This window comes from Serinus canaria, chromosome 2 (assembly GCF_022539315.1).
Source record: "Serinus canaria isolate serCan28SL12 chromosome 2, serCan2020, whole genome shotgun sequence".
In the NCBI taxonomy this organism is placed as follows: Eukaryota; Metazoa; Chordata; class Aves; order Passeriformes; family Fringillidae; genus Serinus; species Serinus canaria.
Window position 1 is genome coordinate 86,412,166 of NC_066315.1, and position 144,179 is coordinate 86,556,344.

General features: G+C 41.5%; 1 protein-coding gene across 2 annotated transcripts; it reads right to left on the reverse strand.

Moving 5' to 3' along the window:
- Positions 1-25,766: 25,766 nt before the first annotated feature.
- On the reverse strand, positions 25,767-108,584 carry EPB41L4B (erythrocyte membrane protein band 4.1 like 4B). Of its 2 annotated transcripts, none has more exons than XM_050971160.1 (16): positions 108,245-108,582; positions 57,351-57,455; positions 46,594-46,636; positions 44,331-44,409; positions 40,925-40,969; positions 40,167-40,219; positions 35,990-36,110; positions 35,292-35,379; positions 34,671-34,759; positions 34,360-34,429; positions 34,018-34,187; positions 33,805-33,914; positions 31,716-31,746; positions 31,205-31,238; positions 30,185-30,252; positions 25,767-27,183 (listed from the first exon to the last, which is right to left on the reverse strand). In XM_050971160.1, exons 1-16 carry the CDS (start codon positions 108,542-108,544, stop codon positions 27,036-27,038), a joined length of 1,554 nt encoding a protein of 517 aa, XP_050827117.1. In that variant the 5' UTR covers positions 108,545-108,582; the 3' UTR covers positions 25,767-27,035. The 2 variants fall into 2 exon arrangements, with proteins under 2 accessions (XP_050827117.1, XP_050827118.1); XM_050971161.1 differs by lacking the exon at positions 25,767-27,183 and adding an exon at positions 27,200-28,042 and having other exon boundaries at positions 108,245-108,584.
- Between the last annotated feature and the right edge of the window lie 35,595 nt (positions 108,585-144,179).

Genomic DNA, 144,179 nt, shown 5'->3' on the forward strand with positions numbered 1-144,179 from the left:
GCAGCCAAAGGCCACCACATCCCCCTGTCCCAGTGGAAATGCCAACTGCACCTACACCACACATGGGGTGTGGGAGTACTTGGCCTGACCCAGGCCTTCTTTAGCTTCTGAACACATGTCAAAGGCTGCCTTGCCTGCCTGCCTTGGCAGGGGCAGTCTTTTCTGCCACAGAAAAGCACATCCTGAATCATTGCTGAATTCTGCTCTCCCACAGCTGATTAGCTGAGACTATTACACACAGAGTCAGTGGCACTGAGGATCCAGATGAAAAGTAAACTTTAATCACAGAACAAAGCAGCACCTCCTTATTGCAGACTATTAGCACTTCTAAACATCTGTATAAGCTCATATTTTTCCCTAACAACACTAATCTTTACATACAAGCTTGTTCATCTCCCAGTTTAACTCCTAAAGTATAACTGTCATCAAGAATGAAAAAGAAAATAAAATATTTCATGGCTACAAAAGCACATGCAGAATCTTCTCTGGTTCATTTCACAAGTCTGTAAGAAAATCAAAGATCTAAAACCTGTCTGCATTAGGAATCTCCACAGTCTATTGCTACAAGAATGAAAGCTGTATTCTACTTTATTTTGCTGCATAATAGAGAAATTTTATATTTCCAGAATCCTCACTGCTCACAGCATAAAGAGAGCAGCTATTCATCTGTTGAGCCAGGCTGGCAGTTATTAACATTTTGTTTTAATTTGTACACTCAGAGTATTGTATTTGGAACTATTACAATGCTAAGCATGGCAGGATGTTAATGAAACTTTCTATTTTATAATTTTTTATGACAGAATTTAAAAGAATCTTAGATGCCCCTTTCAAGTGAAAGTCCTAGAGTCAAACTTGCATTTGAAAGAGATAATAGTCTTGCTTAGAATTGCAATTTAAACACATCCTAAAAGGTTTAGAAATGAAGAAAAAAACCATTAGGATTTCTGATAAATCTCCAGTTTTCCATGTCCAATTCTGCTGATCTCAATAATAGCAATGTGCTTACATTTCTTTCACCATCAATGCAGAATTTTATTTTTACACGAAAATAGAACCCTGGAGAATTGCATTTAAATGAAAAAAGTCAAACAAGCTTAGATATATACACATATAAAATTAGAAGTGTTTTTTTCTTTTTGTAACTGAAGCCTTACATTTGTTTTTTTTCCACCCAAACATTTACTTTAAATTCAATTACATTTGCTGACACTAGAACTGAAGGCAGATTTGTAGAGTGTTAGATAATGATGACACTGTCTTTGGTTTGCACAGCTAAGTGAATATTAAGTACACATACAGAAGATAAAAATAGTTGCATGAAACACAGCAATACCACTCCTGTAGATAACATTTCCAAGCTCTGCTTTAAAAGGTTCATGCTTTGTTCCACATCAAACTTTGTAACAAAGGCAAGATTCATGATCTTGTGCCTCTGTGAATTTATTGATAGCCTCTTCTTAGACAAACAGCATGTTTAAGACATGTATTTGAGTGGAGATAACTGAAGAATAGAATGAATATTTTCTTTAGGAATGCAGGTCTATTTTTGTTGCTAGTCCTAACTACTAGTGGGAGGTAAAATTTTAACAAAGACAACACAAATATATAGGTTCTGAAAACACATTAGCTAACTGAGGTTTCCTGGGACTCCACTACATCTGCAAATGTGCATGGAAATCTACAGACTCTTTTGCCCCTTTTTCACCAGAAAATTTATTGCTTTTAACCATGTGACAGCTAACACCAATTATGAACAGATACCACAATGATAAGACCTGTGCAATTATGTGTTATTCTTATATGAGGTAAAGTTTACAATCGGAAACTGCATCTTCTTTATTAGAAAAAAAGTACAATTGAAAAAACAAATAAACAAACCCCTCATTAAGCTGTCAGACACAAAATATTTTAATCAGGTTAGCTATTACTTGGTCTAAGGAAAAAAATAACTCCCAATAAGTCTTGTTATGCTTATATCCTTGGAGCAAATCTCTTTAATTCTTGGTATAAAATTTATTTTATAAAATGCTATTGCTCAATGTTATTAAATTCTACTTCTGTCACTGCTAGCTTCATGACAGTCTTAGAGGACCATGGCAGCCTTTTTTCCTGGATATACCCTCTGATCTGTGTACCACACAGAAGAGTCTCAGGTACATCAAAGAGGTGGGTTTCGTTTTGTCAGTTTTCTTAAACTACAAATGACTTTTGAAACCCCAGTGGCTTTGGACATTGCTGTTAAGCAGACAGTTCCACAGATTTTTGCAGGTGGTGTCATTTGGAAGCAGACAATCTGTGTAACAGGGCAGTCCTATAATATACTTTTGCCCTGCTAGCAAAAGGCCATAACTTCTGAGCAGAGTTTGCAAAGTTGTTAAGGCCCATCTGGCTAGCTCTGTCTGAACCTTTCTCAATCTGCCTGCAGCTTTGTTCTACTAAGTTTAGCTGTAGCAGCAATAATTTTATATAAAAAACACCCGTATTCTTTGTAGAATAAGATATTTAGGACTCTAACACAAACATGCAGTTTAAAGCAGTGTAAGGCTGATATGAAACCAGGGGCTTTGAGAAGGGAAGACCCAGGACATGGTCTAGAAGAGCACTGATATGGAGCAGGAGTGCAAAGGGCACAGTCTGGCACTGGGGACCCATGGCTGTAAACAACTCACCAATGGCCAGTTAAAGTGCAGGCCTGAACCTGAACAAAATTTGGTTTAGGGAAAATAAAGAAAGTGAAGACACAATATATAGCATATATATGTAAAAGCCCCCACGGACAGTAAATTTGGGTGTAATGAAAAGATGTAGACCAGTGAAGAAAGAGCAAGATGCAAAAGATTATTTGAAAACATACAAAAGGACCCAGAGTGAGGAGAAATAGGAAAATATGAACATGCCTGGATGGAACATTGGAACAGGCTGCCCAGGGAAGTGTTTGAGTCACCATCCCTGGAAGTATTTAAAAGATATGTAGATGTGGCACTGAGGGACATGGTTTAGTGATGGACTTGGCATTGCTGGCTTAACAGTTGGACACAATGGTCTGAAAGGTCTTTTCCAACCTAATGGTTCCATGATTCTATGACCATCATAATTCCCCCTCTGACCCCACCAAAATGAAATCACCAACCTTAGGACCCAAAGGTGTAGGGAAAGGGTGAGCATGACACCAGGAAAAGAGGTAGAAACAATTTGAAATGTATTCTTATTGCTAATTTTTATGGCATAATTACAGCTGTTCTAATAATTACTCGACTCCTGAGATTCCAGAAATGCTAACAATACATTCTTAGCTTCACATCACACACACACACACACACACACACATACAAAGAACGGGGGATGGAAGAATATATTTTTCTAATGAAAGGCTTCCAAGAAGGAAATCAGAAATACATTCACAGCTACAACACTTAGGGTTGTCTGTCTTGGAGATTAAGGAGTCTGCTAGCACCAAAGGGCATTGGTACACAAGTTGAAACAGACTTTCATCATTCAGTAGGTGGACAGACATGTACACCATACCAAACAGCTCTGGAAAAGAGGTTGGACACATCCATTCATCATTCCCATGAGACAAAGTTTGCTGTAGCAGACAATCAAATTAATTAACTGCAGAATCTAATTTACCCAATTTCTTGCTAATTCTCCTATGGGTCGATTATTAAGCCTGACAAATTCCAGCCTGAAAGCACTTTGCTTGAAAAAAAATAACAATTAGCAACAAGAAGGGAGGGAGTGAAAAATGGGACTCCACAACAGATGTGGAAATCATTCCTTTTTTTCTTTTTTTTTTTTTAATCAGAAATAGAGTAAATGAAACAGCTTTGTGACAGCTTCAGTGGTTTTATTTAAACATATTATTTTGGAGGATGCATGAGTAGGCCATAAAAGCACTTAGTAGACCAGAAATCAATGGAGTGGTGCAGGAGAGGAGTTAACGCTTCATTTTTTTGCCAGCAACTAGACACATTGAACACTCATGGAAACCTTTTTGCTGCTGGACTGAGTAGCTAGCTAACTACCATAACCAAAGGAACTTTGAAGGCCCCACTCTCAGTTAAAAATTCTTGCCACATTTTGGGGTTGTTCAGTTGGGTCTAACCTGCCTTGTTACCTTTCTGCTGGGCAGTGCTCTATGGCATTTCAGCCCAGAGTCGGCCCAATAGTTGCAGCATGTCTCTCTCTTTCATTGGAGTAGTCATCTGCTAAGGCAACTCCAGGCTCTGCTAAGAGCTCAGAGACCTGTGGTTTGTTTGTTTTAGCTTTGTGAGCTCTGTGTACACATTTCACCAGTATCTAGGTCAGACAATGGTGCTTGAAGAAACCACAAATGAAAGGCCAAAAGAACTTCAGAATGACTTGTTGGTCACAACCCATAGCCTTTATTGTAGGGCTGGATCACTGAAATGCTTTCCAGTGGTGACTCTGGGCCAGTTTCAAGAGTATGTACAATTTTCAGATTGCTAAAACCAGTAATTTTAATAAATTTTGAAGGGCTGGTCTCTTTTGCATTCACATGGTAGCTGCTGTTTATGGGAATGCTGCCCACATCTTAAACCCAAACCCTCTATGACTGCCAGGGGAGGGTTTTCATTAGACAATCCATGTCTCTAGCCTTGCCTTTTGCTGAGCTTCTGCCAGAAACAGAAGCATTTAGCACCTCTTAGTGCTCATTACAAGATTTTTTCATCAGCTAAACTTTGACTGATGGCAGACTCATGACAGCAGACACAGGCTGCATTTACTGTGCAGCTGCATTTATTGTGAAGCTCTGACTTGTTATGATGCTGGGTTCTGCTAATTAGTCCTTAAATAAATAATCCATCTGACGGTGGACAAGATTCTAGAGCTGTCAGGACAAGCCAAAAAAACCCTTTAATTATAAAAGAGCTGAGTCCTCCCTCCACAGACTTGCAGCAAATATGAACGAGTGAGAGGATCAGAGATCAGGCAGAAGTTGAAGATACAATATTTGGATTACTTTCAAAGTATGGTGGGATACAGGACCAAAGTGTTTCAAGCTTTCACTTGAAGAAAACAGACCATAAATCTACTCACTTTAAAATCACAGTGGTACCACTAAGATCACATCTTTGAACCTTTTGTGCAGCACAGGTCAGATTGGTTTACCCAATTGTGCACTGTGGTCAGTGTGGAGAGAGTCCTCTCACATCTTCACTTTGTCCCTTTAAATATGCCAAACTCAGTTCTGAGTGAGCTCAATGGTGTAGGACAGTCCTTTAAAGCATATTTTGGACATTGCACCTGAATGAATGTTCTCCACTAGGGTTCAGATAAAGTGTCAGTAATCTCATCTGAACTACACAAGTCCTTTCACAAAACCTGGGTACTCATTGGATGAGTCTGTGATGGAGAATCTTCCTTTGGCAAACTATGTCAGTGCTTAACAAGTTTTGCCTATAAAAAGCTGTACTTATTACCAGTTAAATATTTCTAGAAGACAATCTTGAGAAATGTACATGGGAATGAAACATTTCACCCTAGTTTGTTGACTTTACGATTTATCTTTTTAATTCCCACTTGAGACAGACAAAATTAGAACTCCTTGCAGGTGAAAACCAAATAGATTTGGGAGAAAGTCTAAAATATTCCATCTTTCTCTGCTCATTGAGAAATCTCCAAAAATCATGACACAGGTCATTACCTCATGACTACATTAATAGGCATAAGGACTGCAGTCCATAGCTGAACTACACCACAATCCTATGACAAACACTGAAGATGGTTCAAGGAAGTGTTAATGATAGTAAATCCCCTCCATTACAGAATAAATTCAATTAACTGCAATGTTGAAAAAAAAACTCCATTATTTAATTTTCTCATTAGAAACACCTGTCTCACTGATTTTTAGCCTGGACTTCCATCTCCTGGAACCTCTCATCCAGAGAAGAGAAAGATTCTGCCATATAGATATACAGTCCCTTTGTGGTTGTGTTTTTGGTACACTTGGTGATGTTCCCTTGGATTTTAATTTCCCCAACATTTTTGAAGCAATATCAATAACAAAAGGCTGTTTGCAAAACCAAGGTAAAATAATTTAGTTGAGTCCTTCCTCCAGCTGACAAAAAACTCCCAAAACACCACTTTCCTTTTAAAAGGTCTACACAGAGTCACTGGGGGCCAGGACCCACCTCTTTTGAAGACAGTGGCAATGCTCTAATTGACTTCACAGGGTCCAGCTCAGGACCTGTGTGGTTGCAAACCAGAGATCCTGGTCCAGATTCAGATCAAGGGATCCCAGTTCAGGTACAGTGGATTTATCCTCCCATGGATACAAGGAGCCACTGACTTGCTGATCTCTGCCAGAAACAGCAGGACATGGCTGTTTGGCCACCCCTGCAAAAACTGTCTTATAAAACACCCACTAACATCAGATGCCAGGGGGAGTTTATGGCATAACACGGACTCCTCATGTAGAAAAACAAGATTTTTTTTTTATCACTTAAAGTGTTGTTATTTTTTTACAGCTCTGGGCTGCCTAGATGACTAACTCTTCACAACTAAACTAAAACTATAGCATAACATTGTTGCAGCAGCTTCTGAAATTTTAAAAGGCAAAGCTGATTGAAAAGCTAAATCTAAAAACCAAATCCCAGTCCCATAAGAAGATGGTGAGAGGTGATTAAAAAGCAAGCCAGTTGAAGATGAATATTGATTTGAATTGGAGGTGAAAAAGCAGCACCTTTTGAATATGAAGTGACAAAGGTGCTCTGGCATGTATATGTAAAAGTATATATGTATATGCTATACCTTGTTCATGCTGACGTGCAGGGCTGGCCATGGTCCAACTACCTTCACACTCTCCGTTTCTATTTTCTTCAGATGAGAAGTTTCATCATAAAGAAGGGGAAGTCCTGAGCTCAGTTCTGAATGGATGCCCAAAAGAAAGAAAGAAAAAGAGACAGTCGGAAGGGAGGCTACAGAAGAACTTCAGAGCAAGACACTCAACTGCATTTGAAGAGACAGCGGTTGGCAAAGCATCTTCTCTGTAAGACCCTCTAAAATGCTTTATAATTATCCCTGTTGGGTCATTTTGCCTTTTTCTATTTAGCAAACAATTCCTCCCCTTCCTCCTTCTTACCCATCCTTTCATTTCAGCAGAGCTTTTGCCAGCTTGGGGCTAGATATTTCTCTCCTTACCTCCCCACCGCCTCTACCCCCTCTATATTCTAAAACTTAGTTGACACCAGAGGGATTATTTATGCAGCCAAGGTGCCACTCTCAAAACATGTGATGTGTAAAGAGATCAGAGTATAGCTTTTGGCTTCTCTCAGACATCTTTATTTATATGCCAGCCTCTTTAAGACTGTTGTCAGGAATTTGCTGTGCTTTGTCAACAGAGATTTTGAGCAAGCCACTGACACAGAAAGACAAGGAAAAAAATAGTTTTTCAGACAGCCCTAAAAGGTCTCTGTCATCATCTTGGGGAAGCTGGGGCATATATATACATATTTGCAAGTACTCTGAGAAAAAGAAACTTCATCATGTGATGATTTAACGAATCTCTGTGTCCTCCCATATTTCTTCTTGGGAACAATCCAGTTCTGTGGAGTCTCATTCTATGCCTACTGAAATCAATAAAAACCTTGCACTGACTGCAGTTTGGTTTGGATCAGGTTCTTAAGCTGTCCTAAGAATATTAAATATTATTCACTCAAGATCTAATTCTACAGCTGTTTAAATATACATTAAGGGCTTTGCTGACTAGAGACAAATTGCTAAAACCAGCTTAGAGGGATATAAGCAAAAAGCTGTTTTTTGGCGTTAGTGAAACATTATCAGACCCTGAGGTAATAATGTCCTAGAAAGGGTTACAATATCAGCATTGACCTCCTCTTGGTGGTCTTTCATCACAAGTTAGTCTTGCCAGAGTTCAGCATTTCTCACATCACAGCTGCTCCTGTGCATATGAGACTGTGAAACTGCCTGATACCCTGGGAATAAATTACCACAGCCATAAAATCAGACAGGATGATGGGCAGTTTTTTTTAAGAAACAAAATCATTCTAATTTCCTCCTAAGAAAGAAAATAAAGGGAGGGAAAGTGCCTTATTTAAATTATTCAAGTTTGTTATTATTTAAAACTGATTTTTAAGCTGGGGTTGTTTTGGTTGTTTAAAAGAAGGGCTCTGGAAGACAAGCAAGCCAGTTTAGCCTTTTAACCCAACGTCAAAAACAAACAAAAGAAAAGGCAAAAAATGAATTTCTACAAAAGGCATAAATTTCCTGAGTCAGCATTAAGTCTTGGCAAACCCAGGCTTTCATTCCAAGAAAGGATCTGGCAGCATCGTGGTTTTTCCAAGTGCTGTTTTCAGCTTGAAACTCAGTCTGTGTTAGACCATTCTCTGCTCAGGGTCATGCAAGGTCTTTTGTAGCGAGCTGATCAGGAGTGAAGGATGCCTTTTTTTGAAGTAGTAACCTGCAAGCTCAGCCCAGAGTTCAAGAGGCAACCTGGGTCCCCTCTTCCCATTCCTCATTTTCTGTCATAAAAATTCTGTGAGCTGCACTGCATACATGTTGGCATCTGCTCCCAGTGATAGCCCCAGCTGCTGCCGGTGAATCTGCTCATGTGCACCTGGTAATCCATGCACGACCTTGCCATGCCAATTAGGCTCAGCAAGCAGCTCACCCTCTCTTCCCTGCAAGGCTGACTGCTGTTGCACAGAGTGAGACTGGGGTTCTGGGATCTGCTGGGGGAAGATGTGCTGCACCACAAGACGTGATGTTAGCTTTGAGGTGAGGTGTAGCATTGCGAGTGCAAGGATCAGGCTGAATGCAGGAAAACAACATCTTCTGCTGAGCTGCCTTCATAAACACACATGTCAGATTTGTTTCACTGGATTTCACTTCCTCCAGTAATTGAAGAAGACAAATTACTTGGAATGTGAAAAAATCAGGCAGGTCTGGCTTGGGTTTGTTTTCCATTTGTTTCTGTAACAGTCCTGTGCTGTGTGTTTGCTGGGAAATGTGTAATGAGTATTTAAAGAAACCCTGGCTGGGACCATTGTTTTTTCCCTCTCTCCTGCCTATGTCCCACTAATTGCACTGGAATTTTGGAATTTCTTAGAATAGATGTAAGTGGAAGAAAGGCATATGCTTTCTCCCTCTCAGCCTGATGGTGGGTACATATCAGTGGGTCACTCCATGTTCCACTTCAGATGAAATCAAAACCATCTCAGAGCTCAGTGATGAGTCCAGTCCATAGCAACTGGAACAAGTCACAAAACACCTGTGGTCCCATGGAAAAGCACAAGGTAGGTTAAGTGCTGGTGTCACCTTTGTCATCCTTATGGGGAAGTTTCTGCTAGGATAGCGTATTTGCCCTATGAGATCTTTTTGCTCTTCAGGCATTTCCACTTAAGATATTTTGGTCACAAGCACCCTCTTTCCTGAGAGCATCCCCATTTTAGTGACCACTTACTTCCTAGAAACACTTTCCCAGCACTGGCCTTTCCACACAGCCTGGAGCCAGACATCAGTTCCCCATGTCCTCACGTTCCTGAGGCAGACTGCTGATAGTGTTTCATCTCTGCCTGATTTTCTCTTGGCCCACACACTGTGCCATGTCTTCCATAAACAGCCAATGGCCAGCATGTTCCTAACCATTTCAGTACATGCACTGTGAACCTTTCCCACAGGCTCTCTACAAGAGCTTTCTCGGCTGAAATAGCCCGAGCAGCATTTTAATGAAACCATTAAAAGCAAACCAACCCTAGTCCCCTGAGCTCCAACCTTGAAAAGGCACTTAAACCCATCACCACAAGCTGCAAATGAGTAAGTCAAATTCTGTTTTAAGGGAAGTGCTCCTGCCCAGACTGCCACTGCTCTCACAGCATGAACATGCCAGATGTAACCATGGACTGGCTTCTCAAGGGAAATCAGCTTTGCACCTCCAGCCGAATGCACAGGTGTCACAGAGAACAGGTTGCAGTGGGGCAGCATGGCACCATTAAGACACCCAGCACAGGGCATGCACAGCTGCCTAAACAGCTCAGCTGGGAGCAGTCAGCACAGCTGCACCACAGCCTTCCCTTGAAGGTGTCCCATCCCTTTCCACTCCCTTGGAGAAAATGGGAACTGGCATTCAGCGCTACAGGCATTGGGCAGGAACCAGCACCGATTCTCTTCTTCTGCATCAAATAGTTAATGTGGAGCAGTCTTCAGCAGACCAAGTGAAGAGAAAGGTGAATCTGTCTCCAGCAAAAGGTGCCATACACACCATGGCTTCTGAAGTCCCCTTCAGAACATGGCAGCTGCCAGACACGCCAGGGATGCTGTTCCCCACCACCAGGGCCAGTCTGGGGGAGGACATGGAGCTTCCCGGGCCCCAGTTTCATCTCACTGAGCACAGAGAACTGCTCCTGAGGTTTGCACTTGCGCTCTTCTAGGCTTTTCCTAAGGTTGTTTCTGCAATAAGGAGAAGCAGGAGAGCTGTATGACCTGAGAGGAGACAGAGTGCTGGAATAAACCCCCTGTGCTGTGTGGTTTTTGCTGTTTCTTAAATTACCTCCTGTCCCACAGGTGGGCCCAGGGCAGGGCGGTGGGGACCTGGCAAGCAGCATGACTGCGGGGACTGAAGCAGGGGCGTCGGGAGGGGAGTCTGACACGGAGCTGTGGGCTGGATGGGGGAGCCCCGAGGAGGGAGCCGGGGGAAGCAGGGCCGGCAGGGCCTTCTGGGTCGGGACACAGCACCAGCATAGCTGGCTCTGAATGAATTTCCTGGCATGTTTCAGCTCTAATTTAGGAAAGGAAAATATGGGCTGGCACACCCCCTAGAAAGGTCACCGCCTCCCACGGTGCCAGGCTGATAGCCGGGAGAGGTTTTCCAGCGCAGCCGTGCCAGCACCCCCCAGCACCTGCGCCCAGCCCGGCATGCGGGGCGGCCCCCGGAGCGCCGGGCCGAGGCCCAGCCCGCGCAGGGCCGGCCGGGGCAGCTCCGCAGCGGCACAGCCCGCGCTTCCCGGCTGAGGGGGCCGCTGGCTGCAGAGCGGGGCCGCCATGGGAATACCTCAAAACTATCGCACTGTCCTGGGGAAAGAATATGAAAGAAAATGTTTTTGAACTTCTGAAACTAAGTCTGATTAAAGTGCCTGTCCAGTTAGATGCCTGTGCAATACTGCTGAGGTGGGAGAGCTTACAGTCGGGGTCACCCAGTACAGTCCAAGACCCTGGTTTCAGGAATTTGAAAGTTATCAGATTAACTGACCAGGGTGAAAGATTCCATAATGGATAGCTGTCTCAGGATCATTTACAGTTATGAAGGCAAAAACTGGGCAAGGGAAGAACTCATAATTTCCTAGAGACGAGGAATAATACATCATATTTTGTTTTGCCCGTCATCTGACATTCTTACACAGCTTCAGCATCTGACACATTGCAGAGTGCAGAGATTGTAAATCTGGAGAGTGATGCTCAATGACAGGGATGTTTCTCTTCCAATTCCTATGTAAAATATTTGGCCAAGCTCCGTACCCTTAAAAATGCCTGAACTGTACACATTCAGCAGCAGAGACTTCCACCAAAACTCCCCCAGACTGCAGCAGGAATGGATAGGCTTCTTTCCTCGTTACTTTCTACAAGCCAAGAATTTCTCCACTAAGGAAGCAAGACTATTCCAGTCTTGGCTGCTAAAGCTTGCAATTATTCCGATTACCCAAACTAAGAGCAAGATGCTGTATGTCCAGGGCTCCAAAATTTCTGCTGCCTGTGCCCAGACATGAAGACAAGATCCAAACAATGAGGGCTGAGGGCCAGCTGGACAGATCAGCAAAAGACAATGAGCAGATGAGGGTAGGTTTGTGAAACTATCCAAACAAATAGTAACAATGAAAAAGGAGCCTGTGCCAAAGAGAGTGTCAGTATCTGTGACTAATGGGGTATTTGTTCAGCTATGGAACACCCACCTAACACCAAATCCCACAACCCTGCAGCAAACCAAGGAAATTGCAAATCTTGTCTCATTTGCACATGCCAAAAAGCTAGCAAATAATAACAGGAAGCACATTCTTCAAGGAGGAAAACCGAAGTGCACACTGTTTTCCTTTCCTTTCCTTTGCCTCCTTGCCCGAGACAAACCTGAAATCAGCACAGTCACTGAAATAACAATCACTGCAGGGGACTTACTGGTTGGATTTGGAACTGCAGAAACAATGTCCTTGGTTTCGGGAGCAAGGGCACCATAATTGGCGTGGTGGTGGTGATGCCGATGGTGGTGGTGGTGCCTTGCAGCCATTTTTGCGGTATATGGAGTTCCGCCATTCTCCTCAATGTTGAATGGATGCAGATCGCTGTTGTTGAACGGATGCAGATCGCTGTTGTTGAATGGATGCAGATCGCTGTTGTTGAATGGATGCAGATCGCTGTTGTTCAATGGATAGCTACAAAATAAATCCAGTTCAAATTAGAGCAGTAAACAGTAGCATCAATTGTACTTTTGGAGAGACAGAGTGAAAACTTTCTTGGGAAAAATTGCACAGCATTTTTGTAAATAATTTTTTTTTTTAATCCCAAATCTTTACAGTTTTCTATCTCCACAAGATTTACGTGATGAGAAAAAAGGATGCCTCTGCTTGTTTGTATGACTTTAAGATCAGAACTATTTTTGATTTTACACAGTACATAATCTCTGCTAGAATCTTTCCTGAGAAAGGAAAGTCATCAAGCAGAAAACAATAACTCTTTTAAAGTGAAATTGTCCAAAGAGCAGACCAAGGAACAGTCTCAGAGGAAAACTACATTCCTAAGAATGTTCAGCTCTCCAAATTTATGATGCAAAATAGCTATATAAAAAAATTATGACTTAGGGAAAAAAATTGGGAAATAAAACATTTTACAGATAACAACATACAAAATAGAACTTGGTCAAAAATGAATTGTACCGGTGCTGGTATAACTAGTTTGGGTATTGGTGGGGGGTTTTGCATGTGTTTAGTTAGGAGATTAACTATCGTCAATCTGCAATAGCTGGCAAACGGGGACACATTGACATTTTAAGTCATCATCTCTAAGTGAAAGGTGACAAATTACAGTGCTGCTTTTCTTCATTAGCTTTAACTGATACTGTTTCAGTTTATTGTTTGAAATTACAGTGAATTTCTAGAAGTGATATTTTCTCTCCATTCCAGCAACCAAAAAAGATTGAGATAATTCTACATAGATATTGCAAATGATTTGAACGTGCGTTCCTCAGAGGAGTGCTTGAAATTTTTGTAAGGTTTTAACTTATTCTATAGTAGTGCATTAGACAGTAGTTGCAGTAAATCAATCCATTTCAACAAAAGATGACTCCCCTGCCTATTTGAAATATGCTAAAGAAATTATATCTTCAGCTGCATGGTTTTTCAGTTTGCTTTTATTAATAACAGCAGCCAAAAAACCTGACAACATGAAATTAAGGCAAACCGGATAATTAAAGGAACAATGAATAAATTATACCTAAGATACTTGCTATATATGTTTTCTGCAGATTACTGAGTGATTCAAAGCAAAATTTACCAGTCATCTGGTAAATAAACACATCTGTATCATTTCCAAAGTTCTACTGAAACACGCAGCTTGGTACATCATTAATAACCACTGTCTTCTTAGTAACAACTTCAGACAACATGAGGTTTCTGACTGGGTACTAATTGAATAATACTTTTATGCTGGTTACTTTTTGAAAGCAGGAGGCGGGGAGGGGAATGTTGTGTATATTAATCTTGGCAGGTTCCCAGCATGAAGCAACCACTGCCAATAAAGGCACTTCTGATGGCTTTTTTGCCTTAAGGAAACAATAGAAATAGGTGTCTGATACACAGGGGACAGCTTTTGTGAGCTCAAATAATGCAGAACTGGTCTGTCTTTTCAAACTGCACTATATCTTTACTGCTATAATCAAATCAAGCAAGGGCCTACAGGGGGAAAATGGTACAGGCTAATGAGATTACACACTAATTGTAGCAGCTCTCCTGCACTTTCCCTTCAAGGGCCTTGGATTGGCGTGACATTTTTTGACTGAGAGGATAGGTGGTTTTGTTCACATGGTTAAAACCCTACTGGGAAATGAGTTTGGGGATGGAGCCTCAGCACATCTTTTTTTTTTTTTTTTTTTTCCATCTGATTCAATTTTTTTCAAGACACAAAACCCTACATGTTGGGAGTTTCATTTCACCCACTGGCAGGCTGGTTTAGCAGATTTTCAATTAGTCTTTTCAAAATTAATCACACCAAATCCTTACACTGCCTCCTCATACTGCTCTGGTCCCAAGGTATCTTCTATGCTGAAATGAGAAGGAGCTGAGCTCTGAACGAGCCAACTAAATTGACCTCTGGCATGAGGGCAAATATGCACCAAATCCTCTAGATGTATTTCTTGACTGTCCAGAGAGAAGAGTAACATGTGAAACGCAGGGAGAGCATTACATCAAAGAAGTAAAAAGCTAGCCCAGCAAAGCTGATGTTCAGCTATGCACTGAAATCCTTGAGGACAGCAGGTCATAAAGCTCCAGACAGGGTGTCACTACCCAGGCAGCGCTCTCCGATGTGAAATCCCACATTCAAAGTGCTGGCCATGTAAAAGCGTGTGGTCATCTGCACTCTTCCAGGGCTGACTGCAACTGACAGATGGCGAGGCAAGCTTATCTCAGGGTCAGCCAACTCTTGCATGTCCGATGCATATGAGGTTGGGCATTTGCACAGATACCCTTGCTACCAAGGAGTTACTGAGCAATCAGAAACAACAGGCCTTGCAGCAGCCCCAGAGCCTGCCAACTAGAAAAGCTGACAATACCCAAAAAAAAATATCATAAGTAGTTTGCATCCCTTTTCTATCTACTCTCATGTATATATTTTAGGGGGATATTAGGTATCTTACTGTAGTTTCTACAAGGTGACATCATTATTATCTCATATCACGTGCTTTACTTTTCTGTTCTTCCACTGTCTTAAATATAGAGACTTGACACTTTTCCACTCAATGCATCCTTTTGTTGCTAACTTTGCTTTCTATTGCTTGCTTCTATCTGGCTTATCTGAATAGAAAACATGCCCATGTATCCTTCCCAATCTATTGATGTAAATAAATCACTACTTTCAGTGAACCAACTTTTTAACCATATGCTAAAGTGTTCATAGTCCTGACCTCCAGGAATTTATACTTGCTCCCCAGACATCAAGTAATGCTCTCTGACTATGTGCATTATGTGGAGAGGTAGTAGTTTTCATACTTTCTCCTGAAGCTGCCTTCTGGCCATCCTAGTATGCCAATGTCACACCTTTGGTTTACGTTTTAAACATCATTCTGCTGTCCTGCAGATTTCCTCTATCTCTGCTGTTATTTACTTGTGTGGCTTTCTGAAGAAGCTCCAGCTGTTTCCTATACAGGCAGCTCCTGTCCTTCAAGGAAAATGACGCAGAGCCCTATAGGCAAGTGTGCAAAGGAAGCAAACAATTCTTTCTTCCTTGTCCTTCAGCCAGGAAAAAGAACTCCTGAGGATTCAGTTTCTACAGGCTGAACCTTCAAAAAGGCCACTCAGTGTTCACAAGAAGGTTAGTGCTGCCTTTAGCCTCAAATTCACATTAATTACTTCCTTCTGACCAAAAAGGCAGCACACTGAGGAACAAGGCAAATAACACATATCTACTAACTTCCTTTTCTATTTTACAGTTTTCATTTACATTACTAGTCCTCTGTCTGTTTTACGCTCCTGACACTTTACCCAAAAAGCTGTTTTCAGCTGACATTCTTAGATTTCATGTGCTGTACATTCATGTGCTGTACCCAAAAAGCTGTTTTCAGCTGACATTCTTAGATTTCACCTACTGCTTTACCAAACTGTATCTCTAGTATAGAATCCACACACACAACAACAGTATTAAGAGGGCATAGGAAAATGGGGAACAGAAAAGTTTTTGAAGGCCTTCAAACCCAAAGTATGTGGGCCTGCGTTACCTGAACTGAACCTCCAACACCACTAGCAGAGAGCCCATGACCCTCCTGTGCAATCAATTTCAGTGTCTTAGCACGTCTACATTTATTCCTTTGTTTATTCTGTCTCTTTCACTACAATTTAAGCCACTATTTTATCTCCCATCCATCACAGACACAGTAAGAAGGTTATTTCTTGCCGCAGAAGCCTGTGTTTTTGAAAATGGCCCTTTACACCTGCCCTCAGGATTTGTAGAGGTCTGAATTCCTCAGTTGCCCCTCACAGGTTGCACATTATATACAGCTCTAAGACGTCTTGCCATCCCTGTCCACCCAGCTGCCCCCTGCTCTGCTTCCAACATATGGTGCTAAGAACTGGGCACCCCAATCCAGCTGAGGGCTTGCAAACATTTTTTCAAAGAGGAAGGGTTGCTGCCCATGTCCTACAGGATCTACTCCTGTTTATACACTGGAACAGGACATTTTTTTAAATAGTCTGGGATTGCTGACTCGTGTTTAACATGTGAAGTTCAAGAATATGAGATCCTTTCCTAAACCGGCCAGGTTTCCAGCCCCACAACCTCAGCTGTGACACATTACTCCTACCTAACAGCACAAACGTTCCTCCTGAGCTGTGCCCTAATCCTTCTGATGTGCTAAGATCAATACCTGATCAGGACTTTTCTCTCATCCATGACAGGCCTGGTATGCAAGGACTCCCATTTTGGTGTAACCCCTGAGTGACAAGGGGTTTTTTAAAAAAACATAAGTGCCTTTCCATGCCGTCCTCCCAGCTACCAGCCTCAGTCTCCTGTAGAACATACCTGTGTAGCCCTGCAGAAACATCTTGCACCTGTGTCCCAGAGCAGGCTTACTCCTGCACCCTGCCCATGCCCCTCTTTCCCCACTCTTCCTCTAGCCATTTCCCACCTATCTGAAGTTACAGCTGGAGAGCAAATAGTGGGGCTTTCCTCTCGCCTCTCCATGCGGGAGGCTGGAGGGGCAATAGCAGAAAGCAGGCTCAAACTATTGTGCTTCGTGGATGAGTCTAAGAGTTTAGACCTTCCCTACCATAGCTGAACAGTGGTTTAAGAAAATCCCAGGCTTCTAGGTCTGGTTGTGATAAACAACCTTCAACGATTACCACACCCACCTATATCTGCTTTAAACATTCCTCCTGCACCACACCACTGCAATTTTCCAGTATTTAAAAATCCTCAAACTTTCCACAAACATCTTCAGAGCTGCTCTCAGTCCTCCCCCATCTGTAGCTCGGAGCAAGCCTGGTGGTGATTTGTACAGATTGTGGCAGCAAAAATTCACACTGCCAGAGTTGTACTGAATGTGCTGGGAGATGTATCACCCATCGCCGTATCATTACAATACCTTCTCCAATATCAAAATGGGCTTTAGATATGCTCCCAAATAGCAGCCAGGGGAAGTGTTGCAGTGCCTGTTAACATATATGTGTATTAATGTGTATGTAATGAAAGCAGCCACTGCATGTGAAACTTCAGCGTGGCAGCCAGGGGGAGGAAACTTAACAGCTATGCTAAGCCAAACATTCATTTTTGGGTTTAGTACCTGCTTTTACTGGGATGAAGGAGGGTAGACTCTGGGTTAATTCCCTGCCCATGCTTCAAAAACAGTTTAAAAACCCCAACCAAATAAACTACAATAAACTTTTAGCTAAACTTCCTTTAATCATGCTTAGAGTCTCACATACCACTTGTTTTGCTCAAGCATGGCAAGTGGCACAGAGAGAGAAGGAATTTTGCATTCTCTGAAAATGTCCCTGTGGAGAGGAAAGAAGAGGAAATGAGGGGATAGGAAGAAGGCAGTATGTGTGGATATCAATTAACAGCCAGGGCTATTGGACTGAAGCAAAAGACTTGACCCAGCGTTTCATGAGAAGGGAACACAGACCATAGCAGGAAGACTGCAATAACAGGAGAGAGGGTGAACTTACATTTTGCAGCCAAGAACTGGGACATATAAAAGCAATGAGTATTCCTAAGTAAAGGAAAACTGGGATCACTAAAATCAAGCCTATGTTGTTTTTATTTCCTTTCTTTCTCTTTGCTGGCCAGAATTGGCTTCCTGAGCTGGGTGAAGTGTAACTAAAGCTAACATTGTGGTTACACTTCCATGCTCTGCTCTGACACCAGAACATCACAGCTGACCCATTTGCTTCCTTCAGGGAAGGCATGGAAAATTGTGTTGCAGATTTTTTCCCTGCTGCCAGGGATGATCCACAGTCCTCATCAAGTCGTAGGGACACCTCAGAAAGCAGAGCAGGCAGCCAGCAGCCTGGTCCCAGACAACCTTGAAATTAAAGAGATAATTATACTAGGGAAAAAATATATTAATAAATGGTGACAGAAGCCTGCTGTAGGACACAAGATGGTGAACTAAGTTTTGAAACAAGACTAATCTGGAATTCTTCACCAGAATAAAGCCCGCAGCAAAGCATGTTCTAATAAAATACCAAGGAACAAATCTTAACTCAATAAAGACATTGTCCTCACAGAATTCACCTTATCTGCATAAAGATCATTAAAAAAATACAGTCTTGCAAAAACTGTCATGCAAAATATGCCCACTGGGGAACTAAGCGTGCTTTTCTTCATTTACAAAGGCTTTTAATTAATACTAACAATAGCTAATGATATTTAATCACCTGTCAAAAAAAATTCATTGTCCCAGATGTCCTTGTAGATGAGAAAACTCTGAAAAGTAGACATAAAATTTTCTAAGACCAACAAGATCCTCAAGTCTGCTGCCTTCCCATTTCAGACAGAGGCACAGGCAAATTTCCTTGTCCTTAGGAAATAAAACAATTTGGGGTGGCTAATCAAGCAAGCTAGTTTAGGTTAAAACAGGAGCAAAGTCAAGCAAGGAGCTGTGGCCTCTGAGGTGGCCTGCAGCTGATCTCAGATTGCTAGCCATGGTGCAGTTTTTCCCACCACTGAACTCATGAAATAACTCAGGTCCTTGGAGCTAATCACATCCCTGTCTCATCTCCACTGTGCTCAGTATCACATTGCTGCCAAAGGGTGCAGAGAGAAGCAGGCACAGGCCTGAGGCTTAGCTAAGGGAGAAGAACATGAGAAATTACAGAATGTGACAGAAGTTGTTGGGCATTAAGACTGAGGCAGAAGCAGCTAAAAATGCTATAGAGCATGCCCAGAAGGATTGCTGGAATTCACAGGTACTTATGGCAGGGATACATGAGCAATGGCCAAACATCACAGAGCTCTGAAGGGGGAGTTTCAGGGTCTCTTGGGTGAGAAAAACCATGCAAGGCCAGCACTGGCTAAGAAACTCTATCAGTAACTCTGTGTAAGGTCCAAACTACCGTGGAAGCCTTGGGACATTTGAGTATGGACTTAGCAAAACCAGAAGAAATGGAAGGAAAAAGCAGGGGTACCTGCAAGGAGACAAGAGAAAGGAAAGAGGTAATTCATGTGCAGGCTGAATTTCATTCAGGATGCATGTGAGAAAAGTGACGAGCCCCATGTAAGCAAGCTGCTGGTGAGTCAGCTTGTCTGGTCAAGCTCTCATAACCACAGTCCAGGGCATCTTCTTAACTGTAGTCCTATTTTCTGTTTGCATCAAGGATGGAGCACTCTGTGCTGCCCCACATCTGGGAGCTGCCGTTTGTGTATGCGGTTGCTGCTCAAGGTACTGCCCTTCTCCTCCTCTGCTCCTCAGCAAGGCTGGCTGAGTGGTTGCCCAGTGAGCATTTACATCTCTGGAATGAATGCTCAGCATCTCATCCTGGGCTGTGAAGCCAGGAACTACAGCAGCCTTGCATCTGGCAGATTAGAAAGGTGTAATCCCTTTAGCCTTGAAGCCAATCCACTGGATTTATCTTCCCTTAACAATATGCTCCCATCTTACAAAATCTCCTTTCTGTCTCCATCCTCACTAAGCTGAAATTCCTTGGAAAAAAAATTGTTTTAAAAGAAATTAACCAGACTGTTTAATTTTCATGCTTCTAAATTATTCTGATTATGATCTGTGCTAATGCTTTACAAAAAATATGCTGTATTGTGAATTTTCAGCAATTTGCCATAACTTTAAAGTCCAGCGTGAACACAACTGACTCCATTGCCACACAAATGACTTCTTTTTAGGTTATAGATTTTTGCCCTTTTTAAAACACAGTATTAACAGGTAAAAGTAGTACAAAATCAATCACTTAGCACAGCAAGACCTCTCTTAATTACATACTTGCAACCTCTGTCCTATCTCTGGGCAGGTTCTCACTTCAACACTTGGGCAACTCATCCAACTGACAGCAGGAAACTGTTCATTTTACCTTTAAAGCCATTTTCACAGTTTTTTCTTTTTTAAGTCAGAAATAGAGAATGAGATACAAACATTAAATGCAACCATTGAAACTGAAAATGAGTAATAACAAACAAAGGCCTCCTGGGCTTGAAATTTTGATACAGAAGCAGCATCCAATTTTACATTCAAGTTCCTTGAAGTTTGCTTCAAATCAGCCTTACTACTGATTCAGAAAGCCCCAGGTACTGAAGACACAGACGCTGAAATCACAAAGCTCCCTTGCTGCTTTCATTCCTCTTTACCATTCTCAGAGTTTCTAGCAGAATGCATTGCTTTTCATTTTCTAGTTCCTTTCTTTTGCACAGAACACTGTAAAACTCTGCTTCTCCTAAAACCTCTACTTGAGCTTTTTGTTTGCCTGACCCATTTTTTTCCTGAGCTCTTCCTTCCTGTTTGACTCCTATATCCCTACTGATGGGAAAGACTCGGCTCAGAGGCACTGTGATGCTGGCTCTGCTGCTTGCCAGCAAGGCCTTAATATTCAAGGCCTTGGCCCCTGGAGATGAAAAGAAACAGCCACTTTGACATGTTTAGGTACTGAGTCCATTACTGTGCAATTACACAATTTAGAGAGCATTAATTCATTAATGATTTGTATTTCTACTTTTCTAAGGAAGACAAAATTGCAGAAATTGGTAATGGCAGGTAAGCTACTGTCATTAGAACTCCAGCACAGAGTGTTATGGGTTTAGTGAGGAAAAAGTAACTTATAAATAATTAGCTTCTGATCCGGAGTTTAATTGCATTAGATCAGTACTTCCTACTTCTAATTAGGTGTGGCTAATTCTTTCGTTTTTGTTGTGACTCGGAAAGTAGAAGATGTTTTTCATTGCCTCAGTTAAAAAAGAGAAATAGTGGTTTTTATAATCCATCAACATAAGACATTGGTAAGCCAGCAACTAGAGGTTTTCCAAACTGTTCTTGTATGAAACATCTGTTCTTGTGTAATCCAAAACATCATTTGTGTGATGAGATGCAGATTTTGCTGTTTGATAGTTTTAAAGATAAAGGTCATACTACTACTGCTATGAAAGGAAAATGAAGAGGAAAGGGAAGAGGAAAAGAAAGAGAAAGATGAAAATGGAAAAGGAAAATAAAATCAAGCACAATACAAAGATAGTACATTTATGGTGGAAATATAATTGTGGTGGTAATTTGAAAACAGAACCCTAGGGGCACTTCCACTGGTTCCCATAGCCACAGCTCAACATTTATCTTAATTTTAAATTGGCAGATTCCTCAGTTCTGAGAGGGCGTGATGATTAAGGCAGTCATCATAAATGCTTCTTCTGCTACTGACAAACTAGATTGGTTCTGAAGAGATAGAGGCAACAAATCATACAAGATAAGGTGCCACTAAACCCAAAGGAGTAACCCACAGCCATTAGAAAGCTGTTATGTAAAAAACCACAAAACAAAGAAGTAATATTGGGTCAGGCTGTGGAACTACTTATCTCCACCAATCTGTGTGCCAAGTCTGCCAAGATTCTAACTGAAGGTGAAAAAAAAAATCATCTTTAGAAATGCTGGATGGAAAAGAAAGGCTTTTGGTTTTTTAAAATCTCTTCTTCCTGTTCAAAACTGAAAGCATATTACATGCATAAATAAAAAGCAATATGCAAGTTGTTACAGACATGCTTGTACCTTCCATAGCAAGATACTCATATCTGCAGGGGACAGCACACAGGGAGGCCTGACACGTGAACTTTACAATTAAATTCAGATTAACACAGCTCTGTGGAAGTAAGTTGTTTTGCTTTAAAGCACAGTCATGAAACAGTCATTAGTAAGTGCTTGAGAACAGCATTTACTCTGTAGCTTTATTACTGGAAATGATTCATACCAATGGAAGAACTCCAACTGAATTATGTGGGGGGGTTTTTGGGGGGTTTTTTGTTGTGGTTTCTTTTGGTGATGAAGTGGCAACAAGGGCAACAGCACATACACTGAGGAAGGGAAACTCTTTGGCCAGTTATTTCAAGGTACAACAGTAGGTAGAAAGCAAGGAAATGCAAACAACATCTTCATGATCACCACATGCTGCTTTGCCATGTACTGCAGGAGGTAGACAGAAAAGTGTAGCCCACCTCTTTACATGTTTTTTCTGATCTGATTTGACTAGGACTGTTTTTTTCCAAAAGCTGCTTCCTTCTATCTGCCTGCTGGGAAGGAGAACTGATTTTCCTGCAGGCTCTTCGACACAAAAATTTGGGAGCAGCATAAGAGCATTGCGATTTTCTAAGCATGTGCAGTTTGGCTGTAACACAGGAAAAAAAAGTATTTATTCTGAAACAGTTCAAAATCTCCATCCTCACAATGGATGAGAGACAGAAGTTTGGTTAGGGTATAGATTGTTAGTTCAAGCTGGCTCTCAAGGTTCACAAGAAACTTCTGTCTTAACAAAAGAAGCCAGGGTCCTGGTGGATCAGTGCCCTTTCAAAGCAAAACACAGCGAGTCTGAGGTCAATTAAAAAAATTACATTTCCTAATTTATGTCCATTAATGCTGCTCTGTAGCAGTTCTGGCACCAGCATTCTCTTCAGCTGCCATTAGCAATGCTGCAATGACAGCATTTTCCCTACAAGTCTGTTTTCCTTAGTTCTCTGTTGTAGAGTAATAGGAAAACCTCTCATTGCCAACATTCTTTCCAGGGAACTGGAGTGTCAGGTTAGATGGATGGGCATCAAAACTTCTCTTCTTTGAGGTAGGAAGAAGCCTGCCTGCTTGATACACAAACTGAAAAGGTTTCTCCTATCAGAAGAGATGATTGCAGTGCTGAGCTGTCTCCTCTCTCTGAGAGAGCCCCATCTCGCCAGCTCCGATGCCTGAGAAGCAGCTGATATACTCGGTTTCATTTTTCCCCTGCTGCCTTTGATGTTCCCCAGCTCATTCCTCGCCTGCACCTGAAGTTCCATTTTCAAAATTACTTGCGAGCTCTGCCACTCTTCCTCTTGCAAGCGGAAAAGACATCTTCTGCAGTGCTCATTCAGAGGAATAGAAAATCAAATTTTACATCACCAGGCCACAATATATGCCTTGTTGCCATCCATAATGTGAGAAAACAATCCTCCTCTTGGTCAGTTTGCCCATGGATTCAATGATAACAGGCTCCAGAAAGAATTAATTCTTTCCTTTAAGTAAGCAAACCCCTGCCAGCTTTAGAAATGCATTATAAAACCTGATCTCTTTGTTCACTTTGCCTGTGACTCACATCAACTAGAGAAAAATAGCAGAAAATGAAAGTTTGATGAAAAAGCCCACACTGAAACAATATGTTCAAAGTGACAACAGTTTCAGTATTGTATTTCAGGTATCATATTTCAGTATTCAATATTAGTCATTAGTTTGCATGCCAGGGCCTGGCTGGGGCTGAAAAGCGATATATTTCAGCTTGTGTTACAGATGTGGTGTCACAGAGTCACCAGCTTTTCAATTCCCCCAGTAGTTGCTGAAGGAGAGGACATGGGAATATGGTTATTACAAGGCCAATCCCTCTGCAAATCCTAATACAGAGAGTGTAGAGCCAGGCCTGAGCCCTGCTAGGGAAGACCTGTTTTCCAGCTTTGTTAAGCACAGGAGGAAGGTGTGCAGAGAGATGATCAAAAGATACCCTCAGCCAGGTTGCATCAATTAGTTCTCCAGCACACGGAAGAAGCAATTCCATGTTGGTTTTCAGATCAGTGCAATTTCTGATTTCTGCAAGACAAATTGCTATACTCAGACTTCCCCTCCACCCCCTCCCCCGCCCCCAAACTGATCAAGAATAGTGTTTATCACCTGTAATCAAATTACAGAAGTTTCTAAGTGTAAGCTGGATTTGTAAAAAGAAGGTTTCAGACAAAAACCACTTCAGAACAGGGTGGAGAAAGTTTGCACATGCAGTTCAATGGGTACCCCCGAGAACACGTTTCATTTGGATTAAGGCATTACCTCCTTTTGGCAATCTTCAAGGTTTAAAAAAAAAAACCAAAAAAACACCAAACTTCCCTGTGTATATTTAGAACACATTTAAAATGTGTTGACTTAGAATGACTGTGTGACATGCTTTTTGGTAAAAACTGTGCAGCATTTCCTCATGAAAAACTCCTATTCAGTCATTCAGTGTATAAACGCTCACATATAGGCCCATCAAATTCCTATATTGAGTTTGTGCCTATAAACTACCAGAGGAATTCTGAAGCAGCACAAAATTAAGATGTAGTATTGATTTCTTTGGACAGAACTTTCCCAATATTTTAAATAAAAATTGCTGCTGCATTTAACAACAGACTGAACCAAACATTTTCCACTTTTCTTCTCTCTCCCCTCTCTACATGTAATCTGGTTTCAACTGCAGTATTTTGTGTTGCTTCAAACAAAAAATTGTAATCTTAGCATCACAAGACCTCTATGACTTGTTAAAAACAAACTGTTGTGAGTTACTACTATGCTAATTTTAGGGAAAAAAACAGCAATGTGCTTTTTAATATTTAAAGCAACTCTTTTATACTACCCTGTTTAGACAGATACCACCCATATCTACCTTTGTTCGGGTGGTGGAAACTGCACAGGTGAGAGCAGTACTGGGGTCAGAGAGGAATCAGGCAGATATGCTCCCTCTTCCCAAGTGCATCCTAGCCCATTTGCTACAGGAAGCCAACTATGTCTAGAGAAGAAGGACAGAGACACTGATCTCTTCTTACCTAGCTGATCGCTCCGTGACTTGGCTGGTTCAGATTTCTGCAGGCATTAGGGAGGGTGAGGGATGAACAAGTGAAAAGGGAGCGCAGAATGTGTGGGCTCCTTCTCCAGAGGAGCAGAATTACAAGGGCTTCCCTTGAGGCAACACACACAAACTGCAGAGCACACAAGGCCCTCAGGTTGTTCTTCCCCAATGTGCCTGAGGCTTTTTAACACTTACAGGACCAGCTGGGCCTTGAGCTGTCTCTTCTTGCAGTCTGTCAGGGAATGGATCCCTCAGTGCACCCTCAGCAACAAACCAAACGACACATAGCAACACAGGATGAGGTGGAACACTGGCAACAGAGCACATGGAAGCTGACAAGGTTATATGACAAGAATGACACTGTATTATGAATGTGGGTGTGTAAAGAATAAAGCACCATTGCCCCACACTTTAACGTGAGTATTCAAAAAAACCCCCTCCAGAGTGCTTTCAGAGTGCCAGCTAAACTAGACTTTTGTTCCAGTGGCTCCAACAAAGTTTCTCTTTCTTACTTTCTTAAATAAAATGCTGCTGAACTAGAGGAAGTCTAGTCCGGGGAAACCGAAGTCAGCCTCTGTGATTACACATCTTAGGCTTACTCTGGCATTTTCACATCTCAGTGCACAATTGCTTTATTGTCTTGCTTTCTCTACAGATTGTACTGGAAACATTGATCCACCACAGCATTAGTAACTACAAGGGAAATCAGGTACAAGCATATCTACCCACCCTCCCCCAAAATCTTTCAAAAATAAAAAATGCACCATAACCAGATCAACAAGATTGATATTTTTTATTTGTACTTAGCACATACAGGAAAGATCAAAACAAATAATAAAAGATAGCATTTGTAAACAAATGTATTTCACAAAAAGTTATAAACTATCAAATTTCCTCTGAAAAAATTTGTTATAGCCATTTATAAATGTGTATTTATCAAAATCAAGTTAAAAACTACTTCATTTTGAAAACATCCCAAATGAAGATTCATTCATTCCAACAACTTCAGAGAGACCACAGATGTAAGGCCTAACTAAAACAAATGCACAAGTGAAGATGGCACTGTGATTTTTGGTTTAAAGAGAACAAAAAAGTCTGCAAGTGATCAAAATACCAGCCAGTCCAATTCAAAGTCCTAGGTCTGCAAAATATACATTCAACTTCACAAATGTCTAACTTTAAAAAAATAGAGCTATTCCACTGGAATGTCCTCATTTTTTAATGTACTGATTGTATGTTGTGTTTTTGAACCCACTCAGAGGAAAGTTATAAGCAGGTAGTTTCATGTAAGTAAAAGTACACTTCCATAATCACATAAAAAATAATATGTGAGCAGCACCCTTCTAGCAAGGACTAATTTTTAACATTCTTGCCTTTATAGCAGCAGGTATGGTTTTGGGGAATGCTATCCATATAAGGAAAAAATAAAAAGATATACATACTCTGTGAAATTTATTACAGTGTTCTTTCCCTATACTTGTTTTCAAAGTTAGGTAAGCACCTCTATTTTCTTCTGCAGGACACAAAAACTAGAAACAAGTGACATCCAAACATATGACTACCTCAATAGGCTCCCTTTGTTGGTGGCCCACAAGCCAATTTCATTGCCAGTATGAATTCTTTTCCTCCCTCCAATCTCCTATTTGCATGCCACTAAAAAAACAAGGTTCTCAATCTATTAATTTGACTCAAAAGACACAGGGTAATAAAAATAATTAAGGCACAAATGTCTGATCTTCAATAGCAGGCAGAGGGTCACAGATTTGAAACTAGGGTAGAATGAAAACCCCCAGAAATATTTCTGATCTCAGGGCACTGAAAATTCTTACCAGAATTCAAAAAAGGTTTTTCAAGACTGTTTTTTGTTAATAAAGATATGGAAAACACTTTTCCCAAGAATGTCCACAAACACTAAACAAGGATGGATGTACATACAAAGACACACACTTTATGCACAATACACTTTGAACATACTGCAGACAGACAAGGACCATGGAATGCAATGATGTCTAAGGTGGCAGATGAAATGAAGATGGCTCTTTTTCAGAGAGTCGTCATGAGTTTATCTTGGTACACCATGCTTTGGACTCCTCCTAAATTCTTCTGGTTCTGTTCCTGGATATACCGTAAATTGCTGTCCTCTCCACTTGTGGGGGGTTTCCAATAGGGCCTGTCATCATGATAGGGTGGCCTGTACCATTTGCACAGTTATTGGTTAGTGAGGAATGGAAGTCAACTTAGGAGTGCTACACAGTAACATGAGCTCATCCTGCAAGTGCTAAGCATGCACATGGAGCTACAGCACGGGAAGGAAATGGTACAGACCCATAGGTCTGATGCTGAAGCTGCTGCAGCAACTGGGAATCTCCTAGCTGATTTCAAAAGGCTTTCAACCAGAGCTCAATCATTAAAAACCCTCTCTGTTTGCAGCGTTACAGACAAGCATAGTGCATCAATGCTTTGGAATTCCAAAAGGGGGGGGTGGGGGTGGGGAAGGAGGAGGGGGCTACAGGAAAACTAAATTTGTACAACAAACAAGTAAAATAAAACATATCATGCAAAATGCTGAGCTCATGACAGTACATCCTTAAAGTGCAAAGGGTTAAGAAAGGCAATCCTATTATGAATGAAATTCTGTAGTTCTTGCTATTCCTTTGGCACTGGTGCAGTTAATTAACACTAAAGCAGCCTGAAATTTACAGAGTTGCATTTTCTTAAGAACACCCCCAGTCTATAGTTAGTACAGGTAATTCTCTGAGACTTGCAAAAGTACTACAAGGAAGAATATATTTTTCCTTATTTGTTCATTACTTATTGCTGCTTAGAGATACTAACTTCAACCATTCCTACAGTGTCCCCTGAATCATTGCAGCGGAGTGGGGAATAAATAAAACAACGATTTTGAACACTATGTAGGAAACCACAACATTTAACATTACCTTATTACCAAATTGAAGCTGCAATTATTATATATACGGAAGAAATTCTTTTCTGTGAGGGTGGTGAGGCACTGAAACAGGTTGCACAGAGAAGCTGTGGATGCTCCATTCCTGGAAGTGTTCAAAGCCAGGTTGGATGGGGCTTTGGGCCACCTGGTCTAGTGGAAGGTGTCCCTGGCCATGGCAGGGGGTTGGAACCAGATGATCTTTAAGGTCTCTTCCAACCCAAGACATTCTATGAATCTGGTAAGTTTTTTTATAGTAGCAGAAACACAGGCAAGGTTTAGATTTTATCTTTTTTTTTTTTTTTTTTAGATATATTCTAGTTATATAATGACAGCTGTTAATTGGAATTCTTTTTTTCAGAAGGTTAAATATTAAGCTAACTGCAAACAATTTCACTGAAAGAATCTGCAAACAATTTCAGTGAAAGAATTTTACCAAGAAAACTGAGACACAATTCCACATACTATTTCACAAGTTACTCAACAAAAGCTCCATATATAACATGTATTACACAGGTCATTTCATTTCAGCCCATGCCTATTCCAGACTCTCATGCAAAGCAGAAATAATTTTATGCATCTGTAGTTGTGATCTCAAGTTTGTATTCAAATGGAATAAGCTTTTTCAAATCAAGCTGTCCAAGATCTTAAATATCCAATTATTTCACTTTGACTCCAAGTTAGAATAACTTGAAGCTTCCACTTTAACCACATTTTTAAATGCTTCTACCTGAATGGGACAAAAATTCTGAGCACCTTTTCTACCAAGCTTCTATGACTGAGCTTTTAAGTATGGGATGGTTTTTTTTCAGTCTTACAAGCCTTGCTATAAAAAAGCCATTGTTCATATTTCACTGACCTTAGTCTTTGCCCAGGCAGTGGAGGGGCTGAAAGGGGAGGTTGTCTACACACACTACAATACATTATTGTGCATATTTCAATATCACTCTGCTCCAGGGTGAACTATTTGGTTTTAAAATGTCACGGACTGGTATCGTAAGTGATGAAATCTTTAGAAAAATTTCAGCAAAACCTCAAATGATTTTAGAAAATCATTAGGCTCTCTTGGCAGCCACTCTTTCATAATGTGAAATTGTACATTTTAAAGAGCTCATAATAAACTGGATAAAGAAGCCCTAAAACCAGGAAGACTCCTGAGCCTGAAATACAGGCAAAGTTCATTACACAACTTCAAATCTCCAGTTTCTAACACAAATTTAATATCTGCTTTACTGCTGTGCACTAGGAATTTTGAGATGACAATGCCTGTCTGCTTCTCTGCCTATTATTTCTAATAATGTACTTGCCCTTTTCCTGCATTCTCAGACTCAAACTCACACCAAATTGTCTTTTCATCCATTTTAAACTCAGCCTCATCCCCAGAGCCTGCCCACACTAAAACCAAAGTCTACCTATTGTGATATAAGAATATAAAAGTTAGATAAGGAGAAACAAAGATTAGGGTATTGGTATTTTTCACTAAAGGCAGTAATTACTTGTCTAAAAACCTGACTAATCTAAAAAGGCTACTTTTTATTAGGATGAAAAAGTGGCTGGTTTTTATCACGTGTACACGTATAGACACGTATCCACCAGCAGGTGCATGCCTTCACTATGCGTTCCACCAAGTGGGTTTTAATTGGACTGAATTTGTTCCAAAATTTCTTTTCACTTAATGTCTCTCATCACTAGCTAAAAACAAAAAAGTATGTGAGAAGATAGCACAACAGCACATGCAGGAATGTTTTTGTGAAACCTTTCTCAAAACTCAGTACTATAATTTTACTCATTATCTCCAATGTTCTAGATAAATTGTTCCATGTACTTGTCATTTTTTCATATACATTTCTGCAGAAGATGAAAACAGTGCTCCACTGCAAGAATATAATTATTAATAACTTAACTTTACACTAAAACGAGTTTCTCCTCTGTCTTAGGAAATTAAATACAAACAAATACTGACTGATTTGCAATTAAGCTACAGAGCAGCTCCCTATCCAACATACTCCCACAGGAGATCACTAGCATTCTATTTTGAATTTTGAATTAGAAATCAATTAGAGAAAAAGATTCATATTCCAAAGCAAAACTTGGAAGTTATTTAATACTGTCTCTATATCACATACTTCTAACTTTTGTTTGCTTTTCATGTGCAGAGAACTGCCCCAACAGGGCCACCAAAGCTTCATACAGAGTAACATAAAGAAAGAAGTAATTATCTTTTCTTCACAAAGGGAAGATTGCTTACCTTACATTCACAGGTGTGTGTGGATGCCAGTGTGCCTGAGCAGGATGTATATTAGGATGATACGGGGGCTGCAAATGGAAACATTGAACCTGGTTAACGAAATAGTATTAAAGCTCCCTATTAACTTTTATTTGCCTGGTGAACCCTAGAAACTCTAAAGCTTCTGACCTTCTCCCATGTCATTGAGCACATAGTGAAGCCTCTTGGTGCTGAGCCTGCTCATTAGGACACACTCATGGGACAATGAAAAGAAAATTGCTCTCCTGTTTGACAGACAACCTGGCACATCCTGTGCTTCTCATAGAAAGCACATCAAAAATGTCAACTTTGATCAAAAGTGGAGAATAAGAAAGGTTCTAAGAGCAGGCTTCAGGAGGTCTCCTGTCTTTGGTGACAGGACTTTCTTCTTATATCCACAAGATCTTGAAGAGAAACAGTAAAACAAAATCACTGGTGAGAGTTTTAATAAAAAGTGTTAAGACTAAGTTCTCACCCACATATAGAGTTTGGAAGTTTGCTTTTTCTCAGTACCTACTGACTGTCAGCAGCACAGATAAAAACCAGGTAATGTTTTCCCTGGAGTGTATAAAAAAACCCCCAACAAGCATTTGACCAGCAGGGAACTCTCTAAGTGTTGTGATGAGGGAGGTAATTGCAACTTTGAAATTGTCACGATCACCTACTGTGAGAGGCTGCTCTAGACAAAAGCTTGCTCACAGAGCAGTCTCCTGGGACCCATCACATTCACAGTCCCAAAGGCTTTAACTTGCACAGAAAGAAAAGGAAGGGAAAGAAGATGGCAAATGGAGAGTACTCAGTTTGCAGAGCGTCCAAGAACACAGGGGAAAAAGAAAACTCCTTAACCCCAATATGGTGCTGTTTATTTCCGACACATCAGAAAATCTCACCCCACAGTAAGGAAAGGGGAGCAAAACAGCTGAACAAACTATAAAGAGCAAAAATATTTACCATAAAATATGGAAATGACCACATTTTCCTCTGTAACTGGTATGTTCTTACCTGATAGTTATGGACTTCAGGAGTATTTTTAGCACTATGAGAGAAAAAAATTTGCTTTTATGTAATCAATACATCTACATCACAATGTTTTTTAGTTCAGGGAAGTACTATAGGGAAATAAAATTCATATTCTTAAGGACACCATTATTTTATTCAAGATATACACCATAACAGTTAACATGTGAAAGAGGGGTGTAAAATTTTTTTTTTGCTTTAGATTTAAAAACATGAACAAATTATGCTTGATAAGCTACCATAGGAGCAGTGAGCAAAAAGGAAGTATGTTTTACTTTAGACTGATTTAATATATAAAAATAATAAGAGACAGATTAAACAATAGAAGCAGACAGACCCTAAGAAGAATCTGGTGATGCATCATGAGACATGCCAAAGCAATTCATCCCACACCAGAGAATCTGCTTCTACAAATCCTAAAGGACATATTGTCTTCAGAATCCTTTTAGCCTCAGAACAGCAACTGAGAGGTAAAAAAAGTTGGGCAGTCACTTACCACAGTTGTGCTGCTTTCACAGGATTGTTTGCTTAAAAAGAAAACACAAAATCTTAAGACAAGTGAAATATCAGCTATTTTTCAGCTCTTGTTGGCTAAAGTGAACCCTTACACAGACATATTTGCACAGAAGTGTCTGAATTTCAAGTGCAGCCCTGTGCTTTCTAGTAATCCTGTGCAACATCATAAAGCATCAGGTAGACACAAATCTCTCTCTGGTCCTGCAAGAGTGAAAGCCCTTTAGACATAATAGTAGAAAAGCATATTCTTCCCAAATGCCACAACAGGACTTTTGGCAGAGTATGTCCTGCACAACCAGAACACTTTTTTCCTCATCTTACTGTAGTTCCATGCCAATACCATCAAGTCCACTGGGAATCAGAAACTACCCCTTGCAGAAATTTTCACTATCTTACAGAAACCAGAGTATTCACAAAGCTGGCAATGGCCTGTGTCACTGCAGGGAGCAATGGTAGCCAAAACAGCCCATCAGCTGGGAATCCTGGGAGACACTGAGTAATCTTGAGGAACAAGGTCTTGGCCTCTGCTTTGGACAGGCTGGAAAGAATGGTGAAGGTGGCAGCTGAGTAACTGGGGTGTATCATCTCTTTTTCATGATTGTGTGTGTTTCAAGAGAACCGAAAAACTTCTCAGAGGGAAAGTGAAAATCCAGCTGACTGCTGAATGCAGGAAGTTAGTTACACACTGCAGAAGTCTCAAAACCAATAGAGCTAGGAGAGAATCCAGTCCTTGTGGGCTGCATTTAAGTACAGGGCTTAATGGCCAAAAGATGCATGAAAGACAACAACCCACAGGGAGTTTTTGCATTAACTTAACAAACATGCTGTTCTACTCTTAACAAACATGTTGTTCTAGCTCTCTAGAAGGCAATAACTTGGGTGTGAAAGAAGTTCTGACTGGCTGCAATGGACAGAGAACATAATTAAGCATAAGCCACACTTTCCCTCTTCTGCCTCTCTCTCACAGATATAAGTACAGAAGCACTGAGACTCAAGACGAAACCTGCAGGTCTGTCAGATCCTGTAATGGCAAGAATTAAATTTAAAGAATTCATTCTTTCACTTATAAAATAACCCACACTATATAGCTGACTCTCATGTCTCACATAACAGCATCTCACAGATTTATTAAATTTGGATTTCAGTTAAACAAACTCCTTCCATGTACTAAGGAAGGAAACAGGGGAAAGAGTTACAGCCTCTAGAAAGCATGCGTGCTTGTCACTCTTTCTCCCCCCACTGTAAATGGGACAAAAATGTCCCCAAAATACCACAAGGGCTGCTCATGGAACTGTGGTTTATATTCTGGAAGTGCAAACGCGTGCAAAGACATTCTAAGGGAATGTCATCTCACCCTACTGTGTACAGCAGCCTTGCTCCATACAGCAACTATACCTGCAGGCTCAAGTAATACAGAATTTGGAGAGAGTTATCCTGCAGTGCTCCTTCCTAGGAGGAACAAAAAGCTCCAGCTTTTTCTACATGGCACAAAAAGCTCACGTTTTTAAGGACAAATTACAAAACCACAAGAGAAATGAATTCCTTGTAATTCCATTTAAATTCAGCACATCTCAATTCCCAGGGTAAGCTAGTTAAGGTCAGAGTCTGGACAGGTGAATAATGTCATTACAGTCAGAAAAGCCACAACAACTGCATAATGAGACTGCCCAATAACGCTAAAATTGTCTGGCTAGATAAGCGAGTCAGTGAGGCTTTTGGACACTGCTCCACCTCACATGACACAATCAATTCTTCAAAAAAACATTACGTGCTTTGCCTTAGTGGGTTTTCTGCAACTTTTCTTTCCTCCTCAATACAGCAACAAAAGAAACCATAGGGACCTCCTCCATAGATGGGGGTGGAAGAATTAATTGTAGATAGAGATTAAAAACAAAAGAGAGAAACAACCAACTCTGGCAAAAAAACCTCCATGCACGTTCTGATTTTTTTAGACATACTCTTCTTTTTATAATGTGGTACAGATGTCATGATTGTCATGTGACATTTATAGGATTTAATGGGACACCTGCATGACCAGCTCAGTGCACAAAATCTCTAAAACCATTTACCTTTATAAGTGGAATGCCTTCGAGAAGGGTATCTCTTGCTGGGCCTTCTTTCAAATGTACTGGTTCTGCGTAATCTCGTGCCGTGTGTTGCTTGATATTCTGTCCTCCCACTTAAAACACAGAAACAAACAAAGTAAACTGCTGCCTTCTGCTGGAAGCTGTTCCTGCTCCTTTGTACAAAGAGAAATATATTGCTGTTACTTCACTAAATACCTGAATCTGAAGCGTGATCCCAGCCTTATGAAGTCGGATCTACTAGATTTACTATTTGCTGGGGCTCGCAATCTGAAGAAAGCGTGGTGCTCCACTGCACACTTCCACAAATGTTTGCACGTTTTGGCACTGTCTAACCGGAAAACAAATGTGTGCTCTTGCTCTCTGCCCTAAATGCAGAAACAAAAGCTTTGGAAGTTGGCATGCATGATATTAGTTATTGTCCTTGGTAGGAGAAACACAGCCTGGGCCAACAGTGTGCTGAGCCTCCCTTGTGTTCTTACCAGCCTGAGCACACACCACACTTTGTTGGATCAGGCTCAAGTAAGGGAAAGAAGTTACCTGTTCATCATCTTCTACAACCACGAGCGTTAGTTTGCTTTTTTTAAAGTCCATTTTTGTAATTTTAGGCCTAAACACAAGAATCAAAAAGAAGAGAATTAAAATAATATTAAAATAATTTTATTTCTACAACTGTTTCACATTTGAGAGTGGTACTTCTAACCAGGCCAATCCACCTTCAGATTTAACCTTCAGATTTTAAACTTTGTAGATTCAATTATAAATTACAAAATACAGTCCAGATCCCATTATGCAAAGGAGAAAGATTTCAGCATTTTAACAATAAGGAATATAAGACAAAAGCAGATTACCAAAAGAATAAGCCTATTTTGTTGGCTCCTTCAAAGATCAATATGCCTGTTGGTGTCAGTCCAAGAGCATATTCACAACCATCTCTTCCCTGAAAGAAAGTACAGAATAAATAATCAATCTGCCATGAGCAGGGTACATTTTAATACAGTAGTATTGCAAAATCCATAGGTCTTAAACTAAACAATAAAGTTGCCATTTTTTTTAACATTACAGAGCAGAAGAATATGCAGCTGTACTGGGTGCAAAGTGGCATATTTTGGCAAGAGGAGGCTGCAGGGTGCTGCTGGAGGAGGCCATGTGCTGCTCAAAGTGGCTCTGAGATCCATGGCGATGGACCTGGGCAGCCCACACCTCACCTCACCTGTTTAAGAGCAGGCAGTTCCTGCCAGGGGAAGGACACACAACAGGAAGAAATTGAGGGACATGGGAAAAGGCACAGGAAAGGGATGCTGTGGGAGCAAAGAGAAGCATCCTTGGGAGGGGTGCCAGAGGTGGGAATGACTTCTGAGGAACCATGGCCCATGGGACAGCCCAGACCATAACAAGGAAACTCCTCAGGGACTGGCCCACACCAGGGCAGGACCTCACACTGATAAAAGAAAACATCACATGGATCTTACCTTAACTACATGCATATCTACACCATACATTTCTAGCCATTTGGCTTTGTTCAAGTAGCACAACTCAGCCTGCGCCGGGCTCTTTCCCCTATGAACATAAAATTCAGACTTCATGGTAAAAATTTTTATCTACTTTAAATGCTTTCAGATTCATTCCCCTAACCCTTTTCTTTGTGTCATCAGTCTTAAGGATACTAAATGGTATTTTTCAAGCTTAGCTTATGTTTTTACCCTCTTCCCTCCAAATGAAAACAAAACTGAGGACTGAAAATGCAAAAAGGTCTAAAATTGCCAATAAGGATGAAAATTCGGGTAACAAAGCATCACTAAAATGTACCATATTTATTAACAAAAGACAGGAAAATGAGTTTCCTAACACCCAAATATAAAATGTATGTTTGAATGAAAGAAGGGGAGAAAGAAAGAGATTCATTTCCAACATAAATGAGAAAAAGACATGGTTCCTTAAATTATTACAAAATAATCTAAAGAAAAACCCTTAAAAAATTAAAACTCACCCCACCAACCTTCCCTAAATTACTGCCTGCCATTTCTAGGGAAGGAAAGGGCTCAAAGCCTTTTTACAATACTTTTCAACTGACAAACATAATCCCCATTTCAAGCCTGTTGAAAGGATTTGACTTTGGAAGAGAAGAAAACCTATTGCTAGAGACCCCACTCCCACACAGGTACTCTACCTGCACTCTTTCCATTTCTGAAAAATGTCAAATTCCATTGCTTCAGTCTGGTTTGGTGCAAACCTGAATTCAGACACGAGCTCTGGTGTGTGCTCAGGGTGCTCACACTCTCCCAACTCAGCTGAAATCAATCAATTGAGAAATTAAAAATATAAAGATCTTGGGATGACCAGAAATATTTAATTCCATTATCCCTACAAAGACAAGGATAGTTTGCAAGTCACTAAGCATGTTGCAGAATGCTTTAACACCTCATCCCCCAACTCCTGGCCCCAGGAAATTCAAACCAGATTTCACAGCAGAACTCAGATAAATGCATTTGCAGGAGTAGAGTAAGGTTGTGGTACAGAATTCTGACATTCAGGAATGTTACAACTGAACCAGCTCAACTAAAGTTGCTTCTCTGGATTTTAAAGCACTTATAGGAAATAAAGTTTCTACTAAAAACAATCATCAATGCATCCTTTGTTTTAGAAGAGGTGACTTTGAAACTTCCTCTCATCGCATACTTTTCACCCCCTAACACTTCCTATTCTGTAGCATGCCTTTTATTTGTCCCAGTTTAGGACAAATTTAGGAGTTATGTTTCTGTTCATGTCAAAACATGAAGGGAATACCTTGTCTCATTAAACCAGTGATAAAGCTGTGTGGATTTTTAAATCACAGTGGTGGTGTAATATTCAGATTAATAATTTTAAGGAAGCAAATGCTGAAACATTGACATAATTAAGGTGTTGCTTTCTACTTATATGCTTAGGCTCTGGTGTTTTCTTTTCTAGGAGCAGAATACTTTCCAACTCCACTGAGCTCAGCAGGAGATGCAAGTGCTGAGCATTTCAGTGACTGACACCCTTAACTGCCTTGTGTCTGTGACAGCTTTGCTCCTGGAGCCTCTCAGCTGTACTCAGAGGCTGCAGTGTCGCTGCCTCAGGACTGTGTGGCAAGCACCAGTGGAAAATACACTCTTCAGCAATACCCTGTGTCACCTGACACATGATGTGATTCCCAACCAGGCCTCTGCCAGTCAGCACTTCTTAACTGTTTACTACTCTTACTACTACTACCAAAATAAAAATAAAAATGAAAAAGCATAGAGGGAAACGAAATCCCTTGAAGAAAACAGTTTTATTCCTTCAGGGCGCTTTTACACTTAACAGCTGCAAAAATTTCAGTCACAGCCAGACTTCAAAAATACTTAACAGGATCCATCAGTAGATAGAAAGTTACATTCAAAATCCAATCTGTTGGCTGATAACACCTACTAGGTGGTTTTGAGAACTTGGGCTTTGCTGAAAGCCCAAGTTATCCTCAGTCCTGACAATATTAAAGAGATTGAGTTCATTGGTCTTCATTTTTAATTACTGTCTCACACACATTTTTCTACCTCAACAGCAATCTTCCATAATGAGGTAAAGTATTCTTATCTCTATTAAAGAAAAGGACATAAAAATATCTCAGCTCCATGGCTGTTTCATCAAAGCTGGAAGCCTATTTAACACAGATATTATTAAGAATTACTGGCAGTCCACTCTCCAGTATACAAGAGGGAGCTACAGCAAACACATTAGCTGGGAGGACTTCAAGAGGAGAGAAAAAGGTAAGGATCTGAAGTTTGATGTGTTGCCAACCATCTAGGAAAAACACGGGAGATTTCTCTACTGCTTAACTGAGAGAGAAGGCAGGGAATGAAGGCTGACTGTGCTGTAAAGAGGATGTGTAGGGATGAGAAGAATTATGAGCTTGTAGGACAGAAGACACACAGAGAGGCTCAGCAGCACTAATATTTTGAAATCCAAGGGCACAGCAGAAGACCCATCTCTTCATTTCTGTCTTCATGACATGCTTTCAGGAGTGGTGTGAAAGGTGGGTCAGGTGTTACATAACACATGTATATACATCATCTGTGTTCTTCAAAACATAACCTGGGGGACATTTTCAAAAGGATATTTCCTAGAAAGTTTTTGAAAACTCAAAAAATGTATTTATTTTTAAATATATAGCTGATTCTTTTATACAGAGGGGAAAAAAGTCTGCAGTATTCCATGAGGATGTCTTATGATTAGAACCGAAAATCTGAGATGTGAGAAAATGTTTTCCTCTTTAATTTAATTAGCAGCTTCAAAAGTATATCTGGTAAAATACTAAGACCATACAACACTAATGATGTAGTTAAAAACTAACTGTAATAGTGAGAAGTCAAGTTTGATGACAACATTTCCACAGATAATCCCTAAGTATGATATTACATACCTGCTTCATATGTGACCCCATACTACAAAGCAATGCTACTTGCTACAGCATTTCCTTCATGGGACTGGCAACAAATCAACAATTTATGTTTGAAAGATGATTCACAAAAAAACAAAAGAAAAAAAAAAAAGGCAAAAAATACCCCAACAACAACAACCACCTTGGAAACTGCTATTGGAAACCAAGAATTACTTTAACAGAAAATTCCCTTGATGAAAAGAGAGACCTGTATGAAATGTAAAAAGAATATCTGTAAAAGAGATTATCTGTAAAAAGACTTTTGTTTCAGAGGGCTCAGATAACCAATGCCTAAGTAGCAATTCCTAGCTTTTTCCTCACTCTTAGGAGAAGAGTGCACACTAAAGAGCAAGACTGCATTTTACCAAGAAAATGTAAACCACTGAGGAGGGAATAATCAAAATTTCTTTATACTTTTCTGCTTAACTATGCTTCCAATGTCAATAAAATGTAGCAAACTCTACACCAAAAAAGCTTATTATTATGTATATCAGCAAAGAGAATTAATGAGTTGCAATAATGCAATAATTTTGGACAAGCTTATTGCAATGATGTCAAAATAGTGGAAAACTGAAACTAAAAAAAAAAAAAAAAAAAGACAGCAAAAAGGTATAAAACAATGTTCCCAGAAACAGCAAAGACTATTAGTTTTGGTAGATAGCTGGACACATTATAAACATGATGGACAGCAATTGTATTGCATTTACAGTAATCACAGGTGTCAGCTGCTACCCAAAATGTTGAGGCATCAACCTATTATTGTTTGCTTGGTCCTCTTTGCTTGGACCAGATGTGAGGCACCTGGAGTTTTTATCTGTGGAAATATAAGCAACAAATCAAATTTGGGCTCCACATTTCCTTAACCTCAAAAAGACAAAATGAGTCTGCCTGCAGCAGTTCTCTGCACACCTGACAATCACAGTTGTGCCAACTGCTGCAATAAAACAATCCACTGCCTTACACCTATTGCTCCTTGGAATAGAATTCCCAGTTTTGCCTGTCAAGTCCATCTAGAATCACTGAGTAACTTTCACTGCTGCATTAAACTAAGCAACTCTGCCTAAGCTCTCTGTGTGCCATGGCCCAACCACCAGTGAAACAGGAAGAGAATTTTTCATTTCAATTAATTTTGCTGATGATTTGCTTAGAATGGTCCAGCTCACTGCACTTTCTTTTAGAAAAAAATGAACTTGATTTGTGCTTTAAAAAAGTTTACTCCCCATCTGAAAAACAAATTGCTTGAAATGGAACAAATATTTGTATTAACATGCTTGCAGCAAAAAAACCCCACACTGTCCTACAATAACGTAATGAGAGCCAGTGCGCTGGAATTGCTTTTACATAGTGAAATCCTTGCTCCTGCCACTAAGAAGTGATCTTAGTTCTTACCCTCCCATGTAATTCCCTCCTCTCCAGTACCTGCCACTCCCTCCCTCCTGCCCTGCAACCATCTCCTGAGTCACCCACTGTGGAGGCTTCCTCTCCCAGGCACAGTTCAGGCAGCAGGAAGCCCAAATTCACAGGCACCCACCTCCCACAAACTGTGTGAAGGGCCAGCTGGCTCTTCAGGCTCAAGTGGTAACACTTGTGCATGCACCACAGCTTCTCCCTCAGCAGGGAGCTATTTTGGGTCCTTCTTCCCTGATCAGCCCTGGGTTTCCATGAAACTTTTGTCTGGCCATGCTTTAGAGTCTCCCTCCCCATAGCAGGTATGCTGATATTGGCTAATGTAGTTCCCAAGTTATGAACGGAGGCAAGTCAAGAAAGCGATCTCCCTAAAATTCTCCTCCTTGGGTAAAAGAATGGCATTTATATCTGATCAGTAAGAATGCATTAGTGACAAAAGAAAAGAAATCGTAGATGAGTTTTTTAAGAAATTAGGACAAACCACTTTCAAAAGATTGCATACCTTGAAGACACAGAGCTGCTAGTTCAACAGCAGTTTCGTACGGGCATTTCAGTCTTAAAAACAAAACAAAAACCAAACTATAAAAATCATGTCTCTTGCCAGTGAATTCCTCTTGCAATAAAACTAAAAAGAAGCCTGATACAAAAACTGGAAACATTAACTTTCCATGAACTACTAATGCTATGAAACATCTACAATTAATCCTTACTTGTATATGATTATTTCCTAAATTGGTACATTCTGATTAGCATTAAACATGATACAATTCACCAGAAAATAAGATTGAACTAACAGAGAAAACACTAAATTGACTAAGGAACCATTTTTGCTTTAACACTGTATTTTAGAATATACGGGTTTGAGGGTTTTTGTTTCTGTAACTTATTAAAAAAAAACAAACAGTGCATGTGTGAATGAATATTGGTCAGGGTAAGACTATAAAAACACAAAGTATTTTTTCAGAGTTGGCCTGAACAAAAAGTGTTGCACTTCATCATCCTCTCATCCACCATACTGAAAAAATGTGACAAGCCCATGTTACATTTTCAAGTCATAAAAACCCAGGACAGTTTTCACTCTCTTTAAACATTTCCATCACCTCATCAATCCATCAAAATCTTTACCCATTCTGTTTGTCAGTAATATAGTCATGATACACAGTCCTATATGTCTGTATTTTAAAGAAAAACAAAATGCACTAGAAGATGAACTATTATAAATTCCTTAAATTACAGCTGTAAGTGTAAAAAGGTACTTACTTCCCTGAAAGAATGTCTTGCCGGAGCTGTAATACAAACAGGTACCTGACAAATAAAAAATTCAGAAAGTCAAAAGTAATTACAGTGTCATCCTTCCAGTTCCACTGGCTGGAAGAATATCCTAATTCATTGAGTAGTAATAGCAATTTGAGTAACTTGCTCTTTACAAAAAGAGCCTTTGGGATCACACAGATACACCCTGTAAGCTTCAAAGCTCCCACAGCTTTCACTGAAATCAAAGAGAAGAACATTTTTTGTCCATTGGTTGTGTTCAGGGCATTGTCCAAAGTCTTGCTGTTTAGGATGTGCTCTATCTGAGCATACACCACAGCAACCTAAATGTTGCTAACACTCCAGTGTTCTCCTAAACTTGGGTCTTACCTAATTCAGGCAGGAATCGAACTACAGTATCTAGAAACAAAACACAGATAGAGGCATGTAGGCTTCTGGGCTGCCTTCTCAAACACAAATACAGAACATGGAAAAAGTCCATATTGGGCAAAAGGGAAGTTTCATACCAAAATGCCACTTAAAAATAGCAGAGTTCTGAATAAAAGAATTCCATAGAGCTCACACATTTATTTAATACACCAAGTAGGAATTTACAGCCTTCACACTGTTGCAGTATTTTAAGCCATTGCTTTGCTAATCTTCAGTTGTAGGCATGCTTCACTGACACCACTCAGAGCTGGGCTCTGAGGCATGCACAAGTGCCCTGGGTCATGCAAGGGGTATGCGGAGGACAGGAAGGCAGAGGCAGGCTCTGCACTGCTCTGGACACTGTGGGGTGAGGCTTGCAAAGATGAGTGACTCAAGAGAAGAAAGCATGAAGCACTCCTGAGAGCCCAGTAAACACAAACACAGAGCTCTCCTGTCTTTACAAAGGATGCTAGAAAGACAAAGTGGGGGGTTTTTTTCACCACAGAGAATGTGGAGTGAATGTGGTGAAGGACAAACAGTTGGCATCAGACAGGGAAAACAGAAATGAAAAGGAAGATTAAAATTTCTTATGATAACACTAAAGCAGAATCAGATTTATTCATGTTAGCTCTTTGGTACATCTCTGATTCACATACTTGGCTAATACCTGACTGCCAATCAAATCTGGGTATTTGCATTTGATTAAGGGTAGACAATCCTGTTCTTATTGATAGCCCAGATGATTCACAATCCCATGAACTGTTCTAAACTTGCAAAAAGACTCTGGACAGTGCACCTATCAGTTTCAGGGGGCTTGTGCAGTGCTGCAGCCCCGCTGTGGTGGGTATGGCTTAACCTTCTTCCTTTTCTGTGCACAGGCTGGCAAACACTGGCATCTCAATTGTTGCTACTCCAAATCAGCAAGATACCTTAGAAAATTCTCCACAACACAAAGTACAGACACATTCCTCTGTTGTTCTAACTAAACTAACTAATCAGGTCACACACAAGTGACAGGAGATGTCTTCCAAAATGCATTGTATTTCAACTATGGTTTTAAACCAAAAAAAGAGCAGGTGAAGGGTTTTAATGCTTCCCAATAATGTGTTAATTATGAGAATATGATGTTTTTAGCTTCACTAGAAATTGAAGTCTACTAGAAGCAGATCTCCAGAAGGAATTTTGAATACCCCCTACCTGGAAAAGTTCACAGTTACTGTTAAGGATGAATTTTCTTCTACTTGGAATTATTTTGAATATACATTTATTAATCTTCACTTTTCACTCACATGCTACATGGAAAATATGATCCAACTAGCATAAAGACTTCTAAAAGAACCTCCATGATCTAAAAGAATTACAAATTTAAGAACTACAAAATTCTTAAATTCAAAATTACTTTTCCCAACCAAAAAAAAAAAAAAGCCCCAATTTTTCTTACAAAGTTTCACAGTGGTCTTCTGTCAAACTTATAATTAAAAGAAATTGTTCACAACACTGAATATTTAGCTGACTAAAGTGTTTTTCTAATTAAAATAGTCCTCTGAAATGCCACCTTTCAGCAATAATTAGATCACAAGGCATCAGAGGTTAATACTTTCAGACAAAATGTCTTACTTGATCACAGCAATGATCACATAGCTCAGAAACCCAATCTCACAATGACTAGGATCATATGCTTCAGAGCACATAAGAAAGAAATCTTGTGGTAGAAAGTAATGCCATAATTTGACCACAGGGGAAATGTAATACTTGTCAGACATGCACCCTGATGTATGAAGACTTACATCAATTTCCAGAAAACATATATTATTCCTACTAATTTAACTGCATTTTCTCATTCGAGATGTCCATAAATCATCCAGATTTTTGGGTTCTCTTAAGATCTTAAACTTAGCTACATAAGTGGCAGGGATTTCTATAAGTTAATTATACATTCTATATGTGTATGCCCTTATTGAATTATCACTGCTGGACTAAACTGATAACAGATATTGAAGACCCTATGTCTCTATCATGAGCTGGTGACAATTAGCCCTTTAATCTTGTCTCAGGCAGTGAAAAAACCCCATGGTCGGCACAGCAGACAGCGAGGGAGACAGTAATCATCTGCCTGCAGGCACAAGTTCAGTGTAAACATCACATGCACATGAACTACAACAATCAACCATCTTTAAACACCTTAGGCTGATTAGGAGCACACTGATTATTGCCAAGCAAATTAGAAGACACAGAAAGTGCCCTACGGTGAGAGGCAGAACAAAAGAAAAGATAAAGTAACAATAGGATAGATGAATACTATACAGCGAAGACACAAAGTAAGCAGATACAAAAGATAAGTAAACCCTTTCCTAGAGCTGCTCCTTTCCCAGCTTTCAGAATATCCTCTGACACAAGGTGCTATGGATCCACCAAGGTACAGGTCCATAGAAAGAGCCCAGCAGATTGAAACTAAAGACTTCCAGATATTTGTAGTGACTTTATACAATGCAGGCTTTTGCTTCACAGAGAACCACGGGGAAGCAGAAGCAATTCAATCAACTCTCAACCCAGAGCTCACGCTGGCTATTCCCACAGTTCTCTACCCTTGGTACCATTATTAAATCACCCCCAAATCTCAGGGCAGCAAGACCAAAGCAGGGCACTGGCATTTTAGCAGGACATAATGGAAACCCCTCTCAGAGGATGGCAGATATCAAGAGCAGGTGTCTCCCAGCTGCAGCTTTCCCCACCCAGCTCTGCCTTTCTTTGCCAACTTCAAAGCATCCAGAACACAGCATCTGCTACACACCAACAAGCTTGGAGAGCCCCATGAATGCTTTCTGGCAGCAAATAAAAAACACGGTATTTCTCTGACAGTAGGAAAACACCTAAGAAGGCAGACAAAATGAGCACCCTTAATAAGAAAGCTCGAATCACCTGCTTGCAGTGCCCCCCATGTGCCTCACTTGTCTCAACTCCCCCGTCAGCCAGGCGCAGTTCCTACCTGGTAAACTCTTCGTGAAGGTTGTTCGGTTCTGACGAGTAGTACTTGATGCGGAAATGCAGCGTGTACGGAGGGCCAACTGCACAGGCACAGATTTTAAATGGGGAAAAAAGGTTTATTCTCATTGCAGTCCTGCTAAGGCAGAACAGTGGCCACACCACCCCACAACCCGAGAGACCCAAAATTATTTACATTTTTCAGATTCGTCAAAGAAAATATTTCATGGATTTTTTAATTTAAAAGTGCATGCAGTAAACAGAAATATAGATTATTACCATACTTTTTGATACTCATTAATTCAAATTTATCAAGGCAATAGTCCTTTTGGCAAACACATTTTTTGTCCAAAGAGAGGTGCCTCACAGCACGCTGTGAATGACAGCAATTTCTAGGTATACTCCCTGTTGCTGGCCCAAGGGAAAATGGAAGGAAGAGGGAAGGAGAGGGTGATGCTCCTTCTTACCAGGCACAAACACTACTCCAAAAAGACTTAATCCAATAGATCAGCTTTCTATTGAAACAAATTAATTTGAAAAGGTAAGATAAATAGACTGAAAAGTGCTAGAGAAGTCTCTGGAAGGCACCCATGAATACAGAAAGCTAAAAAATTCCATGGGGTTGCAAGAATTGTGTTTCCTAAAGTCAGAAGGTGAATGCTACATTGGATTTCCCACGTAACACAGATAATAAGAAGTTATCCAGCTACCATGAAACTGTGACCAATGTATCCTTATCTGCCTAACCCTCATCTTCCGACCAGCTGCCTGCTGATGGATTAGTTGATGGAAAATTTACTTTTCCTCACTTTTCTAAGGTCTTCTGTAACCCCACATCAACAAGCAAACATGTGCTTATTAATGATCCTTCCACTAAGTTATATGCAGCTAATTAGAGCTTTGATTCTGTCTCTATTACAGCTCCTGTAAGTGAGGTTATAGCACCCTGAGCTCACAGCTCAGCACCACTGGTGAGGTCTGCAAAGGTGAGGTAATGACTTGGAAAAGACAGCAGTGAGCAACAACCATCATGAAAGAGGAACTCTTCACAAAGCATCTGCTGAATTCAAGGCAAAGGAAAGTAACCTGTTGTGAGGCAGACCTTTACAACACCCAACAAGTTGCTTCCCTCTTCAGTATTCCTCAGAGCCAGGGTTGGCCGAATTTTTAAAACAGGCCCTTCACACATTAAAAACAGACCAAAAAATGCAACTAAATTGGCTGAAGGTGTTACAGAATCACTGATTTTTCCAGGACAAGGCTATTAGAGAAAGTGCAGCTGCAAATCAGCTAGTTACCTAAGGTAAAGCAGTCTGTGATGTGATGAAAAGGGGAGAGAAAACCAAAAAGCAAAAACCGTACCCATAGCAGCTATCTTCCCCATGGATTCTAGCAGGCTGACACCCACACACCATGGGGTGACAGCAAACTATCCTAAAGGCCTTTGAAGAATCCCACTGTTTACAAAAATCATCTAGATACTTGGGTACTCATCAAAAAGAAAAAAAAAGGCAAAGCACCACTGAAGCAATCAAGATCTATCTCTGTGAGGTCCTCCAAGGCAGTCAACAATTTTCTTGCAAAACACATCTTAATCTCACAGAACCATGGCCCATGGCTGTTGACAACTGCGGTATTGTAACAAAACACGTTAATGCCAATGCTGTACTGCACCCAAGCCTGCAAACAGATTATCAAAAATCCAGGAGCTGCTTCCCTGCCTTAGACAATTTTCACAGAAAACACAGTCCACCAACCCCTCCATCCAAAACTGCCTTTGATGAAACAGCAGCTATTTCAAAACTACATTTGACAAAACAGCAGGTATTTCTGCTAGTTTAACTCTTAAAATAATAATCTGGGAAAAAAATTAAAAATTAATCATTATACAGTGAGGTATTTTCCGTTCACTCTCTGAAAGAAATTGCAGGATATCTGTTCTGGATCAGAAGCACTGGCAGGAACGGCGATCTGTGTCCAGGCAACCCAATTTCACAGATCAGACTGAAATTACCTGGCAACCTACTCTGCCTCAGACAATCAGCACAGGTTTAACAAGGGCTTCTGAAGCCTGGCTACTGCTTAATAAGTGCTCTTGCCTTTAGACATAATATAGTCAGCCATTTACCCATTCAATTAAAACTATTTTCTAAGAAATATTTATTCCATTGAAGACCATATTTAAACATTCTCTATCATGTTCCAATACACTAAATTCCAATTCTTTAGGAAGTAACAAAATAAACAGGCAGAGACACAGTACTTACTTTTTATTTGCTTCTTAATGAATTTTGAATGGTCCAACCAGTGCTAAAAAAAGAAAATCCACACTTAGAAGCAGTTCCATTTCAAGATTTTGTTGACTCCATAAACTGATTACAATAAAATTTAACAGATAAAAGTCTCTTACAAGGGATTATTGCCGTATTTATTGTCTAAACTTCTGCGTATCGGTGAAAGTGTTTATTGGCATGTTTAACAACTTCCCTTCTTCCACATGGGAAAGCCTGATTTTTAAATTCATCAGTACTGCCAGGGAAGCCACTCTTCCAGAGAAAAAGCTTCAAGGCCACAAAGCAGTGGTGTGTAAGGAAGGCACCCTTTTGCCCCAAACCCCGAGTTTCAGCCTCCTTTAAACCTCTGTTTGATGGAAACTCTCCAGAGTCTGTACTATCCTGCCTTCCACTGCTCCATAGCCAAGTTTTTCAAGGTAAGGATAGAGACCTAACCCCATGAAAAGCATTTGGGAAACACTGATGTATATCCCACCCCTTCCTTTTTAAACTAAGGCAGAAGATGTGGAATAGTGCAACAATGATGACATAAACATACGATTTCCAGCAAAGTTTGCGCACTCTCTTGTCAGTATAAGTTTCATCTACAGAAAGGCAGCAATAAAAACACAATCTGGTGTAAATTTAGCTTAAATCTCTGACAGTCTTTGCTCAATGTCCTACAGAAGCCTGCAATCTTATTTAAAGCAACTCCATGTAAATGCTTCTGTCTCACAAAGTGGTAAGAGAGTTTTGGATTTCTTTGAAATAAGTGGCTTTCTATCTTTAAATATAATTTAAAATTATGAACTAGGTACTATGAAACAAAATCTTAGGAAAAAAACCCCTCTTCCTTCTTTCTTATTAAAGCATTAATGTTTTCAGAAAAAGGATAATCTCTCAGTGACTACTTATTGTTACCCTACCACTATGCTCTATGGCTGAATAAATGTCCAGAATTATTTGTTATCCAGTCAGTAAATAAATACCAGTATTACTATGTTCTAAACCAATGCAATAATTTTTCACAGGTATGGATGTGTACAGATCAAAAGTCTGACAGCTTACAAATCTTAAAGTAACTAAGAGGGAGAAAGAGAAATGGAACAATGATTCTGAAGGTGATTTTATTTGCAGGAGACTTGCAAGACTCCCTTAGATGAGGCCGCCAAGAAATCAATTCTTATAATCCCTAATCTGGAAGAAATCTCTACCGTAATGGAAATAAAACATTACAGCAGCTCATAGAAATAAATTTCTTAGAGTTGCAAGTAATTTATTTTGTCTCTATTTTGCTCTCTTATGAAAAATTACAGCTCTGTGAAATCTCAAATTTTTGATAAGGAAAAAAATATCAACATTGAAACTTTGCCTTTTTTTAACTGAAATTATATAAGTCTGTTACTTTCATAGCTCCAGGGCACATAATTTTTTTATTCTTCAAACACCTAGCTATGAAAATGTCTTTCTATTCAATATTTATTTTGGCTAAAGAAAAGCCCCTCAAAGACAAATATAATTAATGCATTAAAAGAAAAGTTTAGCTTCATGTAAAAAACATCTATAATACATGCCAAAACCTCCTGTTAGCACCATGTTCTGGAACAAGCACTGCACAACCTGAACTATAATAATTCCCAATGAAAACCAGCTGATAGTCCGTTTTCTTGGCATGTGGTCTTTAAGGTACATTAAAGCTCAAATAAGAGTAAGTTTCAAACTGATTATTTGCAAGTGCAAATAGTTCAAATAATGGCTAAAAAAATACCTAACAAGACTCCAGGAGCTGCTTGTGCAGACCATTAAGTGAGACTACGGCTTAGACAGGAAGCTCTCATCACTCTCTGTACCTAAGCAGGCAGAGGCAGACGGCTCCAGGAGATAAAGCACAGCAAGCATTAAAGTCACCTCTCTTCAGAAGTAACAGTGAGCTGCTGTTTCACCCCCATCCTGCACTACACATCAAGTGTGTGATGTGCCACCACACAGATCCTAAATACAAAGACAGAGGTAGGGCATGGACTGACAGTATTATTGGCCCAGAGCTCCAAGGCCGGGAAGCTTTCATGCAGATTTATGAACCAACTCCAATTTCAGAGTCAGATATTTTGTGCAACTTCTGTGAAAATCAGGCTGAATTTTAACACTTCTTTGCCTCAGATAATGTCAGAGGGCTTCTTCACACTGTGTACTACACCAGCCTTCCAAATGTCCCTCTGAGCTGAAAAAAAATCAAAGCATTCTAGCTAAAGCCTAAAATAGGTTTGGGCTTGGCTACATACTGCTTGCTGACTCAATTAGAGGGAAGTGAAAGCAATGAATTCTGAAGTCTCACTAGGAAGCTGAATAAAACCAGAGGAGCCTCGCTCTTCTCTCAGCATCTAAGACTGTATCTCTGCCTATCTTGTCTTGTGCTCTGGCTAAATGACCATACATAATTTCAGGATCTGGACTCACCAAAGAAACTTAACTATGGATCTCACAGTGCAGGACCAGGACTGACCAGACTCATTTCAACCATACCCCACCATAATCTCCGTATCCTGTTCAGACTTGGAAATATCAGTGCAGAACAAGGAGGAGGAAAGCGATTAATTGCTTTAGGACTCTGTTTTGATAGGAAGACAGTGTCTAAGCTATTTTACCCACAGTAAGGGAAGAAAACCCCAAACCTGATCAAACTGCAGGTAATCAGAATTCTATGATTATGCTAGAACATAACAAGTAGCTCAGCTGGAAGGGATCTGCAATGACCATCTAGTCCCACTGCCTGACCACTTCAGGTTAAAGGCATTGTCCAAACATCTCTTAAGACTGACAGGCTTGGGACATCAATTATCTCTCTAGGAAATCTGTTCCAGTGTTTGACAAACCTCTTGGTAAAGAAATACTTCCCAATGTCCAGTCTGAACCTCCCATGATCCAGCTTTGAACCATTCCCATGCATCCTTTCCATGTATACCAGGGAATAGAGCTCAGCACCTCCCTCTCCACTTCCCATCATCAGGTTCAGATAATGCTGTGGTCCCTCTTTTAATTTTGTCAGGTAAACTGGAAAGTCAAATGCTGGATTAACTCCCATTTATTCCTCTTTAATCTCAGCAAAATTTCTTTGCTCTATCAAATGAATAATGCTTCCTGTGGTATTAACTGACATAAACAGTAGCCATTGACTGGGATTCATGTCTTGAAAACAAACACCAAACAATTCCACATGAAAGAAGCGCCATTTAAAAAAAAATCAATTTCTTAAAGCACTGGAAGCATGAATTTATCTCAGCACGGTCTCCTGTTGATCACTTGCTTAATTGAAGTGAAGAGGAAAAAGTAAGTAGCTCAGCATTTCCTAATGGTAGTAGCCAGTATTTTCTCAAAATAGATACATAGCATGGGAAGAATATATTTGTGTTGAGATACAGCAGATAAACTACAGCTACTAAAGCAGTCAGCTTATGAGGACCATGTGAGTGCCAAATGAAGACTGAAAGGATTTCCACAGCCTGACACAATCCCATCAAGCACCTGAGCTTGTAAATTCCACCACCTCTGTACTTGCTTCCTAAAAGAATGAAAATTCCATGTCTTGATTTATACAGCCCTCAAAGGGGACTTGAAAAGGAAAAAAAAAATTCATTTGACCCTTTTTGGTTGGCTTTCTTTGCTAGTTTAAAATGCATGAAGAACATCTTGAATAGACTGTTCTCCCTTATGCTTATTTATATATTTAACTATCAGTAAGAGGAAGCCCATTTTTACTGATAGTTTTACTTGTCCTCTGAAAAATATCAGTTGAAATCGTTCTCAAGTCATTCCTGGAGGTACAAGAGAGAGAATCATGCTCAATGATCAAGTTCAGAAAAGAAGGTGTGCTAAACAAAAACCTTTAAAACCAAAAGTCAATTATCTCTTCAGCTGTCTTCTTGCTTTCTGGTTTCCTAGGCACCTGAATCCTACCAAGCTGCCTGCCATTACTCACACAACCTTCTAAAGCACAGAAGTGAAAAATGTATGTACCACATGGAAGAAAGAAACATCAAAAAATCAAGCCAATAAAAATTCTACCCACCAAACCACAGTTTGGGGATTTCTCTACATTTACAGATTGAAAAGGGAGCAAAGGAGCAAAAGCTCTCTTTTTTTTGCACGTCACCTTTCAACATTATTATGATAATAAAAGAATACCAAATGAGAACTGGGGTAATGTAGAAACTCAGGGAGTACACAAACAGACACTTAGAAGCAGGATAATCTCCCAAGAGTTCACAGTGTGAAACAATGAGGTATTGTTCTCATGTTTCTCTAATCCCTCCTACAAAGTTATGCTCCTCTTGAAAAGGAAGGCTCACCTGACTGGTGACTTCAGCTGCCTACTCAAAGACTGTAGAGAAGATGATCGACACCTCTCAGAGGTATTCCATGGCAGAAGGATGAGTGGCACCAGACTCAGGAGAAATCCCAGCTAGACAAAGACTGTCCCCATGAGGCTGTTCAGTCAAAGCACAGGTGCCCAGAGGAACTGTGGAGCCACTGTCCTCGAGGGTATCCAACACGACTGCACAAAGCCCCAAGAAACCAGACACAACTGAAGCTGCTATGAGGAGCTTGGATAGAGACACCCCTTCCAACAGATGAGACCTACAGGCATTTTTCAGGATGCTGCTCTACAATCTCACCTACCCAACTTGAAAGAAAAAAGGCAATACACTTCTACTCAAATAGCATTCACATTATAAAACCAAGCTGGGATCAAAGAGGTGAAAATTTTGCATTTGGGCACAGATGAGACCAACTTTTCTCAAGATAGTGGCAGGATCTTACTTAGAGGGGTTTCAGTCTCAGCTGGCCAGTTTTGATTTAGACCCCCTTTGAAGACTGCTGTCAGCATTTTGTGAAACAGGGCCCCAGCACAGTGGTACAGAACCACATCAACACTGCTGGAGGACCAGCCTGATCCAGGTGCAAAGTTTTGTCAGTTTTCTAAGTTGTCCCTGGCCTGAACAAGGCAGACCAGCTGCCCTCCAGCAGCTCCCTTCATCTGACACCATTCTGCAGCTCCCATGCCAAGTTCTCCCTCGCCCTGAGAAGAAGGGCTGCCGCCTTCCACAAGTCAGACACAGCGGGACAGCGCAGGCAATGCAGGGTGCAGGCAGAGCTGTCCAGCAGCAGAAGGGCAGATGGAGCTGTGATAAAGCTCCAGATTGTGATCTTGGGAAGTACAAGGCCACAGATGCTAATTCCAGAGCCATGAGGGCACTGGTAGGCCTTAATGGATCTTTACCAGCCCTGAGATCTCCACATATTGTGTGGCATTCACGGAAGCCTGGCTGTCCCAGTCTGAGTCAGCACAGAGCCATCTCAGAAGTATCCTGACAAATGATGTGGTTTTACAGCAGACCAGATAAAGTAACCAAGAATAAAAGAGAGATGTAAGGACATCCTTCAAGACCATTAGCCTATCCTAATTTATATCCATGTGATAACCAGACAATATTTTGCTCTGCAGACTTGACAGAAGTAAAACACAGAATTATATAAAAATTATATAGAAAACTTTCCTGGTCTAGTATATTTCTCATTAGATTTACTTTACAGACAATGAAAGCCGATACCACTGCAGATCAATTCTAGCAATTTACTTTTAATTTTGATTCCTATGTCCAAACATTCAAAAATAAACTGAACGTATTTGTAACAAGTAGGCAACAAACCTGACTATATCACTGGAAGAAAACTGAGAAATCACTTCAGCTTATGCTCCAACCACACACAAAGACAAAAGAAACCAGCACAGATTGTTTGCTGTCCCAGAGAGAATTCTTTACACTCAGGAGAGAGGTGCAGAAGCATCACTGACAGACAGCACAACAACCACCTGCCCTGTACGTCTGCTTCTCAAGTCTGTGTTAGAAAAACGTCCTCCCAAAACAGCAGGTGCTACTGGAGGACTAAAGACTGGAATTTGTAAGTGTTTTGCAGTCTTCCACCAAGTGTTCACAAACCACAACACAGACTTGGACAGCAACAGATGGAAATGCTCCACATCCATCAGGTGTTCTGCATTGCTGTGGAGTCAGCCACACTGCCTTTGTCCAGTTACTGAACTGGCATTCCTATCACTGCCACTATTAGAAACTGAAGCATTGAGTGCTACAGGATGTTCTACAGCTTTTGGAACCCTCCATCTGTGACTGGCATTTTTTGCTCTTGGCTACAATCCACAGACACACGTCCTGCAACCACCACAGTCCCAAAGTGGTCATCATCCAGAGGAACAAGAGAGATTCAGGGATGGGAAACTGAGTCACAGAGGAATGTCACAGCTTAATCATGGGGAAAATAGTATGTTTCTAACAGTAGCAGAAAAGGAAACAGCAATATCAAAATATTTACCAGTCTCCCTTCTTTCCCATATCCAGTATATTGAAAAAAAGGCTTTTCCCTATTTTTTTCTGCTTCATGAACACTTGTTAAAGTATTAAGTAGTACAAAGGAAAAAGACTCTCAGATATCACACTATGAGGCTAATTGACTGGTTTGAACTGCTCATTTTTCCCCAACCCTCACATCTTAAGAAGTCATGACAGTAATATCAAAAGCAGCAGCTGAAACAACCTCATCAAGGAGCCCTTAAAGAAAATTCAGATAGATACAGCAGAGGCAATCATAATGAACCAAGGCCCTCCAAGTCCCTGACCCAGTACCTGCTGAAACATCCAGGAATCTAGTTCTTGGTGTGCAGAGGAAACAAAGGTTACTTACATTATTTGTCATCCAGCTTGCTTCCTATGTGCCCCCCCAGCACTGTCAAAATCCTTTGCTGTGAGTCATACATGGTCCTGACTCTCTAAGAAAAACCTGGCCAGAAGGCAGCCCTGCATAGAGGTGAGGATCTCAGTGTCAGAATCAGTGCATCATGACACACTGCTGCTGGTCAGGCCCACTTTGGGCAACACAGTCTTGGCCAATTTTTTTTCCCTCTTGTTTTTTTTTACTTGGAGCAATTGCTTTCATGAAAGCCTATTCCACTTCTATACAACCTTCTCCATGGCCTCCCTCCACTGTCCTCTCACTTCTTACATCCAAACCCAATTTAGAAATTGGTCAATACTGAGAAGTTCAGATGCAAACATGCTTTAGCAGGACAATTCACTGCAGGTTGGTCCTGGTACTCATCTTCCCAGGGAACCCTGGTCCCCACCACAGCCATGGGCAGCACCTGCAGGAGGCACAGGGTGTCCTCCCTCATCATTCCTGCTGAGCACACAGTGTAAATACAGTGCTTCCCAACGTGCCAGATACACTGGCTGCAACCACACATCCTCAAAAGGGTTCAACTGGCTGCAGAGCACAGCTGGGAAAGGCTGTTCCATACAGACCTTCTTTAATCTAAGTAATCTAAGGGGTCTTTGTGACATTAGAGATCAGACATAAAGGACTTAAATGACTTAGAGGATCATTGAAAGAGACACATGTGAGAAAAGGGGCAATTTAATTCTTTTGCTTCCATCCATTTCCAGGGATGACATTTGCACAAATTAAAAAAAAAATAGAGAATTCAAAGATTTATCTTAAAAATCTTTCCATTTCAATTACTTTGCAATTGTTTTCGTGAACAGAAACAAAATTATGATGGAAGCAAGCAAATTCCAAGCTAATAAACATGAGCAGTCCTTCAGTTATAAATTCTTGTAAAACACCGGAGGGATTGGGAGGGAATTTATGTTTTGGCATCACAGGACAGAAAACTGGAACAAAGAATGCAACTGTAGAAATGGAGATATCTAAATCTTGAGAGACTATAAAATATAGAGTTCACAAAGAGCTGTTAACCACAGAAAGATGGTTAACACATTTTTTTATTAAGATGATTTAGAATTAGAGAAAGGGCACTCCTGGATTGAAAATGAATAAACATCAGCTACCAATGCCAAAAATAAGTGTCAAAAACCCAAACCAACCATTGAAAATGTTGCATGCAACCAGTTCCTACAAAGATCAGTGAAATACTTCCTTGTGGCAACTGAACTTCCATAGCATGGTCTCCCAAGATTTTACTATTTCTATTCCTAACCTCAGCTGAAGTTTTCAAGGCCTCCTGCTTTGCTAGAAAACACAGACAGTAGTGAAAGTAACTGAAAACCCAATAAGCTTTGCATTTTCTCTAAACCACTGCAGAGACCTCCTACATTAGAGTGACACCCTTCAATCACCCCAAGCACTATATCTCTGTTGAAGTTCTGTAACAGCTAGAATAGGAAATTGTTTTCTTGAATTGGAATATTTCTACTTCAAGAGTTACTCAAGTAACTCAAAATACAACAGCACACTAAGATTTGTTTCAGAACAAACTATTAGATTCTTATCTACATCCTTCTATCCTTCTGATGGATATCTTCAAAGAGCACAAGATACAAACTAATGCAGAGTTCACTGAATAGGCATTACAGTATTTTCTGCTGACATCTTGCTTTTTGCAGCTTTATGCTGGGGGTTTGTATTCAAAATAAGCTGTTCAAACAATTAAAGTTTTTTCTCTTTCAAAGCAGATAAACTCTAATCACGATTTTGTTTTCTAAATCACAGCTATCAACACTGCTTGTCCCAAGTCTCAGGCAAAGTTACAGAGCTGCAGGAAACAGTGCACTCAAAAGCTGCTGGCCTTGGAGCACACAGAAGCAATCTCCACTATTCAAAGACTATTTTGTGCTCTCTTACTTGTAATGGTGGCTTAAGGATGTTTAGCCCTTAACAATACATACTAAAGACAAAGGCTCAGAGCCTCAAAGGGATTTACACAATTTTAATCTCCCAGTCCCCCACTTGGCACTGTGTGTCTGGGCTGGCACTAAGCAGAAGCCCATGGAGGCTAGGCATTAATTGCTGTGCAAACAAAAAGAGCAGGTCACAGGTTCAAAACAGATGAAGGAAGCCTCTTAAAGCATGGAACCTTTTGGCACAGGGTGCTGGGCAAGAAAAAAGCTTGTGCCTTGAAGTTCTCTAAGCTCTACTCTCTGCCCACCTTGAGCCAGACCAAAAAGCACGAGAGCCAAGTAAGAGCTTTTGGCCTTGCAGGTCAGGGAAGGTAAAAATCTTTGCCCTCAACACTCCTCTTAATTCGGACAACTACAACCCTACCACCAAAGCCCTGCAACCAGAGTTGGCTTTTTTCAGACCCCTCAAGCAGCTGTTCACAGCCCTCATCCCTCTTGCAACTGTAGATGCATTATATACTTCCCTCCTTAAAAGAACAAAGAAATAGCAAACAAACAAAGCTGAAACACTTGCACATTTTGCCCTCAACACCAGTGAGAGAGCTACATACAGAAGACACAGCTACTCAAATCTGCATCCTTCTTACCAGTCAAAAGAGCCCTGCAGTTTTGCAAACATACAAGAAAAGGAGTCTTCCCAGCTTCCTCAGCCCAGCTTTTGACTGATCTGCCCTCATTCTTGCTGAGAAAGGATATTTCACTCTCCCTTTCTGCTTCCCTTCTTTCAAAACATGGAGCTCCTTGCTAGGTAACTATTCCTAGCTATCAAATTCCCAGTTGGATGATTTGACAATCAGTGACAATATAATGTGTTTTTCCCATTGTAAGCAGGCTCTGCTCTATTAGCTGTGTCCTTATAATCAGATCCATCATAAAAGTACACACAATTGATACATTTAGAAATTTATCAGGAGCACACACACACTAAACCACCCAACAATCCCATCATGGAGATACTTCATTCAGAACATCGGTTTTCAGTGATATTAACCTAAATTAATTTAGACATCAGGATAATGTTAAAATAGATTAATACTACTTCTCTCCAAACCCACACATTCTCTTCTTCCAGTATCAAGTCATTAGTACAGTACCTGGGCAGGTTTCCAGTTTGGTGTTTACAGTGACTGGTGAAACACAGATGATAATGCAGCTGCTTAGACACTGATCCATCCTTTGACCCAAGCTCGTTAGAGAATAAAGCTGAGAATTCTGGGATGATAAACTTAGAACCTACCCTTCCCAGGATGTCAATAATGCAGCTACATTTTCCCATTATTTTATTATATTATCCCAGAGAAGACATCTTCATGGAAAAAACATTTAAAAACTGACCAGAGAGTACTAAAAGAAACACCTATTTTCCAGTCACACATATTTTCTACCCACACTGCTGTTTTTTGTCAAACTTCCTGCTCACACAGAGTGAGCAGACAAAGGAAAAGACTAAATATATGTCAATACAGTGTAATCACAATGCTGTAGTCTTTTAACACTATCTTATTAATATATCTATTCAGATCTGTAAATACTTTTTTTAGATTTATTTATTTTAGCTGTAGATACTGGAAGTCCTTATATAAGGAAGAGGAGAACTTTCAGTTAAAACATTTTGCTCTTGCAAATGAACCTAAACCCAAAAAGCAACACAATGTGTGCACAGAACAGCAGAGAGAGAAAATTTACAAGAAATCCTTGCTTGCAAAACATTTTGAATACCATGAGTCTAGTAACCATAAAGCACATTTTTCTTTACCAAAATTTATTGTTTTTTTAACTGGTGTGCAATCAAGTCACATGCATGCCATGTAAATGAAACAGGATTCATTCAGAGGATGTACTTTATGTGCAAGAACCAAACATGGCATCACTTATTTCAGCCCCCAGTGCTGACATCTCTCCATGGAACTGCACCAGCAGTAAAGTAATAGGCAACAGAAACTACCACAAAACATAAAAACCAGCTTAAGTTGTACTCACTGTAATTTGGGAAGCATCCATGAATTGCAGGCCGAAGTAATCCGTTTCTACAAGGTCCAAATGATACACAATCTGGTCAAACAGCTCCTGTCCCTTTGCATTTTTCTGTAACAGAAAAGAAAACGCTTTTTGTAAAAACTGGTCAGTGTGGGTTTGTTTGGGTGTGTTTCTTTTCAAGTTCAAACATGTGAGAAGAGATACACAAAGGAAAATAATATCAAAAGAGCAATTCTATTTAGTCTGAAGAATTGCATTGACATTTCTCTTTATTTTCCTCAGGAAACAAACAGTGACATGCCTGCAGTGTTCTTGTCTGCAGCTAGTCCAACAGCATCAGATTTCACTCTCAAAGCAAGCTTTCAAAATTCATATTAAAAATGTACAAGAGAAAGGGAAGGGTTATGCCCTACAAGTGCCCTAAGTCACAGAGCCGTCATTTTATACCCCAGGAAGTCAGATTCTCCAGGAAAAGCTTGATTAACATACACTGCCTGAAATCTGCTGGCTATCAACAGCAACTGCAGTCATGCAGTGCCACACCACCACTGAAACTGCAAAATAAATTCTGGAGAGCCTGAACACTTAAAGAGCACTGTGAAGAAAGTACATGGGATTTGATAATATTTCATTTATGTTGCCAATTGCCATAGCATTTACAGCCTTTAAATGAAGAAACAAGGGCCAAAAAAGATGCAAATCTTACTTGGCATGCCATCTGAAACATGCAGCCATGGAAATAAAAGTTAACAACTAAAACCCCAACTATGGCCTGCAGGTAAGGATAGAAAACTTAGCAGATCTTGAAGGTAGGCTGCATTGGCCTGGTACTTGTTTTGAGGTTAAGGCAAGAATTTACATACTCAGTCTTCAACACTAGAAAACCAAAGTTTGAAGATTATAGGTGAGCTGAAGAAAAAGGCAATACCAAACCAATTTTTCACACAAATCCTGTTGAGTTACGTGGGGAACAAAGTTTTCAAGTTCTTGAGCAAAATCACCCCTTGGCCAAAAATACATGAGATTATCATAAATCTGAGTAAGAGACTGAAGCTACAGCTGTACTTTTATAGAGGGAAGCGCTGATCAGGATCCACTTTTGTGACTGCTGTCCCTCTTACACCTTGAAGGATTTTTTTTTTCATTTTCTAAAACTAACATACTAGGCATTTCCCCTTTACCCCAAAATAGAGCAAAATTCACAGTTAAGCATTCAGTTCCTTTAGTGTGGTCTTCTGCACAAAGGCACCATCATCATAACATGCAGAACTCCTGTCCAGGGTTCTAGGCTGTCTAAAATCAGTTTTTTTCAGCAACAGACAGGTTACACCTCTGTTTTTCCAAGAAAGTCAAGCAAGCACAGGTATAGGAAGCAAATTTTACTTAAGTTGTATTTTTTAGGGTTTTTTAACTAACAAAATAGAAGCACAGGAATTGAATCATATCAAATTCCAAGAGCGGAATTAAAGCTCCACAAAAGCTTAACAGCAACATTAAACTGTCATTGTAAGACACTGTTTCATTATTTTGAGGGAGGTAAGAGGAAGATAATAGACAATAGTAACCAAAGTTCAACATTCTATTAAAGGCAGATGAGACTACAATGGCCTCTTAAAACAGTACATTGCTAAGAAGTCATCATCTTTACTTTACAGTAATTGTTTTAAGCTAAACAAAAAGTATCCAGAACATTTTCTCATAAGGAATAAAGTCAGCACTTGTTAAAAGAAGCCAAATCAAAGCTCAACAAAATTTAAACAGATCTTGCTTAAGTGAGGGACGAGAAAACCCTCAAAAGCAATAAACAGCAGAACATGAAAAATTCAAAATGTAGGAAAAATGCACTTGATGCCCTCCTCTGCTAATGGTTGCTTGCTTTATAGCATTAACTACCAGCATATGTTTATCTTCCACTGCCACACACCCAATAGAAACCAGAGAGAGCACACTCCACCTTCTGTACCCGAGCAGTAGTTAATGTTTAACATGTGTTACACGCAGAATAGCTCTGCACTGCACAGCTCGACCATAAAATGCAGTATTACATACACAGCTTACAGGAGATTGTAACATTTAACTTGTCACTAAATGAGCTTTCCCAGCAACTTGTAGCCCTTAAATGATAAAGCTGCTGCAGCCAGCGAATTGCTGACCCAAAACTTTCTTTGGGATGGTGCACTACAGGGGGAGATAAAAGCGACTGACTCCTTTCCTCTGCTAACAGTGAAGGATTACCTGTTCTTTATTCTGCCTCATCACTGAGTGACAATCCAGCAGGTCAGACTGTGCACTAATAAATTAATGTGCACTGAAGGAAATGGGTGGAATAGTCAAAATAGAAGGCTTTTTCCTTAGGCATTACATATGCATGATAGTGGTCTCTAAAGCAAAAAAAATTCAATTTTCATTGTCGTTTTCTTCTCCCCTCTTCCAGACAAAACAGTAACCAAAAGACATGTTTCCCCTTTCAAAATCTTGTACCACATAAAGACAAGAAAATTATTTTGTACAGTAAAATTTTCATAAATTCCAGATCTAATAATCTGGAATTTAATAAATAATATTCTCTCTACAGACCTTTGACTTGTGCTTATTTTCCAAAGATACAGCTAAAACCCCCAACCGTAAACTAAAAATATTTTGCAGTCATACCTTGCTAGACAGACGGTTCAGAATTATCAGATGTAAATGGCCTGCATAACTTACATCTCACAAAATGAAGTACATGGCAACAAACAGTATGCATATACTAGTATATAGAGTTGCTGTTTTGCGGGTATGGAAGTTACTATATCTGGGAACAGTGATGAAAGAAAAGTTGCAAAACCTTATTGAGTTGGGTGTTTTTGTTTGTGTCTGTTGGGGTTTTGGTTTTGTTGGTTTTTTTTTTTTGTCTTTGCTTTCTGTTTTGGTAGGGGGTTGTTTTTGGGTTGGGAGTTTTCGTTTGGGTTTTCTTGTTTTGTTTTGAAACATCAGTTGAAGCACTGCCAGTTTCTGGTGGAGTGTTCCTTGGAAAACAGGAGAACTCGTGTGAGCACCATGAAACCTCACAGGCAAGCACCGGGAGGTGGGCAGGAACTGTTCAGCTTACAAACAAAACTACAGCTGCAACCTAAGGCATAACTGAGGCAGGCACTTGATGAACACAAAGACTCAATTACACCAGCAGACTGGGAACCTCCCTGATAGTGAGCAATCACTGAGAGAAAAGAGAAAAAGGAAGTTTATCATGTCAGTCACCCCTGTTCCACCTAACATTTATGTGAGTTTTGTCCATCTTTCATTAAAGCCATTCTCAAATAAACCCCCATATCATCTTCCTTGGGATCATGAATCACATTCAGAGAGAATTCTTACGTTAAATGAGAACTCACTGCAAATCCTACAAGGACTCCAATTGGGATGGGTATAAAGCACCTTGCACAATAACAGTGACAGCTCCATGGCCCACATTTCAAGTAGGCTACATTTTCTGCTGCCAGAGAGTTCCCAGTCTCAGGGCATCTATGGAAATTCTTGTCAGCTAAAACATGGCAAAACAAAGATTAACTTCTCTGACTAGAAACTCTTCCAGACTTGACATGGAAATGGGAAGAGATTTTAATGTGTTTCTGTTAGACATGAAGGAAAGAGAACACTGATCAGCCAGGGACATTTTACACCAACAGGCCCTGTCTAAACAAGCTGGTTAGTGTTGATCTTGGCCAATCCAGAGCTCTTTGAAAGGTTTTTGCCAAAGGGCATGAAAAGTGGACACACATGCCAGAAAAGTCCCATTTTAGTGCAGATACAGTGCAAGGATGCTGGTGATCACTCTCAGAGCACACACAAGCAGAGCTGGAGAGCTTCTGCCCACACTTTCCCCAAACCCAAGAGCAGTTACCTGAACCCAAGTGGAGAGGCTGAAATTCTTGAATCTTATTAGAGAGCTCAGACTGCAGGGCTACAAAAAATCTATTAACAGATTTCAGAACAGTTGAAGCTCTGCTTGGGAAAACAACCTGTCAAATAGGACAAGAGGTACACGAAATAGTCTGCCAGCTGACAAAATGACAACCAAAATTAAGGAAAATAAGCTACCACCAAGAGAAAAGTCAAAGCCAATTAGCTTTCCAATCAAAGCCAATGCACCTCAAACTGAATAGTGAGTAGCAACAGCAATGGGTAGGTAGGGCAGGCTTAGTTTCTGTTTTGAAAGAAAGCACAAGATTATGTATTCTGCAATATGTTAAATATTTTTTCAGAGTGGGCTGCTATGGTCTGATGGCCAGTCACTCCAGGTCTGAGCTTCTAGTAAATCCTAAAAGACACCTCTTGTAGCTGGCAAGTCTCACCTCCACAGGCCTGATACTGCCCTGCTCTGATGGCACCAGCATTTCCTCTCCTTGGCACCTCCTGAAAACAACAGTAGCTCAATATGTTCTGCTCCATCCTCTTACACCTGAACTGTTATTAACTCAATTTTCAAACCTAAAGCTCATTTCAAACTTAAGGCTTTAGCTGTTGGCCATACTGCTTAGCAGTGAGAAATCGCTTTGCCTTTTAGCAGTTCACTGGCAGTGCTGTCTCCAAGTGTCTCAGACAGGCTAAACATGCATAAAAGCCATCTGTGCTCCTAATTAGCCTTGACTCCTGGTGCTCAGTTATCATCTGTCCTTTAACTTGCTTTCTTCTGGATAGTCAAGCCCTCAGTGGCTCAAACACACTCAGCTGTACTGAAAGCCAGCAGCATTTCCATAATTTTAAACACAAAAATGCAAGTGCTCTACATTCATATAAATCCAGGGTATCTAACAGCTTCAGCCAAGTACATGTTGGAGGCCATGGCTGGGCTTGCAAAAGCTGCACTGAAAACCATGTCACCCATCCCAGCACTGCTGCTGCAGGCAGTATGGTCAAAGTCAGCCACTTGTGTTCAAACTCCAGTGTGCAGGCTGCCATTCAGAGAGGACACTCTGGCAGAGGGCACACTGCAAACCACCCATCGCCTTGGTGCCTGCCCCACCCTCCTCTGGTGGCCTAATGGTGGCCTTCCACATTTGGAAGAGTGGGGAAAGAGCTGCATTTTTTGTGCTTGAAATCATGCAAATACTACTTCATTTTCATAAAATCAGTGCTAACTGAAGAAAAGCAAGTTATTTACTAACACATCCTACTTCCATGAGGCTGGCCAACTGCTCAAGCTGCAATGAAGATGTCAGGTTATTTTCCAACCAGCCAACCACTGACTTAAATTTTCAGTTCTGGCTACAAGCTCACTTGAAAACGGGACACTGTTCAAATAACCATTAAGCCTCTCACCCTGTCATGGCAATAACACCAGTACTGCTTCAGAGCCTGCTACTGCATGCAAATTATGTTTAAATGTAGTACAGACCACAGAAACAAGCAGCTTTGCTGAATGTGCCCAGAAGAAAATGCAAGTGATGACGCATGTGAACTTTTATCTGAAAGAGAACAAAATTCATTTTACTTCCTTTGAGAAATTAGCTGAAAATAAGAGTCAAAATCCCCTTAACTTCCCCCTGCATAAAAAACTCAAACCAGCAAAAAATGCCAAATGCATACACACACCACCAAGCCCTCAGCCCTTCATCCGCAGACAAAAACATCCCAATAATGGTATTTACTTATTGTAACCTTGAAAGAACAAACATTTTGCTCCCAGTCATTTCTGTCAAACTAAAAAATTGCTATTTCCTGAGCCAAAGCAGCTTAGAAGGAAAGTTAAAGAACCCCTTGGAAAATGACAAAACACCAAAGCAAAAAGAACCCCAAATTCCTACAAATAATAAACCAAGCCAACAAACCAAGCTGCTTCCATCAAATTACTCTCAAAGCCCATGGTAAAAGTCTCAAAAGCTGGGACTGTCACAAGTCCCATCCCATCAAGGGGATGGAGGGAGCCTCAGATAAGCACACAACCACTTCAGAATATTCTCTCTGTGGGCAGATTGGCCAACAGTGCAAGCTAGCTGGGATCCTGCAACCAAGATGCCAATGAGAATTTGTAGAGAGTCATTAAGGAAAAAAATCCCCTAACAGTGGGTATAGTAAATCTCACCATTGCTGCACAGCAGCATTTCTTAACAGCAGGCAGACTTTCATCTCTCCACCAGCTACTGACAAGAGGAATCAGTGTTCACTGGAGGAGAAGCCTGGACAAGGACAAATAAATAGATCACTGTATTTTATATGCACCAAGTCTCTGCATAAACCCAAATGGCACTGGGCTTCTAGTCAGATCCCAGTACATTTACCATGCTAGTGTGACATTGAAAAAGTCTCTTGCACTGGCCTATGCTTTCTACCTGTTATGTAAGGGCAGTCACTTGTCAATAAAAAATAAAACAAACAAATTTTAAAATGGCCCAAGAACAAAAAAGTAGCAATAAAAACAAATAAACAAAGCAAAGAAAACCAAGAAATCCAAACTACCAAGAACTAAAGGTGGAGAAGGATGAGGCTTTTTTCGAGCTTTGCAATAGGAGGAAAGAAAAGATTTTTCATTATTCATAAAGTACAAACTCATTAGGATGAATCAAAGATTGAGTTGGCAGCACAGCATTATTGAGAATATACAGACAGGAGAGCAGAGAGGGAATTACCTTAGATGCAAACAATCTCCTAAAGAGTCCAAAGCCATGTCAGGAATCTCTCACTGGAGAGCTTCCTACACACAGTAACACAAACATAAAACAGATCCAGGAAAGTCAGGTGAGATTTGAAGGGAGAGTATGGGGTTTCCTTTGCCACTTCCCACATCCCTGCTTCCAGTCACTTCCTTCCTCACCTCTCAATCACATTCTGTCTCTTCCTCAACTGGACAAGTGAACCAAACTTATAAAATGATCTGAACAATGCTAACTTCTCCTGAAGGCTGGTTTTGCATGGTTGTTTTTGAAATAGGCACTTCTGCTAGCTGAATTTTACAGAACAGCCCTTCAGAAACTGATTATTGTAGCATATCCAGAGGCCCAGAAGCCTGTTTTGCTGCTGAAAAAAGGAGCATGAAACTACCATGTCTCAAGCCCTACATTATCTGGAAGGGATAATTTCACCACTTGCTTAGTTTTTTTCAGAGAAGATGGGGCTGTCCCAGGCTGGACACAGCTGATTTCAGTCATCTCCACAGCAGACCCACTGACCACTGGGGGGGTGAGGGTACAGAAGTTAGGAAGGAGTGGATTGGAGTTAGGGAAAGAGTCAGCTTTATCTTGACCCATGAGCCTTTTAATTCCCATTTTTAATTCTCCATTTTTTCTACCCCCAATCTGCAGACAGGATGAGGGGCTGGGGAGGAGCCTGGCTGATGGCTAAGGCTGACCCACTGCAGTGGGGAAACCCTTATGCAGGGCAATTTCACATTTCCATCACTCATCTAAAGGGCATGCTGCCCTTGAAGAATCTTTAATATCTCCAAAAGTCACGTGAAGGACAGGCAGGTACTGCCATGGTGGGTGCCCTATATGTGCAATTACTATTGTCAACATTATTACCAGCAGTGACATTTTTATTTTATTAGACTCAGAAGAGGGTGAGGTTCTGCTCATTGTCCCTATCACCTGCATGTACTACTGGCAACACAGATCTCTTCCCAAGAGAAAAGCACTGTCAGCACTTCTAAATGGGATCCTCAGGCAACAGATAAAAGCAATCATCAGCCACAGAACACAGCAGTAAAAAAAAAAAAAAAAGCCCCCCAAAAAAAATCCTTAATTGCAACTTTATGTTCTGGAAGTTAGTCTGGACTCCTGTCATTCAGGAACGGACAGGTTACCCCATCATAATTATACATTCAGAGGCACAATTTAAAAAAGGGTTACTTGTATGTAAAGAAGATTCTTTTTCACCCCTAGAATGCCAGCTCCCTCTCCTGACCCACTTGGAATATTACATGCCCCTCAAACACAAAGTGGAGGAAACACAAAGTAGCTAGGATAAAGAGAACAAAAACCTATGCTGAGACTCCTTAACCTACACGATTTCACTCAAAATAAAATTTACAGTTCTGTATTCTCAGAGGAAGAGGCATTATTTGATAAAGCTAAGCTACTGGCATTGAAGTGGAAGCCACCTCTTTGAGCTGATACCATCAAACACAACACAATGCTATGCTTTAGGCTGCCCTTGCCCATTGCCCTCCTGCACAAATCATGATGGGATAGTGGTGCCATTTTTTGGGAGAGCTAGAGAAAATTCTAGGTCATGAATTTAAACTGTACTTGAGAAATAACATGGAACACTGGCATAAGATGACATTAAAAAGAACAAGGAGAAATAGGCAAGCACTATCAGAAGAGCTCCCAGGAGAGTTTAGCAAAGACTCTGCACTTTCTTATGCTAATGCAGTACCAAAGTTTCAAATGACATCTTTGCTTTCTTACACACCTGCATTTGAATGCTCCAGGAGTAGAAACAGTTTTAAACAGATGCAATTGTACAAAGAGAATTTTCCTTATAGACACATCCTTCATATATAATTCACATGTATGGGTGCATGACTCAACTATTTTCAATTTTTTAAACTTGTTTTTAAATAGGACACTTTTATGACTGTCTACAATAAAGCAGTTTACCTATAAGGCTCTACTGGCAACCTTGCTTCAGAATAAATGTAGTTCAGACCAGCAGTAATGGCCAGTCAGACACACAAGCAACACAAGTAGCTGTACTTGACAAAAATGAAGGCTGCAGGGCTCCCACTCTCCCAGCCAGACAAGTCACAGGTTCCTGACTCCTACCCAATAGGTTTGTCAGGGCAGCTGAATGCCTTGTAAAGAACTGGCTATAGGGGGAAGTTACATCAGCTAAAAATCACTCCTAATTCAAGCTAACAGTGCTTCCAAACCCCCTCCCCACACAAACGACCACACAGCACAGCCTGGAGTGGCCCTTGTAGCCAAAAGCTGCTTCCTAACACTGGTATCCAGGCAAGGAGGAGGCCACGAAGCTGTGCTGTGGCTGGAAGGCAAAACCCAGGACAGCTGCTCTAGGAACTGGTATCTTACATAATGCCTTAAAGACTGTCACTTTGGGTGCAGAGAACAGAATCCCCACAACCAAGTGCTGACCCATAAAAGCAAAAAGGTGCAGATTCCTTTAGTACTATCACATCAGGTGATGCTGCATGAATTTACTTTTCTGTCTGGATAAAGCAAAAAATTCCTTAGAACCACTCCTCTCCTCCAGCATAAACCTGCACATTGTTAATGCTCGCATAATTCATAGTCAATTATTTCTATGTCTTTTTTTAAATTTAATAACATCTACTACTTGTGGTACTTTTCATAGCACAAAATTAATTCCACATGCATGCTAGCATTAGAATGAATTACCTATATTAATTACCCTATAATGTGCTAAACCTTCCATATAAATCATATTTATTATTAATCACCCTGACAGTTACAGCCAGTAAAAGAATTTCAAAGATGTGAAACAGTAGCAGTGACCAAAAAAGGGAGTTTGGAACTTGAGGACGAAGCTCTAATGTGGTCTCTTCCTCAGAAGATCTATGGATTTAAAAATGCAAAGAAACTCTTTTTGAAGTTGTTTATTCAGACAGCCAACTGACTTCAGTATTCTTCACTCTTTGTTCTTTCATATTCTAAGTCATAGTCTTCTCCAAAGAATCAACCCCAATTATTTGCTTCTCTCTGAAGAGACCCGAAAATCCAGAGATTCAGAAAAATCAGTAAACTCTCTTAAACTGCAGGTTTATAATCAGCAGATTTAAAAACAGAGGAAGACCAGGGAAGTTTGCCAGTAAAAGTATTTCATTTAGTGGACAGCCAAGAAGACAATTATTTTTAAACACAAACATAATTAGACAAGTATATGCAATTAAAGACAATCACTACAAATTACATTTCCTTTCAAGAAAGACAATATACAAGATGAAAAGTGATGTGGTTCTTATTCAAAAAACTTCATTAGAACAACCATAAAAAAGAATAAACAGCAGTTCAAGTTAATAGAAAACACCTCTCACAGACCATGCTACTGCTCAGTTAAAACCAATGGCAGAGCTAGGTTTATTATAATGAAGTTTAGCACTCTAATCTTCACTGCTGCCAAGGAATTACATGACAAGATAAATTCTCTTCATACTATAGTATTTAACTTCTTGCTCTTTTATAAATATTCAGATCTGAAGGACAAGTGAACACCTTATTGTACTGAAATAGGCATGGCAGCACAACACTCTGTTTATCCTCATTCTAAAAGACGAACAAGGACTCGAGTCTGGGTTTTTTTCCTGAATAAACTTAGAAGTTCTGAGTGTTAATATGAGGAGCAGAAACATTGGGTTTTAGCCAAAAATGATTTGTTGATATTTCATGCCAACCAACAGATCATCCAATCAAGTTAGAAAAGAGGCTGAGAAGATAAAAGCTCTCATTATTAACAGAATCTCTGACCCCAGAGTCAGTATGCAGAAAAGCACAGTATTCAGCAGAATCTGGAAAAGTGATGTTGTTGAAGAAGTGAGAAAAGAAGAACCACTAATCTGCATAAGTGTCAGGCTTCTTTCTTGTCAGGTTCCCTGCATGCTGCAGTTTTTGCTGCCTACTTGGAGGGAGTGTTGTGTGCCAGCACTTCCTCTGGATGCAGTTTAAAAGACAGCCTTCAGAAACTTTAAGGCAAAGACACAGATGAAAACACATGATCAAAGGTACATGTACATTCATTCCAGAGACTATAGAAAGACTTGCAAGAGCCAGAAAGCTGCCCCACATATGGTTTGATTTGAAAATCCAGCAATGCAGCTTTTAGTAGTTTGCAGGAAGGTTTGAGTTTTGTCTTTTGTTTCCAGGGTCAGCTACCCTGCCTGCTCCAGGCCATGAAATGAATTCCGGATGTTTGCACAGCAAAGGGAAGTAAAACAGAATCAAAAAAACTCTCATGGAAACTAAACCCCAACAGCATAAAGGAGTAAAAAAATATAGTAAACAGCTTTTCATCTGCCTTATTATGCATCTGTATTAATAACATCTCAATAGGAACTTGCATGTTTAATTCAGACCACTAGCCAAACCTAAGGAGACTCTGCTATTGCCCTAGTGTCTGCCAGAGATTCAGCAGAACTCATTAAACTGGTGACACTCCCAGTCCACTGTGACAGGCTAATGAGGCATTCCTTGTGGCTGGTTCCTTTCACCTGGGCACTTTACCTCAACACAAGTTTTGGTCTGCTTGACTACTTCTGCAATTTTTTTTTTCTTAGAGTCTGACTCTCAAGATAGATCAGACCTGACACTCCAAATTGGCCAGTCACAAATGGCTGAACTACTATCACCTCAGTTCTTTAAAATAACAGCTTCATTTTTAAGTGAAACTTCTTAATTTTTTTTTTTATTTCAGGGAAAAAAATGTCACTAAGGCCTTATAGTATGAATACATCAAAGTCCATATCCAAAACTCACTGCTACACAAAGCCACTTCACACAATAGGTTTTAGTTAAAGGGATAATGAACTACTTAAAATGAAACCACTTTGATGGCTCCAGAAAAGACTGTCCCACCAGTTCTTTACAGACAATAACAAAAACCTTCATTTATAAAGCAAACAAAATTGGTAACAGTCCCCTTGTCTCAGAAGAATTTCATTTCACAATGAAAGTGAACACAAGAGCAGAGAACTCCCACAAACTTGCAATACATCAATTAAATATCCAACAGAACTTAAACTATCAGCATTAATACCAAACACTCTGATGGTTTGAAAAGTCACTAAGTCACTGCTATTTTTCTGCCCTAACTCTGTTTTCTACCAGTAATCTTAGAATCATAGCATACCAGGTTGGAAGGGACCTCAAGGGTCATCGGGTCCAACCTTCCTCGGCAAAAGCACATTCTAGCCAAGATGGCCCAGTACCCTGTCCAGGTCAATTTTAAAAGTGTCCAGTGCTGGGGAATCCATCACTGTGCTGGAGAAATTATTAATATGAACAATGTTTCTCATTACCAAGACTTACAGACTTGGACAGAGTCAAGAGCAAATTCAGGCTCTTCTGTGGGGAAAGTGCTGCAAGCCAAACTCTGGCTGTAGGGACAGCTTCGCTGCCTGACAGCTTTCAGATGACACCAGCAACTCAGATGACTTCCAAGTCATATATATGTAGCCAGCAGAGCCTTTAATTGCAACCAAATCCAACACCACACTGCTGATGCAGGAAGAACAAGTGTCAACTCACTTGTTCAGCTGTGCTGATTCTGAAAGAGACAGCATGCCGTGAAGTTTATTCAGGCTGAGCAACAAAGCACATATGACTGTTGATACAGCCAGAGTCTGTAGACTAAGAGAGACTAGTCTTTCATCTCCCTGTATTGAAAATACCATATGCTGGGAGAAAACAAACAATTTAGATGAAGAGAGTGATAAGCTGAATGCTCACTCACCAATCACACACACTGAAGATTTTTAATTATGCCTTTTCATCTTGTATGAGAGACCAAGAAAAGTTGTTTATCTCGATTGTTGTTGGTTTTCAGCATGGTCTCCCACAACATTCCCACATCCACACTGGGGCACTACTGTCTAGATAGGTCAATTATTGATGTCTACATCACTGGTCTCAAAGGGAAGTGGGTAGTGAACACTACCTGGAGACATGCATTAATGGGAATTCCCTAAGGCATCTATCCTAGAACCTATCCTCTTCAACACCTGCATCTACCAAATGGAGGAAGAGATGGAACATATCACTTTTGAGAAGACACCAAGCTGGGATGTGCAGGTGACCTGTGTGAAGGCAGTAGCCAGGGACACTGCCAAGCCAGAGCTCAGGGAAGAGCTACAAAAGTGTTACAAGGCAGGGTCATATATCCTGTCAGGTTGACAGAAAGATCACTGCTGTGATGGGCAAAACAAATTCAGCTTGAAGAAGATTAACTTATCTTATTGCCAATTAATAAGAGCAGGATAGCGAGACCTAAAACCAGAACTAAACAAACTTCCCCCCCACTTTCTTCCCAGGCTCAACTTCACCCCAGATTCTTCTACCTCCTCCCTCACTGAGAGGGTCAGGGGAAAATGGGTAGTGTCTCTTCATTGCTGCTTCCTCCTCTTCCATTGTTCCTTCCTTCCCCTGTTTCAGGAGAGGATCCAACCCCATGGGATACACTCCTTCACTGACTTCTCCAGAGTGCAATCTTCTCAAGGTCTACAGCTCTTCAGGACTGGCTCCAGCATGGGATCATTCCATAGAGCAGTCTTTCAGGAACAGACTGCTCCAGCATGGGCTCCTCTCTCCATAGGGGCACAGTCTCCTTTGGGCATCCATCTGCTCCGGCTTTGGGTCCTCCATGGGTAGAAGGTGGATCCCTGCTCCCCCATGGGCCTCCATGGGCTCCGAGAGGGCCACGGGGCTGCCTCAGCCTGCTCTTCACCACAGGCTGCAGGGAATTTGTGCTCCAGTGCCTGAAGCACCTCCTGTCCCTCCTTCTCCAATGACCTTGGTGTCTGCAGGGCTGTTTCTTTCACAGTTTTCTTGCTCCTCTCACAGCTGCTGTGCAGGGCTTTTTTCCCCTTCCTAAATATGTTATCACAGAGGTGCTCCAACATTGCTGATGGACTCAGATTTAGCCAGTGGCAGCTCCATCTTGAAACTTGCTGGAACTGGCTCCATCTGACACGAGGCCAGCTTCTGAATCTTCTCACAGAAGCCATCCCTGCAGCCTCCCTGCTACCAAACCCTGCCACACAAATCCACACATGTGTGTAAACATACATATGTTTATGCCCTTTCGCAGACTCCACTGTCTTGACCTTGGTATGCACACTTCTCAAACATCACACACAGATTACTGGGCCATCAGTATGAAATTCAAAATAGCCAGGGTTCAGGGGGAGGGTAGGGAGTCTTGCTGTACTAGCTCAAGACAAGGTTATCTTAGATCTGCCATGCTCATCGTTACTGAAAGGCAATATTCTCTCTACTGACAGTATCACTGAACTCATGTCCTCAACAAGGCATAAAAACTCTCTCAGTCTCTGAGACCTAGGCTGTCTCCCCTGTTTGTCTCTCTCATCTTCCCTCCCCACTCCCAACTTTCAGAGGAGGAAATGATTCCACGCTTGTTATTCAATAACTCTGGGCATTGAATTAGAAGCCAGCCTTTTAACAGATGTAATATATTTACTGATACAAGCACAGTTGACCAACAAAGCACAGCTTCTTTTGATGTGAGAGCACTCTCTCCTTTCTGCTCAAACATTCCACACAAAGGGAAGTGCCAAGACACCATGGGCCACAGGGAGTCAGCGGGGAGTGCACACCTGCCTGCAAGCAACACCAAATGCTTTCCAGCTTCATTTTCACCACATCCAGGAGCTGTGAAATCTCTTGTGTTGGAAACCAGCCTTCTTCAGCCTCAGCTACTCTCTCACTCCCAGTGAATTCATTTTCCCCAGTGAATCACGAAGACACAAAATTTACAAACTACAATATGACAAATATTTAACAGTTTGAAACATTTTTAAAGCCTTATGTTAAATGTAAACATAGGTTTAGATTTATTATCTCCCAATCTATGTGAGTCATAAATGTTCCCACTTCCCCCCCTCCATTTAAGCTTCCTGCAAATGAACAGACGTAAGACTGACAGATTGTTGGTAACAAGCCTTTCCTGACGTGGTGTGTAACTCGTACTGAATTAATGCCATTTTGTTTACATGCAGCATTTAGAAGCAAAGCATTTTCTCAAGTTATGTTCCAGTTGTCTTCTAGTTTTCATCACTGTTAAATCTGCTGGTTGTTTTGTATTTTCAGGATAAACCATGATCTAGGGTGAGTATTAAACTGTAAGATTTGCTTGAAGCACAAGGGTAAGGGTAGACATCAAACTCAAACAATTATCTCTGTTATTCTCCTCTGAAGCACCCACTTAGTTAAGTGTAAGTGCATAAAAAATGGAAGCCTAACTACTCAAAACAAGCATTTTAAAAAAAATCCATTGGCACAATACATCTGGTTCCCAGGACACAAGATCAAACAATGATTTTCAGAAATATACATGTCTAACCAATTTGTTTTAAGCAAACACAAGAAATACTTAAAACATCATCTTCCAGAGAGTCACCAGTTGTCTTCAAGACCCTGGAAGGAATACAGATGAAGGAATGAGTTACAGCTTGTTCACCATCTGGATACAGGTGGATGCTTTCCTGGTCAGTAAGGTAACTTGACACTCCACTCCCCTCCTGAAGAGGTTGTGCCACAAGCAATTTGTTCTGGAGTAACTTCTGCACTTCAGTAAGCTCAGCACCCATTTCAGAATAGGAAGTCTGCAAGGTAACCACAGCAGAACAACTCTGCTAGAACTATGGCTAAGTTTCTTATGCTGTTAAATCTTAATACTAAAAACTAGGTTAAACATATCATTTTCGACTGCAGAGTGAGACTGACTCAGCAAAGACTAAAACGGGCTTAAAAGGCAAACCAAAGACATTGCTCCAAATTAAAAAAAAAACCCAAACAACTACAAGTAGTTCTGAACATATCCCATCAAGATGAATAAGAACTCAATGTAATATGTACTTAGTGGTGTTTTTCACTCACATTATTTGCATCATCCTTAGACACGAGGATTTACAAAAATTGCAAACATCTTCCTCCCTTTGGAAGATATCAGCAGGTATGCTGCACTATTTACAAAGCTTCACAAGGAAACCAGAACTGCCTTATTTACATGTCAGAACAAGCTGGTGCACATGTAACACTACATAATGGAACAGACATCACGTACCATACTTTTATCATACACTAAAATCACATCCTAATTTTTCTCAACAGATTTAGATGGCATCTGTATTTTTGTACTTCATAGCAGCCCAGCTATTGATCCTGTATTCTTTTAGCAGCATCTCTATGAACAGATTAAATATTATTCTGAAGTTTTCAGACAGGACAGGGGTTAGTGGAGACAAGAAATATTTTGTTCATATAATATCACAATATTAATATAGAAGCAGTGTTTTTTTCTGTATTGAACATGGTAGGCAGATCAGCTAGCTGACAGAGAAAGCATGCAATACCAGGAGTACACGTCCAACATCTCCCATGATACTGATCCAGAAACCAAAGGATGAAAGTCATTGTAGTGGAGCAGAGGAGAAAGACTTGGACCGAAAAAAGTGAAGGCTGCAGCTCTGTGTAGCATGGAAGAGTCAAGAGAAGACAGCAATAAAATGAAAAAGAAGGTAACAAGAACCACAGAAGCAGATGTAAATTTTGAAATGTATGAGGTACAGTTGAAAAATTCAACCTCAAGAAAAGTCAATGTGGAAAAAGACAGGAGACCAGCTGGCGATCATCTACTCCTACTAGCCCGGAACCCATACAGATCACCAGCATTAATACAACACCACCATTCTCTTCTAGATGGTATACCTACTGAGCCTTACAAGACCAGTTTAAGGTCATAAATTTATCTTGCTGCATGATCCTGCAATGCCCAGCACAACCCTGCCTTAATTATGCCTGGTTGGACACCATTAAGAAGATCTAGATGCTCATCTTTAGGACTTGCACAGCTACAAGACTTGTAAGGAGACATTCTGTTTACTTTTTGCCCAACACAGCTATTTTAATTTCAAGCTACTTAAGAACTTCTTCAATCACAGAAACAAATGTAAATATTGAAACTGGAGGGCCCAGAGGGGGAAGTGGATGGCATTAGAAAACTTAAGCACAAAAGATATTTACAAACAAATTTTCCAAAACCAATAAAATTATTGCATGGGTAAATAATTGTACTGCAGAACTGACTGCAATGAAAGAATCAAGGTACAGGAGGGAAAAGAGTTGGGCAATTAGTTGGCAGAAGGCCCTGCATCAACAGCCGAGGATTGCCCAAGCAACACACCTTCCAGACTAACAGCTCCAGAAATTGTGCAACAATCTCTGAAGTGCCACTGCCTCAAATCAGGAGAAAGGAAGCACAGCTCTCACACAACCCACTACCATGCTACAGCTTTCAAACACAAACTCATGAGCAACTCACTCAGATATTATACTTCCAGTTCACCCCATCTGCCCACTAAACAAGAGCCAGACTTAAATATTATCATAAAATTACTCTCAGTTTCAGACAACAGTATTAAGTGTAGAGGTATGGCATCCTACTTCTGAAAGGTAACAATTAAGCAGCAACTATGATGATGGGAGGGGGATAATCAGTGTTGTCCTAGTGAGAATGGAGAACTACTTCACATTAAAGATATTAAGCACAGACTATGTTGCTGCAGCAAGTCAATGTTTAGTCTCACAAAGTAAACTCAGCCTTTTGGTGTGAATACACCTAGTCTTTACTAACTCCTGAAGCCACAGACAGGAATTGCTAAACATATCTAAGAATTCTCAAGCTCTCAAGTTTCTTGCTTCCTGCTATGCTGAACTTGAATTGCCATCCATCAGTGACAGAGAGCCCTCATGGAAGAGATGTTGATTTTGTGAAGTAAAAGGAACTCAAGAGCAAACTGCTTCCGAGAAAATCCCAGCTCCCCAAAGCAGTCAAATGTGTGCATGGGTGCACATGTGAAGATACCCTGGCACACTTAAGATCCCATTTTCTCAGCCCCATTTCAATCAAGAAGATGATTGGAAGCAACAAAGCCTACAAGGATACTAAGGGTTTCCCAAAAGCTCTATAAGAATTTCATTACTAGGAGGGAATGTCTCATCATTACGGCAAAGATAAAAATAAAAACCAACAAAACTTGCTTAGCAGAACTCTGCCTAGACTTCCACTCCCTCTATAGGAAGAAAAGCCAGACTGTGATCTTGAGGTCTGAAATACTACCACGTTTTCCTAGGACAAAGCCCAAGAGACTACTGCTGCCAATGCTGAACAAAGCATTCTTGTTTAAAAGGACACAACTGTGGTTCTTTCTTTTCCCATCTCTTTCCCTACACACTGGAGGTAGATTCATTAACTGCAAAACTTGCTGCCTGGGCATGTTAAAGCATCTCCACTGAACTCAGAGAGATTTCACATCTATACATACACACTCCCAAGAAAAATAAAAGAAATACAAAATGAGATAATGTAAAACTATCAAAGGGCAGGAGGCTTCAACATATCCTTTGCCTTCCATATTTAAACAAAATAAGGACAGATGGATGGATGGATATCCATCCACCCCGCTCCTGAAAACTTGTATGGGAAGAGATCTCATGGCTTCTCTGGATAACCTGTGCTAGTGCTACACTACCTTCCCAGTGGAGTAAGTTTTCATAATGTTCACTGTAAACCTCTCAAGCTGAAAACAGGTCTGTGCTCTTGCTACATCATCTGTCACTACCGAGACAAGCTTGGCTCCACCATCTTTATAACTGCCCTTCAAATAGTTGCAGACTGTTAGTAGCTTACTCTACACCAGACAAGGCTCACTCCCCTCAGCCTCCCCTTGCAGGTCATGCAGACCACCCTGAGAACCACCCACTGAAACATCTGCCATTTCCTGACGTTTACTTTCCTAGTCAGCCCAAAAGGAATGTTCTTAGTAGAGGATCCTCAGTGCCAAGGACCAAGCAACAAGGATTTCCCATAATCTGCTGGCTGTACTCCTAATGTAGCAAAGCACCAGATTTATTGACAATGATGGCACACTACTGGTTAATATTTAACTTGCTTTCAACCATAATCCCAGATTCTTTTGAGCAGAATGGCCATCAATTCCCAGCTGCAGTGATTCATGGTATTGTAAAGCATCAGGTGCACCACTTTGCACTTCATGTTCTACTTCATGAAGCTTTTGATGGCCCAAGCGTTAAGTCTCTCAGGATCCCTCTGGATTTATGTTTTGCCATATGTCATGTCAGCCACTCCCACTAATTTAGTGTAATTTGCAAATATATGTCATCATCCAAATCACTACATATTGAAAAATATGGACCCCAGAATCAACCCTTGGCATACTGCACTCAGTCAGCTGCCAGCTGGATGCTGAGCTACTGATAATAGTCCAGCTGATTTTCAACCCATTAAGCAGCTTGTTCATCCAGCCCATACTTCCTTAGACCTCTAAATGTGAATGCAGTTGGTGGCATTATTCAAACCCTCGGTAACCTCAGAAGGTGACACTTCTGTCATTCATACAGAGAGCCATTTTGCCACAGTAGGCAACGAGACTGAGTAAGCACACTCTTGTTAAATGCATGCTATTAAGTAATAAATTCTTGACCATGCATTTACAAACTTAACCGATGTGGAAACAAGCCATGATCCTTCCAGGGATGGAAATAAGGCTGACTAGAGTATTACTTTCAGAATTTTGCTGCAGTTTTTTTTGCAGATGAACATATGATTAGCCTTTTCCTCCAATTTTTCCCTTATCTACTAGTAATTATGTAGAAACCCTTCCTGTTAATCTTCATTAGCCCTAACTCTGCTGGGCTTTGGCCTTTCATTTTTCATCCTTAAATACCTGAGTAATGCCTTCATACTCTTGTTGCTAGTCTGTTTCCACTTCTTACACATTCTTTTTCATAAATATTTTTGTTTTGTTCATAAAGAGGTCTCTTATTCAGTCAAGTGGGCTTTTCAGTTCCAAGTCCTGACGTACCTGGAAAATGAGATGGTGTTTTCTTGAGCTGTCCAACAGCTCAGATTTTCAAATTTCCTTTTTTAAGTCCTTTATCAAACACCTTCTCCAGGAATTCCAATTTAACAAATTCTCAGATAAGCAGGTCTTAGTCCAGTCCACAAGCCTAATTTTACCACCCAGCTTTCCAGCTTTCTCCAAATCCTGAACTCAGTCATCTCATGATCACTCAAGATCCACCAGACTCTTTCATCTTTGTTATATAATAGGGCAAACAGAGCATTAGCCCATCTGCTAGGAATTCATCAGCTGCAACCTCTAGGAACCTCCAACATCATCTGCCCGAATTTTTGAAGCCTTCTTAGCAGATTTCTGGATGGCTGAAAGCCTCTGTGATGACAATGGGCAGGAGACCTCTAGATGTTTTCAGAAAGCATTAACCACAATATTATAGGGCACACAAAGCAGATGATGGAGAAAAACAATAGCATGTGTTTACCAAGGATAAATCTGCTTGATCAACACAACTGACCACTAGGATGAAGTGACCTGAATCTGTGAACGAGAAGGGAGCAATCAAAGTTGCTCACTTTGACTAAAGAACTTTCAACATCATATCTGACAGCACCCTTGAATCCAGGTCTGTGTATTGATAGTTAACACATCTAGACTCTAGGTAAAGAAACACTGGCTGGATCATTTGGCTCAAAAGGCAGTAATTATCAGTCCATACTATACCTAAAGGAGAGTTCCTCAACTACTGTACCTAAAGTAGAGTTCCTCAACCAGAATGCATCCTCACTGAGATGCACACAGTGAGCTGAGGGGTCTAGTCACACTGAAGTGCAGGGCAGCTCCTCAAACTAACCCAGACAGGCTGGCAGAATGGTCCAAGAGGAACATTTCCCATGAAATTTTAACATGGCAAATGCAAAGTTCTGCGCCTGGGACAGACAAACTCCCTGCAGGGGTACAGGTTGGGGTTTGATTAGCTGGGAGCAGCTCAGCAGGAAAGGACCTGACACTCAGGCAAACCAGGAGCATGCCCAGGCAACAAGGAAGGCAACAAACTCACTGGACTGTAGCAACAGGAGCACTACAAGCAGACTGAGTGAACTCACTATTCCTCTTTACTCAACGCTTCTTAGATCACACCTGGAAGAAGGCAGCCAGTTTTAGGACAAGTTACAAGAAAGCCACTGATAACTGGAGGGGGTTCTGCAAAGGGCAGCACCTTCCCCATGAAGAATGGCTGAAGGAGGTGGGATTGTTTGGGCCAGAGGAAAGAAGGTTTGGGAAACAGAAGAGCAATCTGATAGCTAAGCAGAAGACACTGCAAAGATGGAGCCAGGGTCTCCACTGAGATGTATGGTAAGAGAACACGACACAAATCGACACAAAAAAGGTTCCAATTAGATGTCCTAAAAACCTTTTACCTTAGGGTTGCCCAGAGAAGTTGTAGCATGTTCACCACTGTTTTCAAGATGAGATGATATCCTCAGTCTGAATTCAAATAAAAAGTCTAAATTCAGTTTTGACTCTGCTTTGAGTAAGAGCTTGGAACAACACACATGACTACCAACTAAAAGCATCTAGAAAGGTCTCTAACAACAAGAATATCCTCTAGTCCTAAGCATTTTTCAGTTCAAGTTCCAATGAAGACACAAGCTTTGGACAGCAACTTTCTGTCTTTATACACCACATATTTTTTTCTTCCATTACAGAATTCCAAATGGTTTTATAACTTCAGGCTTTTACAGTTCAGTCACTTACAAAGTATCACCTTATGACAATTCATTATGGCCCCTAAATGTAACATAACACCAAAGAAAAGAAACTGAATTCAAAGAGGGAAGGAAAACACCTCTAAACATTAAGATACAAGATTTTTCTGTGAAAAAATCAGAATTAATACCTATAGCCACAGACAGAAGAAGGCATCTGAAGGTATTTCCAACATTTTAAAAGTACTTCTGTATTGAAAAGTACAGAAGCAACAGTCAGTATGTTGAAACAAAATACAGAGGAGAACACAGACCACAGTATCTCTCCACCCTTAAGAGAGGGGGGAGCACTCTTTCAATTCCTGATCCTTTCTGACAAGAGTAGAAAGGCTGATAAAAACACTGCACTGACCAGCAGTCAATAGAACAATGCTCAGAGATCTCTGTGCTAGATGGCATTTTCTGGTGGAAAGCAGAAACTGCCTTTTCTGCAGAAGGCAGAAATAACTGATTTCAAAATAATAATGAACAACTCACAAGGATCTCAATCTGCAGACAAGCCATGAAGCATCTGTTTTACTGTGTGTCTATACATCTGTCCTGGAGGGCCAAGGCAGGAATCTTCCTGCCCTCTTAAAAACTGAGGGGTCTACATGCTATGTATAGGTATAACTACACCCCAGCAACACAGACCTCAAAAATGCCAGCTGGCTTTCTCCTCACAGAGGTGCAGATTGGTCTGGGACCCTGAACCTGCACAGCCCCACTGTCAAGCAGGCTGCAGTCAGAAAGAGGCCTTGCACTGCTGATGCCAACCAATTTTCCATGTGCCTTTTTTTTTTTTTTGTTCAAAACTTCTACTTTTAAAATGGAAAGTCATCTATTTATTTTCTTTTGTCAACACATAATACCAGAAAAGCAAAGCTGCTTTCATAACCAATCATTATACATGAGAAAAGTTACCACTGAAGTGGAAAAGAGCTATATCCAAAATAAATCCTCATAACAACACAGTGGTGCCTCAGTGAGATAAATACAAAGGGAAAAACTCCCAGAATAAAAAGCAGTCCACTCCAAGAAAGCAGTTTAAGTAAGCTCTTCCACAGTATTGCATTCTATCTCTACTAATTACCAGCAAGCAAATTCACATTAAAAGAAAACAAAGAAAAAATCCTTCTGACACACAATTTAGGTAGTACATTCACTTAGAACAAAGGTCCTGGAGAAATATTTTTAAAATTTATGTATTTTTCCTCAGTATACCTTAGAGGGAGATTGATTTCTCTAGAAAATGGCATAGCAAATAGTATGAAGTCAAATGTTTTTACAAGCTAGGACCCTATTTATATACTATATCTTCAATCCTACTACTTAAATAAAAAACTAAATACTCTTGTGCTACTTTCTCCAGCTTGTGGCCTCTATCAGAATAGGAGAGGAGTGCTCTTTTTCTACAGTTACAATGAATTGCTTTTGCAAATTCTCAGTATTTCAGGTTTCAAATTAAAATACTTGGCTTCTCTTCACAGGAGAAGTTCATATGAGATGTTGCACTGCTTTTGTTGGCTTTTCCCTTTTCCTTGGACAAGGACATTTCAAGTATTTTCACAGGACATATTACTTTCAAGGTTTCCACAGAGACCCAGGTCTCCCATTTAAGAGTCAAAGCACAGAAGATGTATCTGAGAACAGGACTAAGACACATGTTATATAATGGCAAACATTCCCCATCCTATTCCAGCAGACCAATTAACCCAAAGATTGAAAGGAAAACTACAGGTGAAGCATCAGCCTATTTTAATGTGTTCTCAAAACATAAATTTTCCTAAATACCCTCCTAAACAAGTTAGAGAAATGTAATCTAAAGTACAATTATGTGGGGACACATACCTTGATCAACTGTACTCACAAGACAGCAGCTAAAAAACCAGGAGATGGACATTTTAAGTTATTTCTTGGGTGTTATTCTTTCCAACAGTTTTAACTGTTGGCTTGAATGACAAACACTGGCTTTTAAAATTTATAGATGGTATCAAGACATAGGTGAAATAACTTAGGTGAAAGTGTTCAAAATAAACAATTCTGTACCAAGATTTCTTTTTTAAAGATTAAACCCAGAAAATCAAAGCAGCACTAGTAAAGAAAGCATCAATCAAAAGAGGTTCCAACATTAAAAAAAAAAAATCCATTAGACATAAGATACCATAGAAAGAAGATAAAATCAAGAAAGCAGTAGAGCTGAGAGAATGGGGTGCTCTCAATGGATAAAAATTCCTTGTAGTCAATACTAGACTGTTGCCCAAAGAAGCAGGTTCGATTTCCTTCAGGAATGCTGTCCTCCTAGGAGGGTTATCAGTGAAGTCTCTGGAAAGCAATTACAGTTCCTCAGTGCTAATAACAAATCACAACTGGAATCCCATACTCGGTTTGGAGCACCGTGTTTACAACTGCTGTCAGAAAAAGAGAAAGCACCCAAGAGAGAACTGCAAGGACAACAGTTTTAGCAAACATGGCTCATACAGAAGAAAACAAAACAAGGCTGCTTGAATGCTTGTCTCAAAAATGCTTCCATCTAAGAACACAGCCCAGTCACAAGAGTCTCCACGCTCACTCCTTCAATACACCCAAGTGCTTTATGAAGAGGACAGCAATCAGCGATGTTCTACATGGAACAGGAAAGTTTGAACTTGCAGCCAAGCTTATTTAGACTAGGAAAAATTTTAATAGTTAGAACAGTAAAACAAAGGAGCAAGATACCCAAGGATGGAGTGGGATCTCTCTTGCCTTTGACGATTTGCAAGAGCTAGACTGACAAATACTCCAAAGAAACTTGATGCCGCCCCAGTATCCTGGGCAAATGAAAAGTATCACTTGCATTTCTGTGCTACAAAGTGACTCAAAGTGACTTGGGAGTATGAGGACCATGATATCTTCAGAGTAAATATCTTCAGAGTAAACTGCCCACGTTAGAAATGGAAATCAGATTGGTTGAGGTTGGAAGTGACCTCTGAATATCCAGTCCAGCTACCCTGCTCAAACAGGGCCAACTACAGAACTCTGTCCTGGACTGTGTCCAAACTGCTTCTCTGTCCATAGATGGAGACTCCATGATCTTTCTGAACAACCTATTCCAATGCTGGGTCATTCTTACAATAAAAAAACTTTTCCTGATGTTCAGATGGAGCCTCCTGTGTTTCAGTTTGCACCCAGGATATCTGGTCCTGTTGCTGGGTGCCACTAAAGAGAGCCTGTTCCCATCTCTGCACCCACCTTTCAGGTATTTAAACACAAGTTGCGTGTGCCATCCGTGTGTCCCTGCCCAGCCCACAAGACTTCGCTTGTACAGGCTAAGCAGTCCCAGCTCTCTCAGCCTTTCCTCCTATGAATGCTCCAGTCAGTTGATCACTTTAGCAGCCCTTCATTCAGCTCTCTCTGTTATTGGAGAGAGCTTCATTCAGTCTCTCTCGTACTGGGGAGCTCCGAGCCGGGCCCAGCACTCCAGGTGTGCCATCCCCAGTGCAGAGCAGCAGGGGGGCATCAGCACCCTCCGCCTGCTGGGGACACTCCATCTAGTGCCACTCGCCTCCCTTGTGCCAAGGGCACACTGCTGGCTCCACTTGCTGTCCACCAGAACCCCCAGGGCCTTTTTGTGCACAGCTGCTTTCCAGCTGCTGTCCTCCAACCCAGCATCTGCTGATGCCTGGCTTTGCTCCTCTGTTGGTGCAGCACTTGGCACTTGCCTTAGCTCAGGGACAGGAATGGAAAAGTAAGACTTTATATCCTTCCTTTCAAGACTGGTTCAAGCCACCTGTGTCCCAGTGTCTTATTTTATACTCTCTCTCTTCCCTATACTCTTCCATACTTTTCCATCTTCTACCAAGTCTTTCTTCTGTTCCCTGCAACATTTCAACAACTATTCAGAGCTATCAACTCCTTACAGACCACATTTGCCTTGCTACTACTTACACTTCAAGATCTTGTCAAGCCTGTTCTTCAAGGCGCACACACCTCCAAGCTAAACGAAATATATTTAAATCAAGTCTGAAATTACTGCTCGATAAACAGCACTGCACATGTACCATGTCTCAGATGTGACTCATCTCCACCAGGGGCTAATATACATGCATGCCAAGATCAAACAGAACAAAACAAATGCCATCAAGATTAAGAAGAAACACACATCCACAGAGGTTTGTATTTACAAAGCAGCCCAAAGGAGTGTGCACCCAAACAAAATGAAGTGAAATTCAGGCACACAGCACCACCCTCCAAGGCACATAACCCTCAGCTATACTTCAGGTTGAAATAAAGAACAAATAAATTAAAAAATAAAACAACAACATTCAAGGCAGTAGCCAACAGAAATAACTCAGCGCTGGGAGGCAGACTTCCCTAGATTTTGTTATTGCTTCAGTCCCTTGTTTTTTCAATTTATTAGACAGCTGTCTGTGAAGTTTAATATGTAAACAATGCACAGAGGATGATATTGCTTGAAATTAAGCCTGCACAAAGTCCAAGTAATTTCATTGGAAACATAGTTTATAAATAACTGAATTTGTTCCCAATAATGTTGTTAAGGAGAGCGTTCTTTATTTGGGGTCATTGTGCATTTCTGTCTGCTTCCAAGCACAGAAGCAAACTCCGCTACCAGTCAGCTGTTTCAACACCCAAAACTCAGATGGAGAGATGGTTTGGAATGATTCTTTTTACACAAGGTTCTCCTCTGTATTACACTTTGCAACAAGCAAGCTGTGACTGGTAGAAGCTTGCTTTTTTCCAGGCTATTTAATAGCACTGAGTTCATATTTCCTCCAACATATGAGGAACACTTGTTGATAATACACATCAGATAATGCAGGAACGCAGGTTCAGCTTTCACCTGAAGCACTGCTGCTTTATTGCAAGCACTTAGGTTGGTTTCTACATACTCAAAATGCTTCTACTGAAACTACAAAATTCTCTGCTATCTGGGATTTTCACATCTTTACTGGCAGAAAAGTGTTCCATGCCTTCACAGTGTGTTTTTGGGAAAAACATATTCAATGACATTGTTCCTACAGCTCTAATTGTCTCATTAATCCTCTGTCATATATGAAAGCAAAAAAACAAACAACAAAAAAAAGAAAACAAAAAACTCAACCAAAAGAACCTGGGTTTTAGTTTATTTTTTTAAATGTTATCAGCTTTCAGGAAAATATTTATTATATTCAGAAAATCAACTGACATGTAAAGGTTTCTGTGGAATAAGATTAAGGGTCCTTTATTCTCAGGGTGTAACTCCTTAACATCTTGGAGGAGAAGTACGAGAAAAAATTAATAAAATTTGAGTTTTCTTTGAAGTTATGTAAAAGCAATAAGCAATCCTTCTTGGCATGTTTCTAATACTAGAAAAAGAGAACAATCAAAATAGATGTCACTAGTAAAAGCTCTAGCATAAATGTCTTTTTCAAACTGCACATGCATACACAAGAACAAACAACATTCCAGCCTCATTCATGTTTAAATTAAGATTCAGAATACCTAAAGGCTGCTTCAAACATCTGTTAATTCAGCCTTTTTTTGAGAAGAAGGAGTAAGGCACAATCTCTCATTTATTTAAGCAGCTATTCCAAGAAAACTGATTATCTCTCCAAGGGATGTTATTTTTTCCTACCTTTTCATTCAGCAACTGAACAACAAGACATACATATCTGTAACACACAACAAGACTGAGGCATGCACTCACAAAAGGAAACTAAAACATTTTTGGATGCTTTCAGCAAAATTTTCTTTATATGGCAAGAGATTAAAAAGGCACAGAAGTGTTTGTACTATCAGCTCCTTTAAGAAGATCACACTACAAGTGTACAGCAAACGTACAGGAGCTTTGTCAGAGCACAACAGAAGTAGAACACCGCTAGAAATCAGTGCCTTAGCTTGAAAAAGAGCAAATTCTTCCCTGCAGTGCACATGCAGGCTCTGAAACCCTATCTCACTATCACAGGCAAGCATGGTAACTGGGCAAATTACAGAAGTTCTTGCCAAAGGTCTTTTGTGATGACCAGGCAGGGTTGTAAAGACATCTGCAATCCACATATCAATTCCTGTGGACAGTGCTGCGGATTTTCTTCTCTTCCTAGGAGACAGTGTTCATGGCATGTTATACAGGTACTGTAACTATAAAGTTAACCAGGAAATAAAATTAAGTCTACAGGAGAATTAGCATAAAAATCATTATGTGCTTCTGTTATCTTTGGATGGCTAATTATCATACAATAGTAGATTACAATACAAGAAAAGGCATATACCAGAGGTTAGAATTGTGAAATTTAGCTGCAATTTCTATGTTCATCAGAAGGCAGGCAGGAGACAAGGGAATGAAACCCTCATTTTCATTTCAGTGCCCAGAAACATTCCTCTGTTCTCCTGCTCTGCCCTCTCCTGCTCTTGGGAAGGCCAGAATATGGTCCCAGTTTGCACAAAAGAAAAAGCTCTCCAAGATTACTTCTCTTTAAAGCTCTTTTCAAACCTGAATGGTTCTGTGATTCAGCAACTGGGTCTCTATAAAGAAAACACATCCCTGTGGATTCCAGATCTCCCAGGCAAGCACCTCAGACTTTTCAGAGTGCATCCAACTGGCACACTGCAGGGAGACTGCTCACCTGTGCAGAGCATAGAGCCCAGAACTTCCCAATAACCCCAGATGTGAGCAGTTCCTATAGAAAGCCAGCTGAGGCTCTGCTGTCCCACTTTCCTGGCTAATGTCTCATCATCACCGATGGGGGCTGAGGAGGAATGCAAGTCAGGTAAGACTCACACGGAGCCCAAACAAGCACAGGTTGTGTAAGATCTGCTCCCTCATTCCCTCACATTCTGCTGGCTCTCATCCCACTTGTGGCAACAAAATACTAAATCCCTCAAAGCCTGCAAGATAAGAATCTGAGTCTTAGCTACCTTTAGCCACCTAAACAAGAACAAAAGAACTGGGCTCCTGCTGAACTATTTCGGGGAAAGGAACACCCAGGATGAAGCAGCATCCCTACAGACATCCAATACACATACACTTTTTCACACAGACAGAAGCTGCCAGGACTTCTTTTTGAAGTGGAAAAGAGCATCTCTGTTACCTAGAGGTCTCCTTGGGCAAACAAAGTCCTCGTTTTTTTCCCCACCAGCAAAACTAGTGGACCTAAAGATCTTCCAGGTGTAAAAGTGACTTTTGGGGAAGTGAGTAGAACTAATATTCTGGTTTAACTGAAAAAAACCAACATGCTAAGCAACTGGAGTTGGAAAAGTAGGTAGGAGGACCACAGCAGCACCTTAGCTGAGTTAACTAAAGCAGACAGAGCTGGGCTGACCAAGGTATTGAGACTGAATTGGTCCCAGGGGTAAGCTTCAAGAATTAGCATCTGAGGACAGTGCATTAGCAGAGCTCAAAAATGGATTATGATAAAGGCTGTAACACTGAAAGGGAAAAGTGCTGAAGACACAGGAACTAGGGCTAACATAAAACACACCATTAGAATTTTTTTTTAATAGTGAAATATAAGAAATGAGCTCAGGTGAAAACCACCTACTTTTATCAATAATGCAGTCTTGCAAAAGGTTTCTGGTTCATGATGGACCAGTCCTATTTTCTTAAAAAACCAATTTCTTAAATGGAAGGCAGCAAATCTGAGGGGTATCTAAATGCTGTTGACTGCTAGATTTGCACTGACCCTCTCCTTTCTCAAATCCCCACCTGCAAAACATATTTAGAAAGAAGCAAACAGAGAGAATACAGAGGAAAAAAAAGGCAGTCTGAAGAGTGACCTGCTTCAAAGCATGGTATTTTCTGTATATAAAAACAGATCTAAACCAAATCTGAACTGTGAAAGACTAATTAATCATAGCTGGCTACATATCATCTGCCAAGAGTGTCTAGCAGATCAGTGTTTGTTCTGGGCAGGTGAAAGGCCTATTGAGATATCACTGTTTGCACTGCCTACTTGTCTTTTGACAAGGGTGGAGCACTGGAATAAGCAGGTCCCAGCTTGCTGCCACTACAATAAAATGAAAAATGCTCATCTTACTCTGGTTCTTTCCAAAAAACTGCAGTTGTGCCTTCCTGAGTTTAAAATAGTGTTGTGGTGTCAAAGGGCTCTTTGGAAAAAAGATCTAGAATGAAACAGACCCTGAAACATGGCTACAAGGAGGGAAATGCAAGGATATATAAGCTATATATGTGATGCTACTGACAAAAAAAAACCCCCAATCTCAGTATGCCTGAAGTGTACATCATTAAAAAATGGATCCATGCAGGTAAAAACACCCAGCAGGAAATTACTACAATTCATTGACATTAGCAGAGGCACACTTTCAGCAGAAGCCCCTATTTAAATGAGTACTAAGTTCACATCTAGTACCAAGACTGATAGTATGTCACCATATCAGCTTGCTTAGAGCCCTTAATTAAGGGGACACACTACAACTTTTCCTTCAGTGTTTTTCTCCCCCCACCCCTGCCTCCCATCTCCTTCCATCACACCCACAGGGAAAATAAAATCATCCTGCAACGGTTAAGCATCCTTCCAGTGTCACAGCCTTACATTTTTCAGTATGAATGAACACTGGCCTTATACTCATTTCTAAGGCTCCTTTCCAATACAGCTGGATCACTTCTTTCCTAGTTCATTTGCTTTCAATAGGGGCTTCATTCTCAATTCAAATGACAAATCGCTCCAGCAACCACACATACACATGGCTTCCTCAAGCCTAGCATTTTTTAGGTTTAATGAAGCCTTTTAAATGACTGCTGTTTAAATTACTGTGTAGCAATATAGACATGTTAATTACTTTGGAAGACCTGTACAAAGTAGACAAGCATTCAACTTTAATACATAAATACTGTGGCCAAGGAAGTTTTAGCTACTGAATAGAGTTCATACTGTTGATTCATTTCATCTTTCATGCATTTTTCTGGCAAAAAGCTTCTAATAACATGAACTAAAAGAACATAATCCCTTAAACATCAGGAATAATAGCAACTCTGTTGACCTGGATCTGTTCCCTTCAACTTCCTTTATCTGAAAATTGGCACTCATGCTAAATGGACAACATAAATAACAGCATTTAGTGATTGGTGTTTGCTGGATAAGCTCCTCTACTTTTCCATATTAATCTAGGAGAACTGTATTTTTAAAGTAATGATCTTTTTCAGATATTGCACCCTACTGAATACTTATTGCTCATTCTGGGCTGCCAGAATTCCTAATTTCAGAAGAAAGATGGCACAGTCATCTCAGTTTCTCAACAAAATAACGCCATAATCTGTACTTTATCTTTGCTAGACCTTAAAATTGCACAAAGGGCTTTTATTACTATAAATAACATTGAGTGCAGGAGGGAGGATGCAAGAAGAATTAGGTTTGGAGTATGTTACAGATGTGCCTACATCTGTTATTAGCCAAGTGCATGCACGTTTGGTGTGTTTACTCAGGAAGCAAGAGTCCTTCTCCATTCTGTGACACTGGCAGGCATGTGGAGGTGATGACTATCAACAAAGAGAGCTTGTGATCTGCAGCAGCTCAAGGTATGCACATGATGCAGCCAGCAACAAAGTCACATTCTTACTGCCTTTGCCCTTCCTCTCAGTTCTACTGCTCTTTATTCACGTGACCTTTTACATTAACACAAGGTTCTCAGCCTTCACACCACACCTTCCACAGCAGAGACTTCAGTCTCAATAATTTCCAGAAACCTTATGTTAACCCTGATTTTAAAAACTATATGTCAGCATAAAAAATTTGAGGAAAAAAAAATTAGACACTGGAAAATGCAAGCCTGAAAGTTCAACTTAATTTATACAAAGAAAAGATGCTGTGGCTTTCTGCAACAGAAACTCTGTAATAACCAGAAACCATTTGACTACTACTAGACCATAGAAGATGATTATTCTAATGACAACACCCAAGTTTTCTCCTATTCTATCAAAGAATCATTTTCTTCAGGAATACAAGTCTGACTTTGCGCACAAACCTCTTTATTCCTTCACTTCTCTCCTCAAACTAAACAAGTACATCCTCAATGCTGGAAGAACAAAGGCAACAGGTATTTTTTTATTTTCTTGATAAACTTATTATTCACCTTCCCAAGTTCAGCTTTGCTTTTACATCAAGATGGCAGTTTTCCCAACACTGTGCCAAGAACTGTTGCCAGTTAAATTTATCTACTGATTTATAAGTTTTTATCACTCGCTAGATCTTTGGGTCCCAGAGCTGTACTTTGAGTTTCCTTTGCCCAAAGCAAGTGCAGAGTGAACCAACATACAATTAAGATGGGAAGTCAGGCAACAATCATCAAAAATTAATGTGAAGAGCACAACAGCTTCAGGAAGCAAAACCCAAAAATTGTTAAGTGTCATGAGTTTGGTTTGTCACCACAGCCCATCCCCAGATGAGTCACAGTTACTCAAAACACAGATCATTAGAGTCACAGAGCATACATAATGAAGTTTTCTTAAACAACCAGGTGCACTTTAGCATTATTAGAGCAAAATCACCAAGTTACTGCATTCTATAAGCATCAAATCACTGAGGAATGCAGTGGATTTTATTCAAATATACCAAGTGTTCATATATTTAAAAAACCCAGCTCTTTTTTCAACTCATCTCATATTTGCACCTATTTCTATGCAAGTGTTTGTTAGCAAACACTTTCAATGTATTAAATGTGGGGAAAACCTTATACTTGACGATCTCAGGTTGATGGTTTTTTCCTTAAAAATGTGCAGCAAACTGAAGACACGTTATTTTTGTCAAAACTGTTATGTTTGCATGCAAATTCAGCATGTCAAAAGAAGAATGATTATGCTGAGTTGCACGGTTTGTTACATTCTTTCTTCCTGTCATGAACAAATTATGATAAATTTCACAGGCTAGCAATAGTTAATGCAATTTCTCCTTTAACACAAAAATATAAGAGTTCATCATTGTTTATAAAAATGTACTTTGAATGGATTGCTATAAGCTCTTCAGTTTCTAACTTCAGTATTTTGCCAATAATCTTTTCATGTGTTAATGCTTAACATTCCATTTAACTAAACCCAAATATCACTAAGTTTATAAAAACCAGTTTAACCCATTTTTTGACTGCTATTTTTTTACAGAGCCACAAGACATGGTCTTACTCACTACAAGGCCTAAGCAAAACAACTTGTCAAATCTTTTCCCACAGGTTAAAGAAATTCTGCCCACTGAAGCAGCAAACTCTAGAGCATCATAAAGGTCTCTACTACTCGACAGTCTGAGGAATACTTCCTTTGCAAAGTCTCCATAAAAGCCAGTTTACAACATTACTCCTCACCTAATCAAAACAGATACAGTAGTCCTACTTCGCTTATTGTCCAAAATGACATTAGCAGTCTGAGGTTGGGAGCATCACTCTCCTGCCTTGTTCTTATGAGACGTTTTCCAGATGATAGCCACCAGTTCATCCTAAGACATGAGATTTCTGCCACTGGTTTCCTTTTTGAAGGCAACAGATTCCTCAAAATCTAGATAAAGTTAGGAAACACACAGTAAAGACCTCAAAACATTCTCATCAAGTACCAATACCACACCTCATGTCATAATAAACAAGTTCTAGCCTTGAAACATTTCTAACAAAAAGATGAAGTTGTAGACAAAAGATCAAGAGAAAAGAGTAGGCTCCTGCAGATTTGAGAAGATAATTACCTCTTGACTAACTCATGACCCACAGCACTTATGCAAGTACACATGCTGTCCACCAGGCTAGAGAACAATGTGCTATGAGCCTGGAACACCAGAACAGAGCATTTCAGATTCAGAGAATGAAACCAAGTGCACAGAAACAGCCTGGAAAGGACAGTCATTGGGACAGACAGGTTGTTCCCATTAAAAGCATAGTAACACAAAAGTTCAGCTGCTGCACCAGCCACGTTCATGTATAATTTTTGATACACTGGCCAAGGCAGTTGAATCAGATGGGAAAGGATTCTCAGGGTAAAATAGATGCTCTTGGTATCAGCAGCATGAAGTCTGGAGAAAGCTGCAATCATCACCTGGCAGATTCTTAGATATTTACATATCAAAAGAGTAGAGCATCCACATCTTCTAGGTACTGATCAGGAACATGTGGGGAAAAAACAAACTAGAGACAACACTAAGAAAACCATGAATCTAGCACTTAAGAATGAAAACAATTTAACAGAAGTCTGCCAATTTACAAGCACTCACATGTTTCAGTGTGACTGGCAAAATTGTAAAGAAAGTGTATAAGAACATTTCAGATGATGCACAACATAAGAGAATCGTATTTAAATGCAGCTGGTTTTGATTTGTTTTACTCTGACAGTGAACTAGTAATTTGTGTGTTTAGACAAGTCATAATCTCTTATCAGAAAAGTCTAACAGGCAACATGTTCAAAGTCTCAAGTTCTATTCTGATACATTTTTAACAAGCAAATTGGTTCTGTCTCTCAGAATCAGCAGACATGTTTAAAAAAGTCTCAAAGAAATCAGAGGTCTTAATTTAATAAATTTGAAACTGCTTCCCCAACCTCCCTCTTCCACCCTGTTAATCTAAAGTACTTGGGCTGGGGGAACTTCAAAACAAATTTTATCCAGCAATTTGAAAAGTTAATGACAAATATCTGTTTTTCTGTGATTTTAAGTGTGTAACAAGTCACTAATAAATAATAATACCTGTAATCTAGATTAGCTGCAGCATAGACAGATTTGTATTTTAGCAAATTATCAGCTTTGCCTATGCTTCATCACTGCTCTTAACCAAGTTCTATTCTACACTGCCAGTTGCATCCAAAAAGAGGTGCTTTTAATTTAGGCTTATTGGGTGTTCCACAAGTAAAGCTGGTATCTTCTACCCTACACGGTTATCACAAGACAGTCACCTCAATTCAATAAAAAATGTCAGAGCAAAAAGAACTTTGTACCGTAACACTGCAATACCTTTAGTCAGCTCCCAGTATTTGTGTAAGGTGAAATTCTGCTTCTAGAACAAAGTCCAGATAAAGAGGCTCTACAGCTAAACTTGTTTCCTCGGTCTCACACGGTCAAGGGGCTTTGCATCTACGAAATATATCTTAAGTATCCACACTTTACCAATCTAATTTTTCCCTCCAGCAGTGTTCCAGATCCTCTTTTGGCCAGTACAGAACTCAAGCATTTACTCCCAAAATACAATGGCAATAGTTTGCAGGGGCTTTCCAGACAAAAACCTGTACAGAGGAATACAGTGGGTGCAGAAAGAGCAATCCAGAACCATACTAAGAAGCCTAACAGGGCAACCTTACTGAAGCTGGTGAATTCACTGGTGCTCTACCAAGCCCACATACCCGCATGACTCTGCTAGAGATCACCATTCCATGCACAACACCAGACTCACACACACCCCTTTATCTCAGTCACTGCAGCTCAGGGTCTCTCATGGTTTAAACTCACAGCTGGTTATCCAGCAGAGCCTTCTGTCAGCTTAGCCACAGAGCGAGACAGCCAAAGGCAGCAGCGTCTTGGGCCACCTCCGCTAATCTGTTCTGCAGCACTTCATCAGAGCCTCAGGTCTCCTGTCCAGATGGGGATAACAGACCTTGTCACCTCACTGCCCAGACAGTATAACACCTCCAAAGATGCTCTGGGAGTATCACAAGAGGAGTAGCAAATGCCTAATAATTTTTAAAAATTGGATATTAAATTGGAAACCTTCACCCATGAACTCTAAAATCAACACTTCCCAGCTCTGGTTGGCATCATCCTTTAAGTTTCCCAGATCTAAGTTGATCTCCCTCACCCTGATGCTGCAGCACAACAGCCCTGACTGTAAATGGATGCAGGCATGCATGTACACAAAGAAGCACCAGATGGCCTGGGAACTCTGTTTTCTTCAGCATTTTGAAAACAGGACTTGTGCCACAAGCCATCAAAAGAACACAACTACTTAGTCATAAGAAAGAGAATCCTGAAGAAAAACGTTTTTTTCTGTGGTTTTCCCCCTCAAAAAAAAAAAGTATGTTTGTTCAAATGTTTAAAATAGTTGTCATTCTAGTAGAAACCTGTCGTTCTAATGTAAGTTGTGTACTTGGAAGTAAAAGCATATTTTCCACTGGAACACTTTCAGCATGATTCAGAGCCATCCATTTGTTCTTTCAAGACAAATAATCTTCCACCTGCTTCTTAAAAAGCATTGATTTAGATCATTCTCTTAAACAATGCTTCCTTCCATAAATGCAGTAATTTAATAGTAAACCTTAAAAGGTTAATTTGGAAAATGTAACATGAAGTCAAATTCATCCACAGTCTACTTTCTACTTTCATAGAGACTAAACTAAAAATAATTGAGGTATTAGAAATAGAAAGTAAAAATTTAATTGACGTTTATTCCCAATCAAGAATTACTGAATTTGTAGCAGCAAGACCCATTTCTGGAATATCTGCAATGGAGATCTACAATTAAACTCAGACCACTTGAATTTTATGGAACCTTAATAGATTAGGAATCCAGGCCCCACCCAATGCAGCAGTCATTTTTCCTGAACATAGTTTCCTTCCACCTCACCTGCAGCCAGCCTTAAAGAGATAAAGGATGCACTCCATCACAGGATAGACAGATCAAGTAATGACCCTAGGACCACCTTTTCAGTCCTGGTTCCACTTGAAACTCCACTGGTAAAGCCTAGACAAAAGGTGACTTTATCTAAAACTTCTACTGTCTTTCTAAATTCAGTATCAGCTTTGTTATTCTTATCAACTCTAGCTGAGAGTTAATTCTAGATTCTGAAAATAAAAACTACAGACAGCTGGGTCCAGTCAGCAATCTATTAGATAACAGCAGCATAAATTACACCACTCATCATGATCTCAAGAAAATTGCCCCACAAAACAAGTCTAACTTCTTCCTCCATAAAACTACACTGTTATTTGACTCCAGCAATAATAAACCTCAGAAGAATTTCTGCAAGATCTCTGACTTCGGACCAGATGAGTTCTTGCAGACCTAGCTTGAACTCTTTGCCACAATTTCTGTCTCTGAACAACATGAGTGCAGCAACCAAGCACTTATTTCTTCTCCAGCTCAGACTAACCTGTCGTACTTTGGTGGGACAGACCAGAAGCACTCACATGACCAAGCTATGAGAGTACCAAGCACATGAACCAATCCATTCCTAAAGTGGTTATTTAGAGCCTCACAGCCCAACTCAACAACACAGGCTGCTGCAGAACTTTCACTTTAAAGAGCTTCTGTGCCCTCTGGCTACTGCTTGCACCTTCACTTATGCTATACTTTTAACAAATTTCTGACATTCAATGCTGCAAATGCACCTTTTTTTCCCTCCCACAATGAAACATCCCTGGGTCTGATCCCTGACCTTGCTTTCAGCACAGCCCCACAAACAGCTGGAAGGGCAGGGGTCTGTCTACAGCACCATGATGGGATGAGAAGCCAAGAACTGCTCCAAATTAAACTGACCACAAAGCACCCTTACTCTCAAAACACAGCTGATGAGTCTGACAGAAGCAAGCAGAAGCATTCCTAAAATAGATGTGTGTAGTTCACAAGAGCCAGATTTTTTAAAAAAATTAATCACGAAGGGAAAGAAGGAAAGCAGCCAGCAAGAAGCACTGTCAGTGCAACCCTAAAGTGTTCTGCTCACAGTCACTCACCAGTTTTCCCTGAGAGGGAACTAATAAAATTACTCCTGCTGAACAAAACTGGCACAGTAGCAGGAGATGATGGCTCTCGTTGGCTGTACGTACTGATTTGCAAATCCTGGGGATGCAGAACTGCAACAACTGTAGCTGAATTCAGTGAAACCACAAGTCACACAGAGAGGAACGTGACTTTCACTCACACTCACTAGGTCAAAGACAGTGCCCTGACTTTCAGCAGCACTGCAAGAACCCTGGTATAACAACAGAAAAACAATGGACTGTGACCTCGCAGTGCAACGTTACAGCCAAGAAAACAAACAAGGGAACATTAGGTAAGAAGCAAAGCCATTTCTTATAACATTCAGCAAACCATTTTAGCATAACACTGCTGTGTTCAGCTCAAATGTCTGCACATTAGTCACAAAGTCAGAAAAAAGCTATAAACAATATTTCTGAAAAGCATCTCTAAATAAATTTTGTTTTTATCGACTTCAAAATAGACAAGACTGAGAGGTGGCATGTGTATGAATTTCACATACCTGCATGTGGAGAATGTTTTTTCCCCATAGTTCCATGACTTTTTGTTGCCTGCCTGCTCAAGTACCAAGACAGGGGATAACAGGGACCATAAAAATATTAGATACCATAAAAGACCAATTATTATACTGATAAGTCCAAATGCAACATGAATAAATAACTGCTTCTCATTAAAGACTCTTGAAGACAGATAAACTAATGAGATCCAAGGAGAGCACTGATGGTAAAAAAGTGACAGCCTTAAAACATATTCTTGGAAGAAGTTCTAGAGACTGATCAAAGAAGGGGAACAGATTAAGGGTTCTCAATGATCCTTTCTGACCTGAAACAAACCTACAGTTCAGATCCTATTTATTTACAAGCCATCCATATGACTCTTTCCAATATAACGAGTGACAGAAGAAATGATGTCTAGGAGAATAGTCAGTTGACTTCCATTTAACATCATCCTAACAGCCTCAACAAAAGATGGTAAAAGAAGGAAAAAATGGGAACCAAGACAGCTGGAACACCTGCTAACCACTACTGCAAAGTAAATTTTCTTAGCAAATGCAGTAGCTTGGTCAGAAGGGTGGTGAAGTAGACAGGTTTTTTTGGAGCGAGCAGGGTAGAAATAAAAGCAGGTAACAATAATCAGAGACTTTCTGCATATATTTCGTTCTAATAACTCTCTTTGAAAAATAATTATTTGTAAAAACAAGAAGTTCTATTAGTTTATATAAGTTTGTATTCATTTAGTCAAGCCTTGTCTCCCTCCCTATTCCAACACAAAAGGAAAATGTGCATCGTAAGTCCTAACTACATAAATCCCACTTCTTACTGTCACTAAGAACCAGCAGCTTCACCAAGGCTCTAGAGATACCAAAGGCACTTTAAGGAACACCATAAATTCATTTAGATCGGAAACCAAAGCTGCAGGCTTGTCTACAGTGCCACTTCTGCATTTATAACCCATCCTTTAGCAGTGAAACCACCCCAAGTTTATTAGTACTGTGGCTTATGTCCATGTACAAGACAGAAAGAGAAGTATACTCCAAAGCATATATTTTCACTGTAGAACCACAGAGTCATTAAGGTTGGAAAAGACCCCTGAGATCAAGTCCAAATACTAACCTAACACTGCCAGGTCCACCACCAAAACACTCACCTAACATCACATCTACACATTTTTGAACACTTCCTGGGATGGTGATTCCACCACTTCCCCAGGCAGCCCTTTACAGTGCCTGACAACCCTTTCAGTGAAGAAATTTTCCCTAACGTCTAAACATCTCCTGGCACAACTTGAGGCCACTTCCTCTTGTCCTGTGTCTTGTTACCTGGAAGAAGAGACTGACCCCCACCTGTCCTCCACACGTTCCTTTCAGGCAGCTGTGGAGCAGTAAGGTCACCCCTGAGTCTCCTAGAGCCCCACACCCAGCCTCCCACGCCCTGGTCTGCCTCTCAGAGAGCTTCCACCACCATCTGTGCAGAGACAGAGATTTCCCAAGTTTTGCATCTCACAGAAGATATTTTCCAAGCAAAGCAGACAACAATCTCAGAAGCAGAGGAAGTGGTCACATTTTGTCCCTCCAGAACTGTGCTGAATTCATGTTTTGCTTTCAGAAACACTTGTTCAGTACCACAAACTGGAGTTGGATCACACAGGGTCAGTCAAATACCTGCTGTTTCCAGTGAGCACTTTCACATCATGCATAAGTCAACAGAAAGAAAAGAACTTCATCCTCCACCTCACCTGGACCAGCTCTGCAATGCAGACAGACAACTGCACCATTTAAGAAACCAGTACAAAATAATATATATGTAGTTCTCTAAGACTCAAAAGGAAAACTGGGGGAAAAGCTTCCTTCCCATATACAGGATTTTGGAGTCTAATCCAAAACTTGTGCAAGGAATGCAGGCAGTGCTGCTCAGAGAGCTGCTGTCTGTAGGGAGAGCTCCTTGGGCCTGAGGCTTCTCATGGGATCTTTATTTGCTGGCTCAAAGTCATTTAATGCTGCCCCAGTCTTGACAGTCTTATCTTGTTAATGAGGCTAGTGCATATGCATTAAAGAGAAATTCATATTCCTTAGATGTTTCCCTATCTCTCTCACAACCTAACCAGTTGTTTGCCCCGTAGCTTGCAAGAAACAACTTTTCCAAACACCTTACTGAAGATATTGGCATTATGTAAAAGCTCTATCTGCCCTAAATTAAGAAGTAACTTTGGATTTCAGTAAGCAGCACGGTGCCTTACAGAGTGCAAAAGAAACAAGGTTCATTTTGAGGACTATCCTTCCAGCCAGCATTTGCACTGCAGCTTTCCCACTCTCAACAGCTCCTGGAAGCTCACACAGAGGTGTCACACAGAGGTTCTTCTGAATATTTTCTCTTCCTAGAAAGCTTCCAGCATGCAGCTTACTGAAACAGCTGGGAAAGTTCTCCCCTCCTGGCATTACACAAATGTTGAGAAACTGGCAGCTCATACAGGGAAAAATCTGCTTTCTGAAACAGAAATTGGATGAACAATATTTTCTATTTATGAAAAAACATATCTTTCTGCATTGTTTGACAATTTTTCAAGATTCTGATCATACTGGAAATGATGTCAGATGATCTGTTTTGCTCTGTCAAAGTGAGATGAAATTCTTCAAGAAGAAATCATTCCATCAGTGGCTAATAGAAGAACATGTATTAAATATGGTCAATTTTCCTGACCATAACAATGTTGTTAAAGCAAAATGTTCGCTGAAACAGATGAACTTTTTTTTTTTTTTTTACAAAACATGTTTTATGATCAAATCACAGACCAAAATATGCTGGGTGTTTAACGTGAAAATACATCAAAATCCAAGCACATGTACTGTAAAATGAGAATATCTGCTGGCAAATTTCAACAGCAGCAAACAAAACCCACTTGTTTTTGTTTCACAGCACGGAATTTTTCTATTCCCACTCCCTTCTGAGAAATGCAGTCATCAACTTAGGCCTATTTTTTTGCTAATATACAGACAAATGCTCCAACTCCTTCCTCATTTTTTCCATCGTTAAAGTAAACATCTTTATTTTCCAAAGCTAGAAATGACACATCAGAAAAGTTTTACTGTAGGATAAATTTTAATGCATATAATGCATCAACATGCTACACAGGGAAGAAAAAATAATTATAAGTAATACTGACAAAAGAGGGGATGGCTCAGAGAATTCAAGGGAAAACATGAAGGCAGTGGGTAAATAACTTGTATTGCACTGAGAGTGAAAACCAACAAATAACCTTATCTTGTTTATGGTTATAACTTTAAGAATACTGTATAAAATATTTGTTGTTGAGATTATTTCTTCACAGACTGACCTCCCAAAATATATTATACACCCTTCATGAACTAAAGCCCTCTAATTAAAAGAACTATTCCTCTCCAAGTGCCTAGTGTTTGCAGCAGTTTGAGTTTTGCTGCCCCAAAGGCTCAAGGATTTTCACACCTAAAAACAGGGGGCTTGATTTTATAAGTTTTGAAACAGTTCATTGAACAAGGAAAAGCGAAATGCGAGATATCATTGTATCAGAAGAAGGGAAGGATGGCAAGAGAGCACACACACAGGCTGATAACAGCTTAAGCAATCAGCTTAAAGGAGAAAGGGAAAAGTGCTGCAGTCAACATCTAATGGCTTCAACTGGCCTCTGTAAAAGGAACCAGGGGTCTCTACTGTCTGCGTAAGCAAGTTTCCCCATTAGAAAGAAAAGCCATCAAAATGAACATCTAATTAACTGGAAGAACAACACTCCAACGTGCTGCTGAGAGCTGCAGGCAGAATCAGTAGTGGCAGAGAAATGCTGGGCACGCGTGGAGCCACCCTGCAGCCGGGCGCTCCCAGCCCCACTCACAGCGCGCCCTTGGCAGATGCGACTCGTGGGCTGACTCCAGACAGTGAGAGCAGGGCTGGAAATGCTCCTCCCTCAGGGAAAGGGGATGCCAGCCACAAAGAACATTTCCTGCCACCCTCTCTTCGTTGCTGAACAGCAGGGAAAGAAACTAAATCAAACCCAGTAACATGAAACAGCAGGAAGAGGGAGGAAAAGAAATTAAGTCTTTTGCACAATAAAGTTATGTTGTTACACTATTAAACCAGCTCGTCCCTCCCCAGAGCTACAGCAGGATGTCTGAATTCACAGCAATTTCCATCGGCATCCAAAGACCAAAAAAATGAGAGAAAAGTGGATACTGCTCACTGGACTTTACACTTGCAGGGTGCTGCCCTTCCCAGCAATACGACCTACTTTGAAGAATACCACCACTCTTCCCTTATTTGCTTAATTCCAAGAGATAACAGACTCATCATTCATCATCTCTCAAAGCAAAGCACTCATGGAAGGTTCATTATTCAGGAAGAATTTCTACTCAGTAAGTAGCCTGAATATAAAACCTCCAGACTGAGGATCTAGCATCTCTACTGAATAGTGATCTTTATTGCAACACAACGATTGCACTGAACCACTGGTGTGTTCAGACCTGCTTACGAGAATGGAAGTTCTTGAGTTTGGACTTTTTACATAAAAGTAAGCACTTAATTTAAAATCATACCATTTTCATAGATCCAGGAACCACTAAAAAGGTATGAAAGAGATTTGTTTAAATGACAGAAAGCAGACTTGACCAATTCTGGATGGACACAAGAGAGAAGGAAAAAAAATCAGAGGACTGCTTTCTTTCTCAGAAAACTTTGAAAATATTCACTGGCACAGTTAAAGCAGGTAAAGTTTGGACCTCATGCCATGAAGAGTGATTTTGATAAATAGTATTAACAGGCTAATTGCATCACATCTGAGTGAGAATCTGTCCAGAACCTGGGATAATCCTAAAGCTTAGCAAAGACAACCGAAATTGTTTATCATCCAACATATAACCTCACAGAGTGAAATGCACACAGTAGGAAACTTTAAACTTAAAAATGGGAAGCAGTATCCTTGTTTAGTGTCAGTTGAGGACAAAAAAGAAACAGGTGTTTTCCCAGTCAAGACTGCTAAATTACAAAAATCCTCTCAATCCTCTACATTTATTTTAGATATATACATAAAATACAAATGAAAATAATACATACTATTAATTACTAATGCTACAAAGAACTACTGAGGAAAGCATTATTTTCATAGTCACAAAAGAATTAATCCTCAAATGTGTTATCCTTCAAAATAATGTTACAGTTTAGAATAATTAAATTACAGGTAACAATCCATCAATGGTAACACTGCTTTTCTGGCTGTATACTTGATACTGCTATGTTCATATAAAGTGAAGTTCTTCAAAAGAAAGCACCAACATTCTCCATGTATTTGTCTAGAGTTATTTGTAGTATTTCACAAACACTAAACTGCTCTTCTGTTAGCATTTCCAGTCTCTTATACAAACTGTACCACACATATTAAGATAATGAAATACAGAATAAATTCAATGTGTTTAAAGAAAAAAAGGAAAGGGAAAACAAAAAGACAACATTCGGTATTTGTTTGGATAAACTATCTGTGGTTCCATAACAACAAGGAAGGGAAACAATTTGAATCTGTACAGATCAAAACCAAACAGCCAACATAAATTAACTCTTAATATTTTTCATGCTTCATAGCAGAAGTCTGAGTCTGTAACTTCAACAAATATTTCAAAATAATCTCATCACAATATAGCTAATGGTCCAGGACACATTTAAATTGATGCATAGAAATAAATGGAAATACTAAGTCAAATGAAGAGCAGATGGTCACTCTAAACACTTCATTACCCTCCAACCCTTTTATTTCTAATGCAGAAAAAATAAAAGAACATTTACCACAGTCTACATTGGAAAACAAGTACTAAAAGCCCCCTGTTTTTCAAGTATTTAAAATACTAACCCCAAAACACTGTACATACTGCTAGCAGCTGTTGAGTTCATCCTTCTAGCAAAAAAGGAAACTATTTGTACTTATCCTTATCCTTCTATTTACTTTGCAAAGAGCCTAAAAACTCAATGATGTGTATGTTCTCCCTCCTTCTCTCCACCTCCTGTCCACATCATTAGACTTTTCAGGTCCATTTTTGTTGTCCCATGTGAAACCACACATTTTTAAAGTATGGAGGCTTAATTAACCTCGAATTGATAACTTCACCAACAGCTACCAGTGTTTCCCTAATGTCAGCTGTACAGATGTTCACAACAAGCTGTCCCCAACCTGCACCATTTGTGCCCTGGCAGAGGGGGCACTTCGGCGAGTCAAGCTGGCTGAATGAGCTGCAGAGCCAGCCACAGACCCATGGCCACTGCAGGGAAATTGAACTTTCCTGGGGAAGGAACAGGACTGAGGAGCATTTCAAATTCCTGACAACAGCAGGAAACACACAGAAATTTTCTAAACTACTAAGAGGGAATAGGACAGAGAACGATGCTCAAGCCCCAAATCAGAAGGAAGCAGACCTCTAATGCTCTCTAAATAGTGCCTTCCAGAAGAGATCCCTCACAGCTTGTGTAGCTAGCTGCTCCTGGGAAGAAAATAAAACTACTTTTACAGACTGGGAAAACAGAGTCAAGTAAAGGAAGACCCATGAAACTAAAATAAATCTGCTCTTATAAGAAGAAAATTCATTCGGTATCATGCTAGTAATACAGATGATATCCACACAGAAAAATTATAGATAACTGCTCAAGGAGAAGATTGCAAATGAAAAGGGAGAACTGAAATGGTTGGGAATTTAACAACAGAAGACCTGAACTGCAAAATGGACCTAGGCTTGAAGAAGGTGAGACACGGAACAAGGCCTCTCAGAGAAAGTTACATATAAAGGTATTTACAGAGGCATTGCAAACAGGAGCACAAGGAAGTACATGAAGACAAAGCATATGCAGAGAAGTAGGAGCAGAGATAGCTGTACCCTTTCTGTTTCAGAAAAGAAACATATGAACAATAAATCCCATACTTTATATATAGTTATACTGTTATTCATACAGCCTCTTCAGCTTTTTTCTTCCTGTACCATCTTCTGCAATCCAAACAAAACTAGTCCTCTGCTTGCCCTTACACATGTACTGCACTTCCAAAGTCTCTTTGCTCCTATTCCTTTTTTTTTACATGCCCAGATGTTCTTTTTCCTCTTCAGGACTCCTACTAAGAGCCCGAAGTTACAGGCTTGCCACCCAGCACTACAGGCTAGAACAGAACCCCCAAAACAAAGCCTCAAAACATATTAGATATACGCTGTGGACAAAAAAGTTTCTGTATTGTCAAACTGTTCTGTAAATTTCCCTCTTATAGACCCTCTCCCTTCAAATCCATGGTGGTCTTCAAAGGTTCTCCAAGGCTTTCTCTCAGATAGGTAAGCCCAGGGCAAACATCTGCTATGAAATGCATTTTTGGGCTAAGAAATGAGAGCCACACTGACTTTTCACATGGTTACACTCCTAAGCATAGCTGTCTTCTAGTCCACTGCTAAAAGGCATCTGAACAAATGCATACAACAACCTTATCCTCTCCCCATCTCTGCAAACACATAAGCTCTCCATCAGAGAACTAGTACCAGGTGCTCTTGCTTTTGCATTACACTGCTCTCATCACTGGCTTTCTCCCCCTCCCTGGTTGTCAACTCTTTGCAGCAGCACTCCTGTCATCCTGTCTATCTGTATTATACTGAAAAGTTGTACTGGTTTTCATTAATAACTAGTGGAACTCACAAGCAGAATCTCTCTTATATATGCCAAAACAAAACACTGATTTTTGTCTCCTTATTCTACTATGTACTCCCTTTTCTACTGTGTTTCTTTTATCTGCTGTAGATTTATTGGGGATGGCTTGGCAAGCACATCAAGGGCCAAAAATTCCCTATTTTCTCTCAAGAGCCTAATCTCATGCACTTCAGAAGCATGGCTGCAGTTGTGTGTGCACACCCCATCTCATTTTTCTCTCTCTGGGGCTGTGCACGTTCCTGATTCCGTGTGTGACTGTACTACGAATGCCTTTCACACACCTTCAGTACACTCTGCAGCAATGCATCAAGGCATATGGAGCAGGGATAACATAATTAAAGGTTATTACCAGCAGACAACACATTGAGCTCCAGATACAGCTGCCTAATCAGAGCTGTAAGGTACTCAAAAGGCATTTCAACATGAACTGAAGAAGCAAAAATATCCAAGCTCTTCTACCAACAGAGCCTGATGAATTTATGAAGGAAATTACTGGTGCTGGTGCTCACAGGAGCTCATGAACGTGAGAGGCCTTTCCCTTTCCAATGTTGCAAATATGCTTTTAACATTTTCAGCAGGTACTCTAATTTTATGTTGTTGAAAGGCAACTTCTGCATAAAGAAGGCACACTACCGATTTTATAAGTGATAAAAGCTTTAAAGAATTTATTAAAAAATCCCATTAAGCATGTGATGTAATACATCTGTCAGAGAGAGGTGCATGTGCGTGTAACTCCTTAGTTAGGAAACTCCAGGGCAGGACCTGAATCCAAGTATCCACATGCATATTAGAGCATGTCTCTAGAGATAATATTCTTGAAACATTATTTGGAAGTCATATAAGATATGAAAGAAAGAAAGGAAAAAAGAGCTGCACTTCTCTCCTGATATTTATAACTTTATCAATCCAATACATTAATCAATAAAACTGAGATGACTTCTGAAGAGTTAATTTAACATTTATATTTGATGTAAGCATAGAGGCCAGACAGCATTTTTTGCTATGTTCATGTTACCCCAATAAGAAAAGAATACAACACATAGCAGATCAGAGATTAGAAAACAGTATCGAAGAACATTTACTATTCCTGTCCTGAAGTGTTTCCATAGCAGCCAAAACAATTATTAAAACAGATACACCAAAAGGATGACAAAGAAATAATATAAAAGCCATTCATCTGAAAATAATTCACAGATATGAAGAGTTATATTTGAGTTGTTGATTAATTTAATCCTTAAACATTACATACTTTCTAATACATCACACAAGTCTTTGTAACAGTCTTCACAGCAGCAGAGGAATTTATCAGAGCAAGAAGATTTTTAGAAAGAAGTATGTATAACAGACAACATGTTGACTACTGTGGATTCACATCACAGAAAATGTAAGGTATCTCAGATCTGCTTTGCAGGATGAGGATTTTCATAGTGGAGGAAGCTTACCATTTGCTTCTTCTTTTATCCCACTTAAGACTACAGAAAGCCAAGAACACTCTACACATTCTCCTCCCGCCCTCCCACAATTTATCAGAAAATACCATTTTCAACGGCATTAAGCAACATTAATTCCTGCTACTCTTGACAGTCCCACTGAATAGCCATCTTTCATATCTGCCCTTTAAGCTTTCATAAGATGCACCTAATTAAAAATCAAAGGCTCAGTTTTTAGAAATGTCAGCCATCATGCCTTAGAGTTAAGAAAAATTTGGCTTTTTGGCTTTATCTGAAAGCTATCTATGCATTAACTAGCAGGCACCATCACTGCTGCCTAAATGTCAATGCTCTCTCCTTGCATTCTTTCTGTAAGAACACAGCATCACCTACAACCAGTTCTTCTTTCATTAAAGTCACGAGTCCTCCAGAAAAACAGAGGCAGGATTGTTTTGGCAACAGTGAGCAAGTGGCCTTCCATCTACCTACAACCAAGCTGCAAACTCTGACCAGCTAATAGCCTCCAGTGTAAGTGAGAGCAGAACACAAAAGATACTGAACAGGTTCCCAATGGTAAAAATAAATACACAGACAGCTATGTGTGAGGAAGGAGGGATGGTTTCTAATGGAAGTGTTTTTTCTCCTTGCATCAGTTCTCATCACTGGATTTCAGATGGGCAGACACATGGTGACAGGTCAAGAAGAAGTAATGACACCATTTATGTTCCCCTTCCCATGGGAAATCACCCCACAGCAACAGAACTGGTCAACTGCCACTCACTCCTGTATAACAGATCCAACCTTAATAGCAGCTCACATTCAATACAGGGCCCTGAGGAACTCATGGGTTTAAAAAGGCATCCAGTGCATTATTCTGTTTAGAAAGAATACTTTTAAAGCACATGGTTCCTTCCTTAAGAGTGAAGAAAAAAGCCAGCATCATTAAGCAATCCTTGAAATTTCATGCGAGAAGCTGAGTATAGAAACCATTATCCAGGGGTATCTGCAGTGCTCAGAAAAATCTTATGTTGACATTTGTGTGGGGGCAGCTGGGTACAAAACGAGTTTGTGAAAGCCAGAGAACACCTACAAATGAAAGAGTACACAGCACGTACAAGGGCAGGCTAGCAGATGGGGTAGTCCTGCCCTTGGACTCTGCAGTAAAAAGAATAAAGTGCAAATGCTCCAGGAGAAAGAGGGTGTGGAAGCACCAATAAGGAAGGAAGGTGATTCCAGTTCACTACTGCTATACAGCCTAGAGAAGAACAAGCTAAGGAAGAACTTGGAGATCAGGATAGATCTCTGCTTCTGTTACCACCATAAACTAACAAGAGCTTACAAGACATCTACTTTCTGATACAGACACTATCACACAAATTATACCATTAACCACAAAGACAGTTATCGATTTACTGATGCAGGATTTATTTTTCCAACAGCCCCCACCTATAAGAAAACACTGTGGCAGAACACGATACGTTTAACTTGGACAAAAGTTTCAGGAATATTAAAAAAAAAATGAAACAATAACTAAAAGGAAAATAACTCAGAACCTTTTTTCTGTGTATATAGCTAATTTTCCTCCAGTCACGTCTTTTCTGTCATTCCTCCACACAAGCAAATAAACACTATAGTCTTTGAAATCCAATAAACCTTTCAATTACTTCTAAACAAACTCTTAGAGATACCCTAAAAAGTTGTAGTTGCAAGAGTATCGTGTTCTAATATCAACAAGTTCCTTTTTCAACTAGAAAGGAAAGAGGGGAGCAATGTCAGTATGAAGAGCACATTTTATAGATGCCAGTATCTCCTGAAATAAGTGTTTGCAAACACAATCAGCAGCACAGTGAAATCCTCTGCAATCATCTCTGTACTTGACTTCATGAGTAAGCTGCTGATTGGTGATGAAGCCTACACTCCCTCCTTTTGACAAAATTTGAGCAAAAATGAAAGAAAGCAGCATACACTTTTTTTTAAGAGATGCTACTCAATTCACTCTGCTTAACCAGTCCCATTGCTCCGCTTCTGAATATTAAAGCACATTCTGTTTCACGCCCTATTCCCATGAAATCTAGACCTGCAAAGCGCAGAGAAACTTTACTGATCAACTTCTATAAACAGTGCAATGCCTCTTTCAGCTTTTCTAACTCTCAGTGTGGGTGTCACTTTCTGTTAAAGAAAGGAAAAAAACATGAGAAACAGATATGTAATTCAACAGAACAGTTTTTAATCCTCAAAACACTAACAGCTTCTACCTGCTCCAAAGTCCTCCATCACTCTAGGGATTTGGGTGGAAAAAAAATGCCAACTTCTTACTCTGTCTTTGGACAGCTGAGCTACAGCCACCACATGTGCAGCTCACATTCCCAGAGCACTGGCAAGTCTAAACTTCATCTGGAGGTCAGGTCAAGCAATAATGCTCCACAGCTTCCTTACTGAGCCAAGCAGATATGTCCATATGTTTTCAGCACTCAAGGACTATGAGCATCATTACCCCACCTTCTGATCCTACAAATCCTCAGAACGTCTAAAATGGACTCTACAGCAAAATCTGACCTTTGACAAATCAGAGTATAACCTTAAACAAAATATTTACCAAGCTTATTGACATAGACCTCTATAAGTAAACCCTTAGCACACTGATAACAATCATCAACTCTACGTTATAAAAGATTTGTGCTGAGATGCTAGGAGGAGTGCAGCAAGTTGAGAAGGAGATGTGAGGAGAGGAAATATATTAGCATTTCAAATATCTAGAAATGTGCAGTGTAGTCTGTAGGCAAGGGAGGCCTGATAATGCTGCAGCAAGGATCTCTAGGTGGCTCCGTTCACATACTTCACTCCTAAGAGTCTTACTCAATCTCTTCTGTTTCTTTCAAGCAGAAACAATAGGGTTGCCAAATTCCACGCTTTAGTGAAATGATGCCAATATATACAGATGACAGTTAATATGAAAGGCACCTAACAAGAGTCTAAAGGTACTCTGAAAAAAACCTCCCTTTTATATTGCTGGAGATTAAAGCAGTGCACAATTTCTCAGGCTGTTACACTCAGTAAGTTCTCCCACCTGTTTCAGGAGACCAAGCTCTTAATGGCTGGTGACTATTTAGGTTGAAATGGAAAGAAGATTAAATGCTTTTCAACCATAGTGAACTTCCATACTATTTCATGGGAAACTTGGGTTTCAAGAGGGAGGGAAAAGGTCAGCAAAAAAGCATGGGTGGTGAGTACTTAGCAGCTGGGAGGAATAAAAAAACCCAAAACTGCAAATTACTGATACACACCGTGCAGCTGCGTTTAAGAGCGATAAAAGGACATACAGCGGGCTTTGGGGATGCCGAAACACCGACAAACACGGACCAACCTCAGAGAACAGGCACAAACAACACACGCACAGCCCCGCAGGCCAGCACCGTCCCTTCCTCATTCCTCCTGCACAGCGGCGGGAGGGGAGAAAGTTCAGCTCCGGCACCGTCCACGCACCTGCGGGCCGGCTCGGGCTGCACCCCGGAGCCGCCCGGGCTCGCCCCTGACCCCGGCCACGCACCCGGGCGCCACGGGACGGGGAGAGCGCCTCGGGCATCCCGGAGGGCCCTTCAGCCGGCCCCGGCAGCGGGGACAGTGAGAAACAAGAACTAAGGAGAAGAAGGAGGAGGCGACCCCCGGAGACCCCACCGCAGCGGGGGGAGCGCGGCCGCGCCTCGCTCTCTCCGCGGCGCCACAGGTGCTGCGGGACTTGGGGGTGCGAGCCGCAGGGCAGAGAGGCCAAAGGCACCGCTGCCCCGCAGAGGCTCCATCCTCCCCCGCCTGGCACACCGGATGCCCCCCTAGCCCGCGGTGCCGTCGGACGGGCTCAGCGGGCGGCCCCCCCGCACCAGCCGGGGAAAGGCACAGGTAGCGCCCGCACCGCGGGGACGGCCCCTCCCGGCGGGAGAGGCGCCGCGGGAGGCAGCGCTGCAAGGGGCTGTTTTCGGCTGCGCAGGGGAGGAGGAGAGCGGGTGCCCACCTCCCCGCTGGCTCCGGGGAGAGGGAAGAAGGGCGCAGACGGCTCCCGCCGGCAGGACGGGGGCGGGCGGCGGTCATGGCGGGGAGGCGCGCCGCGCACCTGGCAGCAGGTGCATGCAGGCGGAGACGGCGGCGAGGGCGCCCGCGGAGGGAAGGACGAAACTAGCGAGGCTTTCCCGGGGAACGGCGCCTGTTGTGCGGCCGGGGGGGGGCACTCGCAGGTGCCTGTCGCCGGGGAGGGGGGGACGATGCGGAGGAGGGGAGAGGGTAGCTGCAGGCACCGTTCTGCAGGCGGCGGAGGTAAGCGCACACTACTCACCGGCAGCTCCACGCTGACTTCGGTCCCGTCCAGGAGAAGGACGCGGCACTGCAGCACCGGCTTGCTGCCGCCGGCCGCCGGGATGTGGACGGGCGCTCCGGCGCTGTGCACGACCCCTCCGGGGAGCGGCGAGGAGGGAAAGGCTCCCGAGCCGACGGCGGCGGCGGCCGCTCCTCGCAGCCCCCCGTCCCGCTCGTCCCCCTCGCCGCCGAGCCCACCTCGCCCGGCTCCGCGCCCGGCTCCTCGCCCGTAGCGCTGCATCGACCGCCGGCCAAAGGTCCTGCGCAGGAACCGCAGCATCCTGGGGGCGCCCTGCCCGGCCGCTCACACCCCCGAGCCCGCAGCTCCGCGCCCGGCCCCGCGGCGCCTCCCAGAGCAACGCAGCAGCGCCGCCCGCCGGGAGCCAGCCCGCGCCGGGCGCCGGCCGCACCGCCCCGCCGCCCGCTCCGCCCTCTGCAGCGCCGCCCGGCAGCGGCACGGCGGGGCGGGGCGGGACGCGGCCCCTCCCGCCGCCGCGCACCGGGCCGTGCGGCCGGCACGGCGGGCAGGGGGAGCTGCTGAGGCGGGCGGCCACCTGCGGGGGAGGCCGGGGCGAGCGCCCCGCAGCTCGGCTGGGCAAGAGCCGGGCCGAGCCGCGCTGCTCCTCTCCTTTTCTCTCCTCCAGAAACAGCCCTGGCTCCGCGGGCGCTGGGGCGGTGTCTGCGCGATGGCAGCCCCTCGCCACCGCCCCCGGGCCGGGGAGGGGAGAGGAGCGGCGGGGGTGCGGAGCTTCTTTCCCCGGCCGGGCTTGCCGGGCGGCCCCTGCTGCGCGCCGGGCTCTGCGCGCTGCCCCCGCCCCGCGTCCCTCCCGCGCCCGTCTGCCGCTTCCGCCCCTTCGGACGGGCGGGACAGGGGACGGGGGAAGCTGTTTGGAAATAAAAAAAGAAAGGGAGGGGATGGAGAAGCGGGCACAGGCAGAAGGGCGGATCTCGCCTGTGTTGGAGGTGGTGGCCGAAGCGGCGGATCCCACCTGCAGGAGGAGGAGGAGGGCATCGCACCGCCTCTCCCGCCGCCGCCTACATCCCCCGTGCACAGACACGTCTGCCTGGTGCGTGGGAATGCCCCCGCGTTTGCCTTTGCGATCAGCGCGGTCTGGTGGTTTAAGGAAATCGCTGTGAGAACTTGGCCCCGTGGAAAAACCAGACCCTCCCGACGGTCCCGGAGTTTTACTCCCTGTCGCTTCTGTAAGGAGTACGGGTTTGTTTATCTGTCGCAGCAAATCCATAGGTACAAATACTCTCACGGTCGCTCTGCCAAAAAGTTAAATATTTATGTATTCTTGCTCGGGTGGGAGCGTTTTTGCTGAATTGCTACGTATAAAGTACCGGACGTGAAACATGCCTTGCAGAAACAGTGAGGCTAATTCTGTTGCCCTATGGTCAGATGTGATCTGAAGAGCTTTGAACTGAAATAATTTGCTGCTTCCAAAGTGCGGGTTTGGGGGATTTTTTCCTTCTGTGAATTTATTTCTCTGCACCTCACTTCCAGGCCCATTTACACAAGCATTGTCCTATTAGGTATTCAGAAAGCCTGCCAGAATGTCTCAGCTTGTCATTTTTTTATTGAGACTTGATAGTATTAGGTAACTGCCTGCTGCTTCTGCATCCTTTTCCATGTTCCTTCAATGCCCTGGATCAGGTCTCATCAGCCAAGACCGTCACTAAACTGCATGATCTTTGGCAGAGATCTACCTGCAGCCCTTCTGCACTTTGGCTGCATAAAAGAGCTTTTATAGAAACAGAGTGGAAAGGTGCTAATCTCTGCCTGCTAATGTTCACAATCAAAAGCAGACACTTAATACAGATTATGGGTTTTTTCTCCATTTTTTCCCCTTGAATTAAGAGCAGAATTTCGATTTTCTTTCAGATCCTGAATAGTGCAGCATACACTGCTTTGAACACTGTGAGGATATCCCAGTCCCATAAAGCTCATTTGCATACCACAAGCAGCACAAATTATCTTAAGAGCTGGAAATTCAGCAGAAATACTCTTGTCTCTTGAGGGAGCTACAGCAATTCTGGTGCAAAGGAGAGTGGGGTGAAAGAGAGGTCTTGCATCACTTGGGACTGGACTGGCAGAAAACCGAGCAAATCTTTTGCTGTGCTAAAAATCTTTTTTACTCTGAAGCTGTGAGACTTCAGCCCTTTGTCTCTTTCAAGTTCTGTCATGGAAACAGCAGTCTGGTATTTTAAAATGCATCAACGTAGGCTTGCTTGACTTGCATTAGTAGCACACCTGATACAGGCCAATGGCCATACCCCAGAGGCAGCCCTGCATTTCCAGAACTGCCATAGGGATGCTGAGGTCCCATTAAGGCTCATGTTAAGAAATACAAGGTAATGCTCACAGTAAAGCATCTTTTAGAAGGAGCTGGTGGTGGGAGGAAATAAAGCTGGTTCCTTAGTACCCAGCCTCTCTTGGAGTAAAACAATTCCACTGTTATTTTGTCTCATGTTACCAGCAAAGCTATCTTTAGCCGTGAAACAAAAACCTAGAGCAACACTGGTACTGAGGATGCCTTGAGAAGTATTTAAACTAGCATTTATATTCAGATTTCTAGATAAATGTTTCACCCACCTACATTCTCTCTCCATTTTTGGATGGACAGGTCCTGAAGGGATTTGGTTTGCTGGCACCTGTCCTGCAGTCCCTCCTCAGAGTGCCTGCAACTTGCTTGCTTTCCAGTGAGAGACACGAGCTGAAACTGCCATGGTCCTCACCTTCACTGTACTAAGGCCATTTCCTTTAAGTCTTTATCAAAGTAGCCTTCCACTGCAACATTGACCTCCCATCGAGTACTCCAGTCTCCGCTGGAAGCCATGATTTGATTACTGCCACAGGAAAGCTGGTGACCTAGGCAAACCACTTTTCCTAACACACACTGAAGTTCTGGTAGCAATCCCTGCAAGTAACAGTCTTACCCATGGCTTTGCCACGGTGCTGAGCAGTGAGTAAATGGGAGAGCATTCACCAAAATCCTTCCTGACACTGGTGTAGCAGCAGCAAGATGAGGAATCTCTAACCATTGGAGTCCCTGATGCTGCTTGTACCTAAATAACTACATAAAGGTTTGATAGATACAATAATAACTCCAATAAAGTTTGACTTTATTCTTCCTCTTTCATTCAGCATTTTGGTTTTGTTCAAATCTTGTCTGGAAGCTTTTGGAAAGCTTGGAAATGGAGGCAACTGTGTCATGGGAATGGGGGAGCAAAGCCATTGACAGTTCTGTGAAGAGATTTCTCCTGCACAAGGCATGCATGTGCTGCCTGGACATCAGAGACCTCTGTCTTTTTTTTACTTTCTGTCACTGCAATCACATTTATGGATTTTTCCTGGCCTGCCAGACTTTCACTCTATGCAAAGGAGTGTTCTAAACTTAATTTACATGCAGCTAGAGTTTCTTTTTGTGCATTTTTGGAGAAATGTTATCTTTACTGAGTAACCTAAATAGGCTTATATTTTGCAAGGTTCTGCCAGGGTATGTTTTGTTACAGTCATTACTTGGAGAAAACTTACATACACAGATTCAAAGAGCAAGTATTGGTGCAAACCCAAATGTCTATGTTAATAAAACTGGGGGGAAAAAGAAACTTGAGAAGTTATGACATAAATTCACTCAAGCTTTTGGATATTAATTTTCTGGGGCTGTTTCTCAAAACACATAAATCAAATTAAATTTTTTATTAAAAATTTCATTAAAGGAGATACTTTTCAGCATTAGCACTCATTCCATTACAACATTCATGCAGCAGCTGGCAGTTCTATCTGTTTATTTTCTCCAAAAGAATGTCAGTTATATGAGCAGGTCTAATGTCGCTGGTTTTCAGGATTTTTATATATCCAGATACAGATTTAGAATAAAATACAAAGGTAATTCTGAGTTATGTGGCTAAGGATAATTTGCATCTCTAGTCCATCTTTCATCTAGAGAGATCCCAAAACACCTTCATTTCAAAAAAGGGAAATTATATGTAGAACTGTTTTACCAGCACTGAAATGCAGCAGCTGTTTAACAGCCGAGAAAAAGACTAAGAATCTCTCTCCTACAATTGTAAGTGAAATATGCCTTTGTATAGGCAGAAAGCTACCCCAATCATAGGGCCCCCCAATCATGATGCTGGAGCTGGTGGATGAATTCCTGCAAAAGGTACCACATGATCAAAGGTAGTCAGGACTTTCCTTTATCATGTTCTACTCCAAGTGTTTCAAAACTCCTCCATTAAGAAAAACTATTAATACTTCTCCATTTAGAATATCAGTGTTTCAGTTGGAATGAATTGTGGCATCTACTGCTGTTCATGTTAATCCATATATGCAGAAAAAAATCCTTTTTTTCTTTTTTTGTCAGAATAAATAAAATAGTAGCTCACTGAAGAATAAATGTGTCTACTCAAAGAGCTGATTTTGTGTATCCAGAGAGGTTTGTTCATAAATGTGTAAGAACAAAAAAATTTCCATTAGAAAATCTACGAAAGAAAATATTTCTTGAGGAGTGAACACTTTACAATGCCTCCTATCCATCTAATAAGCAGGTTCCATATGACTTAATCATATGTTCTTTCCTTTAGTAAGAATTTTATCAGTTTTGTACTGACTTCAATACATAGAAATAATATTGAATAGTATCTATATTCAAACTTATGATTAGGTTTAAAGCATTAATGAAAAAAGTTTTCAATGCTGTGTTAAATTGCAAAGATAACAGGTGCTCAGCTGAAAAACTGAAGCATCTTTCCACAGGTGAACTGTTTTGATATTAATCTTTGGTGACCCTAGAAGACAGCTCAGAATGTTACCTATAAGCAATTATCACATGCTGAAAGAGCAAAGTTTTCTGGGAATACTTTCCAACCATAATTATGCATCTTTTAATTAAATCTCCACTGAAAATAGATATCCATGGCTTCTTGTGTTGTGCATGAATTAATAAGGTCTAAAATTTGCAACAAAAATACCTTTGACTGACGCTGCAATGCTGAATGATACCTTGTATAGGTCTGATGGGCAACAAACCAGATATGAGAACTGCTGGAAACTTTCAATGAGTATTAAAAATCAACTGAGCAATAACGCAAAGGTGAAGGTTATAATGAACCAGCATCACATTAGATTTGGTTAATTAAAAGAAGCGTAAGTCAGATACCCTGGGTACTCCACTGCCTGGATGTTACTCTGGTGGCAGAAAGGAGATCTTCTCCTCATTTGGAGATTTCAGCTCTTCACCTGTCGAACTGTTTGAGAGAGTAAGGGTCAGGAGGCAGCCAGGGCGCTGTGCTTCAAGAGGAGGAACTTGTTGGAGGCAAACTAGTCAACAAATGGAGAGCTGAGTCAGTGAAAGTAAGTATTTCTAAGACGGCAAAAGTGGAAAAGCAACAGAAAGGACAAAGATGAAGCCACTGAGGCTGCTGAGTCAGTTTATTTGTGCTGTGCCTACGAGTAACAAGAAAACAGGAGAGAAAAATCCAAACTGAAGGACTGAACCATCAGTGCCAATAGTTTAGATAAAAATTATTGTCTTTTTTAAATCAATTTTTATTTCTAATCTTACATTATCTATCACAGGTTTTGCTGAAACCTGAGGGATGTGGACCCAATTTTTTACAGAACCACAGAATCACTAGGTTGGAAGAGACCTTCAAGATCATCGAGTCCAACCCATTCCCCAACACCTCAACTAAACCATGGCACCAAGTGCCACATCCAGTCTTCTTTTAAACACACCCAGGGATGGTGACTCCACCACCTCCCCAGGCAGGAGGACATACTGTGTTGCTGACATACTATGAAATGGTTTCATAAAGTAGAAATGTTCTGTAACTTTTGTTTTTTAGAAACTGCATCTTCCTAAACAACAAACAGCTCATTTTAGGATGCAAAATAAATGTTCATTAAAATGTTATCTATATCTGACTGATAATCTGAGTATAGAATAAAACATATAAAACATAAAACATCTACTTCCTAATGAACTCTCTTGTGTGTATATGGACTATAGCTTCCTAGACAGATTGTCAGACACAAATGTAAACTTATCCCAGTAAAAAAAGCAAAATCTATTACAGGATTGGAAAGCAATATCTCTTCATAATATGAGACCTGGATGGGAAAATCTTTGAGAGATTTTGTGACTTAACATCTACTCGATCATTAAACTTTCCTGACTTGCTACTTTCCTACTGAGTTTGTGGGGTTTTCGTTTCATAAGAAGTGCAGCACCAACTGAAGGAAATCTGTTCCAAATCCTTCTCCTCTCCTTCCCTTCCTCCATCAAATATTAATAATGTACATGTACTGACAACAGAGGCTCCTTCTTTCCCAGCATTTTCCTCTCTTTATAGCCAGACACTGTGCTGTGCACACTGTCCTATGCCATCTTGCCGTGATGGCATCAGAACCTAACGTTCTGAAGAACTCTAGAAGAACCTAGACTAGAAGAACCCAGAAGAACCTAGAATCTAGAAGAACTCTAACGTTCTTCTGAGTCTGTTTTCCTTCTCTTGTCACATAAATGGGGTTTTATTTAACAGTATTTTTAGTCTCTTTGGATTCTCTGTCAGATGATGGCAGTGTAAGGTGGAAAGACACTTTCATATCAGCTTTGTCTTGAGATATTCCCATGTTTATGGCATTTACCAGTTGGAATCACTGGGAAAAACTTCTGGCAGGTTTTCAGAAGCCCTTTCCCAAAAACAAAATTAAAAGTCATGTAGGCTGGCTGGATTATGTAGAAAGATCAGAATATCCTCTTTATGTCACTGGGAGGAAATTTGTATCCTTCAAATTTATCAGCAGCAAACACAGTGAATCCCAAGCATGCAGATAAATAAATTTATTTTTCTCATCTTTCCAAAGTCAGTGATACAGAAAGATACATTTCCTCTAAAACACAAACATGAAGGGCTGCTTCTGCTCAGACGACAGGGCTGCAGAATAACACACAACAGAGTGTTGGCTACTACATCTTGAGCCAGAGATGTTTAAAAATATAGAAATTATTAATATAATAAGTTTCCTTTTATGCCTGTTCCTTTCCTATGACTTAATTATAAAGAAATGTTCTTCTATTTTCATAAGAAAATTTGATAACTTAAGCAATATTACAACACATTGCTGAAGAGATGGAAACAATTATTTCTTTGTTTAGCTCTATTTCCCTTAAGTGTAGTCCCAGTTACAGTGCAGAAGAAATCTGCCTAAAAATCAAGTCATTCTAAAAAAGAAAAATGCCTGATAGAGACAGTTCTGCCTGAAATGAACAAATAAATTTACATAGCATCATTTTTATGTGAACAACAATATCCACTGTTATTTTCTCCAAAATACTTGGTGTGCCTTCAGCCACTCATGAACTCATTTGACTGGATATATTGCTTTCAAAAGGAATGCCGTGATCCTGAATCCTTTATAAGTTTGAATTTATGAACTCTTCTAAATTTGCAACAGAGAAAATATCTGTCTTACACCCTGACAATAGGACCATTTGCAGACCTGAAAGTCACTGGGCAGCTTTAGGTGAAGACTGGAGATTCGTGGAGTGTTCCTTTGCAGTTCACTGGTGTGAAGCCATGCAGAGAGAATTTTGCTGGTCTGGATGGGATTTTTTTACCCTGGCAGCTCATGAAAGAGTAAGGCATGTGTCAATCAAATTATTAAGATGTAGTGAAAATAATTGCAAGCCTATTTAAATGTTAAGTTCTTTCATATTGTGTATAAGATCATTGTGTTAAATCTCTTAGCAATTAAAAAAAAATCTGAGCCAGAAATAAAGAATGTTAGTAGTTGTACCTCACTGTAATCTCTTTTCCTGCTGAAAGCACAACAGATGTTTCATTCCCATGTTTACAGTTTTAGAGGCGGGCGTAAAAAAATTGTGCTAACAGGCAGGCAACCATAAGTATTCTCTGTTTGGATATTTAAGTATTCTCACCATCAGAGATGAGCAAAATTAAATGGGAGAAGAGACTGGGCTGTAAACATTTGTTCATTGAGGTTGCCTTGCATGATGCAAGAGGATCAGTGATAGGGTGAAGGGTACTGACTGCTCCCATCCTGTGCTCCAGGGAGCTGAGGGGGCCTTTTGAAGAGAGGTGGGAAGAAAAGAGATTTCAACTCTTCTGGACCTGGTTCTCCACAGGGGCATACCAACATGTTACCATCTCAGCCAGGGCCCAAAACTGGAACCCTTCAGCCTGTAACCCTGTAACATTAGAGTTCCAGTGTGTCCAGGCTAGGATCCTATTTAGTGGAGAAATTGAGTCGATATAATTTGTTTGACCTGAGTGGAAAGGAGTTCCAGTGCACTACTGGAATAGCTCTTGAGTGTGGAGAAATGGACTGCTTACTTTTTGTCAGGAGGTTTAATGTTTTCACATGCTTTGCTGCAAGATTAAATTTAAAAATGAAAAAAACCCAGGGTTTTGTGGTTTTTCAATGTCTTTTGAAATTGCTGAGCAGGTTTATACAGTTAGCCAGAAAAGGTAAACAGAAAGTTCCTGGATTAGGTTTACATGTAGGCATTGAGATAAGCATTATGATTGAAATCTTGCTTTCACCATCTTTCTTAAATGTTAGCAGCTGAAGTTGTGTATTCTCAGCAATTAATGTTTTATTGCACTTGAAAACTAGAGCAGAGGGAGGCTCTCCAGCACAGAGCTGCAACAAGTACACCCGGCGACAGAAGCTGGCTAAAGCCAAGCCAGAACTGAAGTGCAGACAAATGCTGCAGTCTTCAATGGTGGCAGAGCCCAGGCTGTAGGCAGCTGTTGGATGCTGTGGGAAGCTGGGATTGGGTCCCTCCCCAGACTGTGGGAACACCAGGGCTGCATTTGCATAGTGGTGCAAGCTAATATTAGGAGCGGCTGGGCTCCCGAGCTGGAGTTTACCAAGGGTTCTTTCACTGCAGGGGAAGGACTCACCTCTCGGGTTAAAAAAAAAAAAGAAAAAAAAAAAAGTATGGAGAAATTGTTTATTTGTTGATGCATATGTTCTTTCAAAGACCAGCTCCTCAGAAAATTGTATTTTGGATGAATGTGGCCGGCCCCCTCAGTCAGTCAGACAGTTTCTGTGAAACGCCCACTTGGGCATGGGGAGAAAGGTAATCCCGTTTTACTTTCCAAGAGCAGCAGAAGAAATGGAACTGTACCCAGCCAAGCCTAGTGCTAGTGTCACCATGTGCTCACTCTGACTGTCATGCTTATCACCCTTCCTCCAAAATCAGAAGCTAAGCAGGCATTTAATTATTTCTCTGACTCAATCATGAAAATTTTGGTTTTTTGTACGGTGAAAACTATGAATCTTTAAAGTGCATTGGATAGAAAGAAATTATTTTCAAGACTTCAGATAGCCCAGAAAAGAACACTGCCATGTGTAAGTTAGAACAGAGGGGTATCTCTGGGAAGTTACCTCTTATCTCCTATGTTATAAGGGCCATCTTCATCCTAATAACTCCCTCCTTGCCAATATCAAATGTGTAGCTGAGGTATTTATTCAGTTCCTAGAATGTATCTATACCTGCCTGGAGGCACATCTACATAGACTAGAGAGTTGTTTACATAAAAAGAATGAAACCCAGCAGGGTATAGCCTCCTCTGGTAAAAGTCAGACAGAAAAATCCTTCTCACTTGTGTGGACTGAAAACCCTTCAGGCCTGGTTTCAGGCAAAAACCTCTGCAGATAAGATAAGCCTGGCTGCAATCCGAAACTGAATCCCAAACTGGAGTACTGGAGTTCTTCCCAGCCAACTGAGAGAGCTGGGAGCTGTGCAGGGGCAGTGCCTCCAGTTCTGAAATACAGTGCATGCCTCAGAAAGGGTGAGAAGAACTCCCTGGCTGCTTCTGCTGGAGGTGGGGAAAAAGGATCAGCAGGGAGATAGCCACACTCCAGATCTTAAGTAGCCTTTAGCATGGGGTGAAGGCACTGACTAAGCAGACACTGCAGCCTGTGCTACACCAACACCAAGCTTGCCACAGCAGGAACACATCATGACAGACAGCTATGCTGGTGGCACTGGGTGGCCTTGCAGTCCCAGGTAAAGCGCATCCTAAATGCTGATGCAGGACAAAGCTAATGATCATGCTAACAAGAGTGGTGGCCTGCTGGCCAGAATCTTCCTGCTGCCTCCTTTGGCAGTCATAGCACAATTACAGATCTTGGCTACCAGCTAATGTATAATTTTACAAATCTCAATCAGCAACTGATGAGGAGCCCATTGCCAGGATGGAACCTGGCTCTTCACCCATCAAGCAGCAGGCTGTCTGACATCCCACATCACAGCAGGAACAGCCCTTTTCTAGTCTTCCTGAAACAGATTCAGAGGTGACTTTTGTAGGTGTAAGATCATTCAAAATGAAAAACCTCAAAATAAAAGAATTTATGTTTAAAATAATTAAAAATAAAATAAACTATTCTGACAATGAGAACTTGGCAAAGAAAAGAATAAAGCTCTGTATAATAAAATTTAAAAAATGCAGGGCTGCTTTTCTAATATTTTTCTTGTCCAACTGGCATTGTTGTAGAAGCATGGAGCAGAGTTAAAGCTCTGCTGGTCTTTCTCCTGAGAAGTGTTAGGGAAGATGAATGCCTATCCTGCTCCTGTGCTTGTAATGAGTTGTACTGCTTTTGTTTCTGTCCCCCCAGTGGAGGCAAGATCTGATATCCCTTCTACAAGCAGAGGAGGAGCAGTCATGGTCATATTGCTTGGCTAAGAGGATGGTCAGTCACTTTTTGTTGGTTCAGAATCAGCACTATTTGTGCATAGGGGAAGGGAAAGATTGCAGTCTTGGAGCAGAGTTGGTTGCTAGCTCAAAGCTCGTGCTGACCCTGAAATGGGATGTAACAGCTCATCAGACCTCTCCACTTGGGAAGGTTGGTTTTCTGCCTCCCTCCAGCTTTGCTTAGGAAGAAGAGAGTATTGTGTGGGTCACTCTTTCACATATGAGGGGAAAGGGTTCCCATATCTGGCCCAAGAGGAGTCATCATTCTCCTCTTCCTACTGTTCCAGAAGAATGAGAACAGATGAGACAAGACAGGTTGTGGAGTGAAGGGTGTACTTGATCAGCAGGGCTCTCTTGTCAAGTAAAAAGCAACTCCAGCTTAGGTGTACTTCAGTTTGCCTTTTTTAGGGGGAATTAACAGAGTTCATGTGCACTCCCTCAGTCTATTTCTGGGCTTTGCTAGTTTATGTAACAAATCTTTTCCATCAGTTTGGGCCCAGATCCCATAAGAGTATTCTGAGCAGATGTGAAGTCTGAGTGATGGTCACAGGAAACAGAAGTAAATATACAGCCAGGAGTGAGCCAGTGGCAGAGGAATGGACTGGATGCCTTTGCTAATGATAGGATCTGCAATTTTATCTGACTTGACTGTTCAGGAAAGAGTGACAGGAGTGTTTGAGAGCTACCCACTCAGTATGCCAATATTCAGACACCTCACCTTTGTTTTTCTGAGTTGGAGCTCTGTCATCTGATAACACCTAAAAATTATAAAATAAAATGAACCAAGAAGCAGATATAAAACCTCACAGCAGCACTGAACTCTGCACAGTTTAATTAAAATGCCTAATTGGATTAGCAAACAATAATTTGGATTATTAGACTTGCCATACAACAGTTTTCAAATGCATGGTGAATCTCAGCAATGCAAATTCTCTCTGTTAAGTGGGGCAGCAGTTGAAGTGCACTAATTGTTCCAAAATATAGCTTGGAAACAACTTTATGAAATCTTTATTAAAAACAAACAAACAGAAAAGGGGAGCAGAGTGTCCCATCTCTGAAAGTGTTCAAGGCCAGCTTGGATGAGGCTTTGAGCCACCACCTGTTGTAGGGGAAGGTGTCCCTGCTATGGCAGGGGAATTGATCTAGATGATCTTTAAGGTCCCTTCCAACCCAAACCATCCCATGATTCTGTGATGATTCTGTGTTTCTCGGGAGCTCTTGAAAAGAAAAAACAAAACAAACAAACAAACCAAACTGAAACAACAACAACAAAAAAACCCTTGACAGGAACCTTTTTGGCAAAGTTCCAGGATTGTCAATAGCATCTACTAATTTCATAAACCTGATCTTTAGCTCCCATCAGCGGCTTGATTTTTTTGGTTGGACTAAATAACTCTGCTTTGAAAATACTTGTCCACATATGCCATGTCAGGTATCTAAACTGAGCAGCAAGATCAAACATTTAGTCTTGGCCTATGGTCTTTGCTCTGACTCTGTATTTGCTGCTCTAAACAAGCTTGCAGTAAAAAAATACTGTGCTAATGCTCAAGCATGAAAATACCTGGGAGCCAAGGTGTCCAGAGTAGAACTAGCAAACAAACAGCATGGATTCAGCCAGGTTAGTGGCAGCTGATCATTGCAGACAATAATCTTCCATATCTGACAAAAGACAAACTGATTTAGATGTTTGACATTTTGCAAACATGGTTAAAATGTAAAGAATGGAAACACAGTGAGGAAGTCTGGTGCTCAGAGTACAAAACCCCAAAGCCAATCAGGTGTCTGATACTTAAAGAAATGTATAGGAACTGGATGTGCTGCAAATGAATTTTCACTGTGGAAGCTTGCTGGAAATGTCACTGAAATATGATTCCCAGTAATTATTTGTAGCCCCAGACAAGTGTCATTGTTCGTGACCAGCAGTGTGAAAGTAACATAAAGTGAATATGTGGAATTCTGTCTAAAACAAACAGCTCAACATTATTTGCTCAGCTAGTGAGGAGCATTGTGAAGACCAGCCATAATAGAAGTCTGAGCACAGTATTTCAATAATAGCTTAAATAATCTTTGATCAAAGAGCAACAGGGTGGTATTAAGAGCCAGACAGATTAAATCTTCCTCAGAGAAGAATATGAAGTCTCAGACCTCACCACTGCTCCAGATGAATTGACTGGAGGGACTGGTCTTTTCTCAGGCAAGGGATGCAACCAGGCAGTATGTGAGCAGGGAGGGAGCAGAGCAGGGCCTTGTTCCTTGAGCAAGGCTGTGGTGACTGCCAGCTCACAGGTGTAGAAGAAGGACAGTGAAAGATCCCCACAGAGAGGCACAATGTCCCCCCACTGTCCCTCTGACTGCCTGACTCCTGCTCTCTGAGGCACAGCTTGGGTCCCAGTCCTGGTGTGCCTTTCTCCATTCACTAGCTCAGTTGTTCAGGGTAGCTCCCAGCAGTTCATTCTCTCCTGGCCCAGGAAGTAGCCAAGGACCTGGAAGGAAGGTGCGAGGATGACGGTCATCGCCTGCTGCGTGCTGTAGGGTGCAGAGTCCAGATGGACACACACCTGTGAGACACCACAAGTTTGCATGTGATCGCCACCCCTCTGCTGAGTGCTGAGATGCCCAAAGCCTTGCTGTCCAGCTATCCAGCACAAAGAAAATAGTGACATGATGTCTGAGTGCATTTGAAGAGTTGGATACAGCAGGCAGGGCAGTCCCTTCTATGCCCCTGCAGCACACTGTGGACACACCACTTGCTACTCTGAAAGTAACTCTGCCTCAGCCACCTTATGCAAGTTATAGCCCATGGCAGAGGAGGGTCTGTGCCTGCCTGGTGGCAGCAAAACAGAGCAGCTCCATCACAAAACTCCTGTTCACACGCTAAGGAAAAGGCATTTGGATGCAATGCTGTCACCTTATAATACCTGCCACTGAAGTACAGAAATTCATTGGTTTCCTGCCTTTAATCTGTACATACCTGTGGCTTTCCCTATACACAGAAAGAGGGGATTAGAAAGGATATTGTGTATTCAGCCCTTGGTATCACAGACTATCCCTACCATCTGGATTTGTACTCCATTTTAGGGTAGAGCTTGGTAAATCAAAGTTGTTTGCTGTCTGCAGAATAAAGAAAAACAAGGAGGGAAGTGAATGTGAGAGGGGGTTTCATCAATGTCTCTGATTATCTGAAGGAATGTCTCTGATTATCTGAAGGAAGGGTGTAGTGGGGATGGATCCAGGCTCTTCTCAGTGGTGTTGAGAAGTGGTAACAGGCAGAAACTGGAACAGAGGAAGTTCCACCTGAACATGAGGAACCTCTTTGTGTGTGGGTGTCCAATCACTGGAACAGATTCTCCAGAGAGGCTGTGGAGTCTCTCTCCCTGAAGATATGGAAAAACATCTGAACAGTCCTGTGCCATGTGCTCTAGGATGACCCTGCTGGAGCAGGGAGGTTGAACCAGATAGCCAACTGTGGTCCCTTCAACTCGACCCATTCTGTCACTCTCAGCCTGTGCTGCACACCAGTCTTAGGAAGAGGCACCCCCAAAATGAATCCTGCCTGCCCAGGACTCAAGCCCTGAAGGTGTACAGAATAGCACTCTCTGGTGTGTACATACAGATGCTGAGTTATTCAGGCAAGGCAGCACCATACCAGCCAGCTTAACTAAATAATCTACTTGTTCTTAGTGCTTTCCCTCATTACAGCATTTTACAAAACCTACCTTAATTAAAGTTCACAGCAGTCCTGTGAGTTAGCAAAATGTCATTATCCCAATTTTACAGATGAAGAAATTGCAACAGAGAGGTGAAATGCTGTGCTTGAGGGCATAGAAGGAGAGTTTTAGGGGCAGGATTAACCATTGGGAACTTTTGGCTCTGTGCAGCATAGCCAGACTCCGAGGGCACTGAATGGGCTCTCAGAGATGCTGAAAACACTGCACTGCCCCAGGGCTCCTTTGCAATCTCTGTGTACTGTCCATAAGGTGACAAAGGACACTGGTCTGCCATCTGGGTGCTGGCATTTGTTATCCCATACTTCCCTTGCAGAGCTAGGCCGTGACAGGCATGTGCTAAGGAGGAGAAAATCAGCAACATGACCTTTCTTGGGCTATAGTGGAGTCTCAGAGAGCTTCCCTGTGAACAAAGAGGGGCCACAAACAACTTAGAGCAGTCTGAGGCTGGGCCAAGCCACAGCAGGCACTGTACCACCTTTGACCGCTGCTGGATTCCAGAGGGCTCAGGACTTAATCCCCAAACCGAGCTGCCTTGCTGAGCCAAAAACCTCACGGTGGCCACAAACATATCAAAGGCATCTAGGAGCAAGCTGAGGCAAACATGGATCCAAATGCTGTGACATTGGCAACCCATCTGGAGTGGCACAGGGGGCAAACTTCTCCTCTGAGTCATGCAGCAGAGATGTGAAGCTGGGTCTCCCACCTTTTGAGCCACCACCCTAGCCAGAAGGCTCAGATGCGTGCAGCTGACACTCCCACACCTTCCATTTTCATGTAAATATTCAGAAGGGTTTATTTTTCCTTATAATAAAGGAAAGCCCCCATTCTACATCTGAAAAAATGCTTCACTACAAAGCAGAATCACTACCTGCTACTCAGCTGAGCATGAAACATTTGGGTCAAAAGGCATCTCAGGATGTCTCTAGTCCCACTTCCTGCTCAAAGCAGGGTCAGCTCTGAAATCAGTCCAGGGCACTCAGTGTTTTATCCAGTGGTGTCTTGAAAATCTCCAGGGATGGAAATTGCACAATGACCCTGGGCAACCTGCTCTAATGCCTAATTTTCATCCTGATGATTTGTTTTTCCTTATATCCAGTTTGAACCAGTTGGACTGGTGTCCTAGAAAGTAGTGTGTTGTTTCACCTGTGGCTACTTACAGATTTTCTTTTCTTTGTTTAAAGCTCTGCTTAAAAAAAAAAAAAATAAGAAAAAGAGACCATAGAAACTTTTCAGTATGGATTTTACTCCAGTAGCACTCTGTCAAGATCTCAAGCTGGAGGCTCATGATTACATCAGAAATATAATAAGAATATATCTCCTTTTAAAATGTGACAGAATGTACTTTTTAAAAACTCCAGTGTTATTTCATTTCCCCCCTTGTTTTTATGAGACAGTGCTTTCATGTCCCTGCAATGGAACACAGATCAGAGGTCTCTAAAGCTCTCAAGTCTGTATCACGTCTCAATACCCTAAGGCACAGGTAACATGATTGAGATTTACTGCTGAAATCCTAATATATATTCTTGTTACATCAGTAAGGTTAGTCACCTGTTACTTTCTTGAAATTCTTTTATAAAGACATAATGCTCAAATTTTCCTGTGAAGTTATTTCTATATTTACTTCCCTGGCTTGGGGGAAGGGGGGAGCCAGATGTGCAGTGCAGGATCTAATGCTCCCTGAATCACTTCTCAGTAATTATACATGCACCAAAGTCAGGAACTGTGCGTGCCATGCGAATGAGGGAGGTAACATGGATCTCATTTGGCATTGTTGTGACAAACCACACCACAATCCCGTGTTGGAGTAAGCCTAACATTTATCTGGTCGTGCCTGTAACTGTGTAAGGCATGGCTGTGAAATGTTCTGCCATGTTTACTCTGCTCAGTGGGCAGGAGTTACTGCACCCACCTCCCAGACAGACCTACTTACTCCATGGAGATGGAGTACTCCTTGGTCTGGCAGCCAACAGAAATGTAGCATGGAGTCTCCCAGAGATCAGTGATAAGAGAGTGAGGAGTTGGATGTAACTGATAAGGGGGTGTGCCAAAAGTGGTGCCAGGCTCTTCTGCCACTGGTATCTTCTGGCAGGAAGTTAATGAAAGGATCCTTCCCATGGAATGAAGTACAGAGGGATACTTTGCTAAAGCTGTAGTGGTTCAGCCTTCAGACAGTGCCATTTGTGATGCATATTGAGGGCCGTGCCTCCCACACCTCAGACTGCAAATGAAAGTGCAGTAATCAGTGGCCACATTTCCTGGTGAGCGCTGAAACCCCACTGTGAGTCATCCAGGACCTTGCTCTGCTTACCCCTCCCTCCCTGGTGAGCTCCTTGATGCTCTCACTGGCTTTCCTCTCCCTCTCAGGTTTCAGGTGATCTGCACTGCCTGAGCAGGAGGGCAGCCAGCTCTGCCATGCCTGAAGGGAGAAATGAAGCAGGGAAGGCTGATCCTACCGATGGACTGGGATCCCTGAGAAGCAAAGGGAATCATACACCTGAACTGTGGCTCAATGGTACATGTAGAGTAGATGGCATTAATTGTTCGGGAGAATACTGACTTTTGTAACTTTCAGTGTTCCTTTCCCCCACCCCCCTCTTTTTTTTTCCCCCTGTTTCCACTGTTTCTACACCTAGTTGGGGCAGAGAGACTTAGGCACCACAGGTGCCACGGTGATGCTGCCAAAGGAGCTGGCTGACTGGAGCGGAGAGTTTGCACTGATGTCCCTGCTGCCAAGGCAGGCCTGGGACAGAGCTCGAGCCTAGCTCAGGTTTGCTCCTGCGACCTGCAGTGCAGACATATGGTCTGCTTTCCTCGAGGCCAAAAGCGACAACTATTTATAACTCAGTCTTAGGCATGGGACTGCACTCTTTTATCTCTCACCAAGATGGGTAAGAGGCAATAAGAGGGTCTTATTCTCATGCTCTTTTTTCTCTCCTCCCTCACTGACAAGAAAGATTTTGATTGGTTTCTGCTGTCCTTGTTTTGAACACTCATGTGATTTCATCGGGAAAGCATCTGATGGGAAAAATACCTGTCTATACTTGGTCAGAAGTTGACAAATAAGTCAGCAGGGTGAAGTTCCTGCATTTGTAAATACAACATCATTGCTTAGTGTTCAAAGTTCAGCAGAGATCCAGCCATATAACCACTAGTATTTCACTGAAATTCAATACAGAAATTCTTAGCTGGTTTTGTGCACATACCGTCTTTGTATAAAATGGTCAAGGGGAACCTGTGTTCTTTTAAAAGCAGGCCTTTGATGTTTAGGAATGACATCCTGATAAATGGGACATGCAATCCTATCATTTTGTTACACTTCTAGAGTGAAGTGAAATTTTATTAAGTACTGAGAAGAAAAAAAATCGATAGAGTATTCTGGAGTTTCCCCTAAATTTAGCTGTGAGGATCTTATTTGTGCCAGAAGGTTCATCCTTCTGTCCCTGGCATGTCATTCCAGAGCCCAAACTGAACTGAAAGCACAGAAATTACTTCACTGAAGCTCATAAAAAGGCAGGGTGACACGCTGATGGGAACCCCAAAGTTGGCAGCCCTGGGAGGTGGGAGCACTAAACACAGTGACTTGTGAGAGATGCTGTGCCAGAGCTCTTGGTGAATCATGTAGCCTCAGAGGAAGAGTAGATGAATTTTCTCTCTCCTGCATCAAGGATGGCTAGAAAGCAACAGCAAACACACTGATGGCTGTCACCCACTGAGGTGCACCCAAACAGGGCTCAAAATGAATTTTTGATGAGTTAATATATGTTGTGCCTAAGGCCAGGGTTTGACTTCTGAGTGGGTCCTGGCACTGTGAGCAGACTCCTTGAAATCAGTGGGAGTCCACGCAGAGTAAAGCGTAACCCATCACAAGGCAGTGCATCACAACATGTTGCAAATAATATTCAAGGACCCAAATCCAAAAAGAACATCTCCAGCTTCTAGAAACTGCATCAGCAGAGAATTTTCCCTTATTTCAGTAGAATCACCTGCAAATTTAATATTGCCCACATCCATAAATTGGAGCAGGACCTTGAAGCATATTTCTGCTGGAACCAGGACTGAGTACCTGCATTTTTGTGACCATAACTGAAGTTTCTGCATGTGCTGGAATCACAAGAATAGACACAATTTCTTGAATATGGAAGAAGGCCCACATGCCTGCTTTCATGCCCTGCCCTATTTTCACAGACCAAATACTGCTGTAGGAAAAATATGCAAAAGAAACAGGAAAACACCTGTACCTTCTGCTTGGAATAAGGCTAGAAATGTTTCAGTTCCCACAGGTTTGATCCATAACCAGCAATGAAGTGAGCTCCTAGTCCATAAGATGTATATGGAAAGAAAGCAGATTATACAGTGGCATATCTTAATTGTCTCTGCACAAAAACTGAGGCGTTTTTTAGCATGTTACAGGAGAGCACAGAATAGTTTGAATCCCACTGGTATTTTATTAAAATTATTATTTTGATTATACATTATTTTCCTATCTGTGGTGAAATATTTTTAGTTAAGAAAGAAGACTTATTTAAAAGGGCTTATACCTGTAACTCCAGAATTCTGGGGCATGTAGGATGTATTAGGCACTTTTGGTCATGGAGGTTATAGATTCTCTTCCTCAGTGTGGAAAAAGTGCATGGGGAGTCAGTTATCAATAGAGGTTTCTATCTATCTATCTATCTATCTATCTATCTATCTATCTATCTATCTATATATCTATCACAAAACAACCTCTGTGACACTATAGTAGTGCCTAGTCCAGATAACAGGTTCCAAAAAATGAAGTCTGAGAAAGGTGATTTCTGTCTCTTCCCTTTCCATGTCCCAAAATTGCCATCTATTTAATCTCTGTTTGAAGGTGACAGGTATCATCTGCCTCTGATCTTTAACAGGAAAACTAAGCAACAACTGACATGGTATAAAGGACATTTTTAAGAGATACTCAATATTACCCCAAATAGGTGCAGCATGAAGAAGCAGAGGTCAACAATGAACACGTGATCTAGAAACTGCCTTCTGACAGCAGTGCATAATTTGGATTAATTATGTCTATAGCCATTAGGTCTGACACCAGCCAAGGCTTCTCTAAGCAAATGAGAGGTGCCAAATTTGTATCAAGAGTATTGCTTTGTCTGCCAGTGAATTGGACCTTCTGTCTTTGAGCCGAGAGCTTTTTGATCAGCTGTCCAATAGCCATGTTTTTCACAGCAAAGTTTCTCTGTTTAAAGCTATTAGCATTGCATGAGAACATTCTGCAACCTGGAAGTGATTATATGTTTGACGGTACTCTAACGATGTTTGAAATGCTGAGGTGCATTTTTGTATGTAAGATTTGCAAGTTGTGGTGAGTTATACATACCAAAAATAGCTTTTTAAGAATGTTCAGCCAAATGGTTTGCTTTTATACAAGAATATATGCAGAGACCAAACCATGAAAATTTTAGATCTAGTCAGGAAGCTATTGCCTAAATATCAATCAAAATTTTCATATAATTGTGATGTGAACTGAAGAAGAAACCTTAAAGTGATTTTTCTCTGCAGCAATTTTCTTGGTTAGCAATTCTTTGAAATGTTTCCTTTTCCTCATGAATAACTGTCCTGCAAGGCAGCTGCCATGTTATTCTGGCAAGTGTACTGCAACACACCAGCAGTAGCCCAAAACACAGAACTGCCTGGGACTCTCTGACCTGGGACAAACAAATGTAATAATCATTCACCTGCTTCACTGCAAGTTTTGTCAGAAAAATACAAACTATTATATGTATGTAAGATGCTTTATATAATTAAACATATTTGTATAATATTGAGAGTAAATGCTAGATTCTACATAAAATAAAATCGAAATATACAATTGAAACTACTTTCTGCTGACCTTCTTGAAGGGGAGACTGTTGTGATACACAGAAACTTCAGGAATCCTCTATTCTTTAGGAATCTATTTCCTAAATAGATTTTACTTGAGCAACTATTTCCACAGAGGTTCTCAGGCTAAAAGTGACTAAAATGTAACCATTTTTACTACTACCCGGAATAGCATAATTATTCCCCATCAATTTCATATACTCATGAATATGCATGCACTACTACTTTCTTTGCAAAATGGGAGAAATGTGAGAAAACTAACTTATGGCTTCAGAATATGTTATATATTTCACTTACAGGAATCCATGAAGACCAATTCCCCCCCCCCACCCCGGATTCTACTGACAACAGGAATTGATTTGCTGCAGTCTCCTCACAGAAAAGGTGCTTGGCTGCAAAGCTGCCAGAAGCTGCAAGGAGGGTCTGCCTAATATTCTTGCCTAGAGAGATAATGCACATGTGAGTGTACACACATGCTAAAGCACCATTGCTTGGAGAAGCTGCTTGAGGCATATTCAGCTTTTAGCTTGGACCAAGCTGACCCAGTGCTGAGAATAGCTGCTGGAGATGTGAGGAAGTGAAAAAAAGTCCCACTGAGAACAGCAAAACCACCACCAGCACCATCTACCAATTAGTGCCCCTTGCTTATGCATACTGAAGACAATCCTACACACCATTGTATCAGTGAGCATCAAAAATGCAAGCTGATTCTTTGAAGAGTCAGAGAATGGTAGCATCATAGAATTATAGAATAGTTTGTGTTGGAACAGATTTTTAAAAGTCCCCCAGTCCAACTCCCCTTCAATGAGCAAGGACACTTCCAAATCAGGTTGTTCAGAGCATGGTACAACCTGGTCTTAAATGTTTCCAGGGATGGGCTATCCACCACCTCTCTGGGCAACCTGTTCCAGTGTTTCACCACCATCATTGTCAAAAACATCCTCCTTATATAAGAATATATTCTTGCTTCTTTCCATCCACCAGGTTTCTACTCAGCTTCCCACCCCCAGGAGATGACTGCTAGTGAGAGAGAGACTGGTGCCACTGCTGAGAGATCTGAGAAACAGGCTATTGCCAGGCCTGGCAGGACCAGCCTACTAACCAGCAGGGACGTGCAGCCCATTTTCAGTGCTGCTGCTGACACTGGAACAGGCAGAAGGGTTTCTGTGAAGCACTGTCAGTGCTGACTGCCTCACTTGTTTAAAAATGAGCCTGCAAAATTTATTAGATGGAGCCATCTGCTTCTCAGTCATTCTCCTACACTACCTCTGACAGTGACTGACAGGAGAGAAACAATGAATTTACAGCAGTGGGTGAGAATCAATTGCATTTCTGATCCCTCTTCCAGAGCTGCTTGGAGCCCTTACAGTTCAACCTGGAGTACCTGGTAACACATCTCTTGAACTTTTAGGATGCAGGGTTAGTATTCTTGGTCACTTTTGCTTTGCTCCTTGCAAAAGCCAATGGAGAAGAGTATGCAAAGGGGTTGACTTTGCAATCTTTATTATTAATCAATCTAGGAAAGGGGGAACTTCACTGTGACAGCCCCAAGTTTTCTTTTGTTTTTAAAAGGGAGCCATTCAAAGGTAATTTGGATCTTATTGACATGCAACTTCTGATTTCAATAGTCCAATAGATTTTAATGGTTCTGTAGGCCTTAATATGGTTATGAGTGTATGAGTGCATGTTCTTTGAACATGGAGTGAACAATGAATTTTTTCATCAACGATTCCAGTCTAGAACATTAACATTTTCTGTCACAAGTACATAATCATCATTGCAAAATGTCTTGCAGTTGTGTATGTTTCTTTTGACTGTTTATTCAATTTCTAATGAAAACTGAAAGCATTGTGGGTTGGTTTCTTTCTGATATTTATTTGGTGTGAAAATCAGGTGCAAAAAATAATGAAGTTTTGTCAAAACAAGAGAAGAAACTGCTTTGATTCACTTGTATTGCAAAGAAATGTATTAGCTCTGCTCCTTCCATTCCAGACCTAAAAAAGGAACCATATGTCCCAAACTTTGGCTACTTTTCAAATTGTGCTGGTTGATCTAACTAGCAATACTACTTTTGCCTGCAAATCTCAGATGACAAAAATATGGACTCTCTTGAAGTTAATCAGTGACTTAAGGCAGCAGCATAGCTAATTTGTTTCAGCTACTCAAGCAGATAGAAGAAACGAGTGAAAGATGTTGCTGCAATTTCTAAAAGCTGATTCACATGTCCTCAGGAATGAGTTTTTAATACCTGCTGCATAGGCTGTGTATGTTCTTGGTAGGGTTTGTGCAGGAAGCCATTCACGAGCAAAGAGGAAGCACCAGCAGCAGCTCAGCAGAGAGAGGAGCCCTGGGGCCAGCTGCTGCATAAGGCAGAACACAGGTGCCTGATCTTGCAGTGCACGCTCCCTGGCAGACTCCAGACCTGCTAAATTGGATCTGCTCCTCATCAGCCTGCACACCTTTGCCAAGGACAGCTCTTCACCCAGGCTGGCTGCATGCTTGGGCTTCCCCTTCTCCCAGAAAGCAGCACCCTCCTGGCTTCTTGCTGGCCAAGCAGCCACCACTGGCTGAAAAGTCCTGAGACAGTGATGTCTCCTCCTTCAGCAGTATTGCATGGCTCAGGGGTTCTTTCTGTGTAATGCCTTGTTGGTGCTGCTGGCAGGGCCACCCACTCACAGCTGTGCTCACCACAGGCTGGAAAACAGGCAGCACAAGTGGGCCAAAGCCAGGCAGCATCCTGTCTATGAGTCCCCATGGACTCAGGATCCATGACCAGTGCTCGTCACCATGTGCTCAGCTGCTCTTCTGTACTTTAGGATCCTCTCTGAGTGGCACCTGTGGTCATTCAGATTTTGAAAGGTCCAAGCTCCAGGCAGGGTGGTGCCCAGGTTGACTTGGTGACCTGTGCTGGAGCTGCAGGGTGTCAGAGGAGTCAGCAACCCAACACAGGAGCTTGCAGGCAGCCCAAAGAAAACACTGAGGGGTGGCTGCACCTTAAGCATGTCTATCTCAGGGCAGGCTACCAGGAGCCACTTCTCTCTAAAAAAAATGTGCAAGTCTTTACTGTCAGCTGGAGACTGAGGCTTAAAATTCTTGTGCTTTCCTCCCTTTGGTATTTTTGAAGTATTTTGGTGTTATAGGTCAGTAGCAGCTCACCATACAGGTGACAAAAGGCTGCTGCCTGCTCAAGATGACTTAGGCCAATTCTCTCACCTCTGTTGGCTGAAACACAAGGAGAGGTGGAACTTGGGGCACTCGTGCTTCTCCTGGAGGAGCTGTCCACCACCTTTCCGTGGCATTGCTAAGCACCCGCTGGAAGATGGAAGAGATCACAGGTAGCCCAAGGCCACTTTGGTCTCAGCATTTTCCTGGGGAGAGGGGATGGTCTGTGCTCCATGCCCTTCCTCTTGAGCACATCTCAGATCCCACCGCTCTGTGTGCAAGCTGGCCACCAGTAACCATGGCTGTGCAGAGGCAAATTCCATCTTGTGCTCTTTCTCAGCCTCAGGGAACATTTATTTATCCCATGCAAAGGGGAACAGCATAAATAGGGCCCTGTGCCTTCCTGGAGAACAGCAGTTGCAGACATCCAGCTCTTGTGGCACGGTCCTGGGCCGGAGTTTGACAGTGCCCTTGGATCAGACTCTGCTGGTGAGACAGGCAGAGGAGCACCTGGCCTGTGACTCCCTGTGTCCCTTATCACACATCTCCCTGGGAGGGAGATGTGTGATAAGGGACTGGCTCTTGTGCTGCTCAGCATCATCAAGGCAGGAGCATGTCTGGGCATGCTGAGAAGCAGAATGTGACAACCCTGAAAAATCCAAGTTTGGGAAATACTGATGCATTCAAAATGAAGTCGCTGTGTCAGTTTTGGGGGAAAGGAAAGCTACAGAAACAGTTCATTTATTGTTGGTGAGCAGTTTGAGGTATCAGCAAATACAAAGTAGATATGGTGATACCAAAAGTGTTTGAGCATTATTAGACTGGATGTAAGAAACATAATGTTGTACTGAGCCATGTGACTGGGTGATGATTATATTCCTAAACCTACAAGACACAAATGAGTGCTTTATAAAAGAAAGGGGAGAAAGGTGTCATGCAAACGGGGAGAAAAATGTCATGTTATCTGTTGGAATTGCTGCAACGTGATGAAAGTGATTTGCAGAAATATGCACAACTCACCAAGAAATACTGCCTGTGTCTCATCCCATCCGTAGGAGAAGAAAGCTGGCATGTGTAGAGCTTCTTGATGAAAGTACTGAGCACATCCTCCTCCTTCTCCTGCCTTGCCTGGTGGCATAGCAAAGCACGTTTAGCTTTCACTGAAATCAAGAGCTGGGGTCATTTAACATCTACCTGAAACATTTTGCATCTTGCAAAATGAGGTACTGCAAAGCTTTGTTTTGTTTTTTTTTTTTTTTGCCCCCTTGCTGTGCAGGATACCTGCTAAGAACAAGTGCTAGAAAGCAGAGGCAGAGGTATTTTCTGGTATTCTCTGGAGAGGCTGAGCTTTAGCTCCAGCAATCTGTGTTGTCTTTTTATAACAGCACCTCTCACTGTGGTATCTTAGCACTTGCTAAAAGGTAATCTCAGACAGTAAATACATGTCCACTCCTCTGAGTTGCCTAGATTGGAATTTGTACTTTAATTCCATGTTCTGGTGGGATTACTTATGTAACAGGTTTGGGGTTTTTTTTCTTCCTTAAAGTGAGGTTATAATTCCATGGTACATAGAATTAGGCAAACATTTCATATCATAAAACTACAGCCTGTGGGTGTGATGGGCTTTGGGCCAGCATCTATGAACAGACAAATGTTTTTTGTCATTTTGAGGAGTTAGGAAATCAGACAGATCACACAGAGATGAGAAATAGTAAATGTGTTTAATTAGAAATTATTTGCTCAAGATGGTTTCAACAAAAATATTGAACATTGCAATGTGTTGCAATGTTCAATATTGCAACACATTGCAATATTGAACATTCAACGTTCAATGAACGTTCAATGTTCAATGTTCAATGTTCAGTGCTGAAGAAGTTCAGCAACAGTGCTGAACTTCTTCAGCACTGCAAATGTAGGCCAGCAGGCCTGCTTTAAAGGAGTAAGGGGGAGGAATAGAAGCAAAAGTGGATTAAAAGTTCCCAAAAAACCCAAATGTGTCTCTATTCATTAGGGAAGCAATCAGTTCAACACACATGTTGATGGAGAGGGTGATACACCTCCTGTTCACAAAAGGACTTGGCAGGCACAGTTTGAAAGGCTGCGTGAGGGACACATGCCTAGAGTCATTTTGGTGTCTTGTGCTAGGGTGACTTTCAGAGGAACAGTGGAAACCAGCCATGAGCAAGCAGGTGAGCTGCCCTCTGATTCTTCACAGCAATGCTTGTTAGACCAACTGGAAAGGTGGATACAGGCAGGGTGTGTCCTCTTTCTGTAAGCTGGGCAGCGGCTGTGGGGTCTGACTGAAAGCAGCTCACCCTTTAAAGAGTGACACCCCACCAAACCCAGGCAGGGTAGCTCCTTCTAGCACCTCTATTCTATCTTCTATTCTTCTGCATGAAGGAGGAAATTAGCTTAAACCAGCTGATTCCACCTGCAGAAACACTGCTCTGGCCAGCCTCACCACCAGAGAAATCAAATCTTTGGCTCAGGGTGGAGGCCCTCTGTGTCTTTCATCTCCTTGATGGCTCCAAGACCAGCTGTCCTATCCCATTCCCCTGGCATGAGCCATGACTAAGGCTGATGGAGCAGCTGGCATAGGGAGCCAGCACCTCCTCCCAGAAATAGCCAAGCTGAAGGGACACATGGGCAGAACTTCAATGGTGTGAAGAAGGGCCAACACTGCCTTTCAAAGATGAGAGGGGTGATTAATTAGCTGTCCAGGAAACATTGTTTTCCTTTGTAAAGCAGCCTCTCCTTTGGAGCTGGGAGACACACTGCTAATGCTGTTTAATCACTCACCTGGGACAAGAAGGTGTCACAGGCTCACCACAGCCCTGGAAACAGTTAGGGCTTGGGAGGGTAATGCCAGATTCCCATACTGTTATCCCAGCTCTGGACAAGTTTTCTGTGGGGCCATAAGCTGGTCATTTCTGTCTTTCTGCCTTCATTTGCCCACCTGAATGATGGGCTATGTTGATTAGCTGTCTAATAAATCATATTGTGCTTTGCATATGCAGCACATGATTAAAGCATCCCCATGGCAGTTCATTAAAAGCCCCAGAGCAATTGTATAACAACAGGTAACTATATAAATTTTGGCAGCCCCAGTTTTGCAGATGCATCTGGTTGCAAGCAGAATTTAATGTGACTTCAAATAAACCATGTGAAAACAAGCTCTTCCATTTGTCTGGATTAGCATAAGCTCTTCCTCCCCTCATCTCATTTCCCGCATGTTTAAACTACAAATACAGCTGAATTTGAATGTAATCCTCATGTCTTTACCAACTCATCTTCACTGACAAAAGTGCATCATTAGGAAATAGTAGTGTAAGAAGTGGGGGGGGAGAGAGACTAGACTCCTGTTTTTAAATGTGATAAAAGCAAACCCATCCAAATCTGTGTTAGTGAGTAAAAATTTATTCCCTAAGCACATTAAAAGGTATCACAGAGCACACAGGCACCAACCCCCCCCCCAAAAAAAACCTAGTTTCAGGATTACCAAAGCATTTCTGTAAATTTGGGATGCTTTTCTCAGTTCATAAACACTTATTACATGTAAGCAGACCCAGTGCCTGGAGAAAATGTGCCATTTAACCTATTATTGATTACTTTTACAATCTTCAGAAGCAGCCAGATTGTATTTCAGGGAAGAAATGGAGAAGCTGAACGTGCAGTGCATACTCTGGAGAGCTGCCCGTTCTGCCTGAGAGGTAGTAGGGGTTTGATCCAAGCCCAGTGGACCTGGGAGAGGCAAGTGGTACCTGATACCCTGATCAGGGTAGCAGTGTGCAAACAGTGTTTGTTTGTTTTGGGGATGGGGGTTTTGGGGATTGCTACAAGATGAGCTGCTGCAAGAGATATTTCTTGAAGAAAAGGACGAGTGCCTAGGACCTGAAGCAACTCATCACCTCAAAGTTGTAGAGAGATCCTTGAAGACTGATCCAGCTGTAGCTTTTTGCCCTGGAAAAGTCTGGGACTGTGGGAACTACAGCTAAGTGTACCAGCAACCAGACCTGAAAGTGGTAAAAGTGACTTCAGTGTAGAGACCTAAAAATCACTTTTCAGGAAGATTTTGAAAGCCTCTCTTTCCCAGTTTAGATACTCCTCTCTGTTATTGCTTAACCTGCCTTGGAGAAGACAGTGACCACTGAGAGAGATGGTTATTGAAGGCACAGAAATGTGTAGCTTGACCATATATCCACTGCCACAATAAATGCAGAGAGAAGTGAAACATTGGGGTTGGCCTGGTGCAGGCTCTTGTGCTGTGGCAAGAGGAAATACTCCAGGAAACCTGTGGCACGTACACATGGTCAGAGACATCAGAGTGGCCAGACTGAGTCAGGCTATTTGCCAATTTGACCCAGTACTGAGTCTCTGACCACAGTCATGGGGGACATGCAAGCAAGAGTGCAAGAACAGGTTAGGTCTGTTTTCCCAGAAAAATCTCCCAGTCCTTGAAAATTTGCAGCTCCCGATCCAGAAGAGTTAGTCTGGTATTTAGAAGCTGTAGTGGATGTTTGTGAATTCACCCAGTTGTTTTTGGTCCAGTGTGGAAGTTTTACCCTGTCTCTGTGAAGAACTGTTTCCTTTGGCCAGTTCTGCCCTAGCCACTGTCTGGTGTCACTGCATCCTGGTGGAACATCAAGCTCATGTTGGGACAGCTGACAGTCACTCTCTGCCCATCCTTTTGTGTTCCTTGGTGGGCCTAGAGCACATCAGTCCCAGTCATGTCCCTCTCTGGGTTGGAGAATTCTGGTCTCTGTGGTTGCTCCATCCCACATTTCTGAATACCTGGTAAACTCATCTCTGAATCTTTTCCCATCCTCTTATTTTTGGGATGAGGACAGATGAGCCCTTTGTGAAGCAATACTACATTTATGAGGTGTCAGCACTACCTCTGTTGCTGAGATCAGTCTTTTATCCAATCCTAGTCACTCTCCTGAAGATGCCCACCACCTCTGCAGCTGAGAACCAGAGCACAGCTGGGCTACAGGGCACGCACAACCCCCAGCAGTGATTTTGGCAGGGGGGAACAGTTGCACCACCCCTGCTCTTCCTGGTTTGGAATTGATTGCAGGAGCAGATCCCTGCAAAACTGGTCAAGCAGGGAACAGGGAGAGAATTCAGAGAGGGAGGCGCTTGAGGGATAAACACTTCTGAGACCACCAGCCTTTTCCTCACAAGTTTAATACTTGATGGTGTAACAGTAATCTTTTCCCCCCAGCACGCCACTCCTGTGAAATGAATGTCATCCTTTTCATGTTGCCCAGACTCACAACAATGAGCTTTGTTTTCACAGGCTGCCCAGCCTAATTGCTGTGCCACGCTGGGAGCTTACAGCCAGTTTCATGGCTTTGCTGCACATCATCTCACCCAGCCCTTCTCCAGCCTTGCTACTTTATAAGCACCTCCAGCCCCATCAAACCACTACATGTGTTTCTTCATTTCTTCTGGGTGTATTTGCTGGTGTTGTTCAGGCTGGATTTTATTACTGTATCCTCCAGATAAGGCTGCTGCCTCTATGATAGAGTTTTTGCCACCTACTATGAGATTAGCTGCAAATTTAATTTGAGAGCTATTCATCTCCTCTTGATACCTACCATTAACAACAATAAAAGTAGAAATCTCCACTAAGATTCCCAGAACCCTTCAGGTACCTGGCCTTATTTCAGTATACAGTTGTTGATTGTTCAGTTTTATCTGTTTACAGTCCTTCAAGTAGTGTTTCCTATACAGAGCAGCGCTCTGACATGCTATTAATCACCTTCTTTGAAATGACTGTAGAAAAGATATTGGGCCAGGAACCAGCAGTTTTGCGATCATGTTAACAGTTTGCTGTCGCATTTCAATCACTTGCACTGTGCAAAATAACCCAAGATGTCCCTCCCTCAGGGTATTAAGTAAAGATTGCAGCTCCTGTGATAAGGGAAGATTCTGAAAAGCATTAATCTGAAGGGAGCAGTTTGGTGGGAAATACAGGGCAAGACCATCATTCCTGCACAGGGATTGCATTTTTGAGAGCATGCACTTCTTAGGAGGAATCCTGTTTCCCCAGCATTCTGTCATTGCTACAAATATTGGGGTGCATTTGGGTGTTTTTCAACATCCAGAGCTTTCAGTTTATACAGATTTAGAAAATCCTTAATTAAACAACAGAAGGCATATTATCCTGTCTCCTTTCATCAGCTTGGTACCCATCAACTACAGCTGGCACAAACCAATTATCCCTGTGGCAACCACAGCTTTTGACAGCTCTTGACACAGACCGTTTTCAATTTGTAGGCACCCCATGCTATTTTTATGCTTCTGCAGATGATGGATGCACTCTTCACCTTCTTCTCTTGGACTTGTGCTGTGGCAGTCAGGAGGGGGCTTTGGTATTGCCCTTCACCAACAGCAGCAGCCAAGGCTTCCAGGGGAGTGGTCACAGTGCAGTGCAGAATTTGGCCATCCTCATCCCTGGGAAGCAGGCTGAAGCTGATGCTCCATCTTTCTCACAGTGGCTGTCACTCCCTGCAGCCCAGCACTACCAAGGTCAGTGATTGTAGCCTGAGATAAGCCTGTGTGATGGAGCTGCCCTCCTGTGACACCCATCCCACTGTACAGGCAGGCTCTGGGATATTGTCTCAGACTGCCCACAAAGCTCTGGGGTTGCCTGTCGGCTGTGGAGCAGGATGCAAGGTGATGGAGACCTGTTGCAATATTTGAGAGGAAGGGGAAAAAAACAAACCGGGAGGTGTTTCAAGTCAGCTAGGACTCAGTTCACAGCTAATTAGAGGGCAGGAGTCTCTTTGTGGGCTAGTGACCAGACTGGCTCTGCTTCATGGCTGCCCTGCAGCTGGCAGAGAGCCAGAGATGACTGGGAGCTCACGCTTTGGGCTGGGTGTCACCACCCCACTCAATGGCAGAGCCGGCCAGCAGTTCAGCAGTCACCTCCTGGGCAAAGATTGTCTCCTGGCTCAAAGGGAGATTTAGCATTTTTCTTAGTTTGATCCATTTATCCTTCTCCAAGAGCCCAAGCCAAAAGCTATTGACTAAAATGGGCTTTGCATTGAGTTTCCAATTTGTTGCAATGAGACGCATATGAAATTGTCCCAGATTTCCTCATTTTATAAGAGTCTTACTTATGTTCCCTGTGTGCTTAGTTCCATGATCCAACAGAAATCCGAAGCATGTAGTAGGAGATAGTTACTGCCTCAAGGACAAAACATTGTATTTTTCTTTGCAACATCTCCCCGTGGATTTTTAGTCCAAATCCCTTCTCATGGAAATCAATGAGCATTTTAGAAGTGAGATCAAGGAGGATCCAGAGCAGAGTCCCTCCATACTTTTTGTTTACCTCAGCTGGGCTGCAAACCTTTTCTCTCTTCTTTTAACAGAACACCGTGTTGGCACATTTTCTGGATAAACCTGCAGTACACAGACTTTTAAGGAATCAATATAGATTGTCAAAGAGTCAAGAGTCATGATTTCCCACACACACAGAGGATGGTTTGTTTTGGGGCTTGTTTTGTTTGTTTTTTGGCTTGTTTTGGGTTTTTTTTTAAATGAAAAGCAGAATAACGAGTAAGAGTCTGAGGAGTAGGAGAACAATTGTATTACCAAATGCAGAACATTCTTAAATTCCTGGTCTTTACCTTTAAAAGGAGAACTCTAAGAGCTTGAAGTTGATATTTTATATGTTGCATTTGTGGGTAGTTTCTAAAAAATCATTTAGAGAAATTTTTCCTAAATTAATTAATTAACTGGATTGACCTTTCAAAAATTGTGTCTTCAGCAGAAAGATAATACTTTGTAAAGTTCTATACTAAAATTGTATGGATTTTTGTGAAGCTGGATGACACCATCAAATGTTTGAATACCTCTTTAATACACTGGTAATTTAAGCTCTATAATTTTAGCCACTGGAGGGCTCCCCAATTTTTTAATAATTTAGTAGGACATATAGTATGAAAGAGTGGAGGAAGAATACAAAGCAGGGTGGTCCTAGTCACTACAATCATCTCCACAAACGCTAAATTTAGTGTGAATTCCAGGTATTCCTTGCCACAATAACTCAAAGTACTGGGAGAAAATAATTTTAGTGGTTTTGGTAGAATAAATAATCCACTATGAGTTGACCAACCAGCAAAACTGTGTGTAATTTTTTAGCTAGATACACATAAAAAAATAAAGTTTCAGGACTTGGTACCATTACACAATCAGGTAAATTCCCTGCAAAATCCCCACAAAGTTTACTCTAATATATCAGTATTTTAAAATATCTGGTTTTCATGTGGATGCTTTAGTTATCATTGCAGCTTCCCCCTGCTCCCAGCCTACCAGCTCACCTCTGTACTGCCAATTCACTGATACCCTTTCCAGAGGCAGCTGCTCAGAAAAACTGCCTTGGGTTTTTGTTTTAAATAATTATCTACACAGACCTTTCTATACTGAACGTGGCTGCTCATGGCCAGAACAGATTCTACTCCTGCTTCCTGCTCTAGCTCCGAGCACTGAACTAAGCATCTTCCACGATCCTAGATCTGGTTAATGACAATATCCATGCCTGCTCTTGTCAGAGACCCAGTGGTGTCCTTGCCACAGCTGACTGCAGAAGGAGAGGCCACAACCCCAACCATGAAAGATTTGCTGGTGAGCACAGGAAGACAGGTGACAGGCAGGCCTGTCCCACTGGCAACCACTTTGTCAGAACCAGGTTTGAGCAGTTTTTATAGATAGTGTTGCAATCCTCTCGGTCCTACTGACCTGCTAGCTGCCATCCTGATCAGCAGCAGACCCAGGGATCTGGCATGGTTTGGGTGAGGCAGCTGCACAGTGGCTGGTAAGTACTGCAGAAAGCAACGTGAGTGGGAAAAAGCTGAACTCTGAGACTCAGGCTTGCAAATCAAGGCACAGAGAGCGCAAATGCTCATCAGTATGGATGCATTTGGTGCACCCTCAGGAAAGAGAAATGAGTGGCACTAATTGTTCCCTCAACTTTTGTCTTTCATACTGCCTTTGTGCAAGGCAAAAGTACCCCTACCTGAGCATGGTGAGCAGTAGTTGTAGACTTCTGAGCAGAAAGGCATATTTGCTGCTAATAAAATATTAACCCGGATGAAGGGCTGGTAAAATATTTAAATATCCGACATTCCTCCACTCTTCAGCTTCCCAGCTGGCACAAATCACTACCATGATTTGGAATCCGATCAAACATATTTTATCGGTACAAAGAGGCTAATTTATAAAGAAGGATTAAACCCTTTGCAAGACCAGGCTGGTTGGAGTTCCTCTTTTCCCTTTTCACGCTGTAAGGCTCTTAAATATTTTTCTACACAGCGCTTTTCGCTAACTTATCTTACAGCCTTTTGAGGCCACATATTTTAATTCATAAACCTGAGGGCTGAAAATTCCTATTAATCCACAAGGCAAGTTCTATTTTGCCCTTGGCCCTATGAACAGCTTTGCAGTAACCCCTCAGCATACTTCGAGCTTGACCCGTAGAAGGGCAGACAAAGTTACAGCAAGTCTTGGGACCAAAAGAGATGAGGAGCCAAGGTGGAGAATCCTTCCAAATGTAGAGCAGATACCTAGAGGTGGTGCTAATGAAGTTTGCCTGGGACATGGCAAGGGAGCAGAAACAAAGGGAGCACATGACAACCTTGGCCTCAGGTAATGCAGGTGCACGTACCATGGTGATGAAGGCCACATTTCAATTAGAAGCGGTGTGGAACAGCATTGCTTTTTGGGTTAAAAGTGGGCTGCCTCATCATTTCAAAAGGTGCCCCTGAGCACTCTGAGAAATGGGACAGAGAGGGAAGTTCTTGTACTTGTCCTGTCATGGCTTTCCTGGTCAACCTCCCTCTATTCTCTATTTCAAGCTGACAGAAGAAAACTTAGCTGGTACTGAAACAGCAACATCACACAGAAATGCCTTAAACAAAAGCCATTGCTTCTTGGCCACAGCCAAGTCTGAGTCTTCTGTGGCCCTCCAAGGGCCATCTGAGTCAAGATGCCCTCCAAAGTCTGCCTTGGAAGAAGACCCAGTTGGCAGCAAATAAATGATATCAAAGGAATTCTTGGTCTGAAAGGTGGATTTTTCATCTCATCCAGAACCAGCTACCCACCCAGCTGACTCCAGTGTCCTGGGACAAGGTCCATGCCCCACTGCATTTCTTGTTCTGCTCATCACAGTAGCAGAGCTGCAAACACACACACAGAGGTAAGCATGTTCCAGACATATGCTTTGATAATTTGCTAGGTAAATTAATTTAAACAACAAATTGGCATTAGACCTATCTTGGAACTTTAAAATCATTAAGTGTTCAATTATTTCCTAGGAAAGCTTTGAAGTGGTGCAGTTAGATTCAGCTCTCCAGCTGCTATCAGTGAGCTGCAGAATATGGCATTTGCATACTCCTGGCTTGGATGCTGAGAGCTTTCCTGTCTATTATTTTATTGGGTCTAGGTGCAGATTATGGTGATGATGTAAAGGTTTGTCAAAGTGTTTTTTTATTATTTGGTTTTAAATTTACATTACAAACACCTCTTAAAAAAGATCCAGTTAATCTCAGCTTGGCCTGTTGCCTGGGAAATTTTCTGTCTGATGTTTGATATTAAATATTATTCCTGAAGATTTATTTATTTTCTGAAGTGCTTATAATTATTTCTGGTTTCATCTCAGTTTGAAATTGGTTATTTCATGAGTACACAGGTAAGAATGAGACTCTTCCTATGCTTCATGCAAAAATCACCATTATTTTGTTAATCACTGAAAAGATGTTGCTAAAACAATAGCCTGCAGAAGATGAGAAAGGGAGAACTGAAAGGTTTCTCTAAGAATGCCTACAGAAATGGCAGAAACATGATACAGCTTTCAAACACAGACAAGGCTTCATTCTTTCTGTCTTGTTTGATAAAAAATGAACCACATAGTGAATACTGTAGCTTCATGTTACTCCTGTCAAATCTTTAGTAAGTGGGTGTCCAGGGAATTAGATCATAAGCAGAGGGAATATTCCTCTCATTTGAAAGGTTTCTCATTGTGTTTATTAATTTAACTGTTAAGAAGGCAAAATATGCTATTTTCAAAGGGGTTCAATGAAGTGAGATAGCCTGACCCCTTTACAGGCTATTCTGAGAGACACTTATCCTATGTATCAATGGAAATACCCAGAGAGAATACATGTAATATAATTATTCATAAAAGAGAGCTAAATCACCGAGCAGTTACACATCACTTAGGCTGAAAATATCTTCAATTAAGGTAGGAATGAAGTAATATCACATTTTATGCAAGTTCCCATCAATAAGCCTGACACATGTCAGCTCTCATTTAATAACATATTTTACTTCTAATAATTCTCATTTTTTTTCCAGGTTCAGAAAATACCGAAGAAGGCTCAACTGTTCACAGAAATGAAATGTGGTTGTAGGAGGAATTAAAGTTTCATGTTTCAGGGCACAAAATAATCCCTTTCCGAGGAGGCTAAGATGCATTTTCCTGTTTGGAAAGGAGCACCAGCATCACTGGGATGCCACATCACTGGACTCAGGAAATGGCAGAAGTGGGAGGGTATAACCAGCTTGACAAGTCCTGTGGTTCATACACCTCCACTTCTGTCCCCAAAATGTTTGGGGGGTCCTTTCTTCCTGAGCCAGTGCTGATTGCCTCATGCAAGTAAACAGAAAGGGCCACGTCGTTCTGGCACACAAATGTTTCCAGAGCATTAGGCTTTCTCAAATTAAGTGAACAAAATGCAGCTTCATCCTGAGCAGCAAATGGGAAGGGAGACAAGTGAAAAAAGCAGGATGTTTGAGATGGGTTAGGACTGGGGAGTCATCCTGAGTGATGGGCTCTGGGCAACCAGAACAACATTTCCTGCCCAGGCAACACTGCAGCTGTTGAGCTGGAGAGACGAGGCTCTTTGCCCCCATTAAACATCCTAAATCCTGCTCTGCATAGATTGCAGGGATGCATTGCATGTAATCCCACCCCTCAGCACCTGGATCTCAGTGTCTGCAGCATGGAGAGAAACCAGGCTGGGAAAGGAACCAAGAACACATAGAAGCCGTTCCCACAGGGAGCTTCGCTTAATCCAACCCCACACAAACACGCTCAGTCAGGAAACAGAAGGGCTGCAGCTCCTGCCAGGCAGCTCTAACAGCAGTGGAATCAGAGGGAAAAAGCAAATCCATCCTGCAGCAGCTCTTAAAAAGAAGCTGCCAGGCTGCAAGAGCAGCAATGTAGGCAGCAGCAGTTAGAAACATGAATTTCCGTGTCAGCATCTCAGGCTTCTCTCCCTCCATTAGTGAAAGGGTTGCAAACTGGGATTCATCTCTTTAGGTGTGCAGTGCCACTTGATCTCCCTCAGGCTGCAGAGGAGTTTGCACAGCACTGGCAGGTCCCTGGGCCAGCCACTGGAGGCCAGGTGGGAGAGCACAGAACATCTC

What these genes read in the sequence shown, in the direction of transcription:
- EPB41L4B (XM_050971160.1), bottom strand. Translation starts at nt 108,544, where the DNA reads ATGCTGCGGTTCCTGCGCAGGACCTTTGGCCGGCGGTCGATGCAGCGC. An exon ending in AGCAGCTCTGTGTCTTCAAG is followed by an intron (nt 36,111 to 40,166) that starts GTATGCAATCTT and finishes GATTGATTTCAG; the next exon opens with CTGAGTTGGGAGAGTGTGAG. An exon ending in GGATCACGCTTCAGATTCAG is followed by an intron (nt 33,915 to 34,017) that starts GTATTTAGTGAA and finishes CTGTGTTTTAAG; the next exon opens with TGGGAGGACAGAATATCAAG.